At 50.2% G+C, this 136,912-nt stretch overlaps 2 protein-coding genes across 2 annotated transcripts; both read right to left on the reverse strand.

Moving 5' to 3' along the window:
* Positions 1–14,091: 14,091 nt before the first annotated feature.
* On the reverse strand, positions 14,092–19,243 carry SPATA19 (spermatogenesis associated 19). Its single transcript, XM_024198737.2, is given in 7 exon segments — positions 14,092–14,167; positions 15,855–15,932; positions 16,485–16,576; positions 17,839–17,943; positions 18,886–18,942; positions 19,053–19,148; positions 19,151–19,243. Coding segments are annotated over 7 exon segments (597 nt in total).
* A 21,882-nt stretch (positions 19,244–41,125) lies between these two features.
* On the reverse strand, positions 41,126–107,416 carry IGSF9B (immunoglobulin superfamily member 9B). The gene is made up of 18 exons (XM_026657978.1): positions 107,341–107,416; positions 99,343–99,494; positions 95,858–95,975; positions 91,773–91,914; positions 91,273–91,418; positions 85,903–86,045; positions 78,784–78,924; positions 77,310–77,426; positions 74,245–74,395; positions 72,812–72,923; positions 62,284–62,459; positions 60,629–60,855; positions 60,191–60,275; positions 58,407–58,568; positions 57,063–57,108; positions 53,250–54,887; positions 42,209–42,330; positions 41,126–41,379 (listed from the first exon to the last, which is right to left on the reverse strand). The coding sequence occupies exons 1-18, from the start codon at positions 107,399–107,401 to the stop codon at positions 41,156–41,158; spliced, it is 3,963 nt and encodes a 1,320-aa protein (XP_026513763.1). The 5' UTR covers positions 107,402–107,416; the 3' UTR covers positions 41,126–41,155.
* Between the last annotated feature and the right edge of the window lie 29,496 nt (positions 107,417–136,912).

Genomic DNA, 136,912 nt, shown 5'->3' on the forward strand with positions numbered 1-136,912 from the left:
ATGCCAGCAGAGCTGGCAGGGAAGTAGGAGAGCTCAGCTGGAAATGAGAACTAGGACCAGTAGTGACTAGTGATTTTCAGTGCCCAACTTGAGACACCTTAAAAAGAGTACGTCTACACTGTGATACAGCTCCAACTCTCAGACTCTCGGTCAGCAGGCTCGGGCTGTGGGACTAAATTAGCAGTGTAGACGTTCCCACTCAGGCTGGAGTCTGGGATCCTAAACTCGCCCCCTCGCCCAGGCCAGGTGCGGCCATTCCAGGGGTCTTTTTTACCAGTGTCAACACAGGGCTGGATTAAGGTTATGAAGGGCCTAAGAAAGAATGACATATTGCAAAAAAAGTTATGAGGTCATCAAACATGTATCTCCATAGTTTTACATAGAACTGTAAATATGTAACAAGTTGATTCTACTCTCACTACACTCAATTCTTCAAAGAATTTCTCCCCCTCCCCCACCAGCTTTAGCTATGGCAAAGTCCTGAATAATGTCATCATAATTCAAAGACCTGACTATTTCATTCTCAGTGTTCGAGAGGGACAAAGCACTGAGATGCTCTTGAGTCATGGTGGATCGGAGGACATTTTTGACCTTGTTAGAAGAGAGAAGGAATGTTCTCCACTACAGTTAGTGGTCATTAGTGACAAATACAGCCGTAATGCAGTTTCAACATTTAGGAAACGTTCTATCACACCGGATTCAGTGATAACTCGGTATAGCCAAATCGATTTGCTTTAGTCATCTTTTCTCTATCTCCTTCAATTTCTGTCCTCCTCCTTTCTTCGACATTGTCCATTGTAGGCCTACTGCGTACAAAGTTTGATATTGTTAGCGCCCACAAACACGGACTTAGCCCACAAAGACAAAAATCACAACCACCATAAATTGAATTCACAATCCGGATGGATTCATTTGTACAAAGCAATTTCTAAGGAGACAAAACATTTCCGATGGCCCCGCTACCGTCGCTCAGCTGTTACTTCAATATGGAATGGCGGGCCTACAGTAGGGCCTAAAAATAGAAGGGTCTAAGGGCCTTATTAGCCTAGGGGTTAATCCTGTCCTGCGTAGACATAGTCAAAGGGACCTGAACCTTTTTTTGAAGGCCAGTCCCCTTTAAGGCATCTCAAGTTGGGCTCCCCAAAAATTGAGGCAGCCAAAATCTTGAGTCCCTTTTGCAAACCATGGCCTGATTCCCTAGGACGAGAGAAACAAGAGTAGCCCAAGACCACAGGGAAAGGGAAAGGCAGAGAGACCAGGAAGACCCAAGAGCCTGCTGAAGCTGGCGGGAGGCGGAGATGGAAATTGACATGTCTCACTGGCGAAGAGAGCACCAGACATTTCCGCACCATGTGGGGAAGAGTTTTAATCTTCACAACTGGCAAAAGATTTGAGCTACATGGAGAACAGTCATTAGCTTCCTTCATGCCTGAACGAGCCGACCAACTTTGCATAAACAATCTTCCTTCCCTCTGATCTGGAAAAGCTCCCGCTGAGCGGCAGGAGTCTCCCAGCGCCGATTTCCAGCTCCACACCTGGCCCCCTGCTTCATGAATGATGCTTGCCCGTTGTACCACATGTTTCACCCAGCGAGTTCACCAAAATCCATTCCTCTCGCTTCCCCCGGGAGAGCTGCAGAGCAAAGCGAGGCACAGAGGGTTTACAGGGCTTGACCCCACAAGCCTACCTCCCACGAACGCTCCCTTTGCAGACAACCACACTTGCATGAGGGGGTCAGGAGCAGGTCCTTCAATGGCTCGTTCGGGGTCAAACAAGCCAGTAATAGGGCCCAGGGGGTCTGACTTTCAATCATGTGTTGTAGACACACTCCCTCCCACAGCCAAGGATGGATTCTAAGACCAGAGCTGCTCAATTACTGGCAAAACAGATGATTCAGTCAATAAATTATATACACAACTCAACAGCATCCTTAGCTGAACAGCACACATGGAGAATATTATTTGACCCGCCCCACCTAGGAGTCCAGACTTCCAGATCCCCTGCTCTAATCCCCAGACACATTAGCTCCCCGAGCCGGGAACAGAACCAGGAATCCTGCGTCACGTGCTCCATCTCCGATCATTTGAATGTACGCACATCCTGAACCTAGGTGTCCTGACTCCCAGTGGTGGGCATTGTATTTCCATATGTTTTCGCATCACGCCAGGTGTCATAATACTGTATAAAAGCAGGGGAGGGGTTAAAAGCCAGTTCCCCACTATTCATCCAAAGAGAAGCTCGTGATGAGAGAGATCTCTCTGGACTTTTTAGCCCTGAGATGAACACAGGCCCACGATGGTGCTGGAATATTAATACCAGGGAACACAAGGCCCTAACTCTAGCACAAGAGAGATACTGAGCGTTCAGTTTGTGTATGCCGGAGTGAAGGAGAAAAATCTAATTAAACATGGCATCTGGGCTTGGAGGAGCTAGGGATGGGGCTGGAATATAAAGAACGGCTGCTACCCACAGATCAGAGGGCAATATTAATAAACCCACGCAAGGGGACCAGAGGATCAGATGATAATATTGATAAAATGCAAAGCAAAGACAAAGCAGCCAGGGGATATTGGATGGTGACGCTGATAAAAACGCCATAGAGACCGTATCAACGGCAGCCAACGCAGGACTGCACAGCCCTGCCCCAGGCTACACTCTGCCATGCACCTGGGTGTGTGTTCCTGACACATGCATCTTGACAGTGCATGCTGCTGTCCCACTCCCCTCCGAAAGGGCCAGTGGGCACAGACCGCTCCAGGCCCTTCCCAAGAGGGGCATGTTGCCAAGGCCTGAAAATGACCTTGGAATCCCTTCAGGGGGCAGAGAAACCCCCGCACAGCCGCACACAGCTGGCTGCAGTCTTGAACTAACCCACGCATGCTACCAGCCTGCCCATTGATGGGTGGGTGGCCCCTGATTCCCCAGCAGAAGATTCCTAGTTTGCTATCGGTCTGCCTTCCTTGGCCCTGCTCTCCTACGCCTAGGCAAGCGCCGTCCTGTTTCTAGGGTGGAAACTATTAGGAGAGGAGAAGGGTTTCTCCTAAATGTGAAAGCCCCACCCTAGCAGTCACATCTTACCTGCAGCGCCTTGCACGTTTCCCTGCGAGTTCAGTCCAGTCCTACAGACACCCCTAAGGCCTGAAGGCAACAGCCCTTGATCGGCTGCCTGTGCCTCTCACCCAGCTCTGCCCCGGCCCCTCACTCCTGATTTCAGCACTCACTACTCCTGCAGTTCCACCCCCCACCCAGCTCTGCCATTGCTCTAGCCCCTGAGCTGCTTCTGAACGGCAGCCCCCAGACACACGGTTTCCAATGCACTTGGTGGGATGCACGCTCTGTGCAGGGAACGAGGCTCAACCCATTGCCCGTATTGCTCTGGGGGCGGTCGGCGTACAGCCTGCTCCCCCGAGGGCCAGGCAGGCTGATGGCGCGGGACGGAGCTTCGGCAGAGCGTCTCTCCTGGCTGACAACGCTCTGCCCAGGTTGGTGCTCACCCACGGGCGCTTCATCAGCTGGTCTGATTGCCAGTGTTTACTCCCAGCCCCAGAAAGTTCAGAGGAGCAGCTGCTCAGCGCTGGGCTGTAGGTTTCGTAACAGGACCGGTGAAGACAACCCAGTGCATGAGGGGGAGAAGAGAGGCTGGCCCAGAGGAACCAGCAGAGAACAGCTGTGTGTTCTCTCCTTTCCCCCACTCTCTCGAAAAGGCCTTTTGTGCTGGGCAATAAGGATCAACAGCAATCCCTGAGGAACGACCCCAGAGCTGGCAATCACTAGAGGAACAGGCCAGGTGGTAATCCAGCCAGAGGGGCGGGAGCAGCCTGGGCCTTGCTTCGGAAGAGACACTGCACTAGACTGGCTCTCTGATGAAGGCTGGAGGGGTACTAGTCGGGTTAGTGCCGAAGGCTGAGTGCTGGGATAGGTGTGGGGAGAAAGGGGGATCATCGTATGCAGGGCGGAAATGGAGGAGTGCCATCTGTCGGGTGAGAGATGCAGGGAGATGGAGTAAGCGCCCTATGCAGGGTGGAGGCCCCGGGTGAGCTGGGGCTAAGGGGAGAGTTCAGTGGAGTAAGTAAGCCATAACCTCTGCAGCTGCTGTTTTACCAAGTGAGCACGCGGTTTGCCTTTCCCCCTTGCCTTTCATCTTACATCTGATCCTGAGCATGAAAGATGAAAGTTTATTCTCTCCCTCTCTCTGGGAGTCGGAGCACAGAGCGATTCTGCTGCCAGCTTGCTCCCTGGGGGCTGCATGCATTAAGGGAGGGGTTACCTGGCTGGGGATGGAGGCAGGGGGCACTCTGTTGCAGGGACTGTAATTACACTGGGCATATCTGAGTCTGTTGCCTTCGGTGATGCAAGTGGGGAAGATCTCTTTTGTGCTAGCAGAGAAGGTGCGAGGCAAAGCCCGCTCCAGATGTGGAGACAACGCGGCTCTCTGCGGGCTGCAAGGGGTAGCGCACGGATGTGCCTGGGAGAAGCAGAGCCCTCTGCAGCTCTAAGGTACTGGATGCATCAGCCTTGCATTGCTCCTGGGAGGTGGGCATAGTTATCCCCATATCCCAGCAGAGGAAAGCAAGATGCAGAGCCAGTGACAGAGCTAGTGATGGAACACGAACACAGGGCTCCTGGATCCTGTCCACTGGGCAGTGCTGCCTTGAAGAGGTGTCTAAGGCCTCCGCCTCCTCCAACTGCATATCTCATCTGCTGCAGCGATGTACGAGTAAGGAGCTGGGGGGGTATAAGGACCTGTCACACAAAGCACAGGGGTTGACCAGCACTTGTATGTGTCGGGGGAGGACAGAACCCACGTGCCCCAATTCTAAGCTGCCTCTCTCTGGAGGCCAAGAGCGTAAAATGCTGCCTGTGGGCCTCCAGGGTTCTGGGGCCACTAGGAGACAGTTCAACTCCCAGCGTGAGCTCAAGCAGTCCTGGGGATGCTCTGACTGGCACCTCGGGCTACAGCAGCTGAGCAAGGCCAGAGCACAAAGTGCACTGGTCACAGCCCCTCAGACCCCGGGCACGTCCCTGCATGGGGGAGGGTCATGCACGGCAGTCGTGCTGGGGAAACACTGCCCTCACAGGGCTGCTCTCCAGCCCCTGTGCACCAGGCCCGTCAAGGGGCTCAAACGCAGCCCAGAATTGAGGTTGTGGTTACTTTCCCTGACCATGCAGCTCAAGGGTCAGTGTCAGCTGGCAGGGGAGGGAGAACTTACACACACACACACACACAAAGCAGCTAGCTGGAAAGTGCAATGGTGCATGAGCCCCCACCCATCCAGTCTATACATGGATTCATGGGCACGTGTCCCACACGCCCCGACACGGCAAACCCTCCCCTTCCTGCTCCTTTGTTCAGGGCCCAGAGCCGGAGTGCACCTCACCCACTGCCACAGAGCTGTTCATGCAGAGACTAGTGGGACACCACTGGCCGCGTGGCCTCTGGCTGGGGGGCAATCGTGAGGATTGGTACCAACAGCCCACAACTCAGTCAGAGTATGCAGCCTTCAGAACTGGGTCAGCAGCGCCATCTGGCTGCTCCACACGGGCCAGCTCCTAGACACACCAGACCTTTTCCAGATGCTTTGGGGTGGGCGTGGAGGGGGGGATACAAGAACACGGTGGGTCCATCCAGTTCCTTGGCAGGATGAAGTTGGCTGGATGCAGAGCCCCCACCATGCTGCTCCATGGGACGGCAACTCCAAGATGTGTCTGTTATCAGTCAGCAGCAAAGGGGTTAAATATACATCTGCAACCCCAGCTGTTCTCGGCCTCCCCCTGCTCCCCAAATAAATGAAGGGGGAGTGGAGGTGCGGAAGAGAGAGCCCTCATCATGAAATCAAAGCTGCTTTCTGCCATATCGCCCGGGGCCTGCTCACATCTGTCTGCCCCTGAAGGAAGTTACCAAAACTTTGAAAGAACAGCTGCTGTCTGGATTGCTTTTGAGGAATGGGGAGGGGGCTTGACACTGGGAGCCTGCCACATAATGGAAAACCGGCTGAACAATTTTGCCACTCTATTTTAGTTCCTTTCCTGTCTGTGACAGATCTCTTCTGCCTGGCGTATTCCCACTTGCTGGTTAATCAGCTCAACGCCACACAATCGGATGTTGGGCTCCAGTTTCAAGCAGCCACGACTTTGCCTTGACAAATAAGAATGCACCACAGATGGCCGCTCTATCTCTGCAAAGTCTCTTTCCAGCCCCGGCCCTCTTCCGCAGCCCAAAGATGCAAACAGCTCCATCTCACTCGCGAAGAGGGCGTCTCTTTTCACCAGTAGCATGAACCCTGTGCTGCTCTGCATATCCCCAAATCTGGTACCCCAACCCCCTCCACCTGAGTGCCAGCACCACCTTGGATCACCTACCAACCCCAAGTCCCCTTTGCTGGCTGGTGACCCTCAACGCCAACTGTTATCCACTTCCCAAACCTGCTGCCCTAAGCCATTCATATGAGAACAAAATCCACAACCCAAACTATTATCTGCCCCCCCACCCAAGAACCTGGTACCCATCTTCCACCTGACTGCATCATCCAACTCAAGCCCCTAACCCATTACTGGGCTCCATTACTGCGTGCATTCTCCATCTGCTCGCCCATAGCCCCGATCCCTCCATCTGCCTCATCCCTGGTGCGCTTGGTTTGGTTGCCCACCTTCCCCGCAGCCCCGAGCAATAGCGTGGAGAATAAAGAAGGTGACAGGCTCAGAAAGAGCCGTTGAGCACATATTAAATAAAAGATGGCGTATTTCAGAGCCGTTGGAGTGATGATTTAAACATGAAGTCGAAGCTAGTAATGGTGTTGTCAGAGCTGTAGCGTTAACACCAATCAATAATTCACTGATGTGCTGCAACTGCGCCTCAAGCCATGGTGTCTGCCTGTGGGGGCTTCCCTTAAAAACACTCCTGCCCCCAGCCTCCGTGCCAGGCACAGCAATGCAAGCTGCAGCTGAACTACCCACTGCAGCCTCTCATCCGCCAGGCGGCTTCGCCTGGGAGAAAGCAACAGAGCCGATAAACACCTCCCTACAAAGCTCTTGGGACTCAACATTCAGCCCTTACTGTGGCTTGGGGCTCAAAGACGCTTGGGTGCCCGAGCCCTGTCAAAGGCAAGGGGAGCCCCGACTGGAGCAGGACGGGGTTTGTTGCTAAGTAACTTGAGCAAGGCTTCACCTGGCCGTGCTATTTTAGGCAGAGCAGAAGGGTGATGAGGGGAAGGAAGCGATTGAAGACGATACCCCCCCAAATAACCATAATGGGGGTGTCACAGTTCAAGGCAACTGCCCCTGTATCCCCGCTCTAGGCTCCTCAGCCATCACCTCTCTTGGGTAACCACCTGAATCTCTCTTCCTTCTGACCAGGGTTTTTCCAGGCTGCAGTTCCCTGCCTACACTGTGATATTCCCAGCAAGCCAGACTGCTTAAACAGCCAGCGGCTGCACTCTGCTTTCTCTCCAGAGGTTACCAACAGCATAATGGCCCACAGTTACTAGTCACCACAAAGCTCTTTTCAAGCAAGTACGTTTATTCGTAAGGTGAAAGCATTACAGAAAAAACGTATTAAAAACCAATAACAGAACCTATGAACATGCTAAAAAGCTTTCCAGAGATCATCTCTCCTGACTCCAACTATGAGCTCTGGTAGGAGTCAAAAATCCTAACCTGGGTTTTCCCCGTGGTTACAAGTTGAGAACGGTCTCAGATTCAGAACAACCAGAAACAGTTCCCACTTTCTTTATACAGCGTGGGCCTTTTATCTTGGCCTCATGTAATAGGCAATAAGCAGACAATGGCCCACTCTTCAGGACGTAGCTTCAAAAGAGTGGAGTTTTGCATAACCGGAGTGGGAATTTGCATTCACCTCCCCCTCGATATTCCCCAGGAAAACTGCTTCACACTTTTTGTTCCAAAAGGCCATTCGGGTCTGGCCCTTGTTCAGGATAGTCCTCTGAACTCCCAAGTCTCACATCCGTCTCTCGAGAGATTCCATAGAGTCCTGGCCCACACTATGACAAACCGCTCATTGAATACAATGTTCCTCATACTTAAAGGTAATTCAGTAAAGTTTCCCAACAATATTGCAGGAAATTACCATCGCTGTCACAGGGGGACCTTCAGAATTCATAAATCCATAGGTCCCAAGCCAGAAGGGACCACTGTAATCATCGTGTCTGTCCTTCTGTGTAACAGGCCAGAGAACTGCCTGAAATAATTCCTAGAGCTTTTAGAAAAACAATTCCAGCTTGATTTACAAGTTGCCAGTGATGGAGAACCAATCACAACTGACCACAATTAACCACCCATACATAATTCCCCTCACTGTTAAAAATGTAGGCCTTACTTCCAGTCTGAATTTGTCTAGCTTCAACTTTTGGCCATTGGGGTGTGTTTGACCGTTCTCTGCTAGACTAACCCATTATCAAGTATTTGTTCCCCAGGTAGGTACCTACAGACTGCAATCAAGTCACCTCTTAACCTTGATTTTGTTGGCTCCTTGAGTCTATCACGAAGGCATGTTTTGTAACTGCTAGAGCTAACCTCCCAGCTCAGCCTGCTGCCCAAACCCTCGCTCCCCCATCCAGGGCCATTCACCATTTAGTCTCTTCCATCCAGGGAGAGGCACATTCTGAGCCCTGATGTAAGGAGGTCTAAAATACCTGCCGGCCAGTCAGGGTCTCTACAGAGAAGTCAGTTGTCTTGAGGAACTCCCAACTGCGCCTGAGCTGTGACCAACTGGCCTTTCCAAGCGATGGCTGAGAGCACTCGCTCGGAGGAGGCATTCCAGCCTCCCTCCCTGGTTTCACTTCTAGCCTCAGGCTGGCAACTTGGCCCCATCTGCGGGATCGCCCAGACCTGCTTTAGGACTTTCACATCGGCCCAGCACTTAAACCACGCCGAGCATGAGTTTTCAGACTGTGGTCCCTTCAGCATTCCTGCCACAGCCATAGACAGCCCCGTGCCCCTGCAAAATCCATGACCCAACAAACACCTTGATTAGCTTCATCAGCACCATTTAGCTACACTAATGCCTTGGTCATGGCTGAATGACCTCACATTTGCCATTCATTTCCCTTTAATCCAGCATGAATCAGTGCCCCCTATAACACAGGTGCAGCGGGGCACTGGTTCCCCTCTGGGGCTCAATCATGCGTGGAACAAAGCTCCATTTGAGCCACTTAATGAGTTCGCTCCTGCCAGAGGCCTGGAGAAGCTGGGCTTGTAATAACAATAATGGCTTTGCCCTCCTCCTCTCCCTTGTTCAGGGCTTATTGTTGTTGCCAAACAAGCAAGAGGAGCAGCTGGTGAGGGAGCAAGGATGGGTGGCAGGTGAATCCAGGCGTTTTGCTATGCTCCTTGGGGGGTCTGACAGGAGGGATGAAAGCAGAGGGACTCATCAACAGGTTCAGGGTCCCAGAGAAGGAAGCGGGATGGGGGTGGGGAAGATGATGGTTATGGCGGGTGGGAGAGACAATTACTGGACAAGGCAGCTGATGATTAACAACATTAGACTGCTGGTTTGCTAATCACGCTGACCAATATGGCCTCATTGTCTCCGTGCCCGTCAGTCCATATCAACTGGTGCCTTTTGTCTTATACATAGTCTCTACTCCAAAGACTTTGCAATCGGTCTTTTTGTTCTGTGATTGTACAGCACCTAGCGCCATGGGGTCTTGGATCAAGGGACTCCTAGGTGCTACAATGACACAAATAATAAAAGAATAATAATTATTATGAAGAGCATCAGGGGACTTTTCTACAGCCAGGCCTTTTACAGTCCTGCCAGGACTGCTTTAGCTACATGGTGCGCAGAGCAAGGAGGTCTGCAAGGAAACCTCAAGGATTGGTTTGCATCTGCTGCACTTCCAGGGGCGAGAGCACCCCCACCTGGCCATTTCAGGCTAGACACCATTCATTTGATCCAGGATCCATCAATAGCCCCAGGCTCTTTTTAGTAGAACCTTTATGAAATAATATCTCCACCTTACCCCTGCTGTCTCAGACCAACAATCCCACTCCCCCATTTTAATCCTGAGTGCTCCCAACCTCCTTCCTTCCAGTCATCAAAGTGTTTGGAATATAAACAAACCCATGGGGGGAAATATATAGACCCAGAACTAACTGGCCATGGGTCTGCTGGGACCCTGAGCACCTGTCTTGTGCATGTAAGCAGAGTCAGGATGAGCTCTACCCTGACATCTGGTGGTGAATTATGGCGAGTGTGGAAAAGAACTCCAGGGGCTGAGCTTGTTTGCATAGGCACACCCACTCGCCTGGCAGAAAACACAGCAACTGAAAGTGGTTACTTTGGCTGGTGTGGGATCCCCAGTTTCTCTATTATTGGGGCAGGAAGAATAAAGTTTGTTACCCTGATTCTGTGAATCAAGGCCAGTGGAACTGTTGTATGACAGAAGGACTGAGTGAGTCCTTCACCATTACCTAAGTAGCACTTGCTTGACAAGGGGCATGGGTTACAAAACCCAGTGAATTGAGAGAGGATGGGGACAGGTATTTGTACCTGATGGTATGGGTCCCCTCTGAGGGTCCAAAACACCAATTGCACCACCTCCTCTCTCCACTGTTGAATGTCAGAGCTAACTTTGATTCCCTTAGGAGTCTAGTTACAGGCTGCTGAGCTGAATTCACTTTGGGCCAATGGTGCACCAGCACTGGGGCTCCCCTACTATACTATGAGCTGAAATTGCTAAGAGCTGAAATCACAAAAGAGCTGATGTTATTAAGAGCTGAGATCACTGAGGCTATGTTAACTAGTGGGGGAGCCTGAAGCTATATTGCTCAGCAGCTGGCGGAGCAATTTGTGGGGATGACTGGAGGAGCAGCGAGCGGCGTGGAGCCTTGCGGGGCCGGTTGGAGTGGCCCAAGGAACGGCGAGCGGAGCTGTTTACGGGGACAGCTGGAACGGCTCACAGGTCGGTGAGCGGAGTGGAGCGGAGCAGCTTGTAGAGCGGAGCAGTTCGTGGGATGGCAGGAAAGTGGACTGGCTCGTGGTAAAGGCTGCGGCGGAACCCCCACGGAGAAACAGACGGCTGGCCAGCCTCGGATCACGTAAGGTGCCCCTTAACACCCTGCGTGCCCCCGCCCTTTACTCTGGGGCTGCACTGACCAGGGGCAGAGACTTTGGGGGTTGTTGGACTTTTGGGACTTTGGGTGGTTGCTGGACCCCAGAGACTTTGGGGATGTTGGACTTTGGGGACTCTGGGTGATTTTTGGGTTGCTGGATTCAAGAACCAAAGGGAAAGGACACAGGCCAATTTGCTGGGGTGGGTTTTGCTCATGGTTTGTGTTATGAATCCTGTTTGTGGTGTTTTTCCAATTTTATGCTGATGTCGTTTACCTCATGTTATTAAACATTTTCTGCTACACTCAGACTCCGTGCTTGCGAGAGGGGAAGTATTGCCTCTTAGAGGTACCCAGGGGGGTGGTATGTAATTGTCCCAGGTCACTGGGTGGGGGCTCGAGCCGGTTTTGCATTGTGTTATTGAAACAGAACCCCTAGATACAGAACCCGGCCCTTGTTGCTGCCAACTTAGATGGGCAGAAGGGTTACATGCATCATGCCCTGAACTTTCATCTACTTGTTCTTGTTTGACTGGTAAGATCGTTGGGGCCAGGACTGTATCCTCCTGTGTATTTGTACAGCCCCAAGCACTGCAGGGACCCATCTCCGGGTAGAGCTACAACACAAATAAATCTGTAGAGAAACGTGGGACAGATTTACCCTAGGAAAGAGAAACTTGTGTGCAATTGGCTACATATTGGAGGGGGGTTCTGAGATGGGAAAATCACAGCTCACGAGGACAGTCTCGATACTGCAGCGATTGCCTGCTCATGGGGAAATGGAGGGATGGAGAGCTTCTCCCACACTCCCCTCCATGCCTAATTCCACCCAGCTGCAATGCACGTTACAGCCTCTCAAAGTTCATTTCCCAGGCCCCTCCCTCCTTCCCACTTCAGTCCCTCAAAAACATTTCCCACTGACATTGATAAAGAACCTCTTTCCCTAACTTCTGTCCAGCCTTAAACTCTCAGCATCTGGGGCTGGGACTGTCCTGTCTTACATAGGTGGAAAGCACCTGGGGCACTGAGTACCAGACAAACAGAAGAGAGAGAGGCACAGACAGACTAGGGTGACCAGGTGTCCCGATTCTATAGGGACAGTCCCGATATTTGGGGCTGTGTCTTATATAGGTGCCTATTACCCCACACCCTGTCCCGATTTTTCACCCTTGCTATCTGGTCACCCTAAGACAGACAGACAGACAACATGGCAGAGGAGGGAAACGTCTGGTCTTTTACAGATGTGCATATTCCCTTATTGTGTCTCAGCTTCCCTCATCTCCTCCCCTCCCCTACACCCACCCGCCCCCTTCTCTCTCGCTCCACCACTCTCTGCACTGCAATCTTGCAAGTAAATATCCCCATCTTGTGGACTGTCATTGCTAAGCAGGCCAGAGAGCCTCACAGACTCCCCACCCGAATAGAGCTGGACAGACAGAAGCACAGCAACAGACCAGGGCACATTCTACATAACAAGTGTCTTTATGACCAGCTCAGGTTTATGAAACAGGAGTTAATACGTTCGCCAGATTTGCTCTGAAATAGTTGGAGGAAAAACTTCAAATGCAGCCTGTCTCTGCAGTAGGAGCCCCAGGCTGGACAAAACGCTGCAAAAGAGAAACAAGAGAGAGGTGAGCAAGAGCGATGGCATCAGATGGGCCAGGATCCTAAGGAGGTAAATAGGACTAGCGCCTTTCACCAGGGATCGCAAAGCACTTTCCTTGTTTAATGGGTCTTATGCCCCCATCACCGTGGCCTGGGGGCACATGCAAAAATTCAACAGCACTGCTTCAAATGAAGCCGCTCCCTGCCAGGCATTGCAAACAGTCCTCCCCAGCCTTAGTACATGAGTCTGCCATGATCTACAGGCCAACCAACGCTTCATCAGGAGGTGGGAGCTGGCACCGTACCCTACAGGTCAGAGGAATCTGTCTCTGCTGGATGCCCGGGAAAAGCGCGTTCACAGCCAAGGACCCTCCTCAAGAGCGGAGCCTGGCTGACCTCAGCATCCCCACTCACTAATGACCTCTCACAACAGGGGGCGCTGGAACAATGTGTATAGCGGGGGGTGCTGAGAGCCACTGAACCAAACTCTAAACCCTGTCTATAATGGAATCCATAAAGGATCCTGAGTTTCAGAGATGCTGAGCTAGTCAGCTTGGCTCAGGCCACAGCGGGGCGCAATATCTTACCGAAAGGATCAGGCTTTAGGCTAGATTCCGTGCTGGGCCTCTCGGGAGATACCACGCAGGAGGGGCAGCCGAGGAGGATGACGACAAAGGTAGCTTTAAAACCACCTGTGTCCCCCTTGGACACTCCCTGCCTTCCCTCTGGCCCTGCCCACACAGACCGACCTGGCCACCAGCTGCTAGCCAGGACAGCTTCCCTGGCCACTGTCAGGTTTTGACGGCAAGCAGCTCCGGGTAGAACTTGATTTAGGTAAGCTGACTCTCAGCCCCCTGGGTGACTTAGAATGACAGTTGACACTATCCCAAACTGGCCAGCCAGGATGGCATGGGACCACGTGCCCTGAGGTTTCCCATGGGAGAGATAAGGCCAGCGAGGGTCCAAGTTTCAGATGCCCCTGGATGCCTAGGCCAGGTGCGTCATGAGGTCACAACTTGTCTTGCCCCAGGTCTGCAGCACCGGCAATAGAGGCCAGGAGGGAATCTTGGCATAATTCACTCTGGGGAAATCGCTTTTATTTGTTATCCTGACGCTCGCTGATTTGGACCTACATGTCTCAGGACAAATGTTGGCCCTTCATCACGGGCCTAAGTTTACTTTCAGCCCAGGAACTAGCTGCGGGAGGCCAGCTGGTGGAGCAGCAGTGAGAGGAAGAAACTCAGGGCTGGATTAAAATGGAGAACAAGCTCCTTTCTAACCTCAGGAACAGAGGGTTCACTCTGTAGGGTCAAGTCTATGGAGGTGGCAGGTTTGAGGAAGCTAGGAGCAGTGAATCGAGGAATGAGTTGAGACTCACTTCCAATGTTCTACCTGGCCTACACGCCTTACCTGCTATATTTAGCTTGAAAGCGTGGCTCGGATCTCAGTGTTCGACCTGTTGTTCTGCATTGCTTGAAGCATGACCTGGGACACACTGAAGAAACAAGAAGTTATAGGGAGGTGTCGGACCCAGCAATGCACTGGGGAGGACTTCTATCCATCCATCTCACGATTCTGCACAGGTGTCCATCACTGCAGGATCTGAGCGCCGGCCAGAACCCAAAATGTGCTGCTACCTAACTGCAGAATTGGGTTTCCTGCACCTGGATGTCATTTAGGGGGATCTATGTTTCAATCTCCAACTGGTAAAAGCATCGAGAAAGCAGATGTTGCAGTTGAGTCTGCAGAGGTAGAAGCTAGAATTTGATGTGCCCTGTCAGACTGGATCAGACCCATGGTCCATCTAATCCAGAATCCTGTCTCTAAAAGTAGCCAGCACCAGATGCCTCAGAGGAAGGTGCAAGAGCCCTACAACAGGCTGATGTGGGATAATCTGCCCCCACAAAGGCCTCGCCACATCCCCAAATCACTGGAGTCTGGCTTAAACCCTAAAGCAGGGAGGAGTTATCCCTTCCAAAATTCTTTTCTTTTTGCATTAACTATAACAACACTGAATACTTTTCTTATGCAGATAACTGTTTGGCCCTATTTAATTCTTTCGTCTCAATGGCATCCTGTGGCAGTGTGTTCCACAATCTAATCACATGTTGAGAGAAAAAGTATTTCTTTTTATCTGTGTTGAATTTTCCACCTTGCAATTAATTGAAAGTCCCCTTGTTCTTCTGTCGTGCAAAAGGAGACAAGGGGTTAATTTCCTGCTAGAGCAGCTCTAGTAGCATGGTGACCATTGGCTTGATCTCTCTAGCCAATGAGGACTCTGGATAGCCAAGGAACTTGGGCTCTCTTCTTCTAGAAGAACACCTGGTTTAGAGGACTTTTGTTGGATTGCCAAGTGGTGACAAATCTGGACAGCAGCAAACAGGTCTGAATTCTCTCCCTATTACGGAGGTCTGGCGAAGTTTTCACTGGGGGCCCACTCCGAGTATCTGGCTACACATCCATATTTTTAAGGATCAGCACAACTTGAAACCAGGCCTGCAGGGCTACTAGACAACCAACATCCCCACAGTGCCATGCAGCAGCAACTGTAACCTGGCCACTCCCAGCAACCCACAATCTGCAGAGGTTCAACACTACTGGAAGTTCCACCTCAAGTGATCTGAAAGAGTAGTCTTAGCAGTCCCTGATGGGCTTATATAGGGACAAAGCCAACGAGGTGTACCAGGATGTGTCCAGGCAACACAGCTAGCTTCCACGACCGACTTGCTTCTCTGTTTCTGAGCTCCCGGTACTGATCTCGGCGCTGATTCCCGAACGACCCCTGGGACCCTGACCCCATTATCTGGTATTGACCCTCAGCCTGATTCTTGACTCTGTGTGCAGCTCAGATCCTTGTCTTGACTCGAACCTCATCTTGACTCTTGACCCCGATACTGGCTTTGACCCGTTTCAGTTCTGGGATTCCAAGCGCCTACCCCTAGTCCGGCCTACCTTTGCCCAGGATCCTGACATTATTACCCTAGGGCTCCAGCACACTGGCCCCACTCCAGCACGTGCCTAGTCCCACTGCACACAATCCAGAGTGCTCAGCACCGAGACTGTAAGCTCTTTGAGGCAGGGACTGTGTCTTCCTGTGGATGGGGGCAGCACCTGGTGCCTTTTGGGCGTGACCTGAGTATGAGCTGGCAGATGTTTAAAGGACCCTGCCAAGAGGATCTTACCTGTTTCGCACTTGTTCCAGCCTCTCCCGCATGGCTTCGTTCCTCATGTCACTCGATACTCGAAAGACCCGGGTCTGACTGCAAGAACCACACAAGTCCATTCAGGTGATTTTATGACGCTGGCCTGGTCACCCATAAAAAACATCCAGCATGCCACCCAAGCCCAGCTCTGCACAGGTCCCCAATCTTTGTGTTATCCCAGTCTACCCAATGGTAGGACTGTATCCTCCAAGTTAAAAGTGCTCCTCGTTAGTTCTAGTAGAACCCAAGAGATCAAAATCGCTGATATGTAAGCATGATGCTGTAAAAGGTTGTGATTGGTTTTTTTATACATTGCAATATAGATGCATATAAACTTCACAGCTCCATGACCAAACACTGCCCACTTTGGGCCAGATCCTCAGCTGGCGTAAGCCAGCAGAGCTCCATTGAGTTCACCGCAGTGATGTACAACAGCTGAAGTTCTGGTCTTTTGGTCCAGTCCTGAGCATCCTGGCTCCCACTGACGCTCATTGCCTTCTCTTCCCCCCGCCTCACTTCAACGGGGCTTCCCCTTTCATACTCCAGCTCAGTACCTTGCAGAATCAGACCCTTTGCCTCTTCCTAGGGGATAGCTACAAGGGACTCTACCTCCATCTTATGAACTGGATCTTTGTCCTCTCCTCCAGAAGACCGCGGCTCGACGATGACACTGGCAGTTTCGTGCTAGAGACTTGAACAGACTAGGAAAAACAGGGGAGAGCAGATATTATTCACAGCCGCAAACCTTGGCATGAAGGGAAATAGGATGAAACGCAGCTCAGAGTCTTAACCAGGGGGGGGAAAAAAAAGCCCTTTACTATCTACTTTATATCAGCATTAATGAGACCACAGTGGCTAATGCCAAATCAGCTGAGAAGTGCCTATTACCCCTGAATGCAAGGCAGTGACATTTCAGTTATGTGGAAAGGTTGCTTTTCAAGTTCATGTGGAACATAGTGGGAGAACAGGATTTGCCCTACTGGATCAAACCATTGCTGAAGCAAGTCTGTATCCTGGCATCATTATGCATCATAGGGAACCACTGGTGTGCATGGTGGGGAAAAAAAGCCCGTGGACGTCAAATGGGAGTCTCTCAGTTGATTTCAATGCACCTTGGGCCAGTCACTAGATCTTGCTTCTGGCAGAGGTCAATTGATGCTTCAGAGGAAGAGGAGGAAAACCACAACACAATGACCTAGCTGTATATCATGCTGTCTACACAGGAGGATAAGCGTTCCTCACATTATCAGATCACCTTGCACTTTTGTAGCTGATATTTGATTAGCCCCTTCAACTGCAGAGGAAGAAGGAAACAGTGAGCCAAACCAAACTTCCCAGGCAGTAATGCCCATCTTTGGTTTATCCTCTGTGGAGAAGGACTCCATTCTAACCCGCAAGGGCCAGATTTTCCAAAGAGCTCAGCACATAAGTGGCATGCCGGGAGGAGCCGGCTGCTGAGCACTTTTGAAAACGTGACCCTTGTTTGGAGGATGCCAAAAGGGGAGAAAAAAAGAAAACCTCTTGAAAACCTGGCCCTGAACGTGCGTGATGAGCAGTTGGGAACTTGGCCCAGCTGCCCAAGAGGTTTGGTGTACACAAGGAATGCTTTAAAGCGAGTTCCAGGGGATGGATGACAGTCCAGCCATCTATTGCTGCTATGGTTTCACTGGCAAAGCCAAGCTTGGTTTCAACAGCAGAAGGAAAACGGAGTCTTGTTTCCTATTCTGTTGAGGTTCTCAGACCTCAGCCACTGTTAAGGTGTTAGAGCACTTAACGTCTCCCCGGTGTAACCCCACTGGACACCCTGGCCCATGCTACCCATAGCCCCACATGAGGGAAGTGTCTTAACACTAATATATGCCACTCAGACTCTACTTCTTCCACCTTCTCCTGTACAGCGTCACAGGACGCTGCCACCTCTCATTCCATACACCGCCCCCCGGACACTGTCCCAAGGCGATACCTGTGACTTTGTCATTCCTGAACCTTGGCCAGCAGAAGGGGTCGCTTTGGTTTCTGCCTTGTTTTCCAGTTTCTGCTTAAAGAATTTGGAAGCTTCTTCTTCAATCTGAAAGGGAAGCAAAATAACAACATCTTTCCTCGCCAGCAACTCCTGAGGGAGAGCAGTGACTAGAATGAACTGTCCAGGTATCAGACCTCAATGGCTCTTAGGCACTTGGGGTTTTACTTTATACTTCTTGGTAACTGAGGGCTAATAACAAAGCAACTATCCATTTAGGGAAAACACTTGGGCCCCTTGCTTCCTAGCAGGTACCATCTCATCTTCAGAACACAGAAGGGTGGAAGAGTGGAACCTGCCAAACCAGTCCTCTTAGAAGGCTAGAATGTCGTCTCCTAGCTGGGTGTGTATTAAATATGAAGATCCACCGTAGTGTCTGTTTAGGCAAAGTAATGATCTCAGAGCCTTTGGCTTCAAAGTACCTTCAAAGCAGGGTTGAACCAAAGTCCCCAGAATACCATTTAATCCCAGAAGTCCACTGTGTTGGGGGACAGTCTCCTCACCAAGATTTTCTTTTTCATAACAAGGGTGGTAACAACCCCGACGTTGAGTCAGATGGGCATGAAAACCACATTTCTCCCCTCCGTCATGGTTATCATCCATGTACCCAGGCACTAAAACCATGCCCCCTAGTCTGTATCCATCCAGACAACTGGGCATTCAACGTGGTTTCCTCCTAGTTAGCATCCAGGTAACCAGGCATTAAAATCCAGGGTCCCCCCACGTAGTAGCAATGTATTCATGCATCAGATCCAGGATCTGATCCTGCCCCCCACCCCACCTCTAGGCTTAGCAAGGTACCGAAGTATTAAAATTCTCCCCGATTCAGTGTCCAGGCACTGAATTGATTTAATCGGGGCTTAGTGCCCCCCTTTACCATCTGGGTGCTAACACAGTACTCCACTCCCTGGTTACCGTCCTTGCTGGCATCTTATTGGCTAGGATCTCACTAACTTGGGCATGCTGCTACTCTCTGGCTCTCATCCTCACCTTCCTCAGCCAGTGCTCTAGCACGGACAGCATCTCTGTCTCCACGACTTTAATGTCCTGCAAGGAATCAGACAGGGTGAGGCTGGCATGAACCCTGTGCATTTCCCCCCGCCCCGCCGATGGGGAGCTCACAGCTAAGCCACAGAATAACCCCATCGCCCCCTTACCGGAGCCTTGCTGGGTGGGAACCGACGGCCAATCGATTTACAGATCAAGATGTACACGCCCCACGTGGAAATAATCATCCTAGGGGATCCTCTCCCCCGGGAGGTGAGCCCTCCTTCAGCCTCAGTTCCCCTCTTCCACAGGAACTGGTCTCTGCAGTAAGAGTCCTGGCTGAGGGGCAGCATTGTTGCATCACCAGGCTCCGTGGCACAGCAACCGCTGACGCTGTCACAATGGTAGGTGGCAGCAGCAGTGTGCCTCCCTGTGCTTGCCCCCCCCCCCCCCGCTCATAAAAGAGGCAGGCAGAGGCTCCTGTGTTTTCTAAGCAGGGATTTTCCCTTCTGAAGCCTCTAGCACTTCCTTGGAAGTTACTGGGCTCCTCCCCTCTGTGGTATGTAGGCCCTCCTCACCCGGGGTGCTGAAGCACTGTGCTGTTTTTCAAAAGCACCTAAGGGAGGCGTTAGGTGCCTAATTGAATTTCAGTGGCATTTGGTCACCTAACTCCTTTCAGCCCCCGGGCTCTATCCTCCTAGCCCCCCCATCAGGGAGGGAAGTGCTCTCCCCATTTTATAGATGGGGAAACTGAGGCACAAGGTGATTGCCCGGGGACACACATGGTGTTCATTGCAGAGCTGGGAATTGAACTCAGGTCTTACAAATCCCAGGCCAGAGCCCTGGGGCCATCCAACGCTTTCTGTGGCAAGTGTGTTTACCAGAAGATATTTTACTCCTAGTAGAGGGTACCAAGGAACCCGCAGGTGCTGCAGGAAGGTGTGGTGATCTCTTTTCCATTGACTCATCATCGAGCCAATGCCCCAGCATGTTGCTCAGAGGCATTGTGCTACTGGAGGTGCCATCTTTTCCACAAGATGGATAAAACGGAGGCACTGGCCATTAAAGATCCCATGGTACTGTTCATAAAAGATGAGGCATTAACCCCATTCCCCGGAGGACATTCCAGTTTCTAGCTAGCTAGGTATTGTTAAGTATTGCAGCAGCTTCTATGGGAGTCTTCACTTTCTGTGTCACGTCGCCGTGCGCTGTGGAAACAGCTGGTGTATCCCACACTAGAGGCGACTGCATTTCAGCAGTGGGCAAAGTGGTTCCAGGAGAGGTTTTGGAAAGAACTTGGGGATCTTCCAGGTTGAAAGCTGCTAAATAATTGCTGTTTGATACAGGGCCTTGCTCCCTAAGCTCTGTGCGCAATAAAAGAGCACACAAGCCCTTTTCTGACATGCCCTAGATGGAGAAGTACTTGTACAGGAAAAAGTGCTCAACTTCTGCTCAAAATGTTGGGGTTTTCAAAACGTTGCTCATGGAGCAAGAACAAAACGAAACTCTGCTTTTAGCAGCATGGTTGGAAGTTAGGTGATCAAGCTGCCAGTAACTCATTAGAGCTGACCACTGTGTGGTTGATGGCAAAGACATGGGGACACAGTAACTGTGCCAGGGCATGACCTGAGGAGACGCAGAAGGTGGGAATGCCCACCGGTCTATCGAAAGGGGGATTCCAAGAAAAGGAAGGTTGGAACCAATGGTTTAGTTCAGTTCCGGGTGTCCATTCCCATGGACTTCCCAGGGCTCCTCTGAAAGGTCAGGACTGATCTGGCAGCACTTGGTAATAGCCAGCAGTGTCCCAGCTATGTGAACCCCTGGGACAGCAAGAACCTTCTCTCTTTGTTTAAGGCTGTGGAGAGGTAGCTGGAGCAAAGGAGAGGGAGGGGACAGCGCTTTCTAGGCAGGCCCAGAACTTCAGTTCAGTTTCTTCTCTCGAGCCCTGTCTCATCACTCACACTTTTGCTCTACTTCCACAAGGGTAACGCGACTGCAAGATGCTGCCAAATCAGATTCTCCCGTCACTCACCCCAATGGGAGCAACACCACATGAACCAGGGAAGTTTCACTCATCATTACCTACAGGACACTGATGGAATATTCCCAAAGTCTCATCAGCTGGAACATGGACTGAGATGTCGTCACTAGAGAACTGAAGGGATTTCACAAGAGCACGTGACCCCAGAGCCGGGAGTTATAACCAAAACACCAAGAAACTAAAAAACGAATCAATGCCACATGCCAGCATTTTTTAAGCAAATATTTATTTATATCAAAATACAAAACATTTCTGAAGCAAAGTAATGTTACATGAGGAGCAATTAAATGTTAAACTTTATCGATTCCAAAATCCATCATTCTCCTACAGAATGGCTAGTTTTACTTAACATTGCAACACTGCCATAATTTCTTAATTGGGTATATTAAAAAAAAAAAAAAAAGCAATCTATGGACATGCAATGTTACTGGTGATGAGTCGTTTAGTATTCTGCAGGCCTTAAAATACCAGCAAGGGAAGGTCTGGGGACAAGCCAGTCACATTAAGGCAGGGCTTCAAATTAATTTTCCTCCAATGTTCATTAGACTATGTTTTTAGTTGGCAGTAGTCCAGGTGCCTAAGGGGCCAACATCCTTGGCAAACAGAGCGGGTTTATTGCTTAGAGCCACCAAACTAGAAGCAGCTAGGAGTTGCCTCCAGTGAATGCCAAGCAGGTTAGCTCTTCATTTGGGATAGGGAAAGAAAGAGCGTTTTGGGGGGGCTAGACACTGTTTGACAGAGAAAACCAGGCAAGGTCTGTGTTTGCTTTGGCCAAATGAGGTATAGTGCCAGAATGGCTGAGTTGGAAGATTTCTCAGTACCGGCTGGTTGTATTCCCACTAGTGCCAAATTCCCTTCTCCGTAACACCTGGGCACATCCACGGACGTCAAAAGCACGGTGCATCAGTGTGAGAGAAATGAATTGGGCCCCAAAGACTCAAAGGGAAACACTCAGCTTCCTGGGGGTTCTCTGCATAGTCAGCTTCCCGGGAGGCAGTCAGGGAGGGGAGGGAAAAAAAAAAAAAAAAAAAAGGAGTTGTCCCTATCCCCCAGGAGGTTACATTTACCTGCCAAGAACAGATTAGCACCCAGTTGGGGAGAGCATCCCCGTTTCCTCCCCTCATTACAAAATCAGGGACTGAACAAAATTTGACCAATATCCTCCCCCAGCAGAAATGAGGCCCCCTGCCCTGGCTCCCAAGTGACAAAGCACCATCGCTGGCTAAACTTCCAGGACCATGTCCCAGTCCTTACTGCCCCCTGCTGGTATTTTACAGACCTTCACAAAACCGAGGCTGAGAGCAACAATACAGCTAGAGAGAGATTATATAGAGCGCAGAATTAAGTTTTGTATAAGGCTTTGGTACAGCACCATCATGTCTTGGATTTATTTCTAAATCGTTTACAGAAAAAAAAGCTTACTGAAAAAATAGTGTTCTGTTTCTCCTCTTTTTTTTTTTTAAATTTTATTCTCTTGAATAACATACCTGAAGTTAAAAATTAACCCTCTAGTTGCCATTCGGGTTCAGGTCGAATATTTTTGCTGTGTGCATCTGTGCAATTGAAAAACACACTGAAAACAAAGTCAAACTATTGTCAAATTATTACACAGCCGCCCCCACTTGCAGTAGCCGCCGGCACTGTCGTTACACGGACAGAGCGACTAAGAATTTGACGTGCACATGTCAGTAACCAATATCACAGTTCAGAGCACTAACCGTTATTAAAAAAGAAAGAAAACCACAACAACGAACATTAAGGAACCAGTGGGACTAATGTTTCTTTTATTACTATTATTAAAAAAGTCAGTTCCACTGGCTACCATTTAAACAGCACCAAAGAGCACCCTAATGTGTGTTATACATTGTAATACTCGACATTCAAGAAATGGAAACGAGGTTGAATGGTCTCTTCAAGGGTTAAAGTCATTTTTAAATATAGGCAAGTTTTTTTTTTTAAAAAAGGAAATAAAAAAGACCCTACAACAGAAGATCACTTGGCGTTCTAAAGAAAATCCCACCGGTTTAACAGGGAATTAAACCAATAGGGGTCTATGGAAATTTAACAGGGTTCCACAGACTCTAAAAAACTTATCACGTTGAATAGAAAATGATAAGCTGAATATAAGAGTTTCAAACTATCCTACACAGTTCTATAGGGATATAATTTTCTATTAAACTCCATAGGATGACTCAAGAGACCAATAGAAAGGTGATCATTTGTTATTAAAATTCTGTAGGGCTTTCCCACAAGAGAAATCCAAACAGAAAGTCCACAGTTGTACAGAAAGTCTTAAGCTGTCTTTTTTTAAATTTTGAGACTAAGAGTGCTGGGCACTCCATCCTTGCCCCAGAGCAGGATGGTTCTAAAAAGAAGCCGATGTAGTTATTGACCATGGGGGAGAAGGGAGGACGTGTATGCAAAGCACATAGAGGGAACAAACTGAAGGGGAAAAAGGCATCCCCAAGATCATTAGCCTGTCCAGATCCATTCTGCAGTCAGCAGCCCTCATGCCTTGCACTGGCCTTTGTGGAAAACACTGGGCAGTAGCAGGAGTGGGACTGGGACCTGAAAAGTAAGATTGGCCCTTTAAGTGCATCTGGGCGGGAGGATGGATGAAGCACTCCAAATAAGCAGCCACGTGGTAGATGGAAGTCAAAGGAGTGCTCAGGAAAAGCTGTAAACTCACCCTCCCTTACTTCTGATCCTATAGGGGGCTTACATGTAGGCTCACTGGGGGCACCAGAAGCGGGGCCCTTACTGAAACACCTTTTTGACTGTGTTCGCTCCCCCTCCCTCTTATTTGTCCTTTTAAGGTTTTAAAAAAAATGCTCAAGTTCCCAGAACATCCATTTAAAGCAAATCCCCCAAACGCTTCATCCTGCAAGAACCACGACAAAAGCATGCGCAACATCTGAAGTGGGTACGACAGGTGGACGGATGGACACTGGGGCTCGTGTGTAAAAAAAAGAAAGCGGACAGGTGCTCGTCTCCGAGATGACTCCCTAAACCCTAGAGCATCAGGGTGGAAACGAGGCATCGTTGGTTTGCATTTGGCATCAAGAGGGTTAATAATATTACTGTAGAAAGTGTGCTTTATAAATGTCTTTTTGCCATATTTTTTCTCCTTTTTTTTTTCCTGTAAGTGATTTCTGGGGTAGAGGGGGATGGGGGAAACAAGAAAGCTGCTAACACCCCTGCCCCCAACAAAAACCACCACAATTGGAGTGTCCCAAGCTCAAAGTGCGTGCTAAGCCACCCATCCTGAACACAAGAGAACAAGGTGCCTGGGGAAGTCCTTGTCCTTCTTACTGTTTAGTCTTTCACATATTTACTGCTAATCAATGCAACCTAGCGGTGCCATCTAACATGCTTTTCTTTGCTCTCTTAGCAACTGGTGCTGAACAAATCTTGGCTTGTAATTGGAAACACTTCTTTATTTAATTTATATATAAAAAAGATCAAGAAACGTAACAGGGGACAACACAGAAAGAAATTGCACGGTTTCGAAGGGCTTGAGCTCCTAGTGTCCCTATCCCTCCTGAACGGGTTACATTCATGCTTTTGCCGGTTGGGGTCACCCTGGTACAGAGCTTGGTGTGCTGGGCTCGTTTTGGAAGAGTTGGTGATCGCAGCGCAGTAGAGCTTACTGGGCTGGTTCACGATACCGCCCCACCATGTTGCAGTGCCTTCTTGGGGACTAAAGAGATTTTCCAAGATAAGATCTTGAGAAAGGGACTGGAGCCCGCTCTATATGGAGATTTCCCTTAGGCCACCTCCAGTGGATATCTTACTCTTTGCCCGGTTACTTACTTGCTTGATGTACAGCCCCTTTGGAGTAAGGAAGGGGATGGAAGAGATTTGAGGTCTATTTTGCGGTTTTTTATATCATTGCTCTTTCCTCCTTATCTTTCCCTTCCCCTAGCTGGGAAGCCATATGTAAAAGAGAAGACTGCTAGGAGTTTTTAGTATGGAGGAGAAGGGTGATTATGTTTCCCTCAAGTATGCATCCCTCCCTGCCCCACCACCAGTGGCTGTTCCTCTGAAGCCAAGCAGGATTTGGGGTTGGGGAGGACACAAATTGCGTCTCTAACCACAATCCATTGCTTTTCAGGTCAGCCAAACTATTGCTGGCTGGGCTCTCAAAGCTGGAGCCCAGAATGCGTCATGACAAGTAACTGAAGCAGTGTGGGCAGAACAGGCTCCCTAGCCTGCGTGAGCACGGATCAGCGTGACATCTGGAGCTTGCATGCCCCTCATAGCCACATGGTCAGCGTCACAAAAAATACATAAGAATTCCACTGCCCTAGGCAACTCGCCTGTCCCACTGGCAGAGCAGTTTCTGTGAAGAGACCCAGCCTGAGAGAGGCAAGAGGATGGGAGTTTTCATCGCCTCTTTCAGGTTTTAGATCATGCTCGTGAACTCATGGCTGGCCTGGTTTCTCTGCAGAGTGGGGAGAAAGTCACCCACTAAGAAAACACACTGACCAAAATCCAATAGAAAGAGACCAAACATTTACAGTTCTACATGGACTCAGCTGTGGGAATTACGTGGCCACAAAGGGAGTCAGAACACCTTTCAGCGAGAGAGCGTTAGGCTACAGGGCCCACGAGGGGAGGAGCACAGCCAGAGCCCATGCTAGGTAGGCCCAGAAATCCTGTCCATGCTACCACATCTCTGAGCCACACTTTTGCTTTTTCCAAGAGAAGGGCAAGGCCCTTTGCCTAGTATCTGGCCACCAGCTCAGCCTCCCTTTGTCAAAGTCAGACAACAATTCCAAAGAAAATGCAGACTGGACCAGCTGGGGGTTCTCACCAAGCCGCCGACCTCAGAGCATAATGGGAACAGTAGCAAATGCCTCCCCATTATTCATTTAGGGCCGGCTTCTGCTCCCACTGACTCCAGTGGTGCAGAGTCAGATGCCCAAAGAGAGGAAGAGAATAAGAGGTAGAGTAAGCCAAAAGCTGGAAGCCTCAAGTCCACAATAATAATAATACTTAGAACTTACTCAAGGCCAAGATTCCAGCTTCAAAGCTCTGCACAAACATTAACTCATTAATCCTCAACTTTACAAGGTAAGCAGGTAAGGTTGGTTCCCACCGTACAAGCCCAAAGGCACTCTGGGAAACTAGTGTCAGAGTCAGGATTAGAACTCAGGACTTCCTACTGCTCATTCCTGCAGGCAGGCCACACATTTCTCAAGGTCTTGAGCCAATCCCAGGTCTTAGAGAAGACCACAGGTGTGTTGCTGCTAGCCTCAACGGAACCACCGTTGGTTTGGCTCACCTGTCAAACAGATAATCCCTCAGGATTGTGAAAACTTCTTTCTGAACTACACTGCATATTTCAGTTCCATCTTCTGCTCTTCTCTGCCTGTGCAATCGATGTCCATGCCATGGGGGTGGGACAGCAACGGGAACTTGCAGTGGAAACCCAGAGTGAGGATCCTTGCCTTAAGTTTAAAAAGAGAGTCTTTCACGTCATTCAGAAATTACCTTCAGGCTTGATCCACCCCCCCTCTCTCTCTCTCGCCCAAATTTTGAGTCATGTTTTTTTGTTTGGTTCAATATTGCTTTGAAGAAAAATTGAAGAGAACTTCAGTAGTAGACTCCATTGCACCTGCAGCGCAGTTGTCAGTCCTGCCCCTTTAAAACTTCAATAGGAAGGGAGTGGGATTTTGTTTTCGTTCAGGAACTGCGTGTTATTTCATGGAATTCACCCTGCAGGCCAAGAGGAATTGTGGTGAGCTAAAACTACACCTCTAAAACTCTCTCTGCTTGTACCACAGACAGGACACCTTGGCTTTGGACAGCCTGGTGAGAGGGACAGGAAAAGACAGTCCCAGAGGACACCCACTGAGGCTTCAAAGTCTACGATCCTTTTAGAACAGGTATACAAGTACCTAGATAGAGGATGCCCTGCTACAGTGGGCAACTGAATTCCATGGTACGGGTGAAACCTACAGACAACATGCCCCCAACTGAGCCTGTCTAGAGGTCGCATGGGGGACTCCCTGCAAACATCAGACGTCTCCATGGCCTTCCCAAGCTTACAAAAATTAAAGCCTTGCTTCCACTGAGGATCCCCTGAAAACTGGAGGCCTCCAGTGGACAAAGTCTATAGCTGCTGAAAGCTGCTCCATTCCAATGTGCTGAACAAAATATCTCTGTGTCAGCTACAGCTGCCCTCAGCCCCAATCCGTCCTGTTATTAGATGCTGAGTTCTCTGCAGGTTTTGTAAAGGCAACACACATTCTTAAAAGACAGAGGGCCTACAAGGCTTGGTAACCAATGGAAACCATAACGAGGTAATGGCGTGCCCCTTCTAGGACCTACTACAACTGGAGAAACTCAGGAGGGGCCCAGAACAGATCCGCAGAACAGTATCAGCTTCAACATTACCAAATCCAACCTTCCTCTCAGGTCATTCCAGATCCAGCTCATCCAATGCAGAGGCTGCCCGGCTGGGTTGTGAAAACACAACACTCTGATGGTAATTTGCAGGTGGTGTTAAGGACTTGGATTTCTTAATCTAAAACAAAAAGGCTCATTTGTTTTCCAATAAACGGCTTTAAAAAGAAAGTACAAATTCCCTTCTCTGAAAAACAAACTTCAAACACTGCCTAAAGCAGAACTACAGCTACAGGCACCTTCTCCTCATTGCAGTCAGTCAGTCCTAATTCACATTAGCAGCAGATTCCCTCTTTCCTCTCACAAGACGCCTCCTAAAATAGGCATCCACAAGCCTGCATCTCCATTCAGGAGGCGCACATGGCAAAAACGAAGGCTGTAATACTCTGCGAGGTCTGCACACCCAGCTTATGGTGGTCTGGTGAGTCTTTACATCAGCCATTCCGCCGCCGCTGGTTTATTTTTTTAAACACTCCCGTTCCCCACTTTCCATTCACCCCCCCCCCCCAGTTATTTTTCCTTTTACTCCAAAGTGATAGTATACAATAGCGACAACTTAAATGCACTTCACAGAACAGATAAGCTGCACCACAGGCACAAATCACAATAACTATTGTGGAGCAGATAGATTTGAAGCTCATACAGTAAGCAATCCAAACCAGCTGTGTTGCCCAAAACCCCGTGCTTCCAGCCAGGGTAAAAGATCACATGAATTCCTAATGGACCCACCTGATCCAGAGGACATCTTCAGCTGGGACATTTTGTTTGGGCCACGCAGAAGATCTATTGTATCACAAAGCCCACGATCACCCTAAGATACTGTGTTGCTCAAAATGGAGCTAAGCATAGGTACAAAAATAAAGCAAACTATGTGATTTACTATATATATTTGTCTATATTAATATATGGATGAAGAAGTGGAGAACTCTAAATGCAACACAATTCAAAAATACTAGCTCTGCTCCCGCGGTTAGATTCTCTCCACCTCCGACAGCCTCTCTCTCTAGCCTCCTGGACATTTTGGATGCATATTAATAAAGTACTTTCTTTTAAATACTTTTTATTTATTTCCCTCCCCCTTTAAAATAGAAAGTAAATATATATTTATATAGTTGTATATACAATGCCATTTTCAATACACCAAGATCACGTATTTATGGGGTCATACAGTGTCAAGCCGGTTTCATTGTCGCCTGGTGTTTCAGAAACAACAGGGGACATACTTGCAGTTTCAGGCCCCAGGATCAACCTCTCCAAGGGAGATGTATAGCCCCTACAGGTCTGTTTACTCCTCAAGGGAGTTTTATCCTGGGACCTCAAGAGGAATGGAAAAGAAGCCCTCCTGCTTTGTTGAGAGAGACCTTGGTTTTGGTCACTCAAAATCTTGGGCCAAACTTTCCTCCTCTTGTTTACACCCAGAGGTAAATTGGGTTGCATGGCGGCACTGGGAAGGCAGATTTCAGCTCCAAGTCTTGCTTTGTCTGGAATGAAAGAAGGATCAAGGAGATTCCTGGGCCCATCAGGGAGCGAAAGGGGCATGGTTTCCCAGCTCCTTCACACAAACAGGCTCACCTAAACACAGTGGCAGCCATGCGACATCCCATCCCTCATTCCACACCTCCCCATAATTTCCAACCATTTGGGAGATATTTCACTGCATTGTGCAACGCACTGGCAGCTAAAGGACCAAATCCTGAGAGCTGAAGGCCACCTGACCTCCGTAGAAGTTGCCAGTGTTCATCAGCTCTTAGACTCTGCCCCGAAGCAAACAGCTGGCAACCAGCCCCTCATTACTTGGGAGTAACAAGAACACTCTACTTTAAGGATTTTTAATTTTTTTTTTTTTAAACTTATCACCAAAAAGCATGCTTGCAACATCTGAATCCCCAAGACCCAGACCAACCCACATCCTGCTCCCCTTTCTCCCCCTCCCTCTCCCTACTTAAAGTTCTAAGCCATGCATTTAGCAAACTCCCAGAGCCCTTAGGATTTGGGTTGGGGATGACCTCTCAATTGCACGTGTCCTGAGGTTACCCAGCAAAACTGGGTGAGATACATATTGCCATACAAAAAGACCAGGAACAGAGACTCCGGCATTGAGTAGTCTACTAGGTTAAAACACAAGAGGGGGAAAAATCCATCTCTGAAAGGATCACTGATAGGGACAGAAGAACAAACCGATGAAGAATGTTCTCCACATGGAGTGTATCCTGCGGAAAGGACAAGGAAAAACTGAACTCACTTCCTAGCTTCCCCAGCTCTCATCCAAATCTAACTGCCTCAAGCCCCTTTCTTGGAGAGCAGAATAAGGCTTTATGAGCATTCCCTGGACACTAATAATTCCATACAGGGATCTGTTTTCCTACCACAAAAGTGAAAGTGTGTGTGTGATATATATATATATATATATAAAAATCTTGCCAAACCACAGTTTAGTTTGAGGGCACACTGCCTTACACACCAAGGCCATCACTGCTTTCTCAGCTGTAATGAGACTTCAATGCTTTGTATTTACCATCAGCACTTTTGAAACATTAGTGAATTTAAACTTCACAACCTTCCCTGTGAGGCACTATACCGGTCTGAGAGATGGGTAAATAGAGTCACCGAACAGGGAAGCGACTCAAGATAATAGAAAGCAAGTCAACAGTGGAAATGGGAACTCAATCCTGACTCCCAGTCTTCCTGTGAAGACCACCCCTCCTCTGCTTCACCGTGCGCTCACCCTCTTGCAGAGCACCGAGAAAAACACGCACAGTGAATTCCCTCCAAAACCCTGCATGTGACAACTGACCACCCACAAAACAGCGAAACCGACTGCACACGAAGTGCTGACAAATCACTTGTCAGTTACTCCTCACTATTATAGGTCACCATGAAGGTAAGTACAACATTTCCAGATGACAATGTGATTTTGAAGTTTATAGTGTCCCTTTAAATACACTGATTTTCAGGAGTCTTGGAGAGCACACATACACAGTTCTAAACTCTGCTCTAGATTATGCAGGTGTAAATCCGCAGTAATGAAGTCAGCTGAGGTATTCTGAATTTATACAGGTTTAAACGAGAACAGAATTTAGCTAATTTTTTAATGCAAAAAAAGACTTGCAAATCTCTAGTTTATACACACACAATGCAAACTTCACTTTTCATGAAGCAATTAATGCTTCCTCCTTTACAGATACAGTATATGCTACTTTTGGATGGACCAGTGAGCAAGACGCTTACTGCTGCCTTTTTGGAGCGGTAAGGGGTGAACCAGTCCACAAGCTAGGGTGACAGGCCATTCAAAATCGTGCAGAAATACACCACCACCACGTTGTGATGGCATCACAACACTCTGGCACGGTGCATTGCAACAGTTCAGCATTTTGCTGCAATAGCGCAAATGTCACAGCAAGGACAAGTTTCTCAACTATAACGCCACAGCTTGCAAGTGACAGTCTTGGGTGGTGTTAGCTGTGGGAGCCTTGTGCTCAGCATCTGAGACTCTAAAACCACACAAACTCTCCCCCCCCACCCCAAATAAGAACCCTGCACGACAGGGCATTTTATAGGGGGTTCATCTTTCCTGAAGTTTCTGGCATAAGTCACTATGGGAGGGAACTAGTTTCAACTGAGCATTGGTGCAATCGGGCATGGAAAATGCTACATTTCGCAAATCAAGGAATAAAAGAAATAGGTTTTCATCTGTCTCCTCAGAAGCAAGTGTTTCTGAAAAGAGCAGGTTTCACTTCTCATAAGTGACCAGAGAGTAAAATCCATATTGATTTTACATTAGAGGGCTTTTGTGTGTTTGTTTTTAAAAACAAACACTAAAAAAGTCAGAACAAATGAGGTGCCATTAAATACTACATAGCAAAGCATTTGTTGTAGAGAAGATTTTTATATACATGTCTTTCCTGATCCTCCCCATGCATCTACATGCTTCCTGCCTACAGCACTCCCTATGCCCAGCAATTTTGGCAGTCCAGTTTGAGAGATGCTCAGACACAGGCCCTCTACCCAAGGATGTAAGATAGTCAGGAGACCACGTAAGCAGAGATGTGGCAACACAGACCTGGTATAAGCAAGTGTAAGTTCACCGAAATCAATGGGAGTTGCACCTGGTTACTGAACCCCTGGAAACCTGTTCTCACACAGACTGGTATAAGCCTGGAGTAACTCCAGTCAAGTCAATGGAGATAAAACTAGTGTAAACGCAGAGTGAGATCAGAATTCAGCTCTTGTTCTCCGTTAAATGGACATCAAAACAGTGAACAACAGCACTATTATTCATTACCCCTCCCCCAACACAACACACTTCCTGACAAATGACTCCAACGCACATCACGGGGAGCACACTCAGATCTTAACGTGCGGCTGGCAGCAAGATATTCTCGATTCTCCTTGTATTGTAAGGATATCTGTCTAACACCACAAACATCACCCCCACGCGTGCACACGCTGGGGTTAGTGATACAGACGGGCATCTGTTTTCACATCACACACCTGCACGCGTACGTACGTACACACACACACACACACACACATCCTGACAGTGTGCAACATGTGCATCTGCATACATCCATCACAAAGCAGGACAGGCTGCTTTAAAGATATCCTGAGGCCTCCTGCGGCATTGGCTTGGGCACCAGTGGCAGCTCACAGCCCTGCTGGAAGAGTGTAGCCCTTGCCGGCCTACAGGAAGCAAAGCCACTCCTGACTCCTGTGCTAAGAGCAGAAACTGAAATAAGCTGCCATTTTGTATTGCCAAGTGAGAAACTGCGCTGACAGTCCACTTTCCAGCACAGCCACGCGGAGAGACGGGTGGCACAAGTAATCAGTTCCTGGCACATACTGGTCCTGGTCACGCTGAGACATAGTTATGAGGTCTCGGAGGATTGCACAGTAAATGGTGTTCCGTGCTTCAAATCGCCCTCAGTTCAGATGCTAGGTAGCAAACAAGTGAGAACCCTCTCAGCCCAGCGTCCCTCGGACACTGTCTTGCTGGGATCACTTAATGCACCTCAAAACTATCACACGTCTGTGAGGAAACAAAGACTCTGCGTGAGCAGCCACCGACTTGCCCTGCTCACTCCCCGTCTCACTGTTCAATGGCCCTCTCCCCCTGCCTGAGTCCATAGGCAAGGCAAAGACCCAAAACAGTGAGTGAAGGTGTAGGTCTCTGTAGACTCAATAGAACCTGGTGCCTCAGGGGGCCCAGGGCCCACTGACTTTTAGCTCCAGTACAAGTGGCTGCTTAGCCTTGGTTCCTTCCCAGTCCAGATGGGGCCTGGGCTAAACACCTTTTTCAAGCAGCTCCCCTCCCCGCTCCTTGGGCCAGCTAGCTTGAATGCATCCCACTGCTGCCATCTTGGTTCCATGATTCGGTGATTTAAATTATTTGCAATGACTAGAGAAAGAAAAACAGCCGGTCCTGATTTGGGGATAGAGGAACAAAATGAAGGTCAGGCCCTTGTAATATGGAGTAGCTAAGAGGGGTTCTCCATGCCTTGTCTCTGTTCCTATCCTTTGCCCCGAGTCTTACTGCTTCTCTCCCCTTCCCTCCCTCCCGCCCTTTCCTTATCCCCCACCCCACCCCATACCAAACATCTAACATCCTCCCTGTCACCCTCAACGTCCCCTTTACATGCAAATATATCAGAATCCTGTGCATCTACATCTACCTCTTCTCCTACGTTTCTCTACCTATTTATACAGCGCTTATGTACATCTCTATTTCAGTTCTTCAGAAATGTTCCTTTCTATACAAGGATCAACTGCCAGCTCTGGGCTGGAGTGACTGGTGAACCCCAAGAGGTTCGCAGGAAGCGAGGAAATAGAGGAAGTTGGAGTTGATTGGCCCATCCTCACTGGGAAACCACTTCTGCAGCCTCCACATCCCAGTAGAGACGGGCCTGAGCCATCGAGTTTGGACTTGGATCCGAACGTCTCAAAGTCCAGACGTGTTTGGATCCAAGGATTTGGTTCTAGCCTACCACTAAAACAAAAGGGACAAGTCACCCATGTGCATCTTCCTCCTTCGCCTGTGCACGATGTACTGGCAGACGGTGATACTGCCTCCTTTTGCTGGTGTCTCCTATCCAAAAGCAACGGACAGCTGTTGACCTGGGCTGGGGTTAGTTACGTTTCCCAGCAGATAACATTGAGCATTAAAATCCACTGCACCAACAGCAGCTGCCAAATCAAAGAGCTTATTATTTATATCACTGTAGTGCTTATGAGCCCTCACCATTCAGCTAAAAAGGGCAGATAAGAGGGAGCCACCTAAGCTGCTACAGAGAGCATCTGTTAAATACGAGCCAGAAAGTTTTACTAGTTTTTGCCTCTCCTATCTGGACTGTCGGGCCAGAAGTGTAGGATTTCTGCCCTAGTGATAGCCAGGAAAAATTAATTCCGAATTTAATCATCCTAAATTGGGATCATCGGCCTGGCTCCCTCCCACCCACCCCCCGACTTGCTCAGTGAAAGCTTCCACCACCCAAATGGAAGGGCAAATGGAAAAACAAATGAAATGGTCATCAATAAACAGACCCAGCTAACATAGTAATATCTGAAAACTCATTATGGAGGGACTCCAATAACCATTCATGAGGAGGGAAGACACAGCCCTGCCACTGGTGGTCCTGTCCCTGAATGTCGGGACAGCCAGCGAGGATGATCCAGGGGGATCTCAGCTGCCTCATGGGGACATAGGACAAAAAAGTTGAAGAAACACAAATTCTAAAACCCCAACCAATCCACTCAGGCTGATGCTGTCCAGGGAGCGATTCTAAAACAGCAGCAGCATGGGACTCAAATGCAGTCACCTTGTCCAGAAGCCATTGGACAAGGACAAACCTGTGCTGGAGGAAACTAACCATGTCCACGCTCTCTCTCCATCCACCCCCCTCCTTAATCTCTCTGACGCCTTAAAGCCCGGGGGGAGACTTTTCTCTCTCCTCCTTTCCCAACAATAAGAAGCAATTCTAAAAATGGTTTGTCTCTCAAATAAAGAGCAAATTCAGAATGAAAGCAAAGTCACCGGGCATAAAATACACCCGAGTCTGGAGAACAGGCCACATGTACCCCTGGGGTAACAGCACTGACTGCAGCGGACTTACAGAAGAGATGGATGTACCCACATATATTCACTGAGGGGAATGATGTAAACCTCTTTAGGAGATGCCAAATCCCCATGTAGGTGTGCTTACTAATCCCTCAAACTAACACCACAGCCGCTACAGTGGTGCAGCTCAGCACACCTCAAATAATACATTAAGCTGTGCATTACATATTCATTAGATAGCCATCAATTAACTCTCTGAAACTATTAAAATCAAGCTTCTGCTTTTATGAGACTGTCATTAGACCTCAACAAACAGGGTCAGTTTCCCAAATGTACATTTTTTAGGATACGTTTCTTTTTAGTTATATTGTTTACTGAAGTTAATGGAGGGACTCCAAATTTACACACCAGTGCATCAGAATCTCACCGTTTAGGCCTCTGAAATCCGATTTCTTCAAGAATTTTGCATCCACATGAGTGTCCCTGAACAAATGCCATGATTTTTGCTTATTGCCCAGACAATCTTGCACCTTCTTGATACGTTGTACTAAGTTGGAAAAGCCCTGCTCCACCTCTATAATGAATTTGGGACTACAGTTCAGGCTCTCTGCCAAGCCGATAGGGGCTGGAACAGGAGAAGGAGGAGCCAATGACCCCCGGCAGACTTAGGAGTGGTACTGGTGGGCTCTGTCCTTCAGCCCTCCCTGGCCAGCCCCATCAAATGTACATCACAACAGCCCCATCAAATATGCATTTTTAGTGCATCTTATCCTCAAAGGACTTTACTAATAGTAACTAATGAATCCTCACGACAGTCCTGTGAGGTAGGTAAATTAATATTATTGTCCCCATTTTACAGATGGAGAAACTGAAGCAGACAGTGACTTGCCCAAGGCCCACAGAGGGAGCCAGTGGCAGAGATGGGATTAGAAATCCGGACTCCCAGTACTATGCTCAAACCACACCTTTCAGTTCCATTTCATAAGGGATAACTTCACTTACCAAGCCTACATTACATATGCAGTTCAGTAGCTATCACAACACAATTTCCTGCAATCTGCATGCGTGTCTGACTCAGCTTTTCCTCCACACTTAACTAGAAACAGGATCATCGTCTCCAACTCTCCCTGGAAGTATGGCTGAATCGCAATCCAGTGCCACGGAGATAAACTGAGACATCACAAACAGACATAGCACCTTCAACATACTGAGAACTGCCTCCAAAACTCACAACAGGAGAATGGAAGTAAGTGACCAAGGAGGTATTCCAGTTGCTGTTCAGGTAGCAAGCTCCAGACACTGGAAAATTATCATGGATTCCCATAACCAGGACTTCCTGTATTAGTGAAAAGAAGATCCAAGAAATCTGGGAGTAAAAGACAAGGTGCTCAATTCTGCATCTGAGGGCAGCGTCTGACTGGTAGGTCAGCACTCAGAAAGGATATTTAGACATCTGATAAATACGTTGCACTGCTATCCTGTGAATTTATAATGCATCCAGCACCATGGTATCTGGGGACTATCTATACATACGATGACGATACAGGTCATAGTATTTTCCATCTGAAGATCTCAAATCATATAACAAACATTAATGACTAAGCCTCATAGCTCCTCCTTGAGATTGGGATACTAATCCTACTTTATTTTACAGGCAGGGAAACTGAGACACAAAGACATTAAGTCACTCACTCAAGCTCACACAGTCTATGGCAGAGCTGGGAACAGAAGCCAGGTCTCTGGAATTCCAGTCCGGTACCTTAACTGCAAAGTCATTTTTCTCCAAGTGCCTACTTTACATGCAGGTATAAACCCCCAAATCCACTTACTAAGTCTCCCTCCTCACACCAGTACACTTTGCTTATAAACATAAGACGTTCTCAACAACGAACAGATTTGCAAGGCAAATTTGAGTTTCAAAGAGTTGGGCCTAAATTTTTCAAAAGAAACCTGTAGGGCTGGCTGGAATGCCATACGAAGCCTGCGCTCTGAGGAGGTCAGGAGGACCCCCCCCCAACTTTTAGAGAGCAGTTTAGTCAGTTCTCCTCTTTTCTCAGAGAGGGACAACTAGCCCTTTGCAGAGAAAACGGTTACATCAGGGCATCCAGGTGCAATCCTGGGAGATAATATACATTTGCTTAACAAAATAAAGTGAGGGAGGAAGTTCTGCTTGGCTCCTCCCTCCCCCAGTTTTAAAAGGAAGTCTAAGGTATAGTCAGATTTAAATACTACTACTACTACTACTACCACTAACAATATTAAAGTCATAATCAAACTTTTCCTGCTTCAGTCAGTTGGCTGTACTTACACGGCTGACACTCGTGGTCTATATCTGCGGTACAACTCCACTGTCGATTTGCAGAAATGGTAGCAGTGCACCTGCACTCCCATCCCCCACATATTGTTGCCCATGTCCTCAATCACCACACCTAGCTGCAATAGGAAAAGTGGTCATGTAAAAAAATCTGGCAACTGAGATTATGTGGAAATGGAGCTGAAGGATCGTGATGGGGAGAATTCTTACACAGAAATATTCTACACAGCAGGAAAACCAACTTCCCAAAAGGTGCAAAAAAAATCTATGGATTTGATGTTATGATCGTGTAGTATTTACATTCTTGACAAAGCAGGAGTGCTCTGTAGAGCCAGATGAAAAACATTCCTGCTGTCGGTGGTGCCTCACGGTTCCCGTGAAACTTTGTTTTTTTGGATGTTGCCTGGGATTTTCAGGAAAACCAATAAAAAGGCGGTATTTCCATGGGGGATGGCCATAATTTTACTGATGAAACAGCAAACATTTCCTACTAGGACAGGTTAACAAAAAAGGAATTTGGCCCAGGAATTTTTCTGCCATGTTAAATAAAAAGCTGTGTTTGCAGCTGACCAAGAAAAAGGCAAAACATTTTCAACAGGGTAGAAACGGGAGAACGGTTGGCATCCTTTGGCACAGCTCAACCATCCCACGTTGCCAAGGTGAAAAGAACTCCCGCCCCCTCCCCCCCCCGGTGTAGACCATTGAAGCCAGATGGTTGTGAAAGTAGTTTCCAGAAAGAAAGGAGAGGCCATTTGCCATAGCACAGGCAACATTTGCTATGGTTGAAGGGGCCAATATTTTCTCCCTTCATGCCCATCACCTCCCCCTTCCCCAAACATTAACCACAATAGTAGCTAAGGTCAAGCAGACGGGGAGGAGGCAGCTGTAAAGGCTAAAGAATAGTTTGAAAAAGGAAAGATGCTTCCATGTGGCTCACTGGCTGGATTTCCCTTTCCAGGGTCCTATATGGCTCACAGAGCTGAAAGAGATGGAGAAGGCAGCAGCTCCAGGTCTCTAATGGTTGAAGGCCATGGAAAGCAGGGGGCTGTCTGCTCAAAGTGTCTGCACAAGAAACAAACCCGTAGAAGACTGACCAAGTGAGATGGCATATTCTGCCAATCGTCCCTCCATCTAAGTCCTCTAGGGCTACATAAGTCAGGACAGTGAGAGGGTCTTGGAGGCAAGTCATCCCAAGAGACCCAAGATACTGCCCTGTTAATATGAAGAGCTACCACGATTAACCCAGAAAGTGCTCAAAAAGTAAACATCCTGCATGGACGGTTACAAAGCAAGAGCAGAAGAAAGAAGGGTCTTTGCAAGTGAAGTGAAGTTTGCCCTGTACAGAGAGTCAGTAGAAGGCCTATGCACCTCATCAAAATAGAGCTTCCGGGAGACTTGAGTGGTGCGTAGACATTGTGCTACCCCTCTGCACAGGGACCAATTTCACCTATAGATGGGAAGCAGTAGTAAACAGCCTACCTCTGTGCAGTGTCACCAACTGGACGGCGTCCAGAGTCTTGTGACATTAGCGTACGGGGGTACACACCCACAGATTGGGAACCTTGCAGGCAGAGGTTCCTGGAAAATTTTGAGGCGGTACCTACTGCCAACTGCTTCCTTCCCCATTGACAAAAAGTCTTTCTAAAAAAACAGCTGTCCTGTTGGACTGGGGCTAGAAATTAGTTTCAGTTTTTCTCTCTGGCGTGAATATGGGCTCCGTTTTTACACCTTGTGTGCAAGTGACATGAAATCCAATCCAGGTCCTAGTGAAGTCTAGGGCAACCCTTTAAACACACAGTAACCAAAGAAATACTCATTCAGGCCACAGGCAGAGTTGGTTTCTCACCTAGCCAGAGCCACCAACTGTATACTTGCCAAAATGCCCCAATCTGTGCTCGAGATTCAGATTGTTTTCCGAGTATCCGCCTCTCCCTTGTGAGCAAATTTGCCTCATTTTGGATGGAATTTTTTAAGTTGGAAAAAAAATACCAGTGTTTATCACAGAGTTCTCTCTGATGTGGTTTGAACCTCATCAGGATTTTGAGGTTTGAAAGTGTTCAGTAATTTTTATTGTTGTTTCTGAACATCTGATGAGACTGGAAACAAAAACCTTAATAAAAAAGTCTTCTTGGGATATTTCTAGGTGAAATTTTTAAATTCACCTAACAGCTTGACTCACTGATATTGCTTGATCTAAACTGTTCATTTTTACAAAGCATCTGAAACTCTTGGATGCGTCTCCAAACCACTGAGCCCTTTGAGGTTCAACCATTAGCAAGAATAATAGTCAAAGCAAATGTTAACCATAGCAAGACTGGTAAAAATGTTGTGGCCATCCCACTTGAAAAAAAAAATCAACCTTGGGAAGTATACAAGTGAAAATCCTGTGCCTTGGAGATTCTGTGCAAAGAAGTATCTAGGTCCTCCCACAATTCACCTGAGACTTTTTCTACATCCTGAATTCACTTAAAGCAAAAACACCCACATGAAATACTTTAAGTGTAACTGTTTTATTCCCAGGCAGGCTACGATCTTAGCACTCCAGCACAAGGGAAGAAATACACAAAGACCTGGATGCACTGTTTGATCTTGCCACTTAGAAAATACCTAAATATTTTTGAATATAATAATACTTCGCATTTATATAGCACTTTTCATCTGTAGACTTCTAGGTGCTTTACAAAGTAGCTTAAGTATCATTATCTCCATTTTACAGATGAGGAACCTGAGGCACAGAGTGGTTAAGTGACTTGCCCAAGACCATACAATGAGCCAGTGGCAGAACCAGGAATAGAACCCAGGGATCCTGACTCCTAGCCTCACATTCCATTCACTACACCAGAGTTGCCCCTTGTATATACACCTATGCAATCCAGAGAGAAACTGATGGACATGTGAATCAGTCAAACTAATCTGAGTAGAAAATACACTCTGGTGAAGAATTGGAATGGCACTGGTAAAAGGAGGAGAACATAACTCCTCAGACTGAATCCTGGGAGTGTTAAAACCCAATGCATCTATCACATTCATTCTAAAACTGGGGTGGAGGTGGAACAGGGGAGGGGACATATCAGCAACACATTTAGAACTGATGCAAGGTGACAGAATTTGTTTCTACTGCTTGCAGCTAGAAGCAATTATTCAGCTCCGAGGACCAAAAGTTACCTTCCAAAAGCTCTTTCTCAGGCGTTGTTGTGTTTGCCCTGTTTACATTAATCAGTGGGGCAATGGATTGGAAGATGCAGACTGAAGTTCACACTTTTTTTGGGGGGAAAGGGGGGGACACCAGTTGAACCATTTCCATTCACACTCTACACAGGAAAAAAATCAGTTTTCTCTCCTCACTTTGCAGCAAAGGTTAAAGAATGCAAACACTCCTGTAGTGAGATCTTGTATTCTAAGACTTCATTAATTTTACAAAGTGAACTACAGAATGTTACCAAGAATAATAATAAATTGTCAACCTAAACCCCCTCCTCAAAGTTGACAAAGTCTAGTTTGAGATAGAAGATCCTTGGATTTAAATTCCGCCCTCCACCCCCATCCTTGCAGGTTTGCAAAGAGAGGTTACCATAAGTTAACAAGTTTCGAGAGTGTGCATGTACAGGACCTTGCACAATTCCACACATCTACTTATTCTGGAGTTTTGGGTGGGGGGGGGAGGGTTGGACAGAAGTAAAAGATCATTTGTGTTTTTGTTACCCATCATCCTCAGGCAAAAAGGTGGAGAGGCCATGAGATTTTGCACTGGTAACTTTTTCTGGGATAATTTTAGAATAATGCGTTACAAAATTATCAGATTAACTGGGTCATCAGTTCCAATCTGGATTGTTCTGTGTTACTTCATTGTTTTCTCTGGAATCGAAATGATTCCTGTGAATTCAGGCCATTTGTTTACTTCCATGTTCCTACCTAAATACACACTGTATAAATATACATTGTCATCTGCACAGAGGATTTTTTTTTTTAAAATCTATACATACTTTTGGAAACCAGGATGTACAATCTCATCCCTCTTCTAGCACTCATAAAACTGAAGCCGTAGCAGAGAGAGGGGGATTCGAGGGGCAACAGATTCTTATGACAACACTGAGTTTGAATCCCTCTCACTCTGAGCCCTGCAAGCCCCAACCTCACCTTTTCCTGTTCCAAATGGCAGGGGGTGGGTGAGGCTGGAGTATTTTCCCCTCCATCCCTCTAATTTAGGATATTCCTCCCTCCCACCCCCCCATGATCTGCACTAAATGGAAGGTGTCCTATATGAAGGGGAGAGCCTCTCCCAGTGGGCAAAGACTGGATGCTGGGTTCCCTGGATGTGATACCAAACATTCAGCTTGTTGGTATGAGAACCCAGGCTGAAGCTCACACCCCATCTCTCCCCACATGTGTCTGTAGCTCATGAGATCTCCTCTCCCTCCTCCCCACTCCCTTTGAACCTTCTCTGGCTGGCGCTATGCTAAAGTAAGGTGGCATGCCCGCCAGAATCATCGTGGTCCACGCTGTTGAGAATAGCTGTCTGGTCCTCAGGGAGCTGCCGGTGGCAAAGGTCATCCTTCAACGCAGAGAGGCGAGCGAAGGGATCCTGACGAGAGTGTCTCTTCTTCTTGCGGAGGGAGACCGCTTCGTCAGGCCACAGTACCTGAGAGTTGGGAAGTTGCTGAACCTGGGAGGCAGAACCATCTGAAGAGGAAGAGGGAAGGAGAAGGACAAGAGGATTAGTTATCTATAACAATGCCATGAGTCGATGTGGTGCTTTACAGAGCGTGTAAAACAAATGCCTGGGCCCAGCCCTGAGAAGCTCACAGTCTAAGTCAGGATAACGTACCAACCTCCGTGGTTTGGCTGGGGAGAAGGTTAACGTAGGATGCTCAGCTGACGGAGGAGGATTTTTGGAGGGATTTGATGGAGGATAGGAAGAGGAAGGTTGTTCTAAGTGTAGGGGACAGTGCGAGGGAAGGCACATAGCTCAGCGGGGGAGTAGGAGACAAAGGGAAGAGTCAGGACAGAGGACCTGAGGAGAAGATAGGGGGCTGGAGAAGGAGCAGGAGGAAATGACAGCAGAGATGTAGGTGGAGAGATGTAGGAGGATCTTGAATTTAAATGGACAGAAAGCCACTAAAGGCATTGGAAGAAGGGTCATTCCAGGGCTCTCCAGCTAATTTCAGGACTACAAAGGGAAGTTATCCCCTTCCTCTTCTGGACTAAGATCTGGACTAACATCCCAAGGAAAAACAAAAAAAACGAACAGGAGATGGGGCCTTCTGTTTTACAGCTGAAAGGAGCAGGGAAGCCCTTGTGGCCTCACGGAAAAAGAGCCTGCTTCCTTTGTAAGGAATTGTTGAGCAAGAGAATAAAACATAGGTTTTATAGTAGCTCAAACAGAGACCTTCAGACCACGGGCCTGAATCAACTCCCATTAGAGTCAGAGACTTTAATGAGCGTTGGATCAGGCCTCAAACGGAGGATGGACAGGGAGACTAGTGGGGAGTCTTGTGATCCTCACACTCACTGGATTGTTTTCTGGATTTTGAGGAGCCCTTGGATGACTTTTTGGGCTTCTTTATCCGCTGGTATTTCAGAGCTTCGAGCCTCTCAGGTGCAGCAGCGTTCCCGGATGGAGATGGACGTTCTCTAGAAAGGAAAAGCAGACACGTGCCATCAGTGGCCCCCTGTCACACTCCGGCCAGAAGAGTTCTCGGGTGGGGAGGGACCGGTCATCCTCTGCCATGGAAAGGAAAATGTGAGGAATCCTGGGCCGATGGAGTAAGGTCAGCCAGCTGCACTGGAGTTAAATAAGATGCTGGTGGAAACATGACACCATCTACTCACTGCCTTTGGGACAGCTGTAGTTTCCCCCCCACACATACACACTTCCCTGTCCACTGTTTCCCTCCCTCTCATACCATGGACGAGCGTAGGTCAGGCAGAAACAGGCAAAGTTTAGAGAGAGGTGTTAGGCTCCAGCCCTGGTTGTTCCTGTGGACAGAATCAAATGCCTGATGATGGCTAAGCTGTGGAGGAATTGGAAGAGCCACGCTGTAAGACAACCGGTACCGAGGCTCACGTCTTAAAAATGCATTTGTTTCTGTAATTTCAAAACCATTAAAGTAGGTAGAAAGGGGCAGATCCTATGTCCGACAAGGCACTTCTGGGAACCCGCGTCAAGCCCCTTTAAAAAAAGAGAAAGCAAAAGGCGTATGGAAACAGGACAGCGGCACCCATGTTACCGCTATGCACATCGCCAGCTACGGCAACAGTGGCCCAGACAGACAAAACGTAAGCAGTGACCCTTCCCTTCCCCAACCCCACAGCAAAAACAGGGACCAAATGGCAAACAGAAACACAAAGAGTTTACAAGCCAGCATTGCTGGGGCTGGCAAGCTGGTACCCCCTTCCAGGATCACGGCTCAGAGCCACAACACACACAATAAAATAAGAGCTGATGATAGGTTCTGTTTAATCCTTCGATGTCAGGCTTCTGATTTTCTTCCCCAGTAGGATAAGACATACCATGACTTTGAAATTAAAGTACTTACAAGATATTATCATGGGGAGAGGGGGAGCAGATCTCTATTTCCTACATGGGGATTTTCATTCAGTGGTTTCATTCATGAGTTTCCCCAGCCCATTTCACTGATTTATTGTATGGCTGGTTTATTCTTCCACCAAAGCCTGTTACAAGGTAAATGTTTTCTCTAGAGTTTGGTGCATGGGAAACGGGCTCTTTGTATAAGGTTTTTTTGTGCAGTTCTTTCCAGTCTGCTAGTCCTTCCCTGACTAGATATTGGAAGACAGGACACTGGGGCCAGGTGAGTATAGGAAAACCCTTCCCTCTGGACAAAGTCTGTCCAACTATAAATTTTCCAGTTTTCACAAAGTCTTTATTGACTTTCCCATTCTTCTCCTGGTTTCCCATACCTTTCCCCTGCCAGTTCTATCTTGAGGCACCTCTCCGCCAAAACTGAGAGTTTGCTATCCACCAAAGAAAGAGTCTGAGTCTTGACAGTTAGGGCCAGATAGACTACAGACAAGGGCTGTACTGGAGCCTTCACACAGCTCAGCTGTGACCTGCAGTTCTCTCAAGCCTTGGAGCCCTTTGTTCTAGCGGAGTGCTACATTCCTGACTACCAGGCAGAGTGCCAAAGAGTGTGGGGGTTTTGAGATATGAGCACGTGCCCGTAAGTGAATAGGCCAGGTCCACAAAGTAGTTTTCACTGTGAGACCAAGCCAATACTCAAACCCAGCTCTCCTGAGAGGAAAGGGCAGAGATTTAATCCACTGAGCCTCCAATACATTTCCCCTCCCTCTGTCACACCTTTCCAACTAGGAGGAGACATTCTTTTGGTATCGTTACTGACTCACTGGAGACCACTGATCAAACCGTCTCAAAATACTGTACCGGCTAAGAGAGGGGTAGCTTGTAACATTTCCTGAATTCCCAGGCTCTCCTCGTCCTGGTAGTGTTATCAAATGTCAGCCTATCCCCCATCTCCTGCTATACACCAGGTAAATGCTACGGTCAGACAAAAAAGTCTGTTGTTCTGCATCTCCTGGGGATGCACGAAGGTTGACCACGCGTCACAGAAAGTTCTGAGAGGAAGAGGAAAATAAAGGCAACAATTCTTTCCTGGGTGGCAGTTTCAAAGAGTTAGCACCAGCAAGGAATACTGCACTTACACCTTTCGCCCATCAACTGGAGGGTTCAAAGAAAGAAAGAGAGACTTGCAATGGGAGCAAGAATGGGGTGTCTGTGTCAGATCATGTACACTTCAATAACACTCCCCTGAAAGGGTTAATCTGAACCCAAATAGGAGCTGGTCCTCTGTTCACACTTCACTGCATTGAGCTTAACCAAGAGTAGCCCAGCACTCTGGGACTCTCATTCGCTCCCATCGACTCCCCTGTGCTCATCGTCAAGACAGCAGAAGAAACTGAGATGAAACCGATAAGCGTGGGGTTGATGGAAGACGACATGTTCAGAGAGGCAAAACTCACTTTAACTTGCCTGCTGCATGGCAGCCTACGGTAAAAAAGTGGGGGAATTCTAGTTTTCCATACAAAGAGATGGAGAGAGCAAATAGGGCAGGCTGGAGCAGCAGAAGCAAAAAAGATTTGGACAAAGACAATGATTACATTAGCCAGTGCATTTCCCACAGATAAAAGTGCCATCTATGGAGAAAATATGAAAGGACCTAAAGCCGGTCTGGTTTGCCTGACAGTCTGTGAGGAATCTGCACTGTTAATGGCCCTAAACCGAAGCAGCTCTCTTTCACTTTCGGATGCCAGTGTGAACTCTCCTCTATCGGCCATCTGGTCATTTGGAGCCCTCCCAGAGATCAATCCAATACACAGAAGACTCTTCCTGTCCAATGTGGAGCATGAATCAAGAAACCAGCCCCTGATTCAACAGCAGGTCAGGAAGAGAAGGATTTGTCCTTGCAAAGCACAAGAACTTGCAAGACACGAATCCCAATCTCTGGTTGTAATCAGACCAGTCTGGTGCTGAATAGGTCTGGGGAGGACTGAACGAAGGGGGGGTTGGAGTAGATACTTGGATTTTATTCTCTGCTCAGTCACTGCAAGAGCTTGGCCAAGTAACTTATCCCTCAATGTGTCTCCATTTCCCCATCTGCAAAATAGAGAGAATACCTACCACACATGGGGTTTTGTGAGGCTTAAAGTGTTGCAACATGTCCTGATAAAAGACATCACAGAGGAGTTACGTATCTGTGGGCCAAATTCAGGGCATTTCATCCATTTAGCTGTGAAAATCTGGATGCGGAGATTATTCTTTATTCTCATCCTGTTCAGCTGGTAACATCTCATTGTAGTCGACATTTGTTCTAGGAGGGAACTCCCTGAGTGTTTCATATCTACAGAACCGGGCTTCCCATTACTCGATGCTACGTCCCTCATTGCATTTTGGGGCTAAGGCCACAGTGGCATGGTGAGACTGTACGCTGGGACAAGACGAGCTCACGTGGGAAGTGGCTTTTGTAGCAGTAGGTGCTTAGCTAGAATACTGCAGGCTGGTGACTTCCAAGGTTTTTAAAGACACTGATATGACTGGCAAAGTTTCTTGATTTTGCTAACAGCACTGAGAAGCATATGGAACATAATGAGCAATTTGATTGAGCAGCTGGGGACCAGCAGATGCAACTGAAGCTGTAAGGTTTAGGGTATAAATCAGCTCCTTTCATATTCACCACTCAAACATAGACGTCAAGATTTGACTAACGTGCAAAGATACAGATCCTCAGGACCATCTCTGATGGAACAGCTGGAACTCCCCACAAAGCAAGCGGCATTAACTTCAGCAGAGGACAAAACACCTTTTTAGACAAGCCACAATTCGCTCCTGTTGGAACCAAGTGAGACTTTCACCCTCCTAGGATGGGCTAGATTTAGGATGTGTAAGAGCGATGGGACTACAGTTAAATTCCTCTCAGGAAGACAATGTTTGCCTCCAATGGTGAATACAGGGTTATAGCTTAATTTTAGAAGCTAGTGTCCCCGTAACATCTATTTGGTGTTCTCTGATGAGCCACACATTATTTTGTGCCGCTGAACAACCACCGATACAGGCAATGCTAACGGTTGCCCTCCTCTGCACCCAGCTTACACACACATTATTCCATGCCTGATTTTACTGAGTTTTCAGTTTTAGGTCAATGGGATACAAGCAAGTGCGTGGCTGCTACATGCGGGCAGGTACTGAGTGAACTTCTCCAAACGGTTCTGACAATGTAACTCAATCCTGACCAAGAGTGACCCATTATTCCAGTCCTGGTCTTCCATCACAAGGTGAAACAGCTTCTGCTCTTTAAATCCTGAACCGAGAAGCAGTTCTAACCTGCAGCACCTATTCCACTGCTGGTCCCCCACTGCCACACAACTATACCGATACCGCTCAGCCCTGAGCTGTAGCAGCCCCTGCCACTTCTGCCACAGGCCTCTAAGAAGATATTCGCAATTGTGACATTTATGATGCTAGAAAAATGCCCACTAGAGATTAGGATGAAACTCCATCAAACTAATTTCCATTTGTTCTCTAAAATAGGACTCCCCACTCCCACATTTCCAGCCACACACAGAGCAAGTGCCCTAAACCCATGTTTCACCCTAAATAGAGTTTGACCTCAGGTGTCGTAGATGTAAAGAGTGGACAATGGCAGAGGAAAGGACAGGTACTCTGCAACAGATTTATAGCCTCTCTACCACCCTTTATTTCTGCAGTCAACTCCAACTCTCCTGTTGTGATTGTTTCTAAGACCAGCAAAAAAAGACCTCTCATTCCTCCTGCCCCTTCTGTAGTGTTTTGGGCAGCAGCCTATGCACAAAGACCATCCAGAATACACCATGTGTGATGCAGAGGAACCTGTCACTGCACTCATTCACTCTGGAGCACTGAGTCATAACAGGGCAAGGTAGCTTTAAAAATGTAGCGGGTATTTTCTACAAGGTTCTGAAGTGAACTCAGATCCCAGAGTCTACAAAGCATCAGGTTTGGGTCAGAAGAACTAATGGAGAAGTTCTCAGTCTTCAATTTACCACACTTTCAGATGAGCACGAGTCAGAACCATATGGTCAGAACGTTACTGAAGGCGCCTCACAGTTATTGAGGGAGTGCACAAAGCAGCCAGCTCCTGAGTGTGCGAAGGGCAGTATCTAGAAGAGAAGAGCGAGTTACAAAGCTTGCACGCCTCACCACTCCTCCTTAGCAGAGCTGAAACAAGAGTCTCCGGTATCCATAGCAAGAAGGGCTTTATCCCTAGGCTAAAAGAGCAGCTCCACTTGTCCAACCCAGCAAAGAAGCTCTGTTGCTCTTCTTCAAATGCCTTTGCATGTAGGAGGTTAGAAGAGTAGCAGACGAAGCCTAGGGAAGAATGGCAACCCATCTCCACCAGAATGGGAAGCCAAGTCACAAGAAGAGGCAGGAAGATCCCAGGGTGCAATATAAAAGTTTTCCCTCACCACACACGTCTTCCCTGACTCTCTTCCCTTGAACAAACGGGCAGAGAACTTCAGCAACAGCTTGGCAACTAAAGGTCCAGTCTGAAACCATCTAGACAGCCTATATCCCACAGGTTCAAATCCTGCCCAGGTTTACTCCATCCTACACCCTTCCAAGATTATAAACTCCATTGATCAACATGGGGTTCTTTCATGCAAGGAAATATTACAAGCCAAGATCGGTTGTGTGCGCTGCATGGACACTAAAGATCCCATGAGACTTTTCTTAGGAGTAGGAGTTTCCTCTTCCCCTCCAGTCTTGTGCGGGATTGACTGCTGCCTCCACCCCAGAGGATGCTGTGGGTGCATCACTTGGGATCAGCTTAGGATCCTTCAAAATCAAAAGATGCTAGAGAAACACAGAAGTCAACACTCCCTTTCCACAGAGCTGCTGCCAAGCCACAGCCACGACCACCGCAATGAGATAAAAAGGAGCGGATAACAGCAGGGCGCACACTGGAAGATGGCATCCCGTCTACAGGTCTGCAGACAACACAACTCATCTATACAACGGACTTCACCATGCTGACAGGAGAGGAACAAGGAAGAAAGGAGAGGAAAAGAAGGGTGGGAGAGGAGAGGACAGGAAGAAAAAAGATCAGAGGGGGAAAAAGAAGATAAATGAAACCAGGAGTGAGAAAATTAAAAAAAAGAAAAGAAAAAGAAAATCACTCAGACAAGCGGACTCAACTTCTCCAAGCGAGAGTGGGTGTGAAACACATGCAGAGGATCAGCACATGGACAGTCTTTAAAGGGGAACCTACTTGTTTCAAACTAAACGAGAGGAGTCATCGTCCTCCCCCACACTGGGGGTGGGGCAGCTTCCTCACCCATGGAATGGACGTGGCTTTGCCACTTGCACCTAGGAGGCATCAGAGGCTTTGCGTACCAGGTACTGACTGCGCTGTCCAAAGGGAGGAGAGGAGCTGGGGTTGCCAGCACACGACAGCCTAGGATGCAGAGGTAGCACAGGCGCTCGCCTGCCTTCCCTGTGGTTTTTGGGTTTCCTACTGCAGTGAGATGACAGAACCAACTCTTCCCAGTTAGGAGACGTTCACGGCACATTGGGTTCAATTAAAAAGAAAAGGGAAAGTTACTAGCGCTAATTTGATCATGGCATAAATTACCCACACCCTTAAATAAAACTTGCCTGCTCTTCACACAGCAAGAGATATTGCAAAAGCCTTCCCACTCCAGCCATGCCGGGGAAATATAAACGAATACCGCATGTAGAGAGTCACTTGTATCCCTCTATTTGCCCCCATCTGCCTGTCCCATCCAGGCCAGCCTGATCTGCATGCATCCCCACAGCGGAGATCCCATTCACACTGCTAGCAGTGCCCGGCTGCTGATGGGTAAGCCATCACAGAGCTCATAAACCACATCTCCCCTCCCCATCTCTGTTTTTACTACTGCAGCATAAAACCTGGCTGGTCTGGTATAAAACTCCGGTGCCCCTGATCCACTGACAATTTTACGACCCTAAATCATAAAGAAATTACTTGGCTGCGCTGTTTATGGGATTCTTTTCTTATTAGCGTGCAGGATTTATTATCCCTCTGCCTTCCCCATTCGAGATAATGGCTCTCTCCCTCCTCTAGCTGAGGGAGAGCCTGACAGTGAACCCAGGTTCGACTACAATGGGTTCTGCGCCCAAGGCGCAGAGTAAGATGCATTTCAGTCCCTGGTCATTGGGCCTTTGCTGGCAGACATTTTGGTGGCTTAGCTGCTGCGGAGATCTTTTATAGGCACGCATGAACATCTCGGCCTGGAATCGGCGTGAGAAGAGGATTGAAAAGGCTTCAGGTCTGCCATGGGTACCTGGAGTGGGGTGTGGGGCAGAAAGTTTCCAGGGCTAAACAGAACATCCCAAAAGGAGGACCTCTCTCTCGGTGGCTTCTGAAGCTCTCTGGAAAGGACTGAAGCTGTCTGGTTGGCAGCTATGAGGGTAATGCTCCAAAAGGAGACAGTAGTAAAGACGTCACTGCTCCCTCTATCAGTCGCACACTCTGCACTCTCCCCCCACCCAGATGGGCCTCGGTGCGATAGACCCACCAGTCCGACACCTCATTCTCTCCCCTGGTTGAATATCCAACTCTGTATTGCCCTCCCATCCCCCCCGCAACACACCCTCCAGACATCCCCATCTGTCTCCCTGATCACAATCCTCAGAGAGAGCTAGGAGGATTGTATCCCTTTGGGTATCACTTCCAGCTTTCGCTAAGCTGTTAGACCTGCTGGGTGTAGTGTCTTATCCAGCCACACAGGCTCACGCTTGGGCTAGGAGCTGGATCTCACCCTTTGATAAGCAGCTGTGAATTTCTGGGAATCTGCTGCTCTATGGGTGCAGGCAGGCTCTCAGATAGTGGAAATAAAAGTAGGCCTGGGACTCTACATCCCTGGCAGCCAATGCAGTTGGTATTGGCCTGCGTGTCACTTCAGTTGACCTTCTCTTCTGGTCTTCAGAGCTAGTACTTGGTAACATTTAGCTTAAAGCACAGAAGGACTCAGTGAAAGGAAGAAGAGGAGGAAGCTCAACCACCACAAACGAGTCTGGAAACCAGTTCCTATTTCTCTCTTCCATTTCTGTTCCAGGACCTTGCTATATCTGTGAAACTGCCCCCAGAAAGTCTCCAAGAGGTATTTTCCTGGAGAAATCTTGCAAGATTTACTTAAGTCACTGTAATCATGGTTGGGTTTGAAGCCACCATGCAAAGTTTCATTGAAGAAAATTTCAGAGAGGTGAGGCTTCTATTGTAATTGAATTACTACAGTTCAAAACAAAGATTTAACACCGATGAGCTGAAGCTATGCAGTGTACCGCTGCAAACGGCAAAAGAAAAAGGGGGGGGGAACAGAACTCTTCCAGTTTAATATAATTTAGGAATCTTGGGAATGAAGGGGAGGGGGGGAACCCTCAGCTGTTAAAATAAAATTGGAGAAGTATTTTGAAATCGGGTTCCCTTTACTGAATTCATGGAATGAGCTCACAGTCCTAAATAACTAACTGTTTGCTAGCAGATATCAAACTGAGAGCTACTATTAGGTGTTGCTGAGCACGTGCCTGTTTTGTATGGTTAGTCCCTTGTTTGTATCCACATGATAAACCCGGTATTTTAAGATTTAATTCTCTAATAGCACTGAACATTTACATAACACTTTCACAGACCATTTCTCACCACTCATCCGGGTAGGTATTACTATCCCCACTGCCAGAGGAGGAAAGTGGAGGCATAGACAGGTGAAGTGACTTGCCCAAGGGCATGCGAGTCAGTGGCAGAGCCGCAATTAGAACCTACATGTTCCTGGCTCCCAACCCTGTTCAATCCACTAGACCATGCACCTCCCTACAGAATACAGAATGAGGAGCTGTCTCCCCTTCTCACCAGGCTTTAGGATGACCAGATAGCAAGTGTGAATAATTGGGACAGGAGGTAAGGGGTAATAGGAGCCTATATAAGAAAAAGCCCCCAAAATCGGGACTGTCCCTATAAAATCGGGACATCTGGTCACCCTACCAGGCTTGCCCCCACAAAAGTCACAGCCATACCAAGTCTTTCTACTTGTATCCCGACTGTGAATAGGCCTCACTGATCCTGTGAGAGCGCTGAGGCACTGCTGAGTGGGAAAACCCAAAAGCCACAGAGACCTCGTGTGCAAAGGTTTTGTCCTAGTAGTTTACAATTCCTTATTCCCCTTTAAAGGAAGAGATGGGATTGGAAAAGCCCCTTCCATGCCCCACTCCCCACCACCCTCCGACAGCTCCCACGCCATCCTTTCGGACTTGGATCACCCTTACCTATTGAGCTGAGGAGAAGCTTGTCTCGACAACACTGCCCAGATAGCTGAGATTAATCAAAAACAAAGCAGTTAACAACACCCGCAAGGAGCCGAGCTCCGCAACACATCAGCACGTCAAAAACGCCAAAGGAGAAGTAGTGGGGAAAGAAACAAACAAAAAAAAACCCCAAAACCAAACGAGGCTGGAAACAAAAGGGGGAAGAAACAGAAAAGAAAAATCAACGAAGCGGATGAAAACACTGCATAAAAGCGCAGACGACAGTGCTCTAACACAGAATTGTCCTGTGACTTCCCTATACCTGCTGGGCCTCATCAAGGTGTCCTGGCTATATTAGATTGGTTGTATATATATTCACACACGAGATGATTATATAGATTTTTAAAGCCACAACAGAATTGATTTGAGGTTGATTTTGTTACTACGGACCCCCCTCCAGTATAAGCACCCCTCTCTGACCCATTCACCCAGTCTCCTGAAACCAGCAATAAACAACAGTGCTGAATGGGCTAATTGGGTTTCTAAGGATTTAAAGCTTCCAGGTACCAGAGAGAATAAGTGAAATGCAAGGGGCACCGCAGGGTGAAAAGCCAGGCTCCCACCCCCAAAACTTGCTGTTTTCCTGATGTGACACTAACCTCCCTACACCTCAGACAATGCTGGCTACACAAGTTTGAACATCGTCCTTCCTCCTTGCCTGCCCCAAGCTCCTCTCTCCACTGAGTTTAACTGCACTGAGCTTAATAGTTTACTTCAAGCCATTAAATTCCCAAGCTCCACGAGTTGAGGGATCAAGAGGTTAAACCCCACTACTTGAAAAAATAGAATTTAAAACAAAAGACAAAAGGATGGAAGGAAAGAACATCTACAGGATCTAAGGTTCTGCGAAGGAGACGAGGGAAAGAAGAAAAAGAGGCAGAGACGGAGCGAAAGAGAAGAAAAACAGAAAGACGCTTTGCCTGGTGCAACCCTGGTACCTGGAAAACCAGCCGCTGGAGTTTAGTGCAGCAGCCTCGTTCTTTGGGGCAGGATCTGAGAATACCGGCAGCTTCCTGATTTCCATTCGGGTGAATTTCTTCTCCTGACATGCTGTTCATGGGACTAAGTCCTTGTACCCTCTCCCCGCCCGAGTCTTGGGGCTGCAGCATCGCTTTTGGAGATGGAGTGGCACGGTGACCTTTGTGGCCATCTCTGTGGTTCGCTATGGTCACTAGACTTTGTGGGGAAGGGCAGAAAGAAGCCAGAGAGCCAGGCACACACTACTGTTCCAGGAAAGTCAAGAGCCAGGAAATAAGAAAGGAAACTGCTGGTGACCCTTGCCACTGCCGGTGACAAGCACAGGTAACGAGACCCCTAATCTAGTTCCTTACATGGACAGGCCCTTCTCCACACATCCGAAAACACACACTCCCAATCCCAAAGAGACTTGCGAGGGGAAGAGCAGCTGTTGGAGATAACGCACCATGAACGACCAACTGTTCCTCTGTCTATTTAATGCCCACTAACATGAGCAGTGTCCTAACGGTGCCAGTAGCGAGAGCCTCTTCAGAGCAGGGTCCTACCAATGACAACTGGAAGTCACCTCCAAAAGGGATGCTGCAGCATGTCCAGACAACCCCTATGATTTCAGATGATGATGATCATGATGATGATGGGAGGAGGGAGTTGGAGGCAATGGGTGAGGTGGGGTGGGGAAGGAAAGGCAGATAAAGGGCAGCTAAAGGATTCATACACTTACCCCGAAGTGGATAATGTTGTCGGTGTAGGCTCAGGTCTGAGAATCTCCTCCCCAGCCCTCCTCGGAGAGGGAATTTGTCCAAAAACATCCATACTGTCCCCGGGAAGGGAGGGGCACTGAGAGGAGGGGTAGCCAGTGGCCAAAGAGGTGAAGGCCATGGCAGGTCGGTAGCTGGGGCTTTCTCCCCTGCTGCTTTGAGCCGGGGAGCCGGTCGACGGGGTGGACTTGCGGGAGAAGCTGACTGCCGCGGGGGGCTGCAGGGTGATCTCCGACATCTCCGCTTGCTGGATGAGACCCGGTCGCGGTCTGGCACGTGCAGTCAGCTCCGGGGAGCTGTTGCGGGAGCTGAGGGGGCTTTGGGTCAGAGGGGAAAGCCTCGAAGGTTGTAGCACCACCTGATGTAAACTGGGTTCAGCCCTCCTGACTTGCCGAGGGCTAGGCCGAGGTCTGGGTTGGGGCTCATACCACCTGGTGTCCAGGCCAAATGTGCTTGTGCCACTGTGGCTGACTGACTCGGACGGTTCATGGTAAGGCAACACGGGTATGCCCATACCTTGACTGGTATGTCTTAGCTGCCCTTGACTCCCCATAGGTTGCATAGGTTTGTCCTGCCATTTGGTGGTGGTGGGCACAGAGGGTTGGCTTCTGCCAGGTGGCTTGCCAGTCCAACTCTTTGGTGCCTCCAGGGGCAGAATGCCAGGGTAGGATGCAGGGACCTGGAGGGAGGAAGGGGGCGGGCCCCTAGGAAGACAGGCCGTCAGCTGCACACACTCTGCCACCTCGCACTGGTGGAGCTGTTGAGGGAATATCATGGGAGAAGCCTCCAGGCTGCTGAAAGGGAACTCAGCCCTGCCCCATGGCTCAGGAGACCGGCCCCCCGTTGGCGTCTGAGTCAGGGGCAACGTGCTGTTGGAAGTATTTTCTCCATTCTCCTCGGGGATGGTGGGGTGTCCAAAGGGCCCCTCGGGGTGCAGAGGAGGGGAGGACATGACAGAGCTGAGAGGGCTGACCTCTGGCATGTAGAAGGGCGGAGGGTCCATCTCCCCAGGACTGCTGCTGCTGAGGTAACCGTAAAATTGGCTGTGGTGGAAAGGCCTCGGGGCTGGCGGTCTGGCCTGACCAGTGGCCTGCAGGTGGCTCTCCAGAGCACCTGTGCCCTCCAAGCCCCTGTGGAATCTGGGGCTGTATGCTGGTGGCTGAAGGTAGGATTCCTGGCTGGAAGAGAGAGGGGTCAGTTGAGATTTGAGGGCTGCCACAGATGAGGGCACAATGGGGTCGTCATTCTCTTCGTCTGACTGGCGAAACTCAGGGTACATGTCCGTCTCCTCCACAAAGGGGAAGCCCTCTATGCGGCGGGTCTTGAGTGAGGGCTCCATCTCTGAGGGGTCCATGACAAAGCGGCCATCGGGCCCACGGCTGATGAGCTCAATGGGGGTAGTAGCCTCGGCTTCAGCCTCAGCCTTGGAGACGCTGTACTTCTTGCTGCTAATGGCCCTCTTGGTCTTCTTGTAAAGGGACAACTCTTTTTCCTTGCTGGGGCTCAGCATACGCTTGCCCTGCTGGCCTTGGTCATCAGAGGACTCCGAGGGGGGACGGAGTGTGCGGATGCTCTCGGGACTCACTTTACCGGAAGACAACCTGGACCACAGAGGAGAGAAACCAAAAAAAGGGGGGGGGATGGTCATGGGGAAAGGAGAAAAATCTGGGGCTTGCGCAGCAGGATCACGGGCCAGTTGGGCACAAAAAGAAAAAGCCTTAATTGTTCCCGGAAGAGGGAGGCCTGGAAGAATTTAGTGTGGGCATTATTATGATGGCAAAAGCTCACGTGGTTCTCACATAGGCCCCAGCAGCGTGCTGGGCAGAGGCATGTGTAAGAAGGAAGACAAAAAACAGGTGGCCACTACTTCTCCCTCCCGACTGCCAAACAGAATATGAAACATTTCCTCTCTCATCCCCCCTCAAGCAGGCAATCCACTGCAACTTCTTGAAATTAGCTCGACAGACCCGTAAGTCTGAATGAAAAGTCCAGAGTTTAGCTTCGGTTTGGCTAAGTACCCAAAGGTTTGTATGTTCATTTGAATTATCTGAGCCTCTTGCAAAACTAGGCTGGGAAACCTCTCAGTAAGATGTTCTCCCTCACGTGATTTCATTTCTAGTGCTTCAGATTGCTGTTGGGGAAGAACAGCACAAGAACATCCCCTCTTGCAGAATTTGGCAACTTCTGATCCCAGCTCACAAAATGAGAAGAAAAAAATACTTATGATTTTCCCCCAACCCTGGAGTGTAAGGATTAAGGCTTGAAAAGGGAAGAAGGAGGCAGCTCCTCAGAAGAGTTCACTGCCCTGCCCCCCCACCACCACATACACACAGAAGTCTTGGGACAAACAGGATTAGACACACAGACTCAGCAGATCCAATTGAGATAATGGGGGCAAGGAAATTGAAAAAAGTGTGGTCTTCTCAGTGAAATGGAAGAGCCCACAGGACGGGGGGGGGGGGGGGGAACGACATCAGCAGAACAAGATAAAAAAAAATACCAAATGTCAGGGTCAGCACAGGTCTCCTGCATGATGCTCCTGAAGCTACTACATGAGGTGATCAGAGGCCAGACTATTACTCTCACACCAAAGATACCCCCTGTTTCTATCTACCCTCACTGGCGGATGCACTGAGTACTGCTGATGGTCTCTGGAAGGAGTTGAGACCAGTGGGACACAGTGATCCAGTCTTTAATGGAGTGTGAGGCGGAAGATAAAATGGGGGAATCTTCAAGGCAAAAAGAGTTGCTCATAGAACTCTAAATTTCCCAGTTAAAGAAAAAACAAAAAGGTGAAATATTCTTAGATACAGTGAAACTTGCATTAAGGATCCACCACTTCTTTTAAGCAGCCACTTAAAAATTGCCAGTATAAGGCTAACAGCACATTGGGCTGCATTAGTAGGGGCATTGCCAGCAGATTGATGGAAGTGATTATCCCCCTCTATTCGGCACTGGTGAGGCCACATCTGGAGTAGTGCATCCAGTTTTGGCCCCCCCAACTACAGAAAGGAGGTGGACAAATTGAAGAGTCTCCAGCAGGGGGCAACGAAAATGATTAGGGGGCTGGGGCACATGATTTACGAGCTGAGGGAACTGGGCTTGTTTTGTCTGCAGGAGAGAAGAGTGAGGTGGGATTTGATAGCAGCCTTCAACTACCTGAAGGGGGGTTCCAAAGAGGATGGAGCTCGATTGTTCTCAGTGGTGGCAGATGACAGAACAAGGAGCAATGGTCTCAAGTTGCAGTGGGGGAGGTATACATTGGATATTAGGAAACACTTTCACTAGGAGAGTGGTGAAGCACTGGAATGGGTTACCTAGGGTGGTGGTGGGATCTCCATCCTTGGAGGGGTTTTTAAGGCCCGGCCTGACAAAGCCCTGGCTGGGATGATTTAGTTGGTGTTGGTCCTACTTTGAGCAGGGGATTGGACTAGATGACCTCCTGAGGTCTCTTCCAACCCTAATCTTTTATGATTCTATGAATTCCACCTGAAAATAAAAAGTTCAGCACTACTCCCTTGGGAAATCTCCTGTGACAGGCTTCATTGGTAACTACTTCCTCTGCTTCTGCTCTAAAGCCAGGCAGTCTCTTGCAGCCTATTTTGTTCCAAAGACTTAAGGTACACCAAAAGCATCAGACCCCAGGATCAGCAGATTTGAGACACTCAACATTAGATATTTCCATTTCCTGCGAGCAGCATCCCTAAGAAGAGGCGTCTCCAAAACTACCAGACAGAACACAGCCTGAGTGGCACCTCTAAGGCAGAGATACTTACGGAGACTCCAGACTCTTCCTGCAGTGGGTTATCGAGAGAGGAGGGTCTGGAAAAGAATAAAAGGGGAAGTGAAGAGAACGCTAAAGAGGCGCAACTAGGCAGAAAGAGGCAACAAAAATCTTACAATCAACAGCAAGGAAAAAAAAAAAAAAAAGACACTCGACAAGAGGCCAAATTTTGGTTGATCTAGTGCTTTAATAGTCGCAGACAACAAACAACTCCAGACAGTTTCCTATCTTTTCTGTTATCACCAAATCATACAGACTAGAGATAAAAGAGTCCACCCTCCGCATCCCCAGCCCATGTGAATTTCCCCGCGGGGCATTACTGTCCCAGTTTATGCAACTTAAGTGATGAGGCTTCCACCACTTCCTTTGGGTGATTCTCTACAGCAGGGGTGACCAAACTTACTGACCCCTGGAGCTGCATACAATAAATCTTCAGACATTTGAGAGCTGCAAAACACTCACAACTTGCCCCGTGGGGTGGCACCTGCCAGGGAGGCGCACCTGGCTGAGCCCTGACACCCCTCTCCGCCATGGGGGCTAAAGCCACGAGACCCCCCCCGCCCCTTCCCTGCACTGCAGAAGCCCCGAGCTCTCTTCCCTAGTCTGGTCGGCGGAGAATGTGGGGGGAGCACAGGGAGCTCTGCAAGCTGCACTTTAACTGTAAAAGAGCCATGACTTGCCCACTCCCGTTCTATAGTCTAAAATGCAACAGTTCTCACGCTATAGGATCCATGAAACACCACTGATATGAGCAGCTGTTCTTGGCGGCCCTCAGAAGGAAATGACTTGAGAACCAAGCACTGGAGGGCCGTGGGACGGGAAAGAGTCTGCAAGGAGGTTCTCTCCCCAAGAATGAAAAATCCCCAAACCTAAAACCCACTGGCCTAACAGATATCACCATTAGGAAGGTCCCCCTGCCATGTCAACCTAAGTACCTGTCTCAATTTCATCTTCATCCCCACCTTGCCTCTACCATTTCTGATCACAAGATGTTTCAGACCGTGGCAGAGGCTCCAGTATAGCCAGAACGCATCTCTTCCCTCACGCTGCTCCAGCACATAAGCACTTTCTTCTTCTCTCGCAACGGTGAGATGTTGGGGTTTTCTCAAAGTGAGCCTCCAGACCTCAGCACACATATCTGGCACTTGTTACTTATTTAACCCATCTGTTCAGATTAGAGGTGAGGAATAAGTGGGAGAGGAAGGGCCAGGATCCAAACAGTCACAGCTGAAGGATAAAGTTCGGGCAAGCTTCACCCGAAGACGCTCGAGACAGACAGACAAGGAAGATGACCACAAAATGCCACAGGGGGAAAATACAAAGTAGCAGGGCTCACCTTTCTTGCGCTTGAGCTTGCGTTTGCGTTGTTTGTTGACAAAGCAGGCAGTGAGTGTGCTGAAGAGGATGGCAGCAGCCAGAAAGCAGATGGTGGCAACAATGCCCGCCAGCACAGGTCGGGCCAAACCATCGTCCGTCAGGTCAGGCGGGGGGAATATGTCTGCAGAAAAAGGGGAATCCTTTGAGTTCTAAAAGAAACTGTTCTCCACAACCAGGGTCCTCATCACTGTTTGGAAAGTGAGGTTTGCACAGGGCATGTAAACGAGTTGCAGAACTGGACGGTTCAGGGGATTGGTGCTCAGGTTCAGAGCCTTTCCCAACTAGGTTACTGGTTTAAATCCAGCCCAGAGTGGTAGTGAGTGAACACTGTTACTCTCAGATGCCTGGGAGGTGGCCTAGGAGATACTTTTGGGTCTCAGCCCAGAGCCTAACAAAGACAGATCCACATCACAAAAGAGTATCATCACTATTGGCAATCCACTTAACTGGAGAGCAGTCATAGCACTGGCAGTAGTGGTGAAAGCTTTGCAGGGATCGCCTCTAGGAGTGAAAGGGGAATTCAGTCCCTGTGTCCCCATTCAGTCCTTTGTCTTTCTGAGGAGACTACCAACAAGGAGACCAAATGTGCTGGTAGTCTCCCCCCACCCCATGTTCTTACATCATGCATATCACTGTGATATGTAAGCGCCCCAGAGTTAATGTGCACACCTGCCTACTGGATATGCACTGAGACCCACACTATCAGTACTCACAGGCCACTGAACAGTTATCCAACAACGTTCAGTGTTTGCTGATCTGGCAGGATTTGAATCAGCAAACTTAACATTAGCTTATTTATAAGTGTGTGTACACAATTACTGGGAAGTGATTTTACATGATTTATGCTAACTAAATCTATCCACTTAGTTGTTCAGATCAGTGCTTGTAAACCTGTCACTAGCACCAGCTTGTAGAACTTTTTGGGCTGAGACAGTCATAACTGACATTGTGTAATTACACCTGGCCATAAGCGGAGGTCAGCTACACACCCAAGAGCTAGCAAATTCAGGCAGACAAAAGAGGAATCTAATCTTTAAAAAAAAAAAACGAAAGTCAAGTATGCAACTTGCATCCAGCAAAGTGCTTCTGCATACCACCACCTGAGGGCAGTGCTAGTCTGGATTTGTCCTGTACACAGCATAATTGAGATATCATTGGTCTCATATCGTGAGCTGGTGTAATTTAGGTTCCCATAGTTCTTATTTCCATCTCTCCTTCCCTGGATTATATTTCCTTCCATCACAACTTGCTACTTTTTATATGGTAGGTTCTCCTGCAGACTGGGAAATATTCCTCTGTGCTGTGGTGTATGCAGGGCTGCATTGTTTTCTTGTGCTGCTGTGTGTTGCAGTCCCTTTTGTGGAGCTACAATGCTTTTGTTTTTACTCCCTGGTGCAGTATCACACTGCCATGTATGCAGCTTTCATTTTCACGTCAATGCTGCATATTTCCTGGGTTGGAGCACTGTTCTCAGTGCACGTGGCAGAACTGTGGTGTGCTGCGACTCCCTGGTTTGGGCTATGACTGTTATTTGGTACCATATTGTGCTCTGTTACAGTATATAACACCGAGTTTTGCATGGGAGTTGCAGAATACTCCATTTCTGGTGAAGTCAGAGGGCCCTCAATTCCTGAAGTACCTGGCAAGATCAGACCCTGCATCTCACCACACTGCAATATTGCCTTCCCGTGTTGGGCTCTGGGCTTAAGTTGTTTGGGGCTGGAAGGACGGAAGGACACTTACCTGTACTGGAGACACCTGCAATGTTACTAGGCTCACTGATGAGGTCCTGCATGACAGCCAGAACTCGGAACTCATACCAGGTGTCCTACAACACCAAACACAACATGAGCCACTAGTCAGAAGCTTCCTTCAACAATTTAGCACACCAAAGCAAATCAGGCACCAGGATGCCTTCTCCAGACCAGATAATGGGAATCCTCAACATTGTTCTAGAGAGACTGCCCTTCCCTTGGGCTGATAAGGGAATTTGTTCTTCACTGGGTCTAGACTTCGGGACACCAAATTAGCCCCTACTGCGGAAATAAGCAACAGACATCCTAAAAGTATTCCCCGAATGCTCTCCCAGTGTTGCAATACATATGGTGCACAATCAGTAACCCAGGCAAAGGGCCAATCCATTATAAAAACCAAAGGGCGCTCAGTCAGACCACCTCTTACCTGAGACAAATCCTTGGCAAAAAAGTCATTGTCACTCCCCAAGATGGCATCGTCCAATATCTCCCACCTCTCCCCTACGCGGAACTCCATGATGTAATGGTCAATTGGAAAGCTGTGATTGGCTGGAGGAAGCCACGACAACAGGACTCCTTGCTGCGTCCGATTGGCTGTTAGGCACCTCGGTGGGGTGACCAGCACCAGTGGTTCTGGAGTTGTTACAGGGAATGCTGAAGACACAGTACAGGGAGGGAATGGGGCAGGGAAAGCATTTAGTGGAGTCCAGAAAAAAAGAGCAATAAGTTTTACAACTGGCTACTTTCTCCTGTTCACTTCACTGTGCACATGCTCCCTGCTCTTCTGTCATCCTTCCTCTGCAGATCCAACACCACCTGCAGCTGTGCTGGTCAGGATTTAAGCCTCAAGAGCTGTGACTCCACAGGCCTCAAGGCATACACCAACCACCTGCAAGATTCATGGGAAAGGACAATGGAGGAGCACTAAGGGCATTTTAATACTTTCTCATAAGCACTGGCCATTGGCTGCTGTCTGAGATTGGATAACGGAGTAGAGGGACTCTGGTTTGATCCACTATGGCAGTTCCTACTGCTCTGCAACTGTAGGTTTAAGACATGCAGCCACACAGGTAGCATCAGCAAGGTCTCTTCTCTGAAAGATGCCAAGAAGTCTTTATGAGAAAAGGAACAGCCACAGATACAAGGAGGCCAAGAAGAAAGAGGGATACAGTCTCAAAGTCCACTCATTCCTGGACCTTTTTGAGACCACCCACAAGAGAACCAGCGGGAATGGTGATTTCGTGCTGTGACCTGGTCTGAGATAGGGTGTACATTACAACTGGTTAGTGCCAATGAGTTTTGGTTACTACCAGCCTGGGCTGCATGTGAAACAGAGACCTGGAGGTAAACGATATTGAGATATTCATAGATTCTAGGACTGGAAGGGACCTCGAGAGGTCATCGAGTCTAGTCCCCTGCCCTCATGGCAGGACCAAATACTGTCTAGACCATCCCTGATAGACATTTATCTAACCTACTCTTGAATATCTCCAGAGATGGAGATTCCACAACCTCCCTAGGCAGTTTATTCCAGTGTTTAACCACCCTGACAGTTAGGAACTTTTTCCTAATGTCCAACCTAAACCTCCCTTGCTGCAGTTTAAGCCCATTGCTTCTTGTTCTATCCTTAGAGGCTAAGGTGAACAAGTTTTCTCCTCCTCCTTATGACACCCTTTTAGATACCTGAAAACTGCTATCATGTCCCCTCTCAGTCTTCTCTTTTCCAAACTAAACAAACCCAATTCTTTCAGCCTTCCTTCATAGGTCATGTTCTCAAGACCTTTAATCATTCTTGTTGCTCTTCTCTGGACCCTCTCCAATTTCTCCTGAAACTCCTGAGCCAACAAATCACCACTCAAGACAAGATTTCAACGTTTATCTCTGGTGAATCCTGTGGTGCTTGATGACTAAGACATGGGGCATATTGGTACTTGCATGGGCAATGTCACTGGCACCATTAACACGAGAGTGGGCCTACTGAATGTGACCAAAGGACCCTGCCTCATCTCACCACCCATCTCCATTCTCTTCATATCCAGGGACTCTGAGCTCCTTTATTATCCCCATGCTGTGTCAACTCACCTAGCGTGTTCACAGTGACCACCTCACTGAAGGCGCTCGTACCCAGTTTGTTTTGAGCCAAGACACTGAACTGGTAGGCGGTCTCTGGTTCCAGGGTGTCCACCAGCAACCAACTAGGACCAGTTGGTACCGGAAGAGACAGCCAGTCATGGGGTCCGAACTGTGCTCTCTTCATCCTGGCAAGAGAGAAGACAAACAACTCAAGTGGAGGTGCTTTTGAGAGAAAGTGTGAATGAATGAAAGAAAGAGGACAGAGAGAGAGAGCCAATCCCTTAAGCAATAATGGAACTACCCTGAATGAGGGGCTGGGTTTCACATATCAGCAATATGTGTGGACAAGGTGCTAAGATTCTGACACCTACAGAAGTGAGTTGCCTTGAAACTGGGTCAGAGGCAAGAGACTGGAACTAGACATTTGCTGGGCCAAGGGGCTCTCTACTCAGTCCCACGGTACACCCAGTCAGAAACACACTTATTTATAGTGACACTCCAGCCAGTCCTCCCTCATTACATCAGGCCCTTAACGAAAAGCCCTTACAGTCGGATGATGGCCACAAATAGCACCTTCTCTCCCTGCTCTCTGTGGGTATTCAGAGTCACATCCTGATTACTGGTCATGACAAAAGGACATTTTGTTACTTTTTATTCCTGTTGTCGCTGCCACAGCTATGGCAGAGAGGGGTGGAGTCTATTCTGGCTCACACTTCATCAGCAAAATTAACTAAGTTCCCAATACAGAGCAATTTCCCCCCCTCGGTGCAACCCCATTGAGACATGGAGCCAAATTGTGATACCAGTACATATGAGCAAACCAGGAACCACTCCAAAGAAACCAATAGTGACACTCCGGATTTATGCTGGGGCAAAGAAGAGCAGAATTTTACAGACAATTGGCCAGATTCTCGCTTAAACCAAGGCCCCTTTATGCCGCCGGAGCAATGTAAAAGGGTTTAAAAGCGAGAGTGAATTTTATTTACATTTCTGAGCAGTGTCAAGGAGCCTTAGCGCAAATTAGAATCAATCCTAATGGGTTTACGCAGGCATTATGAGGACAGAAACGGTCCTCGATAATCTTCAGAACTGGTGATTAAGCACATGCCAGTTTGGGGCCTGGGGAATCAGTCAAGCTGGGATCTGATACCAGGATTACAGGGCTGGCAATGGTAGTTAGTGGGAACCCTTCACTCTCCCCTGCGAAAATGAAAACAAAACCCTACATCTTTTCACTTGGAAACGAGTAAAAGTGTTTGAGACAAATAAGGAACACCTGGATGCCATTTTTAGAGTCATTTTTCAGACAGAACAGCACACTTTCAGTGCCATGTCATTTAATAAGAATAGCTGCACTTTAAGAACATAGAGGCCAAATTCTCTGAAGTAAATGGAGTTGCATCAGCAGAGGATTTGGGCACAGGTATCCATGTCCCATATTTCTTTCCTTTGATCTCCTTTTTTTAAACCCTCTGATGGTAGCTACCCTGGCCTCCCAGAGGACAGAGATTGCAGTTGCAATCCTCACAGAGACTTCCTGTGACTCAAAACACATGGCTTTTCAAACTGCGAACACCTGACTGCCATACCCACATCATATAAGATCCAGGAATCCAGCCAGAAGAGCAAAGAAAAGGGGTGATTTTAATGTATCTAGGGAGATGGCAAGAACGACAAAGCTCATTCAGTCTGGGAAGTTAGGGGCCTCTTGTTTCTCAGCCTGCACCTACCTCTTCCAACCACTACTGCTCCAGCTCCTCTTTCCCCACAGTTAACTGGTAGCAGGCATCCTAGCATGTCTCCACAAAGGAAAGCTTCTGCCAGTGGATGGTACCATCCAGAAAAAATAGGAACTTACCTGTCCAGTAACTATTGTTCCTTGAGATGTACTGTGCATGTATACATTCCAGTGTGGGTGTATGTACAAGCAATGCATCTGAATCAGAGGTTTTTGCCGGCCGAAGCCATAGGTGGCACATCCACCCCGTTCACCCCTTGCACCAAGCCCAGCGCATAAAAGGCGTGTGGTTGCTGCCTCCCTTTGTTTCTTCAAACCACCAGTAAGTTGAAAAATGAAGTAACGGAATATGGAGGGAAGGGGGGTTGTGGAGTATATGTGAGCAACACATCTTGAAGAGCAACAGTTACTGTACAAGTGAGTAACCATTTTTTCTCCTTCAAGTGATTGTGCACATATACATTTCACGGTAGGAGACTCATCAACAATTGCTATACTGGTGGAGGGACTTCAGACTCCTTGAAGAGAAACCACAACATCGACTTGGCGAATTTGGCGCCATCCTGAGAGGCTTGAGTAATAGCTTAGTGCCTGGAGAAGGCACACATAGGGGACCACGTTCCAGCTTTACAAATGCCTGCTATAGGGGTGTAGCTCAAGAAGGCTGACAAAGTGGAATGAGCCCTATTGGAGTGGGCGGTTTCCTCAAATTTGAGGAGAGACTTTTGCCAGATCATAGAAAAGCTTGATACAGTGCGAAATCCAGCGTGAAATACACTGGGCTGTAACAGATTGCCCTGTCATCATCTCAGCATAGACTACCAATAGTCTGGGAGAGGATCTGAAAGAGTGTGTGGTCCAGGTAAAATGCCACAATACCCAAGAAATGGAGCTTCTCTTCAGTTTTGGAAGAATAAAGCTTTGGAAAGAACTTGGTTGTCTTGATAAATTTGTTTGGCTTTCTTAAGTCCAGAATGGCCAAAGACCGCCTCTTTTTCTAGGCAATCAGGAGGTGGCAGGAATAGAAACCTTTCCCTCTGTGATAAGGAACTTCCTCTACTGTTCCCAATGTTCATCAATGTACTTCTTGGTCTAAAAACAATCTCATGAGATTGGTCCCTTTACAAGAGAAGAGAGGATGAGTTGGGGAAGGGGAGGGTGGTAAATTGGGTAACACATCCCTACTTTACAATGCCGAGCACCCACTTGTTCCTCCCAAACAGGGGGTCTGAATGCATGAGATCAGTCAATTCGTATGTTGTCCTAGACAGTGCATCAAAACGCCTATTTCAAAGTCACTGAAGTCTGGTGAGAAGTGCCTGTTCTAGGCATCACCCACCAACATTGTCTGTAAGTTTTAGACCTCCTAGAGGTCTCTGCTGATATTAGGGCCTGTACTTTGTTTGGGGCTTAACCTGCTTCCTCTTTTGTTACCGAGGTGTATACACGCAACAAACTAAGGCCAGGTCTACACTACCCGCCGGATCGGCGGGTAGTAATCGATCTATCGGGGATCGATATATTGCGTCTCGTCTAGACGTGATAAATTGATCCCCGAATCAACACCCGTACTCCACCTCGGCAGGAGGAGTAAGCAGAGTCGACGGGGGAGCCGCAGCGGTCCACTTGTCACCGTGAGGACGGCCAGGTAAGTTGAACTAAGATACTTCGACTTCAGCTACGCGAATAGCGCAGCTGAAGTTGCGTACCTTAGATCAATCCCCCCCCCCCCCAATGTAGACCAGCCCTAAGACTCACACAAAAGAGTCTTACCGTGCATGTTACATAACCGGTCTGAGAGAACAGTTGAGCCCCTTCAAACGGTAGAACTTCTATTGTATTTTGTATCTCTCTTGGAATCTTGGAATGCCAGAGGCCTGCTGTAACCATCAAACTTAATGCAGTATCTGACACGTCGATTGCTGCTTGGAGGGAAGTATGAGCAGCGACATGCCCTCCAAAAACAATGGCCAAGAACCGATCCCAGTATTCCTTAGGCAGTTTGTCCATGGATTTGGAAAACTGCTGTCCCATTAATAAAAGTATATTTGGACAACAATGCCAGACAATCTGAGACCCTTATCCGAAGGTTCACAATGGTCTATCTGCCACACAGATCCAGCTTTTTATAATCTTCGAGGTAGCCTTAGTGTGAGGCTGCCTGGAATGCTCATTAGCCACTGTGAGCACTAATGAGTCTAGAATGGAATCGGTAAAGAAATAATCAAATTCTTGCTGAGGAACCTAGGCGTATCTGTCCGCCGATTTCACAATAGATGGGACAGAGACAGGTGTCTGCCAAAGGGTCTTCATAGGTTCCAGTAAAGCTTCATTATTGTAAAGGGAAACCTTTTCAGGAGTGGGAGTTTGCAAAACATCTAATAGCGTGCGAGGATTGTCTTGCATAAGCTCTGCTTGTGTTCCCAAAGACACGGCCACTCTCCTAACTAGATCCTGAAAAACTTTAAAGTCCTCAGGAGAAGGTGATGCTGACTTTGGAGCGATGGCCTCATCTGGAGAAGAGGAAGAGATACAGGTAGGCCACAGCTAAAAGCTCCTTCCCTGCCTCTTCTTCGTCTGTGGGTTCCATTAAAGAGAGGTTGTAGGCTTAGAGAAGCATCAACCCTAGGCACTATAGGAACAAGAGAAGGCGACTTTCTTCTGGATTGAGTAACAAACAAGGTGTCTAGATATTTTAAGAGCAGGCCAAGGGGCTCAAAAAAGCCAGGGTGGACAGTCCAGTCTTTTAACAGCCCACAATGGAGAATTCCAAACTGGAGCAGCCTTATAATAAAGATCTTGCTCTAGAGTTTGGGAAATCTTTAGAACACTGATGGTCTGGACACCTGAACGATCATGACAGAGATACGGGTCCAGGCGACTGTCTATCATGTTCAAAGTCCGAAGAAGAGGAGATGTAACTCTCTTCAGTAAAAGGAGCAGCAGTCGCAGGAGGAAGTCCCGGCACCTGGTGTTATCCCAGAGGAACTGATGTTGATGATGAATTTGACAGTGCTGGTGGACAAGGTGGTCGGAATGCAAATAAACGAGTGAACATTGACAGTTCCCGCAGAGCTGATGCAGTACATACACCCATGAAGTGGACAGAATTGGCAGTACCATGGCGACTGTAGTCAATGGTGCCAGTAGTGCTGCTGAAGTAGAGGCCACTGAGATTGGGACTGGATGATGCAACAAAGGAGAGACCAGGAAAGGGACACATGAAAGGTCTTTTACTGCGAAGAATGCCTGTGGCGGCGAAGGTACCAATAGCAGAAGTAAGTGCTCGGCTGCTAAAGGTGGTGGTGCCCGAGACAGCTGTCTCGCTGGTAGGGGTGAAGGCACCAGTCTCAACAGCCCCTCTGGTACCAGAGATAATGGCGTCACCTCTGATGGTAACTGAGTGTCGATGCTTCCAACCAGCCCTTGACTTGGCCCTGGAGGACTTTTCAGAACCTTTTTGTGAGGTGAAGAATGAGACTTAACATCTCAGAGACCGAGAAGGGTTTTGAGCACTTCGAGGAGGTCTCTGGAGACAAAGATGAATGATGTTTCTCACCTGTCTTGGGTTTAGAAACTGGGGCAGCTGGAATGGTACTCCTTATGGATGAACACTCCATTGCCTTGACTGGGGCTGGGGTCTGAATGGTGACATATCACCTTCTCAAGAAGATTTGAGGCGGAAATCCCTGTTTTTTTATTCTCATTGGGAAGGAGGTACAAATAAGACATTTGTCCCCACATGCCCCTCACCTAAGCAGATTCAGCACCGCTTTTGTCTGTCATTAATAGGAATCACAGCCCTGAATGTGACAAATTGTTCAAAACCTGAAGATTTCCGCATATTAAACTCACTAAACTCTAACTACACTAAAACTAACAGTAAGCTACAACTATACACACACACACACACACGATTTTTTTTCTCTCTATGGCTGGCTAACTGAAGCTCAGAGAACGACAGGGAGCTCCAACTCTTGCCGGGGTGGTGAGAAGGAATTGAGGGAAGTGGTGCCCATGCCCCTTTTATGCCATCACTCGGCACATGGAGAGTGGGATGCATGCGCCACCAATGAGTATTGCAAGTCTCGGTCTCAAGTGCATTGGGTGCATGCACACCTACAGTGGGTGCATGCACACCTACAGTGGAACATATACATACACAATCACACGAAAGAAAACATCACCTATCCGAACCATTTGCAGAGAGTTCTGGACCAGAATAGGGAGGGAAGGGAACCTTTCAGACAGGATAGCCTCAGGTCTTTTTATTAATCCATTCCACAAACCCAGTGTGAACAGGGTGACCAAAAGGTTCCCAGGTGTACTCGTCAGGATTCATGACCTTGTGAGATTACATCTCCAAGTCATGGCAATGTGAAGTCATGGCAAATAATGTCACTTAAATGCCTCAAAGTGGCATCCCTGACTTGCAATGGGATGGAAAACAGCAATAGCTATGAATTCTACACCCCTATTAGGAATATATACTGCAGTGATAATCCCCACAAGCTGCAGTTTATAATCGTGTCCGAGTATTTAGAAGGGACTGCGGAAGAATATTTTATATATCTTTATTTTAGAGAGAGAGAATTACAATGTACACAACACATGTAAAGCCACTAGCTATTCATCTGGGCAAGCCTACAAAGCAGGAGATAAGGGATGGGGAGAAGACAGTCCAGATAATGCCGCAACAGAGGGGAAAAAGGAAGCATGAAGCTACGGAAGTGACCAAGTGGGGAACAAAGCCATATGCACAGAGGAATTCATCATACACCAGAACCAAAAAGTGCTGCGGAGAAATGAGAGTGGATAGAAAGTCTTTCCTGTTTAACAAAACTACAGCTCCCAGAATCCTCTGTCACACCAGCAGTTGGTATGGGGGCAGGGAAGAAGCTGCTGTCAAAAATGTTTGCCTCATTCAGGTCTCCCTGCGGCATTTAACCCTGCTGCCTTCACGCATTCCCTCCTACTGGCTCCTTATTGATGCCTGGCCCAGGCCTCTAAGCTGTCAATCTCAGTAAGGCAGCTAAGTAACTGGAACGGCATGACACAGGAGGGGTGTTGGTTATAAATCCAGCACTGATCACCATCAAAGCATGGGGAAAGCTCTTCCCTAAAGATACTGCACAGACACAAGCAGCACGCTTGAGCTACCCAGCTGCTGTCCCCGTGGACTCTCTCCAAATGTCTCTGTGGAGCTGGACTTGCATTCACAGCACTCACTGACAACTAGAGAAGAAGGGGGAAGAGCTGAAATGGAGTCTGGGCTACACATGGGACTTGTTGGTCCCCCACGACTGTGTGATTCCCCCTACTATAGATATATTCGGAAGGTGCTGATATATTTACAAGCGCTTTAAGGTCCTTGGATGAAATGCACTCTATAGGAAGGAAGGAAAGTCAATAATAAACGGTGCTTTTTTTAAAAAAGGCCATTCTCCTTTCTCAGACCCACCTGGACAGCTAATAAAGGCAGGAGTAAATGACGCTTAGATCTTTTTTATAAAGAGCAGCAGCCTCAGAGTCATGGCCAATTTTCCTCTTACCCACACAGATTGTAACATCCATGGCTATATGTGAGCTCCTGGCCTCTGCATTAGCCTACAAAGCCAAAGCCCCAGCCCAGGTCTCACGCCCATGGAAGGTGCTGTTCAAACCCACATAATACTATCCTAAAGCAGCACAACAGACCACAAAAGTCTCACTGAAACATAGTTCCGAACACGGCGTGCTTGGCAGGATGGCATTAACTTTTCAGTTCCCTGGAGCTTTATTCTGGTTTGTTCGTTGGAAGAGAAATTGCCATTTTTGACAGAGTGGGTGAAATTTATAATCAAAGCGTCCCAGCACAGCCAAAAGGGTGGGATATGGAATAACATGGTCAACACGGGGAGCTCAGCACAGCAGGAGAAAACGTTGAGTTAGAAGGATGGCAGCAGCTGCCAACAAGGACAAAGGCAAGAAAGAGCAGACTCCAAAGGGCTTGACCTGCAGGAAGTCTCTCTTTGAGGAGGGTCATATAAATACAGCAGGGAGAAGAATGCATAACCTTTGCCCAGATTTCCAGTCGGTGAAGGAGAAGAGGGCTGGCATTGATAAGCGGACACTAATAATGAGCAGTAGCTCTGCAGCAGACAAGCCTGCTTTGGCTTTCTCTCGCCAATCCATCGGGCACCATATCCCACAGGGTGTCCCTGGCTGACACGTCCCATGAGCAGCTAATACTCAGAGGGATGACTTTCTACAAGGAAAGTAGGCTCCTCCTCCTCTACCCAGCAGTGGTTCCCACACCACACCGGACCTATGGTCCAACACCACTGTACAGTCCTTACTCAAGCTTTGGGCTAATATTCCCCCATTTACACTTCCTCCTTCCACTTTAAGTTTTTTTTTTTTTGTCTCATTTTGTTTGGGATCTCAAAGCAAATGGGGGATCCTGGCTTCTCAGGAAGTAGACAAAGAATCAGTAAAAGACGCTGGCAGCGAACAGCAGCAGCTGACATCCTCCTCCAAGGTGAGACGTGTTTCAAAAGGAAGGAGGTTTAATCATTCCTTCTCAAGGACATTTTAATCAGAGGCAGTTGTGTGAATTCTGCACTCTAAGCTCATTCTCTTGCTTGTTCAGATCTCTCTTCCTCCCTCGTCTCTCTCTCTCTCTCTCTCTCTCATTTTCTCTCTCTTTCTATCCGCTTTCTTTTGTCTCCCCATGCTACTGCCCAGCCCCCACTTTCCGAGCTCTGGTACGTTGCTCTGTCTCAAGCAGAGCAGAATTTATCATGGGAAGCATGTATCCAATCTCCACTCTATCAGAAGACTCCATCTGGCCACATTAAGAAAAGAAAGAACGAATGAACGAACTGGGGGGGGGGGAGGAAGGGGGAAGAAGAAAACCATGGCTGAGACACAGAAGGTCGTCGTCACCTTTACGTTTCAGATTTCAGTTGACAGAGATCCTGAGAAGAAACAGAAGGCGAATAAGCTCAGCATCCAAATGAGAGACTGGCCTGTGCTGCAGCCCACCATGGTTCCCATGACAAGGGTAGACTGCAGAAGCATCTCCACAGTCCACTACCCGTGGGGAAAAGGAAGGCTGGCTTAAAGAGCAGCGCTACTGGGGGGCGGGGGGGGGGTACTTCATTCACAAGTGTGAATCTCTGACACTTACGCGTGAGTCACACCACCACTGGCAGCCAGGTGTACGAATCCTGGTGCTATCATGCAGGTCCTGCCACGCCAGGAAGCTGTAGATTGAATGCCGGCACTAATCCCTGTGCTGTGGGCCTCCTTGTGCTGGGATGCTGGATGTGTGAATCTTGGCACTACTGCTTAACGTGTGGATCCAGAAACACTCAAAAGCCATCAGAATTTGGTGTTTACTCTGGACAGGTGTTAAACAGCTTTTTAAATCTAGCAACCGTCAACTGTTATGGCCAATTATTATTGTAAAACAGAACGCTACTGACCATTCAGGTAGAAAAATCAGAGTCCCTTTTGTTGCATCATTTGTTTCCATTAAGCAACTGTCTTCTTCCTTAGAGGTCTTTCATTCTTCACAGAGCCAGTGGGAGCAGGAAATGGCCTTCGCCCTTAGTGCATCTCAACAGGTAGAAGTGCTTTTCATCTCAGAATGTAGGGTCCGATCCTGCTCCACTGAGGCCAGCTGGAATTCCATCTTTGACTTCAATGGGAGCAGGATCGTATGTTGTGGATGTGACAGTGGGAGTAGGACGCAGCCCGCTTTCTTACAGCTGTGGTGGCTCAGCAGGGCTAAGAGGACTAAAAATGGAACAAAAACTCACTTGCCTCACTGAAGTCAGCAAATAGGAGACGTATTCTGTGTAAGTCCTGAGTGGTGGTATTAGAAAGCTGGGAATGGGCAACAGGGGATCACTGGTGATTACCTGTTCTGTTCATTCCCTCTGGGTCACCTGGCATTGGTCACTGTCAGAAAACAGGACACTGGGCTAGATGGACCTTTGGTCTGACCGTATGGCCATTCTTTTGTTCTAGGACTCTGAATACCCACAGGTAATTGTGGAGTAAAGAAGTGGCCTTTTGATGTAGTCACTTTCTTGAGAGTATACTTTAAAGTCTCTATATTTTCTGTCAGTGATTTGGCTGTTAAGCATTCAAAACAGGATTTTCAGTTCATCTTTAACTAGGTGCAGGTGGGAATAACATGAAAAACGCAGGTGGGAATTAATATAAAAATGTATTTCCCCTCTAATATAAGCAGAGTACGTTTTCAGGGCTGACAGAAGGACCAATGAATGGCGGACCTAGAGCCTTCTACAACAGAAACACATGCAAGGGCAAGGGGGTTGACAACTGTACATGTCGAGACTTGTATATCAGTCTCTCAGATCCATTGGCAGCGGTGATAGGAAGAGGGGGGGAAGAGAGAGAGTCCACCAGGACGAACCCTCAACTAAGCAGCAGCAGAGCATTTAGCAAAAAATTATCAGAACCCCTCCCCGCCCCCCCACCCCACCCCCCCCACCCGCCCACCCTTCAGGTGTTCTGGGTCACCAGGGCTCCACACAGCAAAAAATGTCAGAGGATGTAAGTGGGTGTAGCCCCATTCAAGTCAATGGAGCTATGAGGATTTACACTGGCTCGGAATCTGACCTCATGCTTTTCACAGCCACCCTGGCCATGGGAAGCTCCCATCACCTCCTCACCCACCCCTGCTTAGAAATGGCAATGCCTACACCTGGCTCCAAGTTCTGGCTGAGGAGAAAGGAAACAAAGCAGAGAGCAAAGCATGCTGGGATGACTCACAGAGGGCCGTACCAAACTGAGAATGTCTGCTCATATCCACCGTCATAGCCAGGCTCCCAGGAGACGTTGGCAGAGGTCATGGAGACCATGACATGCACACTACCCGGGGCATGAGGGCTTGTGCCTGAAGGTAGAGAGAAACTCAGTGTAAGAGGCAAAACAGAAAAATACATACACATACATGGGGCCAGTCACCAGGGCACCCAGAACAATGGTAGCCCTTGGACTGTGGAATTTATGGTTGTTTAAAGACAACAGGAGCCTAGAGAAATGGGAGCTTATTCTTAGGAGTGGAAGGACATTTTCCCCTGCCTCTGTGCGCTCAGAGGGCTTTTAAAACTTTACTTTCAGGAGGCAAGATGTGTCCCATTGGAGAATGCATCCGGATAGGTCAGTGGTGCCATACTTTAGTATCTAGGAGCTCACAGGATTAAGAAACCCTTCAAGATTTGACCAAAATGTCTTCTAACTGTGCCGCAGCAGGGGAGGACACACTTGGCCAGCGAGGAGGGGAGCCCTTCGATCTGCCTCAGGACGTGGCCGTAATAAAAAGGACAGAGATTTAAAGACAGCACCACTGGAGCGTGAAATTAAAGGAAAACGTTGCTCTTCTTTTCATGGGAAGCGTCCCTGAGTAATGCTTTTCAGACACACGGCTTGGAGCAATCAGACAGGAAACATGAACCTCTCTCCTGACACAGAGAAGCACACCCCTGCCTCCAAATTATCCAACAGCCAATCCATTCACAAGCTGAAAGCCCAGGTAATCGACTCCAGGAGCAAACAAAGGGTACGTCTACACTACATATTAAGGTGTGACTGTAGCCCACCAGGGACCCTGGGTATGTGCTTGGGTTACTAACCTGCACTCAAGTCCATGCTGCTGCACCTTCAATGATGTTACCTGCGGTAGCTAGATTAAAGCTAGCACCGGTATGCCTACCCACGCTACAATTACACCTTAAATTGCAGTGTCGATGCACCCAACGCCATCAGGGAGCCAGCCGCTGGAGATGCAGGGCTCAGATCAATTCAGAACACAAAGGAGGGTAGGGAAGGCTAGGAGAGGAATCCAAAGATGTTTTCCCCACCCTCCCTCCCCACACACACAGTCACAGCCAGTGTCCTATATGGAGGGCACCTGAAGGGACTAGTGCTGTCCTTCCCTCTCTAACCTCATCCCACCCACTCAGCACCTTTTCCCACCCCTCAGCTTCCCCCTCCATCCCCAACCTCCTTTATTCCAGCTCAGTCCTTTCCTCCATGATCCCTTTGCCTGCGTATCCCCTTGCACGGCCTTTGCTCTCCCACCTTCTCGACCACACCTGCTCCTTCCCTTCTATTTCCCCAACCTCCACCCTTCCCTATTCCCCTTCAGTTATCCCCTCTCGCCATGCCCTCCCAAGCCCCCTCTCTCTGGCCCACCAGCCTTGGCCTTCTCCTACCTATGACTGTAAGGTGAGTGCTGGCAGTAATGCTCGTGACCACACTGGTAGCGATGCACTCCCACTCCCCATGGTCGTCCTTGCTGAGGGATCGGAACTGCAGGTTGCCCCCTGGAAGGGTGTTGTGCTTGCTTCTACTGGGCTTCCCTACCTTGAGCAAAGAACAGAGAGAGCAGAGGGGAAGAAAAAAAAACAACAACTCAGAAGCACAGTGCAAGGCAGCAGCATGAGGTCACGCACTGTTAGCTAGGTTCTATGGTGAGACCCAGAATACCAGCCGGGGGTGAAGAGGCTCCAGCACTTGGGGCTGGCTACCAAGATCGGCAGATGGCAGCACATGTACGGATTTTCAGTTAAACATGCCAATTAAAATGGCAGGATAATTAGCCATAACGCATGCAGAACAGAGCCGTGTTTACAACTTGGCTACGCAAGCATAAACATACGGACACCACGGACCTCAGAGGAGATTCAACCTGGGACGTTGAGCATCCGAAGCACAAGTCTCTCTAGCACTTGAGATCAAAGAGAACTCCTTTAGCTGCAAGTAGCAGGCTATTGTAGTCTCTGGTGCCAGCCACTAGAAGGAGATATGATCACACGCACGAAGCCAGTGTTTTATGTCAGTTAGGGTGAGTGATATGGATCTTTGATTGCTCCAGTTGACACTTTCAGAACCTAAAATGAGTAACCACTTAGTGCTCACTGGAGCCTGCAAATGCACCATTAAGAACAAACCTGCCCCGTTTTAAAAATGTGATCTCCACCTTTTACCTGGTTCTAGGTTTCCAGACTAGAGGTCAAATTTGTCTCAGTTGCAATGGTACAACTGAGTAGAGAATAGGTCTGTATACGAATGCTTTAAATAATACTCTGATTTACTCTTAGAAAGTAAATTGTATCCACACCATAGTGTTCTTCAGTAAAGGTTCAAAAAGGACATTTCACAAACAGGGCTACCAAGGCTGGAACCATTTCGGAAGAAAAGCCTAGGTGTTTTGTTTTAAATGAAAAAAAAAAAAAAAAAAAAAAGGTGGACCCTCTCTCTTTTGATGGCTGAGACGCTGGGTTACATAACCAGTGACATTCACACCCATAAACTGAAGTTGTACAAATCCTAAATCGCTTCAAAGTCCTCATTCTCCATAATGTGTGCATAGCTTTTCTGTGGATTTCTTGTGCATAGCTTTGTTGGGATTTACTGGCCTGCTTCGCAATGTTCTCATTCAACACCTGGAACACCTGTAAAGGGCTAGATTTTTTATTTTTTTTTGGTGGGAGCAGGGCGATCAACTGCCCCAAGTGGCTACCAATGCTGAATCCAAGGCCTTCAGTGGCTTCGCCACAGAAGCCAGGTTTGAGGTGGCAGGAGTTTTCACGAGCCAGTAGTGTGTGTGAGGGCCTTTGGTTTTATGTTTTCTGGTGGAACTCGGATAAGTCCAGACTAGTCCTGACTGAAAACACCAGAGGATGACATACCCAGGGATAATCAAGGCAGAAGAAACAGGAAAAAAACATGGGACAGAAGGGGAGGTGTTGAAAAGCAGGAAAAATAAAGAAGAGGATTAAAAGAAATGAAGGAGAAAGGAAATAAGATGGACCGAAAGATGAACACGTTGTAGAGCAGTGAGCAAATCACTTCAATTTCTCATTTTCTTACCCGTGTCCATTGAGGTTTGCACTTGGGCTACTTTATTATCTTCTGCCTCAAACCCAGAAAAATCAAGGGCAATGCCAGCTGTGCATGGTCTTCCACCGCGAGCCAGCGTACCCTTGCACTGACTGCCCCAACATGACTACTTGTTTGTCCTGGTGGGAGCCCTTCCCTCTCCCACTCTTTATCCTAAGCTAGATGTGGCGTAGTGCTTGGGAAATCCCAGCCCTGTACATCACGTATGCAGGGTTGGAGAGCTCCACAAAACAGCAGCAAATAGAGACGAAAGAGCAGTAAAAAGATGAAAGGCCTGGGGAGAAGGTCCTGCAGTAGGGACAAAGGCCTAAGCAGGTCCCACTGGTTTGACTGTTTTTCTATAAGGAGAATGGAGACTTGAGGGAAGGGGCATGCTGGGTAGCATGGAGGGGGCCTTGGGAAGCCCACAACGAGTGACTATATTGGCCGCTGAGGAATGACTATTGGTGCTACTGGTAAACAAGAAGTTTGTGTATTTGGGCAGAAGAACCAATCCAAAGGATGGAACTCTCCATCCCTAGCTGCCAGACTGTACAGAAGAAGGGGGGAAAGGCTGCCCCTTCAGGCCAAAATCCACCGGGCTATCATAGCCATGGTCATAGAGCCATCCCATGACTTGCCAGTTCAAGAGCCCTGAATTAAAGCAGGCTATGGAGACATCATTATTATGCCAATGCAGGCCACTTGACAGGGGCACTTGGGGACACAGTTGAGACAAAACTAAGAATTGGAATGGAAAGCAATATTTATGTGCCCTCCGGAGGTGTTAAAGTAACAGGCTGATTCTTCACAAAGAAGAACGCACGTGCAGGCAAGTGCCCAAGGCTGCAGAATATACATTCCATGAGGAAACCAAAGCAGCTGCGGGACTGCACTAAAAAAAAGCCTGGTAGCTTCCACCGAGTGAGGGACGCTTTCAAAAGGGCAGCCACGTCCAGTCACAGGGAACCCCTGCCCTACCATTGCCAATGCTCCATCTGCTGATGCAGCCAATGCAGCACCATCCCAATCTAGCACCCCAGGAGGGTTATTCCATCCTGCAGGTGGCGACCCCAGCAGAAAGGATGGGGAAGCTTCGGTGAGTGTTCCTGAAGTTGATACCAGTGTGGAGCAGCCAGAGGAAGAGCGGGGGGGGGAGAGGGGGGGGCTTGCTCAGCTTTGCAGATGCTGCTGTGAAGGTTTCATGGTATTAAACACGGTTGTCAGGAGCTGGGTTTCCCCCACCCACCTGCGGGACAGGACGGCAGTGGTGCAGCCCGAAGCGAAGCAGCTGTACCTGCAGTTTGTTCTTACCGGGACAGAGAGTGGGGCTTCTCTGTCTGCAATATTCATCAAAAGCCAAAGGCACTGCAGATTTGTCTGGCAGGCCGGGTACCTTTCTCCAGGCGATGACGGGAAAGGGGTCTCCAGCAGCGGCACAAGGGATCAACAGCTCCCTCCCTGCCTCTTGTCTGTACTCCCAGCCTGGTAGCACCGTGAAATAGGGTGGGTCCTGCAGCCGAGGGGAAACTCAAGTAACCGTCACCAAACACAATTAGCATGTGTACACAGACAATCGCTCCTTGAAGATCTACTCACAAATCAAGTTAAGAACTAGTGGGTTTTCATCAGGGCAGAATGATTTAAATCACCTGTGTTGTTGTTTTTTAATTCATTGATTTAAAATCAGGTTGGGGCTTTGTAAAACGAATTGCTTCAGCAACTTAAGCTTACGGCAAGTTATAAATGCTGGGAAATTTTCTAGAGGACCACTCAGCTGGGTATCATCTCTGAACTGAACATAACTAAATGGGGGGGGGACACAAAAATATTGGAAATTAAGGCCCTGAACTTGCGAACACTTAAGCAGCTATGTAACTAACTTTTTTCTTTATGTTGAAAGCTTTAACAGGTTTACAAATCATTGCCAGGTAAACTTCAAAATAAAATGTTAACCAACACAACACTGAGCTTGTCTTTTTGTTTAAAAAAGATTATGCAGGAACTTTACTCCCAAGAACAATCTCGTGACTTCATTGGGAGTACGAATGTGCTTCAAGTTAAGCATGTGCATAAGTGTTTGCAGCATTGAGGGCTAAAATTTTATATCTTTTATAAAATCTTTTAGTGGCAAAAATCTTTGATGGTAACTTATTTTGACTCAATGTCTTCGCAAAGTTCTTGTGATTTAAAAAAAACCCACAAACCAAAATTTTCAAAAATAGGAGCCTAAACGCATATTTATGCACCTAATGTGGGATTTTCAAAAGCATCCAAGTGACTTAGGAGCACAAGTCCCATTGACTTTAAACTATAAACCCTGATGGAGACTTATAACCCACTTCAAACACTGCAGCTTTCTTAACTTGCAAAACTTCAATATATATGAAGGTATTGTTGGTCACCAATCTAGCACAGGCTATTTGCTAATCAATTTTGTGTTTGAGCTTGTGTTTTTCCACACAGTGCAACTATTACTGAGGGCACACACTTGTGTTTTTCAGCAAACATGAGCACTTGAAGTATGAAACTTCATAGAAAAAAGTGTGTAAAAATCTGAAACTCTACTAACTATTCGAAAGCTAGCTAAAGAAACAAGTACAAACCATCCATTGCAGCAATTAAAGACTGTACAATGGAAAGAACTAGCGACATGTAATTTTTTTTAAATCATTTCAATATAAAAACTTCATTCTTAAAAAAAAAAAAAAAAAAAACAGGATTTTTATCCATCCTGATTTTTATAAAACACATGCATGTGCATCAATCCCCAACACCACCCCAGAGAACTCTTCTTTGGCATGATAATTCCATCATTTAAGAAACTACTGAAAGTTTTCTGATTGCAAGGAATCGAACAGGTACGTTACCTTCAGTACCAGTCGGGCAGGGGGGGACTGGCCCATCGTACCCAGGGCGTTATAAGGCACACAGGTATAAGTGCCGAGAGCTTCCTCTGTTACCTCCTCTATTCGGATTGACCCATCTTCCAGCAGGTTCCAGCCAGAATACTGCAAGGCCAAGAGAGATGGGAGTTACCCTGAGGCCAATAGAAGTTATTGCTATCCATGATCCCAAAACATCCCTTCAATGTTGCCTGCAATGCTTCTGCAAGCTGTCCAAATCTTATTACAAATAAACTTAAGAATGGATTAACGAGTCCCTGTAATTTCTGGACTGGAGATCCTGTGTGTTCTCTGAGACCCTTTAGTCCCTTTTCTGCTCTCACCTTGCAACACCTTCAAATACAGCACAACTGCTAATGATAGCTTCGTATCACAAATGGGATCCCCTTTGCAGATCAGACAAATGGGACTTTCATGGTCAGGAGTTAGAACCTCTGCTCCCTGGTTGCAGAGTTTCTACCACTCTAGGACTTTTCTTTTTCAGCTCCTTGAATTTCTCTCTAGATTATGAAAAACCCACTAAGATGCCAACCAGATGATTATTTGGACTAGATTAGCATAATGGTCTCCCTTCTGGGCTTAAAAATCTATGCATCAACCACATTTCTCCTCGAGTCTGCCACAAAGCCAGGCTACTCAAAGAGCATAAAAACCACCTTTAGGAGCCAATATACAGCAATGGAACATCCAGATGGTGCAAATGTTCTTCAAAGCATTCCAGAGCTCCTTAACCTCTATAGTTTCCTACCTCCAGGGAGCAGGGGCAAAAATGGTCTCATTAAGATGTTTAATTTTATTTGCAATGTGACATCCTCTCTTCAGAGATGGAAAATACCTGTACTGTATCAGGCCCACCAAGGCCATCATCCCAGGCACTAATGAAGGATTGCTGTCTAATTCGCTGGTGAATATATTTTATTCAATCTAGTTTCTATTGTTCCAAGCAATGGGAGGTGCCAGCACTTCTTTCGGGCGGACACTCCAAAACTGAACCAATCTTGATCTCGGGAAGTTACTTCCTCCTGATGTTCAGCTTGAGTTTTTTCGCTCAATTTCATGCCATTACTCCTGGTCCTTCCTCCTGGACCACCCTAAACAACATTTCTGCCATTTAAAGATTTGTACCGAGTCACGAAACCCACTCAAAACGTCATTTGAACAAATTCTTTTAATCCTTCCTGAGAGAAATCCTGTTGCTGCTGCTGCTTCTCTGAAATTCTTCCAACGCTCCACATAATTCTGATTCAGCTCCTCAGCAGTGGGGAGAGACACAGAGTTTGAACTTAACATGACAGCTGCTGAAACCAATTTCGTCAACAGTGCTGCAGCCAAAAGCAGATGTGTTTTTTACTAAGCTAACATTTCTCCGGAACATCACCAGGCTTATGCCAGGTGCTTGGTGTCAAGTGGCACTGAAATGGTGAATCCCATCATTTTGCTTCTGCCTATTTGCTGCGTACAGGCTATGGCTGAGATTTTGATACGTTACCTTAAATATAATGGAAGGTGTGTGTCTAAATCCCCTAAACTGTTTTGAAAAAAAATCTCCTAAGGTAACATATCCAATGTTTGTAAAACACTTAAGATGCTATCTGTAACAACAACGGGTTTAAAAGGAAAACAGAGTGGCGATGTCACTACCTCCAGGAATTTACAATCTAAAGAGACACTTAGAATCACACACAGAACCAGGGTTACTTTCCTTGTGATTTCAGAAACAAAACAAAAAAAGTCTCTTCTGAATGCAGTGGGGTTTAAATACTGCTTTAAAAATATGTTTGTAATCATTTTGCGGCTACCAGCTGTGATGGCTAGTTATAATGGATCTATCTGAATGGTATAAATCTATTGCATTAGGGAAAGTCGTTGGCACAGGGCCCTGGTAATGGGGTATGGAATACTTAGCCGAGGGCACTAATTTAAATACACTACCCAGTTCAGTAGCGTTCAGAAGTCATTACTATCAGCAGATGAATTGGTGGGGGTCCTAGTCCATTCTCTTTTGTATCCCCATTAGAGAAAAAAAAAGTCATCAGCACAACTGGGCCTTTGTTATTCTCCTCGGAGAGGTCAAGGACTCAATGTGCCAGAGACACTGAACTCCTCTCTGAGTCCTAGCAGTGGACCCAACAACAGGGCAGGGTTGAGGCAATATGGGGGAGGCAGGCAGGCATTGGCATTGTCAGTTCCTGTGCTGCGGACAACGGATGCTTGTCTCCAGGGCTACTGATCCAGCACCTGCCACCACTCCTTTTTTCTGGTATTAAAAAGAGTGCAGTGCCCAGGTTAAAGGGGCCAAGGACGGTGAAAGAAGTTATCATAGAATCACAAAACCGAAAGGGACCTCGAGAGGTCATCTAGCCCAGTCCCCTGCACTCAAGGCAGGACTAAGTATTATCTAGACCAGGGGTCCCCAACGCGGTGCCCATGGGCGCCATGGCGCCCGCCGGGGCGTCTAAATGTGCCCGCGTACTGGCTGGCGGATGAGCACCCGCCGACAAGCAGCATCATCCAGAGGAAAATCGGCAGTGACACCTATTGACGTTGCCGCTTGTCGGCGGCATTTCAGTGGATGCTTGTCTGCCGCCACGGTCCTCCGTGACTCGTCGTCTGGTGCCCGCCCAATGAAAAAGGTTGGGGACCACTGATCTAGACCATATCTAGCTCACTCAGCCAAACAAACTGAAAGGAGACCTTTCCCCGAAGAATAATTGGGGCAAGAGTTTATATTCACAACTGGAATTTCTGAATTTCCTCCAGCTGACAGCAGCAATCTTATGGAAATCACATCATCTGAGATGCCCATGCCATACAAGGCTGATACCGGAGATGACAGGCCATGTTCTAGATCCGCTGCGATCCCTGGTTTGAACAGTCAGAATAAAAAAACTTTAAACCTTTAATATTTAAACAAAACTGTAAATATTGAATGTTTAGTTTAAATATTAAAAGCCTGAAGTCCTTGCTCAGATTGTTATACCAGGATTATAGCAGGATGGAGACTCTTTAAAATGGCTTTTAACATCAGCCTCCCATAAAATGCCGAGTCGCCAAGGTGGTCACTTTAACAGCAACACTGGCATTAGGTTTGTGAGATTTAGATACTGCACTGATAGGAGCCATATGAAAACCTAGGCCAAAAAGACTCCATGGTAGGATAAGTTTAACTGGCACATGAAGTCCAGGGTTTTCCCCCCCCTCTTGATGGGAAAGGTGGCTTTACAAAGAGCTGTCCCTGAGCCTGTCAATATTTGCAATAGAAAGCTGGGGGGTGGCTATAAACACTCACAGGGGATGAGTCTGAGAGGAGGGAGATTATCCATCCCTACATCCACAGGAGGGCATATTTTTTCAGTGAAAGAGGGGTTACTGCTAGAAAGAGCCAAACCATTAAGTCAGATTCCTAATTCACATGCCTTCTAGAAAGCCAGACAAGTTCCTTTCCCCCCCACTCCTTTCCTTCATTCTGCTTCTCCTTCTCCAGCTTACTGGGGTTTCTTCGTAATTGTTTAAAAGGGTTTTCCTCTGCAGCCTTTGAGACAGACCACACCTCCTCCCCACATCTCAACTCAGCATTTCTTCCCTCTCTCTGGACAAGTTTATTCCCCCTTCCATTTCCTCTCTCCCACCCTCACTTCTCCCTCCTACTCTACACCATGCCCAGTCTTCAGGGCCCATGTTCCCTAGAGCTTCCATCCCTAGATCATCCCCCAGGTGAAGGAGGGCAAGTGGCAGAATGACTCTGTACGTGTAGGAGAGGTGACAGCTTTAGCACTCAGCACAAATGGCAGAGTTCTCCTTCAGGTTCTCTCTGTTAAAAATAGCACGCGTCTCCCTTTTGCAGCGCATACTACTGAGATTTGTTCTGGGGCAGGAGGCTGGCACCTTCTGTTTAACTGAGAAGGGAATAAAACAGTGGGAGGAGGTTGGGACATCTACATAGAAGTGAGTATTGCCTCTAGGAGGTGCTAAATGCCAGCAGCTCAGGGCTCGATCCTGAAAGGTGCTGAGCACTGTGCCCCCAATCCAGCAAAGCACTTGAGCACCTGCTTACTTCTAAAGCCCCACAAGCAGCCCAGTGAAGCAGTACTGAATGGGGGAGGCAACCGAATGACAGAGGATGTGGAAAAAACTAATGTACTCAATGCTTTTTTTGCCTCTGTCTTCACGAACAAGGTCAGCTCCCAGACTACTGCACTGGGCAGCACAGTAAGGGGAGGAGGTGATCAGCCCTCTCTGGAGAAAGAAGTGGTTCAGGATTATTTAGAAAAGCTGGACGAGCACAAGTCCAAGGGGCCGGATGCGCTGCATCCGAGGGTGTTAAAGGAGTTGGCGGATGCGATTGCAGAGCCATTGGCCATTATCTTTGAAAATTCATGGCGATCGGGGGAGGTCCCGGATGACTGGAAAAAGGCTAATGTAGTGCCCTTCTTTAAAAAAGGGGAGGAGGAGGATCCGGAGAACTAGAGGCCAGTCAGCCTCACCTCAGTCCCTCGAAAAATCATGGAGCAGGTCCTCAAGGAATCAATTTTGAAGCACTTCGAGGAGAGGAAAGTGATCAGGAACAGTCAGCATGGATTCACCAAGGGCAAGTCATGCCTGACTAACCTAATTGCCTTCTATGATGCGTTAACTGGCTCTGTGGATATGGGGAAAGCAGTGGATGTAATATACCTTGACTAGCAAAGCTTTTGATACTCCCACGGTATTCTTGATAGCAAGTTAAAAATGGATGAATGGACTATAAGGTGGATAGAAAGCTGGCTAGATCGTCGGGCTCAATGGGTAGCGATCAATGGCTCCATGTCTAGTTGGCAGCCGGTATCAAGTGGAGTGCCCTAAGGGTTGGTTTTGTTCAATATCTTCATTAATGATCTGGAGGATGGCGTGGACTGCACCCTCAGCAAGTTTGCAGATGACACTAAACTGCGAGGAGTGGTAGATACGCTGGAGGGTAGGGATAGGATACAGAAGGACCTAGACAAATTAGATGATTGGGCCAAAAGAAATCTGATGAGGTTCAACAAGGACAAATGCAGAGTCCTGCACTTAGGACGGAAGAATCCCATGCACTGCTACAGACTAGGGACCAAGCGGCTAGGCAGCAGTTCTGTAGAAAAGGACCTAGGGGTTACAGTGGACGACAAGCTGGATATGAGTTAACAGTGTACCCTTGTCACCAAGAAAGCTAATGGCAATTTGGGCTGTATAAGTAGGAGCATTGCCAGCAGATCGAGGGACGTGATCGTTCCCCTCTATTCGGCATTGGTGAGGCCTCATCTGGAGTACTGTGTCCAGTTTTGGGCCCCACACTACAAGGAGGATGTGGAAAAATTGGGGGCTGGAGCAATAGGGGGCTGGAGCATATGACTTATGAGGAGAGGCTGAGGGAACTGGAATTATTTAGTCTTCAGAAGAGAAGAATGAGGGGGGATTTGATAGCTGCTTTCAACTACCTGAAAGGGGGTTCCAAAGAGGATGGATCTAGACTGATCTCAGTGGTAGCAGATGACAGAACAAGGAGGAATGGTCTCAAATTGCAGTAGGGGAGGTTTAGGTTGGATATTAGGAAAAACTTTTTCACTAGGAGGGTGGTGAAGCACTGGAATGGGTTACCTAGGGAGGTGGTGGAATCTCCTTCCTTAGAGGTTTTTAAGGCCCGGCTTGACAAAGCCCTGGCTGGGATGATTTAGTTGGGGATTGGTCTTGCTTTGAGCAGGGGGTTGGACAGGATGACCTCCTGAGGTCCCTTCCAACCCTGATATTCTATGATTCTTAAGCGCTTTTCTGGATTGAGCCCTTCATTCTCAACTTTATTTTAAAATCACCACAAACAAGGGGAATAGGCAATCTGGCCATTTCCAACTCAACAGAAAGTTTTCCACCGCAGGAATCCATAACGTTAAGGACACAGAAAGGGTACGTCTACACTGCAAAAAAACACCTGCAGAGGCAGCAAACCCCAGAGCCTGGGTTAAATGAGTTAGGCTAACCTACAGGGGTAAAAATAGCAGTGTAGATGCTCCCGCTCAGGCTGGACCTCGGGGTCCGAGACGTCACCCCCTCCACACGTTACAGAGCCCAAGCAAAAATATCGACACTTATTTTTAGCTCCATAGCATAACCCCCCGCAAACCTGAGCCAGTTGACCCAGGCCCTGAGACTCGCTGCCATGTTTTTCGTTGTTTTTTGCGCAACACAGTCGTACTCTAAGCACGTTTGTATGACGGTCCCTATCTCAGGGCCACCTGGGGCAAGAACGAACAGGCAGCTCCTCCCACTAACAGACTTCCACTGCCACACGCTTTTGGCACCTTGGCCCCAGATCCCAGCAGCATCCCCACCTGACTGGCCCACTCTGAACCAACTGCCACAACCTCTCCCACTGGGTCCCTGGCCTGACCAGCTCCCTGTCTGCCAACCAACCACCACACACAGCTGAGAGAAGGGGAACAAGGTTGAAGGCCAGCCCAGGCTGTGTCCCCCTCAGTCCTCTAGTTCCCCTGCTGCTTCCCTCCTTCCTGTGCTCCCTCAACATGGGGAGCCTGCTGCTGAGAGGGGGGTAGCTCAGTGCCGCCACGGGCAGCCCTCAAAGCCCCCTACAGGGGCAGGTGGAGGAAACGGTCTCTGGTCTCCAGCCCCTGAAGCACAGCTGCTTCCGTAGCAACCATAGCAGCAGCTTGGGGGAGGAGAAAGGGAAAGGAGACAGAGAGAGAATGGCTGACCTCATGTAGGCATGGCGGGGGGGGGGGGTTCAAGGGGAGGCTGGTAGCAGCAGAGGGAGTATTTCATGGGCAGACAGGCGGTTATAAATTTGCCTGTCCTCAAGGGGACCGGTCAGGTTGGTGAACGGAGACCGAACTGGGGACTTGTCTGCCCCACTACGGTGGCTGAACCTTCCCTCACAGCTCCCAGTGACATGTCTGCCCGCCCCGTTAACTCCAGACCAACGGCCGCATGCTGCCAGACCCTTCCCCGTAGCGCCCTATGGCGTCACCATTTGACACTTCCCCACCACATTCGAAGCATCCCCCACGTCTCTTTCCAAAATAGCCGTTTGTCTTTGCCCAGACACAACTTTACCTTTTCGACTCGCAGGGGGCGTCCATCTTTGTTCCACTTGACGAAGGTGACCGGCGGTTCTGCCTCCACCGGACAGCGGATGTAGCCATGTATCCCAATGGGAACATACAGGATGGGTGGCATGTTCACCACACGGGCGGGATCTGGGGGGGAGTAGTAGGAAGTTATTTCGAATCATCTTACCCTTCTTTTCCCTCCACATGAACAAAACTATATGCCGGGGTGGCCTAACCGCTGCTCACTAGCCCCATGCAGCTCTTTTACAGTTCAAGTGCAGCTTGCAGAGCCCCCACATTCTCCGCCTACCAGACTGGGGGGGCGGAGCTCAGGGCTTCTGCCCTGCGGCAGGGTGGTGGGGCTAGGGGCTTCTGCCAGAGACGACTAGTGCCTGCTGAGGGGGGGGGCACACAATTTAAAAGGTTCAGCCCACCCCAACAGCTTGAGTCATGCCCCCTTCTTACCCTTAACGGCCCCTCCCTGCAACTCCCAGGTGCTAGCTCCCCGTGGAGAGGCAGCAACAAACAGCTGGTAGGCGCTGCTGCTTTATCGCTGCAGGGAGACGCAGCAGCAAAAGCAGAGGCTCTCCCTGCAGCTCCCAGCTGTTGGCCACTGCTTCTCCCCATGGCCGTGGCTCCCAGCAGCTGCCATGCAGGGAGGGGACCCAGCGGCACCACGTGACCAAGCAGGGCCAGCAAACCTTGGCAAAAATCTGGGGTGGCATGTGCCCCCCCCACGTCATCTCTGGCTTCTACCCAGCAGAGAGGGAGGTCTCGGGGCTTCGGCCTCATAGGGTCAGTAATTTTGGCCACCCCGGTATATGCTCTTGTCACTGTACCCTGGTTTGGAAGGGTCAACGTCATCGTTATAATGGAGTGCAAAGCCTAAACGCTAACTCTGCCACATCCATTACCCCCTGGCCCTGGAAGACCATTATCCTTATAGTCCCATTAGCCTCTTCAAATCCATTAAAAATATTTAGAATTTCTATCGAGCTTTACGTACTCAAAGCATTTCACGTCGACCTCCCTACCCTAAGCTGCAGGCCCATGTACAATTACCGTTCAAAGAAAAATACACGTGCAACATAATTACAAATGTCCGCACGGCACCATTAAAACACTCCCTCTCCTGCAAAAATCTAAGCTCCTTCTCACTCAACCTCAACCACCCAGGCTCTGCAACTCAGTACACACTGTTGGATCGAGGAAGCGGAGTAAGCCCTAGCATCAAGGGTACTCCCCAGAACACACAGGGAGCTAAACACACACAGGGCGTAGTAGCAGCGTGGGTAATCCAGCTAGAGGTGGCATGCAAAGGAAACCAAACAAAGCAAAGACCACCCAGGGTTATGCCCTGTTTTGCTTCTTTGTGTCAAATCACAGCAACAATTAATTCAAAGCCAACAGCTAACTAGTGACTCCAATGTTTTAACAGAGGTGGTGAGCCAAGCTGGGAGCCGCAGGTTGTCAGACCCCCGCCCCCATCTCTGCCCACCATACTGAAGGGATAGGTATTTACACCATTCATTCCACAGATCCACAAAAACCATGCTACTTGGAAATAGCTAGTGAAGGAAATACACAAGGGTTAAAAGAGAGAGAGTAAAGAGAGCCCATTGTTGTGAACCACTGGGGAAGGAAGAGAAAATGGGCAACAGACAGGAAGCCCCTATTTGAGGGGGTAAAAAGAGGGAGAAGATCAGAGAGCTCCTAAACTGAAAGCACCTGGAAGGAAAAGGTGTTCCTGTTGAAAAGATGATATAGCAAAGGGCACACATGCTGTTCCCCAATGTCAAATTACGATCCCCAGGTGCTACTTAGCTACATATAACTCCCACCCACCGTATCTGCATATGAAATCATTTCCCCCCCCCTTCTCCTTTTGCTACCCAATCACCTGCTTAATTTCCAGTTCCCCAAACATTATATAGAGAGGAAAAATGTTAGAAGGTGTCAGTAATTCCCCAAGACAAGTACAGAGTGATGGGACGACCCTGCCATTGTCAGGAAGGAAGGTTTCATTCTAAGACTGATGGGAACATGAACAAGTCAACAGGAAAGAATTAATCGTTGTTCGTTGGGTTTTGGGGTGGGGGTTGTTTGTTTCCTTCCTTCCCCATCTCCAGATTTGATGGCCGGCCAGAGGGGAAAAAACAAAAAACAAGAAAACTGTAGAGATATTAAAGGCTGGAAACTGAATTATTAAAATCCATACAAGAATCTTACATTATTACTTTTTGGCTGTGTCCTGGGGCCATTCAGCACTGATATTTGCAGGAATCTGGGTGCACATATGTGGAGCAGGGGAATATGGGACTGCTGAAGGTGTTTTTATTCCACAGGCTCACTGTGACATTTTTAACCCTAATCACTCTCTCCAAACTGCTAATATCCAGCCAGGAGTTACCAAGGTCACGTGATTGTGGTAGTGGCATCGTAACCCAGATTGGAAAGTAGTTTATCGTATGCAACTTGCTTTATTCCCCCTTAGTTTAACATCGTGTCTTAAGAAATGTAATCAACAAGACTGGATAGCTCAAGGGATCAGTAATGGCCTACAGAGCCTTTCACTTCTAGGTCACTGGCTGAAATCCAGCCTAGTTCAGTAACTACCAAAAGCTGTTACCATCTGACAGCTGCAATGGTGGCTTATGTGAAACAAGTTTGTGGTTTCAGCCCAGAATCTAACAGAGAAGTGACCACCCCAATAATTGCCCACCCACTCCTCTTGTTGAGGAATCTTACCAGAGAGGCCAAGGACTTAATGGGCCCTGGAGACCAAATTCCCCACCTACTCTCCCCACCAATCTTAAAGCTGATCCTTCCAGACGAGAGATGAAGCTCCTTGACACAACAGCATATGGGAAGTTTGTGCTGGCACTGCCCCAGCACTGCTAAGTAAGGAGGGAGAGAGGACTGCATTCTCCAAGGCCGCCAATCTGCTAAATTTACTTCCAAAAAGTAGTTCTCTTTTAATGGAAGAAAGTTGACCCATGTGAAAACGAGGCACTCTAGCTCACAGAGCATTAGCAAAGATCCCAGAACAAGATAAAAGCAGAGGTGTTTATTCCAACCAAGGAACTTGATTATTGTGAAGGGACGCCGAGCACGCCTTGTAGCTTTAAATGACAAAATATAAGAAGCCCTCTCCACATCTCCAGGACCCAGGTGAAAGAAAAACGTGTGCAAACCCCATCTTTGTATGCCTGCTCTCCAGGGCCGTTTCTGATGGTTATGAGCCTTGCAGTGAGGTTTGGATCTGAGGTCCGCCCAGATGCCTCTATAAGCAGTCCTTAAACTTGCATCCTTTTGAATAGGGCACTTCCTGGGGACAGTTCCCTGGCTCTGGACTTTGCTTCTCTGTGAGTTCATATAAGAGAAGGAACTGGCTTCTTAGGTCTCCCAGCTCCTTAATGTACATTTATTAATGATGATTTGTGTCAATAGCCTGAGTCTATTGGCCTTCAAGAGAAAGCCTAAGGCCCACTGGTTTGTTCAGACTTTTGCCTCCCCTTACAAAATCAAATGCTACAGTCTCCTATAGTAACAGGCCAAATCAACACAACAACAGAACCTAGCTCTTCTGTAGCACTTTTCATCAGAGCATCTGAAAACCGTTCACACAGGAGGTCAGTATAACTAGCCCCATTTTACTGACGGGGAAACTGAGGCACAGAGAGATTAAACTGATTTGCCCACGGACACCCAGCATGCTAGGGGCCAAACTGTGAATAGCACCCAGGTCACCTGAGTGCCAGGCCAGTGCTCCATCCACTAGGCCACATGGCCTCCAACATCACTCTTGTAAGCAACAGTCATTTGGCCCCTTACCACAGAACGCTGTAAGATGGGAGGTATGTTAAATGTGAAGACACTGGGAGAAACATTCCTTTCAGAGTCTGCCTCTCTCCAATTTATTTAGATCAGTTACTGCTTTGTATTTAATGTTTCCAGGATGTCAACACACCCGGAAGACAAGGCAGCATTAACAGGTTTTTATAATTATGCATAAAAATATAACCACACACTTGATATGATGTGTCACGGCCCTACTTCCCACACAGAAGTAGACGGAATACAACTGATAATCAAGATACACTATTATTAGCGTTCACAGCCATCAGCAGTCGAGTCCGATACTCTGGCTGGCATTTGAAAGGCTGGAGCGTTTGGAACTAATAGTAATCTTTGCACCTAGACACGTTAAAAAGGAGCGCAATCCCATCCATCAGCCTTAGGCATTTCAGTAATGCCCTTCACCGTCATATCTGACCCCAGTAAATTAGATCTACATAGCATTGCCCAGGACAGACAGTCACAGTGGTTCTACACACTCTCTTCCCCCATATAGCAACGTCCCAGATCACAGCTAGACTGCACAAGGTGCAGTCATTTATGCCAGCACACAGTGGGTGCAATCTCTAACTTTCTGATCTAGTACTATTTTATCCCCACTTTGCAGTGGGGTAAGTGCCGGGACAAGATGCAGGGCAGTGGTGAATCAGGGTCCGAGGACACTGCATGGATGGTTTGGGGTATTTTGTATGCGAGCGTATGCTAGCATTTCCTTGCCTTGGGTTATGGTGGAAAAACTCTGGAATAAAGATGGGTCAAACGTTATGCTTCAGGGCAGGCAGGGGCAGGGTGTTTGGAAAATATCTTACACATTGTGGGTGCCAATACAGGTGATGGGTACCTAGGCAAGGAAGAAATCCTACCCATGCTGCATGGCATCAAGCTGTTAGCTGGGAGTAGGGTATTCATCTTCCTCTGAAATATCAGCTACTGACAGCACGCTGTACTTGATGCATCAACTGTCTGATTCATTATGGCAAATGCCAGGTACCATTGCATTAAACAAAGTAATGAACCCACACACTCCGCCAGCCAGCCTAGTCTCATCAGACCCAATAATCTAGTGTGATTTTATTCCCCTCCACCTCACTCCGTATGTTGCTGTCATGTCACAGTAACCCTAAAAGTTACACTGGGATAGCACAAGAAATGCCTCTAGGCAGGATTGCGACAATGACATTATCTAAGTCATCTTCTTCTCATGGCAGCAGGACCAGCGCTTCCACTAGGCGACCCTAGGGCAGCAGGATTTGGGGGGCGGCATTTTGCCGCCCTCGGCGGAAATTCGGCGGCAGGGGGGTCCTTCCACTCTGGGTCTTTGGCAGCGGGTCCTTCACTCGCTCCGGGACCCGCTGCCAAAGTGCCCCGAAGACGCGGAGCGGAAGGACCCCCGCCGCCAAATACTCAAGAGGAGGAACGCTGCCGCCTAGGGCGACAAAAACTCTGACGCCGCTCCTGCATGGCAGGTTTGGCCTGTAGATCCCTCAGGCCTCCCTGCCCCACCATCTCCACTCACACTGCACTGTCAGGTAGGCAGAGGCTGACGGTGAGCGGCCAAGGCTGTTGCTAGGAATGCATGTGTATTTCCCAGCATCGTCTGATTTGACACGGAAGATGATCAGCGTCCCGTCAATCAGGATCCGGACCCTCAGTTTCAGGTCACTGCAGGGGGTGAGAGAACAGAAGGGAAAAGGTGGGCAAAAGGGCAGGGAGAGAACTGGAATGAGGAGTCAGTACCGAGTTCCCCTCCTACAGGGAAGGGAGCGGCTCTCAGAGCCGGCTGCAGGGAGCTGTCAGGGCAACCCCAAGGGCAGCAGAGCAATGCCTGGACTGATGCATTGGCCCAGGGTGGGGGCAGAGGCGCATTGCTGGGAGGGTATCCTGATTCCCTGGGGGGGGGGATGTGGGGATCTCTGGAACAGCAGACCCCGTCCTTTACTGAGAGACAGAGAGAATGGCTCTGCGACGAGAGGCGCTCCTCCCAGCATGGACCGAGAGGCCGAGAGCCCAGCTTACTTCTTGAAGTAGACGTTCTCCTCCTCCCAGTACCAGGTGTAGGTCATGTTCCCCGGATACGCCTCGGCCTGGCAGGTGAACAGGGCATCCTGGGAGATGTTGACGGTGATGTTCTCTGGAGGGGAAACGATGAAGGGAGGTCCTGAGGGAGAGCACGAGAAAACCAGTTACCTCAGCTGCCAAAAAGCTCCGGCCATAAACAGCCTCTCAGAGAAGAGGCAGCATCTCTCTCCCTAGCACACAGGGTCCAGACACCTGCAAGTACCTCTATGTATTCAACTGGCCTGGCTCCCACAAGACGGGCCTTCAACCCAGAGCCTCTGCCAAAACATAACTAGATTAGGGATTAAGCTCTTCGCACTGGGGCAATTCTGATAAGCCAAGGCCCTCTGGGAGAGAGGGATTAATGGGTGCCCAGCACTAACCTAGGAGAGGGCTCTGTCCCTTTAAGGCACGCAGGGAGTGCTGTTAAAGGATCATGCAGACGCAGCAAAAAGGGGGGTAGTGGGGACTGGAACAGGGTTAGACTCCAGAGCAGCAGAAGCTCTGACCTTGGTCTAGATGAGAGGACAGAGCTTCCAGCTAGCTAGTCTCCGGTGTCTCCCCCTAAACTCTCCCCCAAAGGGCAGTTTTAATCAGTTCCGCAGGGAGAGCTCAGTGCATGAAACAGACGCTCAATATTCAGTCTCTGAGATCTCCCTCGGCAGGGAAGGGGGGAAGGAACGGAAGTGGAGAGGGGATGCGGGGGGAGGCAGCAGGGAATACAGACAGCTTAACAAAGCACGCTCTGCCAATGTCATCCAGGCTGGCACCCACCCTGCTGCTGTCGTCAGGCCAACCACAGTAACACAACACGCACTGCACCCTCGGTTAACCTCTCCATTCACTGAGCTCACCCCCGAGCTACCTCCTCTCCTTCACCCTCTTTCCAGGAACCAGCACGGTGGTTTTTAACACCACCTGTGATGAGAGATGGTTACTCAGTAGCGAGGTCCAGGAATCAGGGCTCCTGGGTTTTATTCGCAGCTATGGTAGCACATGCTGTCTAGTGGTTAAAGCAAGGAGGACTGGGAGTTAAGTTTCCTAAGATCATTTCCAGCTTTGCCACTGGCTTCCTAGTTGACCTTGGGCAAGTCCCTTCATCTCAGATTCCTTCCTCCACCCCGTCTATGCTAGAAGAAAACAAAACATAACCAGATACACAGCTTGTCCCTGTCTATGACAGCTAACACATTTCCTAACAGGAGGTATTTGCCCAGCATAGACATGGCCCAGGGCTAAAAAAAAAACAGGAGGGCAGCAGCAACCTACCAGGAACGCTATGTGAATTAGTTAGCTAATGTCTACAAAGCGCTTTGAAGATGGGAAATAGCGTACAAGTACAGAGCATTATTAAGTGCTTCAATAGGTGTGAAATGCTAAGCTCCCTTATCTTGCGGCAGAAATTGACCAAATAAAAGATTTATACAGGGAGAGGAAGCAGGCCTGCAACGAGGACAAGACCCAGCAGGTGTCATTTTTATTCTGCACAGCATTTTCTGGTGTTTTGCAAGTCTTCCCACACTTCTTTAAAAAAAATAATCATCCGAGCCTCTCTGTTAATCGGGACAGCTGCTTAATCAAAGAGACAGGCCCTCCACTGGGGTGTCCCAATTAAGCAGATTTTGCTGTAGTATAAATGGGATGCAGAACCATTAGGTGCTAACACAGCAGATGTATGCCCCGCATGCGCACGCGTTCACACCCACAAAGTCTGAAAGGGGCTCTGGGCTCCTCTGGGGTGACAGCCCGACCCTGTTATTAATAAAAAGGGGGGTGGACCCATCAGAGAAGCGATTACTGTGGAGTCCCACAATGCCACATCCTCCACAGACCAGGGATTCGCAGACTGAAACAGGGGCTCGCAAACGTTTTCATCCTGTGGATCACAGCTTAAGAGAGATTGTCTAGTGGATGTCTGAGCCGTGACTTTACGTGGGAGTGGCTCATCTCCCTCCCTGGTGATCACGTGGCATCCCTGTGGCAATTGCTTCTGAAACAAAGTATTTATGTATCTTTAGCTTCTTCTAATGCAATTTTAACAGCTGCGAATGAGAAGCCAGCACGTGACCAGCTAGCTCGGCACAGACCCCCAGCAAGTGCTCCATAGACCACAGTATCAGCAGAACTAATCCAGACGGCAGCATGAAGCCACTGTCAACACCTGGAAGCCTGACTGACCTAACATAAGGCTCTGCATGTTAAACGAAGTTTTAAAGGAAAAGTGGGGGGCACTGCCTGCTTCCCCATAAACAATGGGGTTTTAGATGCTTTAGGGTACAATTAGGGCTATTTCACACTTCCCCTCAAAAAAATAACTCCCCCCATAAATAAAGCCAAATGACAGGATGATGAAGAGCTGCAGGTGTGTCATGAAATTTCTGGACAGGTTGCGGGTTGCCACCAAAACGAGTATTTGTGGGACTGTCCTGACTTGGACACCATCAAACCTGGTAGAGTCAGTTTTGTATCATGTTGACTACGGTTCTTAGGACATTCCTATCATCACCTCCTCCACCATATAGCATTTCTCAGCCACAGGCCTGAAAGCAGTTTAGAAAAGCAGGCAAGTATCGTTATCCCCATTTTATAAGCAGGGAAACTGAGGCACGGGGAGGGGCTGTGACTTTCCCCAAGATCACACAGGGTGTCAGTGATAGAACCAGAACCACAGTCTCCTGGTGTTCAGCCTGGCACCTTATGCATTTCAACACACCACCTCCCAAAACGAGTTTGGAGGGGATGCAATGTCACGCTGTGCCACGGAACAGCCCTCTCTAAGCACAGTATAGTTCAGAGGACGTCTGCTGAGCAAAGGGAGGAAAGACAAATGAGCATGAGATATGTTCCTCAAGGCCCAGGACAGGTCCTGCTACCACTAGACTCTTGTGTATATTGTAGGATGCCGCATCAGCCCTCACTTCGCATTCCTTGCTTTGGTCAGTTGAGCTGGCAGCCTGTAATGTTATTTAAACATCTCGAGTTTAGGCTTAATTTCCTTGTTTATTTATTGATGGCATGTTTAATGGATGGCTGGGAGGCGGCCACGTCTCTCTTGCAAGAGGCTGCACAGGACAGAGAACGGGCCAGGTCAGTCCCTACACCAGAGCTGCATACTCCCCTCACAGCCCTTTAGCGGGAGATGCTGCATACGCTACTCACTGAATACACCAGGCTGTACAACACATGCCTTATTTTATACAGGCCTAGACAGCAGAGAAGGGGCTATCATTCATCTTATATATGTACCGCACCTAGCGCAATGAGGCCCAAGCTGTCTGAGGAATACAAATGTTTAATAATATACTGGACTACATAGGATGATGCTAATAAATAAAATAAATAATAATAATACCTAAGCTCTTATATAGCACTTTTCCCCAGTAGAACTCAAAACATTTGGCATTTCCATGGAGCTTTAAGCTTAGGCTCTCTAAGCGCTTTACAAACATTAACTCATTAAGCTTCACAACCCCAATGTGAGGTAAAAACTCCCAGTTTCATAGATAGCGAAGCTGAGAGAGTGATTCGCACTTGTTAGTGAGTCAGCAACAGAACCTGGAATAAACCCAGAAGTCCCGACTCCCAATCCCCTGCTCTAACCACTAGCTCATGCCGCTGTACATTGGATCACATGGAATACCCCTAGAAGACTGACGCAAAGCCAAGAACAAAACCCTGCTTTCCTACTGGCTGCTATATTCGTCTTCAGCCTCTAGAAAAAAAAAGAAAGAAAAACAAAACGTTGTGTGCTGCCACCAGAATCTCTATCTGTATCAGCAACAGGCAGCTGAACGCAATCATTTTTCGCCACAGCATATACAAGCAATGCTGATGGATGGGCTTTCCCTGGCAGCATGTGACTGGCTGGTTTAAATTCCCATCGTTCCTGTAGCCAGTCAGTAACTGACAAGGCTCTCGAGTGTCAATTCTGAGGGCGCTCCGTTCTCTGCCCAGCTTTCTGGAGATGCCCTCATTGCAAGGCTAAGCGTGGTTGAAGCACAGGGCTAGGAATCCCACAAGGAGCTTCCCATGAGAGGAATTACCTTGTACGAGCAGGCGAGTGGTGTGCACAGCCTCCCCTTGGATGCTGTAAGCCCGGCAGGTGTAAGCGCCTCTGTCTTCCCGACTGACCGACACGACAGTCAGACTCCCATCGCTCACCTGGACCAAGAACAAGGGAGACGCTTCAGCACACATGAGCACTCATGCTAACGCCCACCCCCAGCACCCACCTCACACTCCCATCCTAGAGCCTCACAACAGTGCACTAATCCACACAGTCACCCATCCCCAGGCTGGCGTGCATGCCCCTGCACACACTCTCTGTTGGCTGTTCAGAATTTTCTCTTTCGAATTTCCCTGCCTCCAGCAATGCACGGGTGATGAGAGGTTGCAGGAGGCCAGGACTGAATAAGGACTGGGCTAATGTCCATTGATAAAGCAGGAGGGAGGAACCAAAGGTATCTGCATGGCAGGCTCCCCTCTCCCCAGGCCATTAGAAGAGCTGATCTCACCATTGCCTTGCACATGTTCAGAGCAGGTTTTCGGACCCCATGGTACTGAGTCCTTCCCATCCGCCAAGCCAACATCACGCTGTCGCAGTGACGAGTTAGAGGCCTGCCGCTGCCCTGCTGCCCCTGGCCAAGGGACGTCGTCAGCTAGAACGCTTCTGTCGGCCTTTCCATCCGGATACCCGGAACGCTCTTCACAAAGGGGGGCTACTCTCATTACCCCCTTGTCACTGCTAGGGAAACTGAGGTCCAGTGACTCGCTCAAGGTCACACAGTGATGCAGATCGAACTGGGAACACAGCCCGACTCCCAGCCCCCTTTCCCCAACCAGGGGGCCATGCTGGTCTCTCATTCCCAGAGGTGATCTCCTTAAGGCAAGGCTTGGGTGCACTGGCAGGCGGGTGCTGAGAAGGAGCCTGCATAGCCCTGCCCGTGCTGTGGATTAACAGCACTTCCGCCTCCAGGGCTGCCAGCGTGGTACGTTTCACTAGTCCTTAAGGGGCCAAGTTCTCTGCAGGTGTAACTCCACCGACTCCATTGCAGAGAATCTGGCCCAACAAGTCCATGCCTTACTTTTACACAGGGACTCAAGTTGCTGTAAGCCAGCCCCAGACTCCTTCCCTTGCAGGGCTGAGACACGAGACCAAGACATCATCATCATCTGCGGCTGCTGCTTGGCGCTCACTACCACCAACTGCATGCTCCCCGGTTTGCGCAGCAGCTTCCTTCCCTGCCTTTCCTCCTCCCCTCCATGGCAGGAGTGGGGGCTGCTCAGGCCCTCCAGCGATTCACGTCCATTACCGCTGGCAGGTGAGAGATTGCCAGCGCTCAGCAGGGGAGGAGATGTGTAATGGTCATCCCCTACCATCCCCATTTCAACTTCCCCCCTCCCTTCTTCCTCTAGGCAGGCACATTAGCAGAAACCTGTCCCACGGGGCTGTGGTGCAATCGACAGTGTTGTACAGAGCCATTATCAAACCTGCTCAATTTCCCCATCCTCTGCTTAGCATGGCTGGGCTCCTGCCTCTGATGGCAGCAAGGGCTGGAGAGCTGGGGGAAGGGCACAGCTCCTCACTCCAGGCACTGGGCAAGCGGCAGAGGAAGGATACAGCTTCCGCTATGCAGAAGGATGGGAGGGAAGCAACCCAGAGGTAACGCACCCCCTCCCCCACAGCCAGAGCCTCACCCCACTTCCATCTGCCCCCCCCCGACACTCACTCTGCCTCATCCTTCTATTTCAATTAGTAACAAATTATTCCTAATGACTCTCATTAGTGCCTGCGCCGATTCCAATGCTTGATTTGCCAATTACAGCTGTATGGAATCCCTGGCTGGGCTGAGGATCAGAGGCTTCTGAGGACACCCGGAGGATCTCTTAGGGACTGACACAGGAGGGAACAAATCTTCCTAGTTGACCCTGTTCAGTCACGGGAACCCCAGTGCCGCAATCCCCAAGTGAATGCCCCCCACGTGTGCCTGCCGGCACTCCCCTCCCCACACATCCCTCCCTATCAGAGAGATTTCACGCACTAGCAATGAGAGTAAGAAAACTCATGTCAAATCCAGACTCTGTGACCCAGATCTGCTCCCTCTGAACCCAATGGGCTTGGCCTGTGCCTCTCATACACGGCAACAGCGTCCAGGGCTGGGATAGGCCTAGCAGTGCCTCAGAGCCTGGGTTTCAGACCGAGGCTGTGGCATCCACAGCTGCAGTTCAGGACGGCCCATCCCTTCCCTTGGTGCAGGTTCAGATGGGACCCAGAGCTCCTGCCTGCAAGGCCCTTGCATCCCTACATGTAGGTAAGAACCACTCCAAGCCCAGGAAGGAAAAGCCACCGAGCAGCACCGATGGGTACAGAGGGGACAAGATGAAGCAACAACATAGTCAAGACTGCGGGGCAGGAATAGTGCCCCCAGCATGGGGCGGATGAGCAGGGGGAGGCGAGCTGAGGACTCATTGACTGTTACTCTACATTTCAAAACACTCTGGATTTTAAACCCACATTTTATAGAGAACTGGAAGACAAAAAAGGGAGGAGGGAGACTGAGCAAACTGAACAGATGGACGTGTGGAGATGCACAAATAGATGGCTGGATCAAGCATTTGCCTGGTCTCAGCCAGCTCCTCCATTCCAGATAAGGTAAGGGCGAAGGGCTTGGCTCTCCTCCCTCCCATACCAGGCTGCAATTCCAGGGAGTTACTCCTGATTCACATCAGGGGAAAGCAAGTGAAGAATCAGGCTGGGAGTTTCTAGTAACTGAGGTCTTCCAAAGCCACTTCTCGGAACCTCCCGTGATCCCATCCTGGGGGAAGGAAATCCGAGCAGCTCCCACAGGCTGCATTCAGGAAGGCATCTCATCAGCAGAGAAAACCTTCTTCTCCGAGAGGCACGGGAAGCTCTCTCTGGGGGCCTGGCACCTTCGTGTGGGTTAAGTGTAGCCGGAAGGAAGATGGAATAGAACAGAGATGGGGGTGGGGGTGAGAAAACAAGATCGGAAAAGCAGTTGCCCGTATGGAAACCAGGCCTAGCAGGCTCCGGGCACAAGCGCTGCTCCCCAACCTTCATGGCCACGGCAGGCCGGAAGGAGGAAGGTCAAGGCCTGTTGATGCTACCTGCAGTTCACAGACAGGAGAAACTGAATCTCAAAAGGCAGCCAGGAAACAGACTGTGGAGGGAGGGGGAGCTGAGGCAGCAGGAAAAGCTCCAGAAACACCAGCTGCTTCAGCAACATCCATACCCCTCCTTAAGAAACCCTGATTGTGCCACCTCCTGTGGTCTTCTGTACACCTGGAGCCCAATCCAACCTTGAGAGGACCTCTCGCGAGAGCAGGGGCAGCAGCTATCTCAGTCCCATGAGCTATTGTTTGATACTAGCCAGAAATCTGATATAAGAAGGAGCTTCCTCTACATCGAGGCTGAGACCCTGCAACTCACTGCAGTGGTGACACGCCAGGCTCTCCCACCACAGGGGTCAGGGTTAAGTATTTACAGCAGCTGACCAGGCCAAGCACTTACCTGGTATTTCCCACTGGCACCTACGAGGTCCCCTTCTCTCAGCCAGGTGACAATAGGTTTGGGGTTCCCGAAAGCCATGCAGGTCATGGTGACGCTGCTGCCCTCCTTCGCTTCTACGTACTGGGGGGGCGTTTCCGTGAAGGTAGGGGGAGCTGCAGGGGAGACACAGAGAGGCAATGCTGCATTCAGCAAAAAACACACCATCAATCCATCCTGGCCACTTGCTACACACCGGGCCGCATGGGATGGTCTACCTGCACACGCCCTTCCTGCAGTGCAGACAGGCAGCGGCCAACAGCCATGTACCGAACACTTGGAACGAGTCATTCGACTGAAGCCAAAGAGAGCAGTAAGCAATACAGTTGCATGCACTGTCTTTAGTCATTTACTCCAGCTGGAAGTAAGTTCAGAATAAAAGCCAAAAGCCAACCCTGAGTCACCTGTCCTCATTAAACAACAGCCACCCTTAGCAGGTCCCTAGCTCCCTCCATCAGAGGATAGCAGCACAAGTCGCAAACAGCAAGGCCAACACTTAATAAAAAAAAATGCCCACCGATTTCAGATGCCTCTGTTTATAGTCAAGGCTGGTGTTCGAAGGTGCTGAGCACCTGCAGCTCCCTCCCGCTGACTTCTGCAGGATGTGGGGTGAGGGAGCTCAGCCCTTCTGGGCATCACCCCAGGGGCGGGACACTGAACACCCAGAAACTGGGGCCACTCTTGAAAGCGCTGGCCTAACCCATGAAGCCTCACAATCCTCTTGTGAAGTACACAACTGAGGTACAGCGAGGTAAAGCGACCGGCTCCAGGTGTCACAGCCATGGTTCGTGCCAGAGCCCCAGCTCCCTCCTCCCACTCCGGGTGCTTCCCTATTTACAGTTCCAAGTTACTTTCCCCACCATTATGCATTAACTTGTTATTGTCACAACACATGAAAACACTGCACTGCAGAGAGAGTGAGTCTCCTTCCGATTCAAGAGGCTGGCAGAATTACAGCACGCCCCTAATTATCAGGCGCAGTTAAATCCCACTTTCTAGGAAGACATGTTGGCAATTTAATCTACGCTGAAAAGAAGTATATGTGGTTTTCCCCCAAATGATTATTTTTTCCTAAGAAAACTAAGTGAGCTAATGCGCTCCAGAAGCACTAAAGCCCTCCCTCTAAAAGCAATTCTGCTTATACTGTACGGCTGGGCCTAGAGGATTAAGATGATTATTTCGGTTATTAAGCCCCTGCGTGCTCAGCACTGTATGAAATACAGAGAAACAAGTTCCGTGGGACAGGGCGCATGCAGCCAACACAAGGCTATGCGGCACTCAGACGGGCTATCTTTGAGGAAAGCTTGAAGGAATAATGGCACAGGATCTCTTGGAAACAGACAGCAAGGGAGAGGAAGGGGTCACCTTCACCTGCAGCTTTCCAGGGCTCACCACACTTCACCCCTGAATGGGGAGGGTGCCATAGGAACTAGCCATACCAGGGGAAAGAAAGAATTAGCCCATGCCATGAGAAAGGGGCAGGTATTCCTCCCAACCGGCCTCCACTCCATGCTGGGCCACCATGGGCACCTGTCACAAGGGAGAGGAAGCAGTGGCTGAGCTGGTCCCATGGCAGGTGCTGTGGGAAGGTACCGCAGCATCTTCTCCCGTCTATGCAGCTTCCAAGAGCTATGCGCAGCTGAGGCGAAGTATGGGCCCCACTCCCGCCTGTCCCAGCACATATGGACACACACAAAAGCCTTCAGGGAAGCACTTACCACCTGCCCTGCCCCACACAGGTCCCCACAGACAGGCACACCAGCATCCAAAGACATACTCCCGCCCCAACACACACCACCTGTGTTCCACTCCTCCACCTTGCCCTCCAGTGGGGCACAGGGGGAGGGGGAGAGTCTCTAAAGCTGCGGGTGCAGGAGGTAAACCCCCTCCCCTCCCCAAAGGCTACAACCACAGCCGCTGCAGGGCCCCCTACACACAGGGGAAAGAGCACCAGGCTCCACTCCCCCTGCATTGACACATGCGCTTTTCAATCTCCACTCCTCAAGGGCCCTTCCAAAGACGCTCCTGATTATTAAGTATTGGGGGCAAGGGAGGGAGGAGACTCTGTTTTGATTAAAGCTCCATCCTGTTTGGATTATCTGCTTCCTGGTGACTCAGTCTGATTTGCTCAAGTTAATAACTGAGTCAATCTCAAACCCGCTAGGATCCTGGGCTGCTCCCTAATTAGGCTCGGGACACATCCCTGCCCATCTTCAAAACTTGCTCCGCTTCCTGACCCAACCCAAGCAGTCAGACTGCAGATGTGCAGAGGGAGGAGAGCTGCTCCACAAGACACTGGGGTTGGGGGGAATAACTCGAAGAAAAGGAAAACGTAGGCTTAAGTATCATCTGATCTTCCTGATCTATCGGGCTGTGGAACAGACTCCTCAAGGGAAGCAGATTGGACAAAGCACTAGAGAATGGATTGGAGGGAGCGACCCTGCATCAGCCCAGGACAGCATGATCTTATCTACGAAGTGTGCCAGTGACTAGCCGAGATCCAAAGGGACGTCCCAGCCCTCCAGACAAAAGGGGAGAACCGTTCTCTAGGCTCAGTCATGGGCACTTATACACACACACACACGGCACGTAACCCTGATCTGGAGGGAGGCATTACTCTTTGCCGAGGTACAGGCAATTTAGACTGGGGGCCTAAAGGAGATAGGAAAATTCCAGCCATAGTCCAAACATCCTGGGTTGAGCAAAAGGACCTTACATCCATGCTCTTGGATCTGCACTCAGCCAAGCTAAGGTCTCATTTCTTTAGTTCTTGAATAGGACAAGACGGAAACCTAACCCCCTGGGGCAAGTGAGCCAGCCCACAAGTTAGTTTACTTTTTGCATTTCATTAACTTCAGACAATTAAACTAAACTGACTGGTTTCGCTTGCTGGTTCTCCGGCCACAATGCTGCAGTGCACCAGCCACAATGCTGCTGCGTTTAAGCTGTGAACAATGCAGGGAAGTGTTCAATGAAACAAATTCTCTTCTCACTGAAAGTCATGAAAACGTGTGTTTTATTATTTAAAAAAAAAAAAAACACAAAATTTAGACTAGGGTCTCCACAAAGCTGCCAACATCCCTGTAAGTGGGTTGCCACTTCCTACCAGCAACTCCCAAGTTTTAATACACTGGGAATGGAAAAGAACCAAGGCAATTAGGTCAAAATATTTGCTTTCAAATGAATGGAGACAAATGATGTAGCAGTTAAGGTGCAGCAAAGGGAGTCCAGGCCCAGGGGATCTATTCCTGATTCTGCCATTGACTCACTTGTGTGATCCTGGACAAGTCACATTACCCAGAATTTTTTAAGAGTGACGTCTGACTTTGGCTGCCTCCATTTTTAGGTGCTCAGTTTGAGACACCTGAGCACCCGCAGTTCTCATTGACCTCAGCTGGAGCCGTCTCACACTGGTTCTGAAAATCAAGTGCAAGCCCTAGTCATCTCAAGTCCTGAACCCACAACTTGAGCCATCAGAAAATCAGAGACCATGTTGGGAAATGCTAACTTTAACTTCTCCCTGCCTCAGTTTCCTCAGCTGTAAAATGGAAAGAAGAAGAATGGTACCTTTTTCCTAGGGATCTTGAGAAGCTTAAATACAGCCAAATGCAACCCTTCACTATGCCCATGCAGCCCCATGGACTTCATGTCCAAAGGGTTGCACAGGTGCCTCTGGGAGCACAATCTCACTCTGTCTGAGCAAACTATTTTAAGGCATTTGGATGAAAGGTGTTATACAAGTGCAAAGGGCTTATTAAACTAGGGCAAGTTGCACTTTCTCATACCGCTCTCCTCACGCCTTCTCCCTATGCCTAACTTGGGTGGCAAGAGCTATTTTAAGAGGCCACTGACTTTCCTGTGTGTCTTTTAGTTTATTGAAACTACTGCTTTGCCTTTCCCCAGAACCGTCCACTCAAAGATCTGAAAGCTCTTTTCAACCTATCAAGAAATTCAGCCTCACCTTGGAAGGTAAGGAAATGTTATTAGCCCTGTTTTACAGCCGGGGAGGCTGAGGCTTTGCAAGGTTAAGTCATTTGCTCAATGTTATGCAGCAAGTCAGGTGTAGAGAGAATAGAATCCAGCAACCCTGACTCCCAGTCCTTTGCGCTAATCATTATGTCTGCTTTTACACAGACAAATGATCCTAATGTTACTTATTCTAAGCTACCCCCCTACCCCTACCCATTGCTGCTGGAGGTGCCAGCTTCTAGATGAGATGTAAAACTGAAATCCCCACCACGTGTGTCCCTTTAAGGTCCTTGGGGACGTTGTGTGTAAGGGGAGGGGTTAACACCAGCCCCTTGCTAGCTAATAGCATCTTGGCAACCTGCAGTTTCAACTGATCTCAGGCGTCTATTTCCTGCCCTTCATATTGTTGCGCAGTGCCGCCGTGCACTGTTCAACAGCTGCCCTGCTCCACTCCAGAGGTAGGAAAAGCAATCCACACACAGCCGCTGGCCAAATCACAAAGGGGTTGCAAAGCTTAACTAGTTAACACGGATAAAGCATTTGCAATTCTGGGACAGGAAGTGCTACAGAAGGGCAGAGTGTCACTGAATAGGCAGATGATGTGTAAGCTTGTCATTTGCTCCTGCTGGTACACAGCTATCCTGGTCGGCAGCATCCCTAGCTATTATCCCTCTCTTATCACCAGATCGGCTCGTTCCTGTAAATCCTGACCCATAGAACTCCCTGCTATTCCAGTCCAAGGCCTCCCACACAGGACTTGGCATATACCTTGATCCTGTCCCCGCTATTCCAGGATGGGGCTCCTCCACACACCGCTCGGCTAGTCCTGACCTGCAGCAGCCTGTGGGCAAAAGCTGCCAACCCGAGATGGGTTTCGTTTATGTGTGTTACTTAACCCAACCTGAAATCCACTCGCAAAAGCACACAGCAGCAGTCTGTGCTGGTGCATCAGGCTAGAATACAGTCTTGCATCTGAAGAAGTGAGGTTCTTACCCACGAAAGCTTATGCTCCCAATACTTCTGTTAGTCTTAAAGGTGCCACAGGACCCTCTGTTGCTTTTTAGTCTGGTGGAGCCATCTCCACTCGCAGCGTCAGAAGGCACATTGTGTTCTCAAAAATCCTGCTCGCAGCATTACCCAAGAGTTCAGAGACCACAAAACAGAGAGAGAGAGAGCGCGCGACGCAGAGACAGAGATTTTTAAATAGGAACTAGAAGAATGAATACATAACAAGCCAAGGCAAAAAAAAAGGGCTAGATTCTGATCTTCTGACACATGCTGGAGTTTGCTCCTTCAGAAGTCCCATGAAAGCCAATGAGACTACTCACAGAGTAAGTGCTAACCGGCATAAGTAGGAGGATCAAAATCTGTAACCCTCATCCTCCCACTTCTCTTTACCTCTTTCCCCAGGCACCCTTTTGGCTCTGATTAAATACAATAATGAATGGAAGCGCATTCCTTATCGAATTCTTTTCTTTTCAGTCAGATTCTCAGTCTCAACGGCTGGCTTATTATTCCAGTTGAAAGCATAGAGCCCAAGGGAGGACCTATGCAATATGTATCGTGCGCTCAAACTTGCAGGCTGCCAATGCTGCTGTCCGCAAACAAACCAAGCACCCATACGCGGCCCAAAGAGAAAGCGTTTCAAACTCGTAATTAAAAGTGTAGTCAATTCTCAGGTTCAGAGCTGCTCTACAAAAATGGGTCCAGTTAAACAAAAAAAATAATCAATTTTTAAGTTGCATTCAGTTACATGGGTGCAACTCCTGTGTGGACACACTTAACTCTCTTTGCAACGGATCAAAGTAAGCTACGTCAATATCAACCAGTGTGAACAGCTTTACGTGCACCCACACACGTTGGCACAGGTGCAACTCAACTGATTTAAAAACTGATTTTAGTACAAGTGGGGCCACTTGCATGTTGGCAAGGTCCAAGTGCAATCTCCCAGCAGGCAGTTCCTCTCTCCTTCCCCTGGACCGACTCCTGTGGCTCAATCGTGCAACAGTCCATGAGCAATATTACCACAGCACCCAACAGGAGTACTGCCGGTGGAGTGCTTGCAGGGTCAGGAGCCAGGCACCCAGATTCCCCCCATCCAGGGTGGGATTCAGTCTCGTCTCGCCGACACATTGCCGAGCTCATCTGCTCAGCTCGTTCAAAAGCAGTGACAAAAAACTCGCTAGCAGAATGCAGACAACCAGCCCACCTTTCCCCCAGCTGCTCTGTGGGGACAAAGCAAACCCATCCGAGAGATGTTTCAGTCAAGGGCAAGCTATACAGAAAGGTGACAAAGGCAGAGAGGAGAGCTACCATGTACCAGTGTTTCTTACCTTCATTGGTTTTCCTCTTGCTAACACAGACCATATATATGCTACACTCCCATATCACCCACGCCCACAGACCCTCCTGCAATCCCAGTCTGCCCTGCACCTTTCAGGTGTACCAAATGCACAGTAAGCCCTGAACCACATTCCCTATGCTAATGCGCACCAGGCTGTCCCGGGGTCCTGCTTGGAAGACTAGACCTGCCCCCACCTGGGTTATTCCTGGACTTGGCTGATTGGTCCCTGACTGCTCACTAGCTAAAATGGCCGTGGATTTACCCTAGTCTGAGCAGCTGCCTACCTCTGTCCCAGCGCAGCTCACCTCACAATGACCCATGAGAGGTGGTCCAGTGAATAGAGCACAAGCCTGGGTTGCTGGAGGCCTGGGTTCAACTCCTGCAGCAACACACACATCCTAGGTATTCCGGGTCAAGTCACTCCGTCTCTCTGGGCCTCCATTCCCCAGCTGTCAAGTGGGAAGCATTGTGCTTCTTTACCTCACGGGGGGGGGTTGTGAAGATATTGAAGGCTGGTTCTCAGATATCACAGTGGTGGGAGCTAGAGAAGCACGAGAAATGGACAGCACTACATGCCCATCTCTCCCCCCATCGCCTCTCATGATGAGAAGGAGGGCAGCTCTGGGCCCTTCTCCTCCCAGAGAGATCCACAGGCACTGCACAACGAGCACGGGACACTCTGAAAAGTGCTGCTAAGAAAACCTGGAGAAACAGCCCTGAAACAGGAACTAGAGGAGGGGCAGCAAAACAGGCTGGTAACAGCCTGTATCGAGCTGATCAGAGATGTGCTGGGCCAGAACTTGGATGGGAGCCCTCCAAGGAATAGCCACATGGAAGGACCCACAGGAAGTGGTACTGCTGACTCTGAGTGGGGCTCTTCCCTTGTATTAATGCCAGCACTGCTGGCCATGTAGAAGTTAGGTCCTGACCAGCTGTGGTCATTAACAGACCTGGGGTAAATTTGGGGAGCTGTAGGCGTGTTATATCCCATTACCCCAACTCCCACTGCAGTTTTGATGGGGGTATAAAACTGCCTCATTTCCCAAATAGTTGTACAAGTATTACTGTTAAACAGCTGCCATGTTCCACTTCAGAGGTGGCTGCATTTCATTGCGGCATATAGGGATCCTTTCACTTTATATCCTTCATCTGTTCCACAGGTGTCTTTTGAGGCTTTAAACAACCAGTGAAGGGCTTGGAGACCCTCCGGGTATTACTCCTCCATCCCTTCTCTTCCATCTCCCCTCCTCCCTCTGATCCACTCCTCTCTTCCCATCCTAAAGTCTCAATCTAGGATATCCCTGAATCCCTGGCGCTGCAGTATTGGTTGCTGCGAGCACGGTCTGAGAAATGGCAGCAGATGGGGCCTCGAGGCCCGTTCATGACAGATGGCTGCTCTCCCCATAACACAGGACGGGGGAAGCCGGAGATGATGGAAGGCCCTAGCTGGCAGTTTCAACAGAGATACAAAGGAGAAAGGAGATGCCTGAGTGAAGGGAAAGGGCTTCATTAGTGGACAGTGCAGACCAGACAAGAGAGCAGCTGAGCTCTGGGACTTGGTCTCCTGGGGTTCTGGTCAGTCACATGCCAGGAGCAGGTTTGCCCAGAGAGACTCATGCCGCGGGGAAGCCCCCCCACCTCCTACTCACCATTGACCGTGAGGTGCACCCAGCTGCCGTTGTGGAAGGTGTCGTACTGCTGATCCAACATAAGCACTTTGCACTCGTACCAGCCCTGGTCCTCAGAGCGAATCTGCTCGATGCGCAGGGATGCCTTGTCATGAAGGCTGGCGCGGCCTGGAAGAGACACGGACAGAGTCAGAGGGACTCAGCTCTCGGCCAGGAAAGGGAGCCCTGAAGCCGCAATGCAGCATCAGCCTCACCCCTCAACCCACCACTTGACACCCAGCCTCTCGAATGGCACTTACAGAGGCTGCGGAGAGTCCACCCTGCCCCCAGCCCAGGCTCTCTCTCCACCACTGAACATTGAGGCCGGGCTTTTTCAAAAGGGGCCACTGATTTCTCTATTTTGGGGGGCCCAACACAACGCACCACAGGCCCAATTTTCCAGGCACCACAAGGCCTGCTGACTTCAAAGACAGCAGCCGACGCTCACCTCCCACAGGGGTCTCAGGCTGGGCACCCAAGAACTGAGGCCCCTGGAATTAGAAGTTGCTTTAGAAAATTCTCACTTGCCCATCCAGTCTATCAGGATATCCCCGCTGATGATCAGCCCCATGCTAAAGAAGGTGGGGGCGATGCACACTGCGAATCTGAGATCTGTGCCCCAGGGACATGGGTAGGGCCAACAGACCATGAGAGAGGCCAGGAGGTCAGGGCCCCGTGGATTCGGAGCTCATCTGGGACACAGGGCTTTCCCAACGTCTCAGAAGGGAAGACAACCTTCTGCAATGAGGATTAACAGCACCCACTCTAATGCCAGCAGAGGGGCCCTGCATGGACACACGTCGGGGTTGGCTCCAGCTCCGTGTTCAAGCCAAGATGTGTCCTGGAACTCTTTCACCAGCCACTGCTGCCACAGAATTGCTCCCTCTCAAAGGCAGCCCAGCCCTCCCCCAGGAGGAAGTTCCAACATGCCCTCGTTCCGGGCTAGCACACATCACTGCATCCAGGGGACGGGCCACGAGACAGGAGCCCTTCACCTCTAGTTCAGAGTCTATTCCATGTGTGCAGTGACTCAGAGCTACCCCCTGCAGCCGTGGGGCAGCCGCGTGCCAGGGGAGCCTCACAACTCAGCTTCCAGTGGGTAAGTGCTCCCACCACAGAAACCACCAGCCCTACTGGCACTAACCTGCCCCCCATTGACCAAGGACTGGATAGAGCAGAGAAAGCCAACCCCCCCTCAAGGTGATGGCTCCGGGGCAGCCTTGAGGCATGTGCCGAGGAGACGGACGTCGAAAACTGACTCGCAACAGAGCAAAATGCAAACCAGGTATGACCTGCGGCTGGTGCGCAGGGTTGGTGGAATAGGACAGGTAAGGACACACTCGCAGGCCAGAGCGAGAGGACGAAAACCCCAGCCACTCATGATAAAAATCATTTTCTTCCTGGCCAGAAAAGAGAACCACACAGCAAGCCGCCAGCTAGTTTTCCTGCTGGACACCCTCCAGGGACTGCCAGCTCCCCAACCATGCTGCTTGCTGGGAATCAGGGCTCCTGGCCAACTCCCACCTTGGAGTGATGGCGCTGGCTGGAAGCAGAGGCACGGATGGGATATCTGAGACTCTCCCTTGCTCCTAGGGTGCACACTCACACCTTATCCCTCCCCTTCCTGGAAAGCACATCAGGGAACTGATGTACCTACCTGCAGGAGGAAACCATTCCCTCCCCGCACCCCCTGCTAATACTTCCTTGGCAGTAACCCCTTTATCGTCTGCCAAGTCCCATGCTCAAGCCAACCAAACAGCTGTGGGGTGCCTCCCTGCCTCCTGGCCAAGTGACTGCTCTCCCCATCTCACTGGGAGATCATTCAGGGGCAGCTGTGCGTCTGCACAGTTTCAGTTTAGGGTCCCCCTCCCCACCCCCGTGTATACATTGTGTCCACACAGGGCTGGGATCAAAGCCCACCTGGTAACAGGATCCCTGTCCTCTCTCCCTCCCGCACCGATGCTTCAGGGCATGGATTGTGCTGCATCAATTCTCCATCCACATGATTCCCTCCTCCCCACCACCGCCGTGCAGCTCCATGCACCACATGCAAGAAATAGTCACTGCACCTCCAGCTTCCTACTGCTGCAAGGGGCCGACTGGCAGCGGCTGGAAGGGATTGGTAGGGCATCTAAGGAGATGCAATAGCGTCTCACCTCAGGGCTTTGCACATCTGCTACAGTCACCGGAGACCAGGTCATAGCCAGGGACGACCCCTTCTGCACCTTGTCCCCTCCCCCCACAAGGATGGCCAGCTGCTGTTACATCTGCGAGCTGCCTCCCTGTCCTGATCTGCCTTGTGTGATCCTAACCCTCCTCGGGTCCCAGCAACCACAGGAGGCTGCAGGGGACTATGGGGTGGCGAAGGGATGCAGCACAAGCCCCTAGGAAGCCAGCAATGGGCAAACGGGGCTGCGCAGGGCAGAGGTCCCCAAGGGAAGCAGGCCTATGGAGCCACCCACATGCACAGCTCACTGCCCCCTCTCCCTTTCCCCTTCCCCTCAGGCAAGTCGCTCCACCAGGTCAGGCCAGTCTCCTCACTGACTCGGTTTCTCCCCCGCCCACCCGCTTTCTAGAGGTGCTGAGCTCCCGCAGCCCCCAGATACCCCAGCAAACGCCCCAATGACCTCAATGGGAGCAGCAGGGGCCTGGTGTCCGAGAACCTCGGGCTCTCTCAACAGCTCGGACGCTGGCCTTGTACCCTGGGGACCTCTGGATCCAGCACCTCCTAGCTCAGTGCTGCCCCACTCACCCAATTCAGTCTCATCTCCCCCTCCCAGGGATGTCCCCTGGAACTGAACACCCAGGGGGACAGGGCAAGACGCAGTGGGAGGACTAGTTCCCCTTGCGGCAGAGAGGACACTGAGCAAGGCTCCTGTCCCCAAAAGCAGCAGCCCAGGCTCTCCGCTGTTCCCAGGGAGCAGCAAGGCTTGCCCTGGGTTTTGCTTCCTTGGCTCCTTTCGTCCCACACAGCCCAGCTGGCTTCCCGATGCTGCCGCTTAATTAAAACCAGCCGGGTGGAAAGAATGGAAGGAAAGGGAGAGGGGGAGAGAGACTTTCCTGGAAGGGGGCAGACTGGAGACAGTCCTGTGCCCAGCAGCCAGCTCTCAGTGCGCTCCAGGGGCAGCTCCTCACACACAGTCAGCATGCTGGGGAACGGTGCATAGGAATGCCCCTGCCCTCGGATGGCGGGGGGGGGGGGGTGCTTCATGGCTGGAGGACACAGTGTGCATCTGCCTCAGCCTACGGCAGGTTGGTCGCTCCAGGTGAAGATGCTGAAGCACCAAGCCCAGTGGAAGGGCCACGGCTGCCCCATCCCCTCTCAGCACAGGAGCCCATGGTTCGGCGACTCACCTGCATACTCTGGGTCCACATGGGGAGGGTAAAACCCAAACTTGATGAAGATGGGAATGGGGACTCCGAATTTGAACCACTCCACCACATAGGGAGGGGGCTGCCCGGTCAGCGGATGGATCACGTCGCATCCCAGGATCACGCTCTCACCAGCACGAGCTGTCACAAACTCGGGTTCCTCCCTTGAGCCGTAGACACCTGGGAGAAAAAACAAAAAAACAAAAAAAAATCAGCCGGGCAGAGTCAGTGGCTTTTATTGCAAGCAGCCTCTCCCCCTCATTCCTGCAGGTACACGTGGCGACTCTTTCACAGGGCACACTAGGGCTTGGGTACCAGTAGTTGGGCCTGGTTAGGAAACAGAGACACTCCCTCTAGCAGCTGAGCTCCCTACTGCCACGCTGGGGCGTTGAGAAAAGGCGCGCGCCCCGACTGTGCAGCAGCAAGTCACCCACAGCGCCACGCCAACGAAGGGCGCATGGCCAGGGCAGCAGGGCCATGTGGAGGAAAGCCAGCAGACTAAGGATATCCCACTCCACAGGCCTCTGTTGCCGCTCGCCATGGTGCCGGGGATGGATCGTGCTAGCCTCCCCATCAGCAGTTTGAGAACGGGAAACTGTGTCCAAAGCTAGAGAGTTGCAGCATCCAAAGGGCAACATGTTCCCAGTAAGCCCCTCCACCCCGCTGAGAAACAGCGACTTCCACAACTGAGACACACACAGTCTGCCAACACCGCACACGGTGCCAGTGCAACCGGGTTATTAGTGCGATTTCAAGACCTGCCAGAGGCACCCCTCGCTCCAGCTACTCGCTGTCCCCCCAGCGACCGGCCAGAGAACAATCCACTTCCTGCCAGGCCCAGAACTTTGGCCAAGGGGGCTGGGTCCCACACCTGCTCCAGGGGCACCTAAGCCGCCCCTCCCCACCTCGCCAGAGCCAGAGGCGGGCTGAGGAGACAGCTCACCCTGCAGCCACCGGTTTGTTTGGTTGGTTCATTGGATCGCTGGGGTTGCTAGCTGGGCGGATCCATTATATGTGTTCCCCCCCCCTTTTTGGGGAGCCACAACAAGCTACTGAGCATGCCCAAAGGCTGCTGCAGAGCATCTCCACGCTGCTATGCCCAGGGCTGGCCACTCAACTCCGAAAGGAAGGGGAGCAGAGCGGGGACACTGGGGGCAAGAGACTGAAGGGAAGTGGCTGGGAGTGTAAAAAGAGCGAGGGCGAACGCGATGGATAGATGCTGCCTACTGATGGCCGCTTCTCGAAGTTCTACCTGCGAGTGCGAAAGACCAGGCCAGGGGCGCAGAGAGCAGACAGTGCTCTGGTCTAGCCCAGCAAAGCACGGCAGGGAAGGGGGCGGCCCCCAAGGCTGCCCACCCTGAGGCCTGCTCTCCCGAGCACATAGGCCTCTCACCAACTGCCCAGCCGGCCCCCCAGCTCCCCCTGCCCCCTCAGCACGTGGAGACTCCCTCCAAGGTGACCTTCCTCCCACGCTCCCCACCCCCACATGCAGGTGCCCCTGCCTCCCGTTCTGGAGGAGGAGGTGGTGGTGGTGCAGGCAGGAAATGCACAGCTCTTCTATCAGCTCTGAATTGCTTAATAATATCTTCAGGGACGCCTCTCCTCCCTTCAGCAGGGGAGACATCCATTCATAAACCCACTCGCCTCTCCAGCCAATTACCGCAAGAAGCTACAAGCCCCTGGAACGGGCCTTTCAACAGGGAAAGTGCTGACGCCACCCAGGCTCAGCCCAGCAAGCGGTGACAGCATTAAAACAGTTGCTCGATGAACTGGACGCCCCGGGAACCCGCTTGACACATCCACCCCCAGATCCTGAGCCAGCCCAGCCCTGCCCTGCCCTCGTGGCCACCCCACCTGCCACATGCATCTCCCCAGAGCCAGGAGACCTATCCCATAGCTCCGCATCCCCCTGCAATGTCCATACCCCACTAACCTGCACCAGCCACATCACCCCTCCCAAAGACCAGAGCTAGCCCCCACAGTCCAAACAGAGGCATTTTCCACCTCTCCCCAAGCCTGCTGCCGGCCCCTTCCCACACGCTATCGGGAGCCTGCAACTAGCCCATGTCCCCTTGCGAACACAGGACTCGCCCAGGCTTAGCAGGATTGGCTCAGGTCAGGTCACTGCAGGACAGAAAAAGACCCACGTGCTGCAGCGAACGGTGCTGCAGCAGGTGGCGCTCTTTCCTTTGAGTCAGCTCTGACCCAAAAGTCCCAGGGCTGTAGGGTGACCAGATGTCCAGATTTTATAGGGACAGTCCCGATTTTTGGGTCTTTTTCTTATATAGGCTCCTATTACCCCCCACCCCCTGTCCCGATTTTCACCCTTGCTGTCTGGTCGCCCTATCGGGCTGCGCCTAGGGGGTGCTAGTTTGCGGACGGCGCAACCTTTCAGATAAACCCTCTGACCAAAGGCCCATTGCGCCACTGAAGTTCTGGCCAACTTCTACTAGGGGTAACTCACACCTCGGCTATTTCAATGCGGAACAGCTAGGTCCACCCCAGGGCAGGCTGTATTTCAAGGCCAGGCAAAAGCAAGCCCTGGCACTCTTCATCCATAGAGCTCAAAGTGTGTTACAAAGATCAGCATCCTCCGCTCCCATTTCCAGATGGGGAAACTGAGGCACAAAGCGACACAGGGACTTCCTCGCGGTCACCCAGCAGGCCAGTGGCAGAGCCAGAAACAGAACCCACATCTCCAGAGTCCAAGTCCAATGCTTTATCCACTAGGCCCCATTGCCTCCCCTACATGGTTCCTCCAGGCTTCGCACAATCACAGGGGTAGTGCAGTGGTTTGTGGTTCCCCTTGAGGTATATATAGCAAGCTATTAGCAGGTACAGGATTTGCGAGAAAGGTGCAGGGCTCACAGCAGCTCGCTGTGGCACACCCGCTCCTCCCCTTCTCCATCCTCTGAACCAGCTTCAGAGAAGAGGAGAACCAGCTGCTCTCCTACAAGGGCTGGGAGGTGGGTGGGAGCCCACATAGTCCTACCCTGCACAGGCCCATTCAAGGGGTCTCTCCACAGCAGCAGCTGTGCGGTAAGGCCTGGGGGTACCATATTCATGGCACACAGGGCCAGTCTCCTCTGCCAGCCAGCCAGGCTCAGCATGACAGAGGCAAGGAGAGAGAGCTTTAAAACCCTTTGCAACCCAGAAATTCCACAATCTTCACCCCACCAGCCTCTGCACAATCTTACCAACCCAAGTCAGGGCCGGAGCAGCTGTTCGCAGTCCCCTGCTGCTCCCACACCATGCCCCACAGCACCCCCTGCTGCGAGAGGCTAGCTTTGCTGTTCCTCTGAGCCCCTTCCCGCAGCCAGCGCTGCTCCCCAATGAAATGCTGGGACTACAATAACTGTGAGCTCCCCCAAAACTAGCACCCCTACAAAAGAGATCTGCAAAGCAAGGCTGGGGCTTACGAAGCCGTTTGCCACATCACAACCAGTGCCCTGCCCCATTCCCTGCAGAGACGCCTGCTGGAAGAGGCTGGGGCTGGAGTTGCTTGGGAGCTCCCCTATAGCCTGCGCCATTCTCCCAGGGGCAAGAGAGCAGCGGTTTTTAAAAGCTCCTTTCAGTCCGCTCCTGCCTGGATCCTGCAGAAGCCAGAGCCTGGGGAATCAGGGAAGCGGCTCCGTGGTACTGCGGCTTCGGGTATCGGAGCTTTTATAGCGTGAAAAGGCTCCTTTCCGCATGCAGCCGGGAAGCTGCTCGGGCTGCTGCTGCCTCCGCCAGCGAAGAATCTTCATTCTTCAGGGAGGCATGTTCCCAGATCCTTCGCTCTGCTCTTCAGAGCCAGCTTTGATTGGCCAATAGTGACATCACTGTTTTTCCACAACAGGAGAGTAAGATCACTGGTTATTTTTGGCTCAGACACAAACGTAAACCAGCGAACGGCCCCCCACGGGCCCCTCGGGGCCCCTGTGCAGGCTGATAATCAAAGTCCCTTTGGGGACGCAGGAGCCAGGTGGATTTGGCACCGCGGCAAGCTGCGGCTTGCTGGGATAGCGTAGGCAGCAGCCAAAGACTCGCTCCTCTGCAAGCTGCGCCAGTGCAGGGAAAAACATGCACCAGTCTGATCGCACAAGGCCACCAGCCATGAGTGTAGCACCTCTACAGCTCCCCAGCACAGGCACGGGGACAGGCGAAGGCTATGGGGTCTGTAGCCAGAGGAGGAGTGTACCTGGGGTGACGTATAACGGGCAGAAGCGTGGCAAAGGGGTGGTTGGGGTGCAGGTGTAGTAGGAGGGACCTGGGGACAATAGAAGGGTTTATGCTGTGTGTGCGTGCGCATGCTGAGCGGTAGATAGGCTGCCTGGCATGTGGGCACGGAGGGGCCATGTCTCTTGCCTGGGAGGGTAACTGCTCACTCGGGTCATGCACACACCGCAGGTGCATGGCTGCAGACCACCACCAGGGAGTGGGGACATGTCTAAAAGCAGAGGGGAGCCACACAGCAAGTAGCTGCAGCCTTCTCCACCAATCATCATCATCCCATCCCCGGGCTTCACACCACCTGTGCAGGATTTCTTTGCACCTCGCTGGGCCTCATTATCGCTGCATTTCTAATGAGGCCAAGGCTTTTGCACCTTGTCAGCTGATGGGGTGACTTCAGCTGCCACCCCACCCCTGAAATCTGCAATGCTTTGAGGGGGTCCTGGGACTGGCATCCATCCTCTCCCACTCCAGTGTCCCGGGGACATTTCCTTCTGTGCTACTACCCTCTCCTCCACAATGCAACCACCCCACGCTGCGGGGAACCAAAGTCATGGCTTACTAGCCACAGGCCGGCTCCAGATGCACCCCCACAGCTCTGGAGTGGCTCCTGTTTCAGATGCCGCAGCAGGGTCCGCACAGCCTGGCCGAGATACTGCACAGCCGCTGCAGCAGCAAGAGGGAGGGGCCGGGGTCTGCACAGGGCATTTGAAGGCCAAACCGTTCCTTGGGCCTCAGCCGGCATCTGATATCCAACTGCCCAGGAGCCTGGTCCAAGCCAGCCTTCCTTCCAGCAGGAGAAATCATGGGGTTTGCCCAGAGATTCCCCCAACCATCTCCCCCCCTCTAAATGGGACAGCAGCTACCACATTCAAACTGATGCTGGTGAGAGCACCTTCTGTGAGCCCGAGCTGGGACAAAGGAAGGAGGGGCAGGCTCCCCTGCTAGGCACAGCAGCCCCTCCTCGATGAGGGTCCAATCCTGCACTCGTGCTAATCTCCTTCAACTCCAGGGTGGGGAGGGGACAACTGGCTGAGCAAGGGCCGCAGGATTTCAGTTTCCCAAAACTTCACAGCCACCCCAGTCTGGGGGCAGAGGGTGTTAACCCTTCTGCCCCACAGGAGAATCTGCAAGACCTCTTTACCATGCCCCAAAGTCTCAGGGTACCGAGGACTTGCATCCATCCTGCCCCCCACCCAACAGGGAACGAGCAGGTTCCCACGTCCTCGCCAGCCCAGTGTTCCCCGGCTAGCAGCTTGTGCAGTGCAGAAGCTCGGAGCCCATCCAAGCCTTCGCCGGTACGCAGCAGCTGCAGTGTCTCCCTAACGCACAGCTGGAGTCCTGCCAGCGCGTGTAGGACTTGATGCACCTTGGCACAGTCCCCAGCTCTCTTATCTCCAGTCAGCACCAGGCCCTCCATTCACCTGAGGAGCATTCAGATTTCCACACGGCCAGCAAGAGCAGCAGAAGGGCAAGGGGAGGGGCTGGCTGGAGAGGAGGGAGAGGAATACCACCATATGCACTGACAGCACCAGTGGTCTCATACTGCCGCCTATGCCACCCAATCCAGGAACACTGGTGGGATGAGTCTGCCAGGCCTCAGCCGTGCTATCCCAAAGGGTCTGGGCAGCGTGTGTGAAAGATGAGCTAAAGAGGGCTTTGATATTTGCCTACACGCCTCAGACACAGCCTCAGTGCAAGAGCCCCCTGCCGTCAGGAGGAGCGGATGGTGCTCAGCACCTCACAGGATTGGGCCAGGAGACCCAGAGGCTGCCTCGCCGGAAGGAGAAAGTGGCAGCCACCTGCTCTCGCCCAGCCCCAGATACCCAGCACTAGCAGCTCTTGGTACTGACGCAGCACCAGCTCCCTTCTCCCCACATTCCAGCAGCTCCCTCCGCCAGCTCCGGCTTCTCGCCCTGAATTTTAATCTCCGTCTGGTCCAATAACGCTCGTTTCCTGCCCCCCCACACATTGTCAAGCAAACAGCCCCCTCAGCCAGGGACGCCGTGCGCTAGGAGCAGCGACGGTTCCCAGCACCTGCCTCCGGGAGCTCACGACTGGGGAAGCTAAACCTGGCTCAGGGGGCTTCGCCGACAGCAGACCCCTGCTCCCAACCCAGCGTGGGGACGCTGGAGTGCTGCCCCCACAGCAAGAGGAGGCTGAGAGACTAGGAAGTGCCTTGAACCCCATCGGCTACACGCAGGAGCTGGGCTGGCCCGGCCTGGAAGGGACACCAGGAAAGCCATGGCGGGTGGGGGGAAGGGAGAGCAATGCAGTTAGAGAGGCAGCCCTGCAGAGTAGCACAGGGCCCAGTCCTTCCTCAGCTAAGGCCAGGCAGACCCAACAACGGTGCCCATCCTAGGAAGCTTGGTCATTGGCATCACCAGGCAAGGGGGCTGCCTGACGCTGGGTGTTGGCCAGGAGAGCCCTGCTGAGCCAGTGCTCCCAGCTTCGCTGTAGAGCGGCCCCTTGCTAGCTCTGATGTCCCAACGTCGCCTGCTGCACTCCAGGTCTGAGGATTCCGCTCCCGCTTTTCGGGATCAGGGCGCATGTGCGCAGGCCCCATTCAAAACAAGTTTTGAGTGCGCAGGCCCCTCGGCTGCTGAACCTGTTTCAGAGCCAGATTCCAACCAGCTCACACCCCTACGGTTTCAGGGCAGTTTGGCCAGCTGCAGCGGAAGGGACCAACACCAACCAGCTGCAAACTGTACCTTACCACACCCCAGCAGATGCTGTCCCCCCTGCACAAACAGGGCTACAGCGCTCAAGGGGAGTGACAGGAAGGCGCCAGCTACGGCGCTCACATGGAGAGCCACAGGGTTAGCCGATCCCATGAAAGGCCGCAACCTCCGTCATAAGCTACTGCAGGACCCCCAGCCGAGGGTACGTCCACACAGCAAACAGTGCACAGGCTTCAGCATGGGGAACGCAAGCCCGGCACGGACCCTGGGAAGGTGCTCGGCGCACTAGCCCCCTCTGGGACCCACGCTGCACTGTCTTCACCTCTACTGTTACCTGCTCTCGCTGAATTCAAGCTAGCTCAAGCAGGTTGACATGCCCTCAGACCCCTTCCGATAAGGCCATCCACTGGCTGAAGTCCTCTTCATTCATGCAGCAGCAGCGCAAGCTTCATCCACATTGAGGCACGCTGCTCCACCAATCTAGACCCAGAACAGACTCTCTCGAAGGACTCAATCGCGTTTGAATGTGGCTGTGAAGAACTGAGCTAGCCAACAAAGCCCATTTTGTGGTCAGCGCAGACCACGGCACGTTGCGTCAGCTACTTATGCTCCTGCGGGAGCACAGCAGACAACCCCCTGCGCCACCACCCTCATAACGCTGGGGTGCTGGGTTCAGAGGTGAGTCGCATAAAGCATGACCAGTGCTACTTCCTGCCACAGCCAGTGGGCTCCCATCTGACTGCTGTCCAGGCCTGATGCTGCTTAGCTTAGATCTGATGAGAGCACAGCCCACGCTGCTCTGATGGCAAGGGACCAAGGGCAGAGGAGGGAGGAGCTTCCAGCCCACCACCTGGCTCCAGCTGGGAATAAGTGAGTTTCGACTGGAAGCAGATCCCCCAGTGCTATGTCAGGCAAGACAGCTGACTGATCCCCACCGTGGCCATTCACAGCCAGCCTCTGGGTTTCTCGGCACGATTAGCAACTTTAATTTGCTCTCGACTGGATTGTATTTCACGGCCTTTCCTCGCAGGGAGTCGGTAATTCAATCTTCAAGCTTCTCAGCACAAAAGGTGAAAAAAATAGCAGCAGCAGTTTGTGCACGGCCTGGTGGAGAGGAAAGAACAAGCAACAGCGATCCACAGGACGGATGCCCAACACCGCGGTACCACCTTTTCCCCACTGCCCTGCCTAGGGTATCGGTCAAGAGAGGACGGGGGCCACGTGCTGGAGCAGCTACGTGATCCCTAACATTATGCCTTACAGTGCCTCCTGCTGAGTGAGGTTGGGACTGCAGGAGCTGGAAGCGCTCTCCGCTGGCATGCACAGCCTGTGAGGAACAGTCTCGTGTTCAGTATGACACCAGCCCTGACGCGTCAAATCTTTCTGTTCAGGGACTGCTGAATCGCTGGGACAGGACAGCCCATTCTCCAAGGCAGCTTCAAAGAGGCTTTTACAGACGAGAGACAAAAAATAGCACCAGGCATGTATCTTTGAGGCCCGATACAAAGGGTCCAGTGACGTCTGGAAGGAAGCCATTGAGCCCTCGGCCCCGCAGGCACCCCTTCTCGGCACAGGGGATGGCAAGCAGACTAACGAGCCATTTAATCCACAGCCTGCACCAGTTTAACACCATCCTCCCTAGCACATCGCAGCACGCAGGCCTCTGAGCAGATGTGGGGAGGGGAGGGAGGGAGGGAAGGAAGGGAACATAGTGCACAGCTCAGGAAGGGACTCCTTGGCTATCTGGGGAAGACCCAGGGTGCTGCGGGAAGGGGTGCTGGTGAGCCAGCTGTTCGCACTCTTCCCTCATTGCCCCCCTTGTGCCAGTGACCTCCCCATGCTCTGGCTGTTGGCGTTATCCTGGCAACACGCGCAGCTCTGCCGCTCCCTCTCCAGCCTGTGGCCATCTCCCCAGTGTCTCCTCGGGGGTGCCCCGCTGCTTCCGCAAACCATGCACGGCAAGCGCAGATCCCCTCTGCTCACCTCACCCCTTCCCCTGCCACCATCCTCCCTGGCACCTGAGCTCAGGGCATTCTGGGACCCCTCCCTTTCCTCATCCCTCACAGCCAGGATCCTCCCACTCCTTCCTCGCACACCCACCTCCACCCACCCCCCACTCCCAGAGCCAACATGCGTTTCGCAGCCCGGTGCCAGGGGCAAGATGCCATGCCATCTCCAACCTCTCTCTCTAGACCCTCCCATCTACCCAGCAAGTAATGCATTGCTCTGACAACATCTCCCCCATCCCAGCTCCACACATCTCTCCACTGGCTTCCCGTCACTGAGAATGAAGTGAGGAGGAGGGGTTTGAGTCCAGCCCCCAATGCTCCTCACCTCACTCCCTCCTCCCATTCTCACCTCCCTGTGCCTGGAAGGGTCTGTCTTCCTCACGCACCTCCTCCAAAGCCCTCTCCCCGCACGCCATCCCACTCCTTGGATTCCCTCTCCTGCCTCAGCCCCTTCTCAAAACCACCAGCATTCAACAGGCTTCGCTCTCTCCGTAAGATGCCGTCCGTTACGCTGCGCTGCTTGAACCCCCTTTCTTGGCCCGTCTTCATCACCTCGCGCTGCCTGAGCCTGCAAACTCAGAGACAGGACGCGTGTCTCTGACAGGCTAGGCAGAGCCAGGGCACTAGATTGATCGGTGATGGCATTTGGAAAGTGTTTTGGGATCACCAGATGAAAGAGGATTCATGAGCATCCGCTATTATCCTGTGCCCAGAAGCTAAGGTGATGAGTTCTCTTCGACAGACGTCCCTGCCGTCCACCTCCACACGGCAATCCATCTCTGAAGATCACCGTCCCATCCTTCAGCCCCGGGCAAAGACAACCTGATTTTCCAAGTTGCTGAAGAAACACGGCTTCACCAGGAGCTGCAGGTGCTCTGCCTCTCTGGAAATCAGGCCATGAGGGGGCTAAGACCAAGGGGTATAATCAGAGTCATCCACATAAGGCAGGCGGACAGCTAAGAAGTGATGGAACAAATCACTGCAGAAGACTCTGGGACCTGGAATCCTTCCATGAGGCGGCAGCAGCTAAGTTGGAGGGGACTGACTGCACCATCCCCTTTTCTGTTGGAAAGATGAGCAGAACAGACAAGAACTGACCCATGCAGAGGTAAATGCTCCGTTTTCCTCCCTCCCTTCTAACTGGCCTGGCAATAAGCCCTTTCCGGGCAGCATGGCCAAAGCAAGGGATTTCCACCCCCCGCCAATCAGGAGAGAGCCCAGGGGAAGCCAATGTCAGCTGGGCATGAAGATTCACAGCCCACCCACAAGCAGTAGAGGCGGTTAACTTCAGCTCCAAGAAGCAGCTCATTAACTAACAAGATGGGAATGGGAGTGTGTGTGTGTGAATGGAGAAAGAGCAAAGCTGAGAACGGATGAGTGAACACACAGGAACGGGAGAACCAACAAGGCAAATGGAGAGAGAGAAAGAATGAATGGAGAAACGGAGAGAGAATGGATGAGCAGGAGAGAGAGAGAAGGAAGGAACGAGTGGGAAAGAACAGATGAGTGTGGGAAGAGCAACCAAAGGAACAAGAAAAGGGAGCCTGAGCAAGCGAAAGGCGTGCATGGGTGCACACGGGTGTTTCAAAAACATCCCCATTTCAAACGGAGCCAGGACCAAGTGACTAGGGGCCCAGCTCTAAGCCGTTGCCTGGGCTAAGACCATTTGGAGCCGAATGAACACAAGCCGGGTTTGAAATCCCATTCCCTCTTTCCAAGAGGGGAGAGGAAAGTCCAGGCATGTCAGAGCCGCCTGTACACACTGATGGGCCTGGTCCTCTCCCACCTGCAGGGCCCGTGGATCAGCAGGATCCACTACACACACCTGCAACTTTGCCCTCACAGGTTGCCACGTGCTTCATGCCCACTGCTGCCCAAACAAACAGTCTTGGCACAGAGGGAGTGGGCAGCATGCATACGCCTTGCAGTAGCCTCTGGAATGGACGTGCTGAGACGTGAGTGAAGGAAAATAGGTCAGTTTCTGGCCGCTTGCAGTGCCGGTATCTAATCAAAAAGCCAGTGGAGTAACCACATGCATGGCTAGGCTTCACCTCCACGTGAGGAAAGCGGTCTGCCATCCATTACAATTACAAGCACCCAGTTCTTGTGGGGATCCCTGCTCTCACCCCCCCAGCCCTGCTCTTCGCTCTGGATTCCCTCTCTTGCTTGGTTCACATACCTGGCTAGATGCCCCCGTCTCGCTAGCAAGTTTCACTCGGTCTGCACATTAGTGGCCTCGGCCCAGAATTACCCTTCCAGTCTAGTAACTTCCCCTCTCTGAGGGAGGGCGAGGAGCACAGGGCTCAAAATCTCACAAGAGATGCCAGCATCCCATGCCCTTGCGGCAGGGAAGAGGGACAAGGGGGAAATCTAACTGCACCTCCAACCCAAGCGATACATTTGGGGACAGTCCCACGCAGTCACACACATTTAGGATACCTTCAGGCATTTAACCACATCTGTGATCTGGCAAAAGAGATGATGGAAATGGGACAACATCCACAACAGCAGAGGGTTCTTCAGTAACTCTGCCGGATCAGGGTGGGGTCACCTTTTTTAAGTACCTGTTGAGTCTACAAAATATGCACGCACACCCATGGTGCACTCCAAAACACTTGCCATTTACAGCACAGCACTGTAGATACTAGAGTGACTGGTGCTGGAGAGATCAGCGTCACCAGCTCCCAGAGTTTTACGAGTCTCACAATATTGGGTGTTCTTCTTAAAAGCCCCAGCTCCTGAAGACATGTGATCAGGTGAGAATTTCAGCTTTCATTTACAAAGTAAGTTTCCGGCCCTTGTGTTTGTGAAGAAAAGCTTGAGAGCATGACCCATATGGGACCTAAAGATTAAAAAGCCAGAGGGCAAATGAAAAGGGGTCCCATGTTTAAAGCAGGCGGGCTGGGAGTCAGGGCGCCTGGGTTCTGTGCCTGACTCCGGCAGGGCAGGTTCAGAGTCTAGATCCCCAAGTCTCATTCCTGGTTCTGGGTGCACAGACCTCTGGCCTGCCCCTCTCTGTGCTCAACGTCCCTCATGAAAACGGGGATAACCCCAACCTCCCAGGGAGAAGGCGAGGCTGGGGGATTCTCAAGCAGCCAGAGGGGCTTGGCTGGGAGACTCTTCACATCCATACCAGGCAACTGGTACACTCATTATACACGCTGCCTGTGGACCAGCACAGCACAGGCACGCAATCGGGTAAAATGAACCCCGGCCCTGCCCTGGGGCAGCCAAGCCTTCTCCCTGAAAGCCCCATATGGCAGATAACGGATGAGACACCAGTCCAGAGAAGCCAGAGAGGAGCAGCAGAGAAACATCCTACCCTAGTCAGTGCTGCCTGGATGGCGACATGAGCCTTCCCTCCATCCCCCAGTGCCAGTGCCCGCAGAGCTGCCTGCGCCCTTAATGCCCCACTGGTGCTCCGGGACGCCGTGCAGCAGGAGGCTCCCGGAGCATCCAGCACGCTGGAGCAATCTCTCCGCGCTCAGCCAGCACAATCGCAAGGTTCACTTGAGGTCGCGGGAAAGCTCAGAGGACGCGAAAGCACCATCCCGCTGGAGCGTGATGTGTGCAGGGCCCCCTGCCATCAACAAGTAATTAACAGGCTCACTGACCAACTCTGCCACTCCACAGGGCCAGCTGGGACTCGGACAACAAGCCTGAGAGATGTGCCTCCCTACCAATCAGGGGCCAAGAGACCAGTGACAGATGTGTGTCCCCCCTCCCCACTCCACCACCAATCAGAGGCCTGGAAGCCTTGACCCTGCGGGCACCTCCACCAATCAGCACAGAGGTACCGCTGCCCCATTTGGACCCGACCCTCCCCTCCACCCCCCACCAATCGTAGCCCAGTTTCTGGAGAGTAGAAAGAAAAGATGCACAAGCCACAGAGCCCAGCTGCGCCCTGCTACCCAACCCCAGGGCGGTGATGATGTATCCACCAGACATACCCCGGGGGTGCAGGATCAGCCCAACCCAAAGCTCTCAGAGACCAATAACAAAGAGGCCTATTCTCACCCCGCAGAGCAGTGCGAGAATCCGCGGTGCAGAGATGAAATCTGCTTTGACACATCCCATTCACAGCATCGAAGGCAGAATATTGCAGGGATCGGGGACGACAAGCCACTGGCATTTCATCGGGGGGGGGGGAGCACTAGAATGCAGGGAGGGAAGCAGGAGGATCTGCTCTAGGGAGAGACTAAGATGGCGAGGACCCCGCCCTTGCTAACCAGGAGGGTAGCAGAGAGCTGGAGTCCATCCGCCTCCCTCCCAGATCACATCACCAGCGGAACATGACAGGAACGAGTGGCTCGGCTTGAGCGGTGGGGGTTTGCTCAGCCAGTTAGAAACTGCACATGACAGAAAGCTGCAATTAGCTGCTCAGTCATCTAAAGAACTACTGAGGAAGACCGTCTGACTCTGCCGGCTGCCTGCCCTTCCCGACCAGAACGCTGGCTGGCTGTACTGCTGGTGGGGGTATCTGTGTCGCTCTGATGGGACCCGCCTGCCTGACCCAACCCCCTTTGGCTGAATCCATCACCCAGGATAACAGCCCCACTGGTCCCATAATCAGGGACCTTCCCCCTCCCTCCTTACTTCTCCGCCTCAGCTCAGAAGCAGCATCTGGGTTTGCAGCAAGATTCCTGCTTTTTTAACCTGATTTTCCAGATGGATTGGCTGTGACACACATAGGTCAAGTGACTTGCCTCAAGGTCACACAGCAGAAATGGGAGAAGGAGGGAGGGGAAGACCTGGAATAACCAGAGGGGACAGCTTAATGGTCTATGCATCAGGTTCAGAGGAACCAGGCTCCCTGAAGCTTCAAGTTCAAACCCCTCTTTCCTCCTTCAGAAGCAGAGAACCATGCAGCAGAGGGGACCGGGCTTTCACTGGTGACCCTCTAAGTAAGATCATGTCTCCTCTATGGTTGCATTTAAGTTCCCCCGGCACCATCGGGAGAGTACAAGATAATGGCAGTGTCCATAGACCTTCCCATCCAGTATGCTGGACAGCATTCATCTTCCACCCACCATCTCTTTCCAAAATGCTGTTTTGTGAGTCCCCACAACCACTCTCCAGGCCACACGAATGAGAGAAGGGGATTATACAGTCAAGACAATTCCTAGAGAAATAACTTTGGTAAGCTGTAGTAAGATTGTAACCATCAATTCGGGGGAAGGGGGAGTCAATGCAGTAGGACATAGAGGTGCAAGCTATAATCAGGGACCCTTTGCGCTAGGCGTGGTACACACACACACACACTAACAAGAACTTGTAATCTAGGTAGGCAAGACAAAGGGTGGAATGAGAGGAGACTTGCCCAAGGCTACACAGCTGGTCAGTAGCAGAGCCAGGCCAGACCCCAGGTTTCCTGACTCCCAGTACAGTGCCCTGCCCACTAGACCAGGGGTTCTCAAACTGGGGGTCGCAAGGTTATTACATGGGGGGGGTCACGAGCTGTCAGCCTCCACCCCAAACCCTGCTTTGCCTCCAGCATTTATAATGGCGTTAAATATATTTAAAAGTGTTTTTAATTTATAAGGGGGTGGGGGGGTCGCACTCAGAGGCTTGCTGTGCGAAAGGGGTCACCAGTAAATAAGTTTGAGAGCCACTGCTCTAGACTATGCTGCCTCTGCTGAGTTAAATGCGGAAGTTGTTAAAATAAAATTCCCCCCGAAGCCACGTGGCCAAATGCTGCAGTTTTAAGGTGTTCACCTATAGCTTAAAACACACACAGCCTTGAGATCAGAAACTACTGGACACCGAATGCCCATCAGGACACCAATGTTCATCTCCTTCATTCATTTCAAGCAGCAGCCATGGGATCTTGCTTCTTCCTGGAGCAACCTCCAAAGAACAGACCATGGTTACCTAGCACCTGCAGGACAGAGCCTCTAACCGCTCCCCTCCTGCCACGGGGTGCTCCACTCAGCACTGGGCTGGCGCCTCCTGGTCACTCTGGGGATTAGCTCTCGAGGCCAACGCCCCCTTCCATGGTTTGTATGCCATTGCTCCAAGTCTCCCTCTCGTTCCAGGAACCGCAGCGTCATCTTTGTGACTCAGCCCTCCGGCCAGGCCACTCAGCATTTTCCCCCCTTCTGGGGTATATCAAAGTTTTTCCGTCAGCCGTCCTAGGCAATCTTCCCATTCACTGCCTCAGGTCTATGCCACACCTACGGTGGCTGGTAGGGGAACCTGGGCCCAACCTCTGCTCCGGGTTCTCTCAATCCAGGGACTCTCAACCCAGCATTTCCAGGCTTCCCTCTCCCAGCCCTCACGGCTCCTTCCATAGACTGCATCCCTCCACTCTGGTTCCCCTTCTCTCTCTCTCTGGGTGTACCAGCTCCAAACCCTCCTCCCAGGGAGCGACTGCCCTGTCCCAGCAGCAGCAGCCCCTGTCTGTTACCTGGTTTCATGGTCCCCACCAGTTCGTGCACCGCTGAGCCAGCTTTCAATTAGCTCCCGGGCTCCTCCTCCACCAGGTGCAGCCTGCAGAGTTAACTGGCCTACTTGACCACCTTAAGGCCTGTCAGTCCTGTGTGGGGCGGAAACTCCATCACACCTCCAAAACACAGACTCCACCTCCTCAGCAAGCCCTGCTGCAGGATTCATGCCCCATACCTTCTGGCCCAGAGAACGTGGTCAGAGACCCACTGCTTACTGTGGGACTGCTCTGCCTATTCCAATGGGGGGGCGCTCCTTTCCCCTTCAAACACACAGAAAGTGAGCATGCTCACAAAGATGCGGCGCTGATATCGATGGATTAGCTTTGAGGTTTGGTTTGTGCTAGGGTCCTCAAGTGCTTTGCAGCTGGGAATTAAGCCACAGCATCCTGGTGAGGTTGGCATTATCCACACATCACTGATGGGGAAACTGAGGAAGAGACGGGAGGTGACTTGCCGTAGGCCACGAAGCAGATCAGTGGCAGCTCTCCCCTTAGGAGATAACTTGCCACCAGCCGCAAGCTGTGGCAACACTCTCCTAGTTCCAAATGCACATGGCAAAGGACCATCCCCACGTACCACTGCCTCTCACAAGGGCAGCAGACGAGGGCCTTAGTATTCTGCCACAGGCTACCCACACGCTGGCCCTCTCCTGTCTGACCCAAGCCACAGCACACTCCCACCTGCTAAGAATATTACAACACTGACCTAGGCACAACACAACAGCACAAAGCTGCCTGTTCTGAAGCATCAGTCCCAGTCCCCTCGCAGCACCGACATTCCAACACGCATGCACGAGATGATCATTCTTCCCTCTGAATGAGAGCACGGTGCCTTTAAGGGAGGCAGCGCTCTGCCCTGCTGGTGAGACAGTGCCAGCTGCCAAGCAGTTAGTTGGGCGCATGCAGGTCAGCCCTACAATCAGGAGTGCCAGGGGATTGCTGGAGACTGGTAGCCAATCCTGGCATGCATACAGAGCAGGAGACAGCCACGAAAGGGAAGCCCGTACGGAACAAGCATCCCCTGGGATTCGCCTGCAGGGCAGTGGGACACAAAGGAAGCGCGCACACGCTTGCCTACACGGCTGACCCTAGAGCCGCTCGCACGTGCTCATCCACCAGCTCCCCCCACCCCTAAACTCAGCACTGATCAGCTGCGGCAGGAAAGTCAAGTGGAAACAACCCCCAGGGTCAGAGACCTGCTTCAGACCCAGCCATCCCCAGCGAATCCAGCTGTCTGCATGCTGCACTCACACAAACCCTTCTCCCCACTCAGAGCAGACCCCATCCCACAGGGAGAATGGGTCAACCTAGCGTCTGGCGCATCAGGACCCTATGGAAATGAACCCCCAACACCCTCAAGGAAACAGGAGAGGAGCGGGCACGAGCAGGCCCGGGCCAGTGGGTGCAAGCGGGGTGTGACAAAACCTACTGCCGAGCCAGAGCCCATCTGCCTCCTGCAAACGCCGGTAACCAGATACTGGTGGTTTCTATCGCCAGTACATATGAAACCAGCTCATGTTTACAGCAACTCCGGACACAGCGATTTTACAACCCAAAAACTAATAACTCCGACACAAACACTTTGTACTCTGCCAGCTTAGACACCTGCCAGCAGCCCCCGACCTCTGCCAGCATGGGCACTCCAGGCCGAGCAGCGGACCCAGCCATGCACCCACCTCCTCAACCCCCTATTCAGAGCGCCGAGCCACTGCCACAGCTCCAGAGGGGGCAGTTCTCAGAGCCCTGCCTCCTCTGGTCTCTCCCCGGAGGGATGGCCCCACGCACGGAAGCGAGGAGTAGCAAGGCCTCTTGCTAGACAGAGCGCTGGGGCCATGGAGGGAGATGGGGCCTTCCTATCCGTGATGCCTCTTTCACTGAGGATCACAAGGGGCATGCCACAGCCAGCAGGAGGCACAAGCTGCCCCTCCCCAATCAGCGAGATGCTACCAGGCTGGGACTCCAGCAGAGACATTCACTGCCACTGGGGTTGGGCGATTACATTGCTCTTTGATTAGAGGCTCGGAAGTAATCAAGATAAATCAGATTAGTCTTTGCTCCCCCGTGGAGGTTGGGGAATTACTGGTCCCCACTGTCCCTCTGCTAGACATCGGTGAGGGGGAGGAAAAGATCCCCCAAGTCTCAGCCACTGAGCAAAGATTAAAAGATAGATGGGGAAATAGCCCAGCCTGCCCCAGCTCTCCCAAGCCCCACGTTCCATCCAGAGGTTTCCTCTTTGTGGCTGCAGCACAGAAGAGGAACAGGGGTGTCCCAGGACCCAGACCTCACCGGGTGGGTTTTTCTACAACATGCAACTAAACCAAATCATCACCACCACAATCTGCCCTTATTCCCAGTCTGACAGCCACCCATGCGCCTCCCTCTCTTTCTGAGCCCCCAGGCCCTGGGGACACACTAGGGGAAGGGAGAAAGCCATGTCCACAAAGCATACGACCTAGGATGTGCTGACTCCAGAGCTCCCCCATTTATACTCCGTGCAAATCCCACTGCCAAGCCCTCCCACTGAACACCCTGCCAGGTGCACGGGGCCAGATGCCAGTCCAAACGCTCCCATGAACACCCAGCAGAGTGTTGATATCCAAGGCATGGAACACCACACCGAGTTCTTGGCATGCCATTTCCCAGTCCCCTGTGCTCTAACTCATGCAAGACAAGGCAAGAGACGCTGCTCCAGCAGGGACAGCCAGGACCTACAGAGACCCCGGGGCTCTGAGTTCAGCATCACCTTCTGCAGCCCCTTTCGGTTGAGTTAAGCAGTCCCACCGGCGATGATCCCTGTAGCACCAGAGGAGCAAGCTGGGGACAAAGCCAGAGTAGCTCCTGCAGACTGTTTAGAGAAACGTTGGTGTTTCACTCCAAACCCTCAAGGATGAAGAAACCACCCACAACTTTATCCTTACAGATGCCCTCCCCTTGCCGCTCCCTGACAGATACAGCCTTATTCCAATGACAGCTACAATAACACCACTGAACCCAGTAGAATCTCACCTCTGTGAAACTGGTGTGAGATCAGAAGCCCACTGAGTTCACAACTCCTTGTATTATTCCTTCTCCCATTCTGGGGGGTCCATCCTGTTACTAAAGCATTGGTGTGGGCCTCCTAGCCATCTCTGAAAGCTGGGCTGGGGTGGCGGGGTCACCAGGCCAGAGAGGTCCTTGCTGCCCTCCCTTCCCCTGGAGTCCCCAAGTTGTAGGAAGGAAGGAGCAGCGTGGCACTAGGAGCCACTTTCAGTGGGGCAGGAGGCAGGAACCCAGAGCTTTTAGCAAAGGCCTTAAATGATCCTTCTGGTCCCTGCTGGTTAAGCCCTGCAATCGGAGCTTCTGATCCAGGACAAGGGATGGAGAGCTCTCAGGGGGAGATCTGCTATGCCAAGTCATGGGGCTCCACACTGGAAGGGGAGCAGCACGGAGTTACCTAATGTTACCAGCCTGGTCTTGAGAGATTGCACTGCAAAGGGCCACTTCTCCAGCTGGAGGGAGCTCCTGAGTGCGTATGGAGTGACGGTCTGCCTCAGGGCCATGCCACAACTGCCACAGGTCCTCAGCTACAGTGATTCTCATTTACATGAAGAGGGTGGAACTCCTTATTGAGCTGAGGATAAGGGAGGGAATTCCCTGGGAAGGCGGGGGAGGGTCACCTTACAGGGCAGAGATAATCACCAAGTCTTGTAATTAATTAAGGCACAGGATCAGGAGTCAGGGTCAATCAGTGCTGATCCCAGCTCTGCGACTGGCTCACAAGATGACTTCATGGAAGGCACATCCCCGCTCCGTGCCTCAGTTTCCCCAACTGAAACAAGGGAATAACAATGCTTTCTCCCATCATTCATGCTTGTCAGATCTTTGAGAGCCTCAGACAGAAGGCACTGATACAAGCAAAAGTGCTATTAGCGGTTAGGCTTCAGAGAGCCCAGCCCACCATCCGTCTCCTGTAGCCTGATTCTCTCCTCCTTCCTGTGGGCAGGAGACAACAGAGAACACAAGGGAGACATCTACACACCCACCTCCGCCCTGCAGCAAGACAGATGGACAGAGAAGGGCAGATCCCCAAGTAGCCAAAGTGCAGACTCCCAGCTAGCGCTCACCAGAAGGACCAGGCCAAGGCCAGGACCACAGAGCCAAGGCAGTCACAGCACAGCATCCTGCCATCACCATGTGACCCCTCAGCACCTATTTCCTCAGCCGGGGCACGGAGGGGTGAGCAGAAGGCTGAGACTGCACTGGATCAGTTCATTGCCAACTGCCCACCCCTCAAGATCCTGGGGATGGCTGCAGAAGCCAGAAGCAGGCAGAAAGGGGGAAGAGAAGAGGCAAAGACAGCAGCTAAGGCGATGTAGTGCTGCCCTTAAGAACTCCAATCAGTGACTTAGGAGGACCGACACTTATCAAAGGGGAGACGAAGGAGACTCCAGAACCGTATCTACAGCACGCTGTGATGAGGCATCAGCAGCTTTAGCAACAAGGGGCATACACTCCTGCCCACAGTTTCAGCAGCATTGCAGGGAACGATGTGAGGTTGTGGCTATGGAACAGCTCACAATTAGTCCAATCCCAGCTTCACCTGCCAGGAGAGGCTGCAGGGAACGGGGTGCTCGCTGCGAGCAGACCCGCAGTTGCTGCAGTACCAGCATCTCCCAGCTGGAACTACTACAGTGACCAGTGAAAGAATGCTTGAGGCACACACAACTGTAGTGCCCACTTCTCCCAGCAGGGGGTGCTGTAGAGCACGGTGGTAGAACACAGGGGGGAATCTGAGACCACCCACGCTGGTGCAGTGCCACCACCAGAACACACAGGGCCTAGAATAAACACACTGCAGATTTCAATACTAACTTAGCAAAGCCAAGTCATTGGGAGTGAAGGCTGCCACTGCCTAGCTGCCTCCAGGGTCACTCGCAGGTGATACGGAGTTACAGCCGTCACTCTGAATTCCTTGGCTTTGGCCAGCTTGTCTCGTGCGCTGAAGGTTTTTTGGGGCATGTAGCTGCAGCGAAAGAACAGAGGAGAACCCTGGGCCGTCTCCTCCCACCCATTACCAGCCTGGTGGGGACAACTTCTGGTTTCCAAATTCTATTGGCCTAGAAGACTCCTCGCAGTTCATTTATTGGCTGAAGAGCTGCAGAAACGCAAGATAGCATGTCAGGCTCATGCAGACATGCTGCCCAGCTCTGTCCTGCCTCAGACCCACAGGTTAAGGGTAAGACCTTGCTGGGCTGCACCCACAGAGATGATGCACATGGAGGCATCCCAAGGGGATACAGAACAGCTCTCCAGAGCCAGGACTCTGAGGCCAGGCTAGTCATCCCTCTAAGACCATGCTTTTCAACCTTTTTTCATTTTCAGACCCCTACAAATTTTCCAGTGGAGGTGTGGACCCATTTGGAAATCTTAGACGTAGTCTGTGGACCCCCAGAGGTTCGCAGACCATAGGTTGAAAACCACTGCTCTAAGGAATCACACAGAGCAGCCCTCCACAGACAGCTCTCCCCATTAACCTGCCCTGCCTGAGAGCCCATGAGAAAATCCTTATGGACCTCCTGTGCTCACATTACCCCTCCACACACTGCATAGTGCACATATACTCAGGGCCCTTGCAGTGCACTAACCTCTATCACACTCACTCATGACACACAACACACACACGCTCACGGGCCCCCTCGTGCACAGGACAATTATGCACAGGGGACACACCCCCACAGCCCTCACTGTGCATGAGAGAGAGCTTGGAGCACCGGGCCTGATGCAAGATTTGAGGCCTAAAGCAGAGGATGAGAACTAAAGTTAGGCCAGGTATTAAAGCAAATGCTGACAAGTTCACTGTTCAGTACATAAACTTGGCAAAGCTCTTGCTAGCAGTCTAAGCAGTAAATATTTACGTAAATATATTTCAGCTGGTACAAATGCATTTTAATTTAGTACAAGAGAAGGTGGTTTAAGGAAATAAATAGGGATGTTTTGTTTAAAACATTAGAAACAAAAATGATAAACAAATGTTATAAAACAAATGTTGTAAAGTAGGATGTAAATTGTTTATTCCAGTTTGTTTTTGTTTATAATGCTGGGGTCCCTTGCCTTAACCCTTTGTAGTAATATCAAGGTCTACTTGGTCAGTTACCTGCGCAAAGCTGAGACAGCACACGGAAAGAACACACACAAGCCGATGGACAACACACAGGACACCTACTATGCATAGTGCACTCACATGTCACACTCACTCATATCACACAGGCTCACTATACACAGCACACGCACGCACTCCCCTACCATCCACAATAGACTCACTCATGATACACACAATGGCACTCCAGCCTCATCGACATGCAGACTCACTACACAGCTCGCCCACCCCACGCACAGTCTACTCACAGTCTGCTCCCACGCATTATTCATAGTACACTCACTCAGCACGTCTACTCTACTCACTCATCACACACACCCCCAATGCACACGTGCGCACATACCCGCACACACGCATGACACCAAGTCCCTTGACCCCCATCAATGCACACGCTCTGCCCCAGAATTCCTGTTTCCCCATGTTTAACATGCAGGCGCTGCCCCAGCCGGGAGCTCTCGGTCTCCCTACGGCACTCGCAGAGTTAAGCATCCCCTTCCACTCAGGAAGAGGGCAGAGTGCTTCTCCCCACCCCCACCCCGACCCTCCAGCAAAGAAGAGATTCTATTCATGGTATTTTTAAGCAACAAGAACTTCCCCTCTTTATCCCTCCATGAGACAGAGGATCATTCTGGACTTGCCCCTGCAAATTATCCTCCTGCTCGGCAGACCCCAGCATTTCATCTGGTGGAAAGGGCTTGGCCAACTCTTTGAACCAGCTACAGATGCCAAGCGCAGCCCATCAGCAGCAAGGGAGAAGCAGCAACTTACAGGGAGTAACCACGGCGGAGGACATCACATCACATCCCTAACTCAGCATATACCTGCCATCAGTATAGGGCGCAACAGATCCTGCAACGATGGAGAACTTAGAGAGTAGAGTTGCCTATCGGGGCCCATATCTGAGGGCCATTACAGTATTTGGCCTCAGAGTACATCGGCCTAACAGAGGCTACCATTCTTCCTTGTGCACCCATCTGTCTGCCTGTCTCCACCGGTTTGTGTCTTAGATTGTAAGCTCCTTGGGGCAGGTACTGTCTGGTCTTTTTGTTCAGTTTTTGTGCAGCACCTAGCACCATCCTTGACTGGGCTCCTAGGTACTACCACAGTACCCAGAATAAACAGTAATATGGGACTGAGATGCCAGCTTTCCCCTATACTTCGAAGAAGAAATAATGGTGGTGGCTATCAGGAAAGGGTCACTTTTAATGGCAACCACTGTCTACCTGCAGGGCTACAGCCTTGGGCTCAGGCAGTTGAGAGGGGAAACCTGGTCAATTACCACTCTTGATAAATGTCCTTTCTATCCAATAAGCATACAGGCAATTGGAAAATTATATGGAGGGCTGGTGAAAAAGGGCTACTATAGATGTTCTTTCAGTAGCCCACTGGACTGCTATGATTCATTCGTGGAGATGCCAATCTCACTTCCAAGCATTAAGTTCTCGCCAAGAAGTCAAGAATTTAATTTTCCATCGGGCTCCCTTGATTAAGGCATTTGCTGGAACTGAAGTGGTCATCTGACCTCTTCAGCTATATAACCTATTGGTCACCACTGGCTGGAAGGCGTAATAGGGTCAGCTGGCTAAAGAGACACCTCTGGATCCACAGCTGGATCCACATTGAAGTTGAAGGGGTTTGCTGGTGACAGCCAAATGAATGAGGCAATGCAACTGATGAGAAGGAGTGCTATCAAGTGGCTGAAGCAGGAGATGGGAAATCAGGACTCCTGGGTTCTATTCCCAGCTCTGCCTTAGTGACCTTGAGCAAATCTCCATCTCAGTTTACTGATCTGTAAAATGGAGAGGATACCACCCACCTTACAAAGGGAGCGTTTGAGGCTTATTTAGTAAGTGTAATGCTCCTGGGGATCCAAGCATGAAAGCCACTGGAGAAATGCCATTAACGAGCAGCGGGGCAGGGCTGACATTGCTCCAAAGCCCCTATGCCTAGAGAAAAAGAGGGGATGAGATATGCTCTCTAAAAAAAATACTGGACACACTTTGCATTGACCACATCCTACTGCACCTTCACTAAAGCAGGGAAGGGCTTTTAACCAGGAAAACTTCATCCTGCTCCATCCCCCTTGAGTGGCAGGTCTGGTGAGGCCACTTTGGCCCAGTGAAAAGTAGCTGAAGAAAAACCTATAGGAAGCGTGCCTCCTGTCGGCGTGGGCGAGAGATATCCTGGCTTCCTCTCCTTCCCTCACACAGGGATCAGTCACTCACAGCCTCCTCGCCTTCCTAGCCCCGGCTCATCTGGTTCACTTCTTGAAAGAGAAAATTCCAAAGCCCCGGAGAGTATTTTTGCAGCATTCAAATGACTCCAAACCCGAGAACACAATGCACAGTGCTGTGTGCAAGCTAATGTTTCATAAACTTCATGAGTTTTGGTTGACTGCCCTCAGGGAGGTCATTTTAACATGATTAGCATTTTCATAAGATGCTTGAGGCGCTTCTAGCTCTTTTTCTGCCGATTCCTTAAAAGGAATAAAAAACCCTGTTTTGCCAGGCACTATTAGGAATCATTTAAAGTACTTAACCATCATACATAAGCAATGCACATGAAACGAGTCGCATCTCACGCTGTAACCGGTAGCCGTATAGCAGAACGGCCAGCCCATTTTACCAGCGCGTTGCTCAAGGCAAGGACGTTTGCTCTGAAGTCACATCTCTGAATAAGATTTTGCATTCCCCCCACCTCTCCACCACCTCCCAAACAAGCCCACTGCATCGATTTCAACACCTCCTATTAGAAGTTTGCACCTGTCATTTGATCACAAGCACCTACAAGTCCACAACAGATTGGAAAAAAAGGTTTCCTACCTGGCATTTGCCACATAATTAAGTTTACTCAGCTTTAAGTTAAAAAAAAAATACATGGAAAAGGACTCAGGGTTTTTTCCCCTATTAATTCTAGGGCTTCAAAATAGGTCTCTAAAGTCACCTCTTTCTAACACAAAATGTGAGCTGTTAACTGGTGACCAGCAGAAACAAATTCCTTCTCTGCTAAATTGGGTTCCGTCCCCCTTTTATATTTTTCTTCAGGATAAAAAAAAGCGAATAGCCCCTCAGTGGCTCCCTAGTAGCATTATTAAAATAGCAACATTGAGTGCTCACTTTAAAAGAAAAATTGTTGGCTAATACAATAACGTTTTAATCAAAAATAAAATGTATTGGCCAACTCTACATTTGTCTACCTGGAATTTCTCTACAGACTCTGAAAGCTTTCCCCACATCTTAAAAAACGGGGGGGGGGGGGAGAGAAAGAATGAAAGAAAGAAACCACCGCTCTTAAAAGCTGAAGATGCTCTTGTAGCAAAGAATATAATAGACAGGCTACAAATAAAATACCAACTCATGCTTCTTCTGATGCTTCAGAAAAGTATGAGAAAGAAAAATTCCTCTCTCTCTAGCCTGCTCTTTCTTGTAAGCATCTTCTACTGGTCAGCCCAAACGGTTTCCCTGCAGGCAGACTCTTGAAATACTCTCACAACTCGCTTCCCGGCACCCAAATCAGCTGCTTTAGATTTGCAAGTTTATACAATCCCCCTGACAGTTCCTCCTTCCCGGAGTGAAACTTGCAACAACAACAGAAAGGCTCCGATGCTTGCAACTCAGGGGATGCTGGCAAAAAATAAAAGTAAAATAAAGAGGCAGGGGGGCAGGCAGATTGAGAAGCTATTTGCTAGAGGCAGAAGGACTGGGAGACGGGGGGGAAAACAGCAGCGAGATGCTGCACTTCAACTCACCTTGAGCTGCAAGTCCTCTGGTGGTGATTACACTTGCTATCAAAGTGGCCACATACCAAATCATAGTACTACCGACCATCAATAAGGAGCATCATCCTATCTCAAGAGTGCCCTTCTTGCTGGAGACCATTCATTGCAGAGCCCCTGGCTGGTGCAAAGGATCCTCCTGGTGCCCTTTTCATGCCCTCATCCCTGGATCTTGCTGCCTCCCCTCCACTCTCCCCATCCCTCCTTTCCTATTGCAGCCCCCTCTCCCTCTCTCCTGACATGCACCAAGCACCTGCACTAGTAGCTAAGGCACCGCTCAGCCAAAGTCTCAGGGCGTAGCCTAGCCTGGGCTCTTTAGCTCCTCTGGTCCGCCCCCGCCTGGCGTCTATTGGCCGGAGGGAAAGAGAGTGGGCGTTGATTGGCTTGGGGCGCTGCCAGTGCCGGGGCGGTGGGCAGAGGGAGGGAGGCAGGCCCCGTTTCAAGGTGGGTTGGAGCGCGCAGTGCACAGAGCCGCAGAATCATGCGCATTGCCAGGGAGAAGGCGTCGGGATCGCCTCTCCCCCCCCACCGCCTGCTCACACTGCATGGCAAGGGCCCGGCAGGACAGGCGGGGGCTCCCGGGCTGCAGAGGGGCGGGCAGGGCCCCTCACTGGTCCGGCAACTTCTCCCCCGCTTGCTGATAGTCCTGGGCGGGGAAAGGCCACCCCCAGCCTGCACCGCTCCTCCTTGGGCCACCCTCTCCCCTGCGCCCCCACTGTCACCTCCATCCCCTTGTGCCACCCTGATATCCCATCCCCTTGTGCCACCCTCTCTCCTTGCGCCCCCACTGTCACCCCCATCCCCTTGTAGCCCTTCCCCATGCCACCCTCTCCCCTGCACCTCATTGTCACCCCCATTCCCCTGTGCCACCCCGGTACCCCATGCCACCCTCTCCCCTGCACCCCCACTGTCACCCCCATCCCC

Source organism: Terrapene carolina, unplaced genomic scaffold (assembly GCF_002925995.2).
Source record: "Terrapene carolina triunguis isolate 2854851 unplaced genomic scaffold, T_m_triunguis-2.0 Scaffold374, whole genome shotgun sequence".
NCBI classification, from domain to species: Eukaryota; Metazoa; Chordata; order Testudines; family Emydidae; genus Terrapene; species Terrapene triunguis.

Excerpts from the sequence above, each read along its gene's own strand:
- IGSF9B (XM_026657978.1), bottom strand. The coding sequence starts at position 107,401 with ATGTTGGATCAGCAGTACGACACCTTCCACAACGGCAGCTGGGTGCAC. Across the intron at positions 95,976-99,342 it reads GTGCCAGTGGGAAATACCAG|GTGAGCGATGGGAGTCTGAC; the intron begins GTAAGTGCTTGG and ends TTCTTGGTCCAG. Across the intron at positions 54,888-57,062 it reads AGGAAGAGTCTGGAGTCTCC|GTTGTCTTCCGGTAAAGTGA; the intron begins GTAAGTATCTCT and ends TCTGTGGTCCAG.